The sequence below is a fragment of the Budorcas taxicolor genome, chromosome 21 (assembly GCF_023091745.1).
Source record: "Budorcas taxicolor isolate Tak-1 chromosome 21, Takin1.1, whole genome shotgun sequence".
Taxonomy (NCBI): domain Eukaryota; kingdom Metazoa; phylum Chordata; class Mammalia; order Artiodactyla; family Bovidae; genus Budorcas; species Budorcas taxicolor.
The window spans coordinates 62168388-62294602 of NC_068930.1; the positions used below are offsets into that span (position 1 = coordinate 62168388).

The 126215-nt window shown below is 49.2% G+C and overlaps 1 protein-coding gene across 1 annotated transcript; it reads right to left on the reverse strand.

Moving 5' to 3' along the window:
* Positions 1 to 4608: 4608 nt before the first annotated feature.
* Positions 4609 to 69519, reverse strand: PRIMA1 (proline rich membrane anchor 1). Its single transcript, XM_052660096.1, has 4 exons — positions 69427 to 69519; positions 61712 to 61847; positions 18603 to 18732; positions 4609 to 4711 (listed from the first exon to the last, which is right to left on the reverse strand). Exons 1-4 carry the CDS (start codon positions 69517 to 69519, stop codon positions 4609 to 4611), a joined length of 462 nt encoding a protein of 153 aa, XP_052516056.1.
* Positions 69520 to 126215: the final 56696 nt, after the last annotated feature.

Sequence of the window (126215 nt, forward strand, 5' to 3'; positions counted from 1 at the left end):
AGGACGAGGCAGGGGACTCTGTCTCTCTGTGCTGACGGCTCCCCAGCCCCAGTCCTCGGCCCCTCCCCGCCCCCTCTCCCAGGCTGGCCTGCTTCCTGCTGCCACTCCCACGCCCCACTCCCCCGCCCGGGCCCCTGCAGGAGTCGGCAGCGCCTCGCACACAGGCCTGGTGTCGCCTGCCTCCTGCCTGGTTGGCCTCGGGATTTCCTACTATGAGTTTAAACAGGCTGGAATGCAGGGCCACCGTAACAAGGCCTGAAGTGTTCCACTGAATCTCCCCCGGGGGGACCCGAGTGGGCCGCCAGTGGATAGAAGAGCTCTTGCTGTGGCCCAGATGGCAGCTTATTAATGACAGCAGTGATGGCCACTGTCCACTGCGGGCCCACTGTATGCCAGGACCTGTGTTGGGTTTCAGCAAATGACAGCTCGTGGAATTCCAGGGGGTACCACTGAGATGACAACCTCCTGGCTCTCAGTGGGGACCTCCCTGGATTCCCTCCTCTGCCCTGATCTCAGGTGCCTGAGACATGGGCCCTTTCCTCCTGAGACCCTGTGCTGAGCCGACATCCCCCTGAGCTGTCAGGTTGGAGAGCACTCTGAACGCCCAACAATGGGCACACAGAGCCCTCCCGATTGCCTCCGTGGAGCTGACTCTGAAGCTGTGGGGACACATGTAGAGGTGATGGGGCCTTGTGGCGCCCCACCTGTGGGCAGATAGTCTGGGCTGGGGTCCCCTCAGTCATGTCCGGCACTGTGTGCTGAAGACACTCACGTCTGCATGCAAACCCCAGCCCCACCCACTGTCTGTGTCTGCGTGACCTTGGCTGTCTCCAAACTGTTGCCTCAATCCTCAGATAAAACTGATGAGGCTGCAGGGCAGCTGTTTTCTCTTCCCATCTCACCCTGCCAATCAGAGAGGAACCCCTTCCCTCCAAAAGTCCGGGGAAACAGGACTGCTCCTGCAGGGATGGGACCCGTCTGCTTGGGGGTGCAGGGCTGGCCACCACAGCCCTCTGAGCAGCTGGGTGAGGGGGCACTGCAGACCGACGTGGGAGCCAAGGTCTGGACCGGAGAAGGACATAGCAGGAGCCCTGCCACTGTCCACAGCTCTAGCCATCTCCCCTCCGGCGTGGCCCGCGGGATCTTGACCCCCCATGATTCCGAGAACTTGTCAAATGAGTGACTGGCTCGTCCAATCTGCCTGGCACTTTTCCAGTTTCAGCACCGAAGGTTCAACATTTTAGGAAAACCTCCCAGTCCCAGGCAAACTAGGATGGTTGACCAGCCGCCTCTCGATTGAGTCAAGGATCAAGGTGGCCGGATCGGGGGTGAGGAAAAAGCTGAGTACCTAGGAATCCCCGTAAATGCCAACCTTGGGGAATTACAAGGAAACCATATAGAAACCAGGCAGGCAAGGGACCAAGACCAGGCGTCCCAGGTATCCCCAAGGGAGGACCACACCTGCGCGCCGTCTGCTCGCTCCTTCCCACTCTGCCCGGGGCCAAGTCCCCACCACAAGTAACAACAGACAGCCATCTTCATAAGTATATCTTTATTGAAAATAAAAAGGCATGGTGCTTTCTTCCTCGTAAGCAGCATGTAGCCCACCCCCCACGCTGCCTGTCCCGCTTCCTGCACAACATCTCAGCACAGAGTCAACATCAGAGGCTCGGTGGTGGACAGGAGGGCACCGACGTGTGTATTGGTCCTTTGAGTCAGAGCTGGGAACAGGAGCCATCTTCCCGTGCACTCTTAGCAACCGTGAGGAAGGCAGGTCTCAGGGTATTTACATTCATGCATTAGATATCGCACACTACCTGGGCTGTTGAAATCATACTTTGTACAGATTCAGAGAGTATAGTAATTATATATGTATATAGATAGATATCTCTTTAAATATATATAACTGTATATAATATATATGTCTATTTTTACAGCTATTAGTCTTTCTTCCAAAACTTGCTTTAGAAGCATCTAAGCAACACCTGAAACCTCTGGAAGATCCTATATGCCATTCTAAAGCTGGGCTTGACAGGAGACGGTCGAAAAATACCTATTTGAGAAAATGCAGAAAAGGAATGTGCCTTTCATTCTCGAAAGTTCAGACTAGCCTGAGGATTGGTCCGTGTTGAGGGGCTGAAGATACGTTCCTGAAATTTAAGTTTAAGCTCAAATAGCAGGCTGGGCGGTTTTAGGGATCTTCTGTTGCTTAAGCTGAAAATTCACGGGGGCTCTCTCCCTGCACCCGTGAGGGCTGTCTTCCAAATGGCCGGTTCTGGGTTTGTTCTCGAGTGAATTTTCCTTTTAAAACTGGGGCCTTTTCTTAGTAAAGAAGAAACGACTGGGTGAGAGGAGATTTGACAAACTCAATTTGGGGGAATTTATGTGCAAATGTTAGCTTTGCACGGAGAGCCCGGGCTGTGTGTCCCCAGGGAAGCAGATACTGGCTCCAGAGTGAAGGACTGATGGTTTTCTGGGGATCCTGATGGGGAGCCTGGCTGGGCCTGGAGGATTAAGTTAACTGCAAAATCTGAGCCACTCAGGTTTAAGCTCAGGTTGGGGAAGGTGGGATCAGTGGGCTTTTGCAAAAGCTGGGTGCACCCAGCCTCCATCGATGTCCCCCCCGGACTGACTGCCCAGGACTCCACGACCACTTAGCCAGGATTCTTCCCTCTGGCCAAAGACGCTCTCCCATCACTTCTGGACCCAGGAAAGTGTGTGCGTCGGGCTGGGATCCTGCCTGGGTGTCTGCTCAGGGAACAGGCGGGGACTCCGCAGGACCTGCAGGCAGTGAGGAAACTACGCTAGGGTGGGGTCTGTCCTGCCGAGGGCCCACAGCCTCTGGCCTGCTTGTCACTCAGCTCTGCATCCTTGGCAAGTGGAGGGCACGAACCAGAGTACCTACCGTCAACTACCCACGGGAGGGGGCAGGGAGTGGCCCTGTGCTAAGGCGCACAGGGGGCCCACAGGGACAGCAAAAGCCAGTCCAGAGCCAAACCCAGCCCTCACATGGGGATCACTGACAAGAAGGGAAGACCCCTTCTGGGAGGCTCTGCCCTGTGCCTGTCCTCAGCCTGCACCCACTGACCTGGCGACAGGCCCTGGGCCAAGGTCACGCGCATTCACCCTCTCCCCTGCTCTCGGCACACAGACACCTCCGTGGGCACCAGGGCTCCCAGACGATGGATGTTTCAAGGTTCAGCCCAAACGGGGACTGGTTTTCAGTCTGTCTCCCCTGGATGTGAAAGTCTCACCTGTGGCCCAAACACCCTCCAGAGAACAACTGACACTTGTGGTCTGGGAGGCAGACAGGGTCCCCGGCTTGGACCCTACGTAGCCAGAGAGCAGAGCCACTGGCTGTGACGGGTTCCTCTCAGCAAGTGCATGGAGGGTGAGGGAACCAAGGGGCCAGGAGTGTTCTCACAACCCTCCGGGAGTGCAAAAGCACAGGGCTGCTGTCTCCGGGGCCCCAGTAATGTGCCCACAGGGTGACTGGCTGCTGGAGAAACAGGCTGGCAGGTGGGGGTCACTCGGCCAGTAGACGGGGGTCACCAGGCCTGGAGCGTCCCTCTCCTCCCATCTCCTTTCCTTCCCTTCATCCAGCAACCACTCCAGAGGGCTCAGCACTTTCAGAACAAGGGACTTTCAAGCACACTGGCTCCCTCAGGATGATGCAGGCCTGGGGGCTCTCAGGGGAGGGTCTGAGCACCAGGCCTCAGGGAGCATCGGGGGCCCAGCACCAGGCTGGGGGGCCCAGGCAGGAGCGCCAGTGGTGGGTTTGGCATGGGGTGGCCTCCGCCAGGGGAAGGCAGGGCCTGGCTCACAGGGAAGCGTCGGTTCCTCTGAGGGTCAGGTGTGGGAGTGAGTGTGAGGACAGGGGTAGTGGCCCCCATCCTTCCAGGGCTCCAGGCTTGGGGTTCAGGGTGTTGTTTTGCCCTGGATGGTCAGACCCCACCCAGGGGTGTGACAGGCTTCTCGGCTCAGTCCGGACTCTGCAGGTGGGGTGCACAGGCCCCCGTGGCGGGGAGTCAGGAGCCAGGGCCCTGTGATGGAGATGGGAGGGAGAAGGCAGGCCCTGAAGACTGAGACGGCGACAGGGCGGTGGGAAGATGGGTGGGAGCACCTTTGAACGGGGACGTCTCGTGGCTGTGCCCATGGCTTCTGTCGGGAACGGCGTGGTCAGGGAAGAAGCAGGGGGGCTTCCTGGTGGGGAGGGGAGGTTTCCTTTAGGTGACAGGGGCGGGGGCGCCTTTTCGCCCCAGCAGACAGGCTCCCAGCCTTCTTGGGGTGTGTGCTTTGGGCACAAGCTGGGGGACAGTCCGCGGATCAGACACAAGACGAGGAAGAGACATGGGGCCTCGGATGGTGGTGTTACCCCGGAGGCTGCCTGCCGGTGAGCCTGGCTCAGCCTGGTGTCCGCGGCATCCGTGCTTTGGGCTAATCAAGGGGCGAGGCTGGGCAAAGGAGGCTTTCTCCTTCGGGAGGCTCGAAGCCTGCAAGGTGATGAAGTCCTGGACAAGCCCAGTGTCAGCTCGTGTCCACCTGCTTTTCCGCATCCATCAGTGCCACCAAGGCGTCCCTCTGGCCAGCAGTCCAGGGCCTACGGACTCACACAACAGCGCTGTTCACGTCCACCCCTTTGCTGCTCTGCGAGGAAGTCATAGGGTACTCAGCAACGCCAGTGCCGTTCTCCTCTTTTCTCAGGGGTTTCCTGGGGGCAGGTGGAGAAGTGGGGAAGGCAAAGGAGGGGGAGGCAGAGACATCCATTAGTTTATCAGCGGCTGGTGGGGGCATATCTTACCCTCCCAGTTACCCTACCAGGCTCTGGTCCAGGTCAGCATCCTTGGGGTGCTAGTCCTTGTGGTCTTATGTTATAAGGTAACCATATGCTGTGTCAGGCATATGGGGATCATGAATAACAAAGCAGGGAAAATAGGTGTGACTTGGAACTGTTCTGGACAAACCACGATGTGTGCTCAGCTTGGTATGAACTCTGGTCAGCCTTCGGTTGATCTCTTTGATATGAGCAAATCGACATGAAGACGAATGTTTGGGGTGCAGAGGGTTAAAAGAGGCGAGGTGCTAGGGGTTGGGCTTTGTAGTCTTATCTCTGGGTGGTCAAAGGCAAGAGGAAAATGTGACGAGGCGGGTGGAGGTAGTGCTGTTGGTGGTCATGGCGGTGGAGGTGGGGATGGTGATGATGGGGTGGCAGCATCGATGGTAAAGGCAGTGGTGATGGTGAGCGGAGACGGTGGAGGTGGTAATGGAGGCAGGGGTGCTGACACTGACGGGAATGCTGGTGGTGGAGTGGATGGCGGTGCTGACAGTGACGGGAATGCTGGTGATGGATGGCAGTGATCAAAATGGTGATGGTGAATGACCAAACTAAATCAGTGCACACCCGTGGTTCTCAGACACTTCCTGTTGCACCACTGGAAGCTCATTTCAAAGGCCCTTTAACCCCAGGAACCATTCCTCCTAGGCACGCCGGGCATGGGGAAGGCTGGGAGGGAAGCTTTGAGAAGGCTTGTGCTCACTTGCTGAGACTGAATTTGCAGCATTGCTTTCCGGCCTGGCTCAGATTCCACCTCCTCTCTTTTGGGGTTCAGAAAGGCTTTAGCTCCCGGCCCCAGGCTTGAGTGACCACAGCCTCCTGATGGGTCCACACCTTACATGCTGTGTAGCCTGACCCCGTGGCATAATCCTGCTGTCACTTGGGTGGACCTGAGGCCTAAGAGGTGGCAGCTCGGTCACCTTCTGTATCCCCAAAAATGCTGGGGCTGAGCCTGAACTGGCCTTCATTGTGTGTTGACTAAACTGAATGTTTACGGTCATCATTGAAAGCCTAGGGATTGATTGCTTCTGCCTTCTCAAATGTCCCTAGCGCCTCCCCAAACCCAGCGGGAGGACTGGTAGGCAGTGACAGTTTGATGCCTGTGGGATCAGGCTGTTGGCGATTAGTTTAGGGAAGGGGGTTCTGTGCGGTGGTTATCAGCAGTTTCAGGGGAATGGGACCATCAGGCCTGTTCAGAGGCGACACGATGAGCAGCCACAGGTTGTCTTGTCTCCTCTCACAATGTTCCCCTGAAGAAGCCAGGCCTGAAGTTGCGAGATTCATTTCATGGGGAAGCTGAGGCTTTGGGAGAGCTGTGACTTGCCCGATGACCCTCCACCAGTTTGTGGTGGGGCTTGGAGCACCACTCACTCCTACCATGTCTTGACCCAGACACCTTTCTACTGAATCACCATTCTGCTGCTACTGATGATAAAGCGGGCCTTCCCCAGCCTCCATCCCCAAATGGGTCCTGTGCTCCCATCACCTTGGGAAGGCCCTCTGCCACCCTCCTCTTGGAGATTCCCCAAAGTTCTCAAGACCCGGCTCCCAGAAGCCTGTGTCATCTTGCTTTAATCCAGCACATGGCGCGTTCTAGGGTCGCCAAAACCCCATTCCTATAGATGCTCACAGACGCTTTCTGGAACTCAGAAAAGGCTCCGACGAGTTGCCTTGTTTGTGATGGGCTCCTGGAAATGACAGACTCTGAGTCTCCCTCTCCCAGGGGCCTTTCTCCTTCTGTTTCTCTTACTCTTCCTCTCTCCCACCCACCCCTTTCCAGGGGCCTCAAGCAGTTCTGACCTTGCTGTGTGGGCTTGATTTCTGACTCAGTGAGGTCTACCTGATCTGGAAAATTGGGGGTGGGGGGTGCATTTTCTTACAGTGAGATCCTGTGTGGCCCCCAACATGAGGCCCTGCAGGGACTTAACTGACATTCCTAAATTTATCATCAATATAGAGGGATTTCGTCAGAATCAGAATTCCAGAAAATAAAGACAAAAAACTCTGCCCACTCTCCCTGCAAAAATCTCTGGGCCCAAAGATTTTTCTGCTTTTCTCCCCGATAAATATTCAGTCTTGGGCTAGGCTCTGAGAAGTCACCTGAAACAGGTAAGGACAGGGGAGATGAGGCTTAAGGGCCTTTGAGGGTAGATAATGCCAAGATGAAGGAATCCTGGAACTTACAGGGAGATGGGTAGAGTCCGGCGGGCACGGAGTTCCAGCCCTTTTTAGGGACAGGGTAGGAAATGAGCAGGACTCCTTCTGCCAGGAGGAGAGGAGACATTTCTAAAGCCAGGCTGCTGGCTGTGAGACCCCCATTCCTGGGGCTTGGGTGGAGGGTATGGTGGCTGGAGGGGCACTGGGGTCAGGACCAGGAGAGAATCCCAGGGGGATTCTCAGTGCCTTCTCAATGGCTCAGCCAGCTTCTCAGGCAGGAAAGGGGGTCTCAGTGGGGGCTCCATCCAGCAAAGAGGGCAACTTTTGGCTAGCGCAGCACCTCTCAGGAGCAGTCCAAGAGCCTGGGCACGGTGAGGGGAGAATGGGCTGTCCCAAGGGCTCTCCCGAGAAGTACACTTGGTCTGCTCCCCTCCCCCATGGAGCTGAGCTGTCAGCCACTCTGCTCCCTGGGCCACTGCCCCAGCCCATTCCCGAAGCCCTTCTGCGATTCACTGGAGCCTGGTGGACACTGGAATTTTACCTACAGCAGGACAATGCTCTGCCTTGAACACCCACCCTCATCCCCATCCTCTCTCTCAGCACAGCACTTTAGGGTGATGCTGCGGAAGGGCTGGGAAGCAGATGTCTGGCTCACTAAACCCAGCTCTCCCACTTTCTGGCTGTGTAACCTTGGACAAGTCACTTAACCTCACCATGCCTCAGTTTCCTGGTCTATAAAATGGGCACAACAAGAGTCCATTTCATAGTCCTATGGGGAGGATTAAAAAATACATTAATGCATGTCAAGCCCTTCAAGGAGCATCTGGCGTACAGTAAGTGCTCCATAAGTGCATGTTAGTTCTCAGGACGACGCCGTGGGAAAGGGGTCCGTGCAGAGCTGCTCCTGTTGCCAGTGGTCTCCAGGCTGCAGAGGCTTCCTACCTAATGTGCACCCCCTGGGGCTCCTGAGTGCTAGGAGGGCTGGTGGGGACCCAGCCCGGCCCCTGTGAGCCACCTGGGGTTTCCTGCTAAATCAGAGAAAGGCCCCTCTGCCTGGGTGCGGGAAAAGCTGGGCACACACGGCTGCCTACATGGCCTGGTTCCTAAAACCAAGAAAAAGGAAAGTGAGATTTCCCTTGGCTCCATGTCTGATTCCCAAATGTCGCCGGGGGGGGGGCTCCCACCTCAAGAAAACTCCCACCCTGGGCGCCCCATGTTCTCTGCTTGGAAGGCGGCCCTGATGGCTTACTGCCAGCAGAATGCCTGGGCAGGGAGAGCCAGGACCCCCTTGCGGTTCCTGCTGACAGCGCTGTGATGGGTTCCCCCCTCAGCCCCCTGCTCTGTGGGGGGTGGGGGGAGCAGGAGGCAAAGAATAGCTCTGAGAGCCTGAGAGTGGGGGCTGCTGGCTCGTTTCTTGTGTCCCGCAGCCCACAGAGGGTCTGTTCTTAGCGACGTGAGGTTAAAGGTCTCAGACTCCCTCTTCCAAAGGTACTTATCCTCCCCACGGCCTACCCCCAACACACACACACCACATCACACCACACACACATCCATGCCCATACACACACTCAATAATACACATACACACACACATGCACATATATACCCATGCATGCCTATCCACACACGCATACATACGCACTGTACACACACCACATCACACCACACACACATCCATGTCCATATACACACTCAGTAATACACATACACACACGCACATATATACCCATACATGCCTATCCACACACGCATACATACGCACTGTACACACACCACATCACACCACACACACATCCATGTCCATATACACACTCAATAATACACATCCACACACACGGGCACATATACATCCATACATGCCTATCCACACACGCATACATATGCACTGTACACACACACACACACACACACACACACACACACACACATGCACGCTCACATACACAGAGTTCCACCATGAGACACCTCTGTACACCGCAGACTTCTCCAAAGCTGGGTTAAGAAGCCAAAAAAAACCCCACCATAAACAGCCTTTCTGGGCCTCTGAGGGTGTCCCCTGATGATGAGAAGCAGCACCCCATTTCTCGCCCCGAATCCTCTGCCATCACCACGGAAGGTGAGCCAGGCATGTGGCTGATGAACAGCCCCACTCAGTCGAGCCCCCTGTGTTCACTGCCCCTATCCCCACCCCCTGCCCAGGGCTTCCGTGTTCAGCCATGGCTGCTGAACCAGCTGAAAGATGGCGCTGCAGACGTTCTGGGACTCGGGTCCCAAGGCCTCTGGATCTTATTCTGAGTGCCGTGGGAGCCCTTGAGGACTCCTTATATGAGGAACTGCTATCCCCTTACCCTGCCCCATGACCTTGACCCAGTGTATCTGGAGAGCTGAGTTCCAAGAGAATGGAGTTTCTTGGGGATAGAAAGGTCTAAGCAGCAGGGACTTGTCTGAGTCTCCCATCTGCCAGCCCTGGGCTCCACGGCCCCACTGGGTCCCAGGCACACAGAGCAGCTGGCCCCTATGCCTGCCTCCTACCGTCGGGAGGGGATTTCATCACCTGCCACAGCATGCAGGCCCCTTGGAGAGGGGTGTTAGTTGCTCAATCATGTCCGACTCTTGCGACCCCAAGGACTGTAGCCCGCCAGGGTCCTCTGTCCGTGGGAGTCTCCAGGCAAGAATATTGGAGTGGATTGCCATTTCCTTCTCCAGGGAATTTTCCAGACCCAGGGACAGAACCTGGATCTCCTGCATTGCAGGTGGATTCTTTACCATGAGTCAGTTTTAAAGGTGGAATTTCTCAAATCTACACAAACAAGCTTCCATTCATGACACGGAAAGTCATGGAAGAGTTACTACCTGCCAGGCACATGCCAGGCGCTGTGGGGGAGAGAGACAACATGGGTGAGACAGGACGACAGCTTCCCCCTCCAATGTGTGTGTGCACACAGTCACTCACACACTTGTGCGCAAGCACACAGACATGCAAACACCAACAGTTTTTAACTGACCTAGAGCAGAAAGCAGAAATGCAAATCAAGGGACAGCTACAACCCAAAGAACCTGGTGAGAAAGAAAGGCCCACCCCAGCCCAGGGCACCGTCACTGAGGAGGTGTGTTTGAGCTGGGTCTTGAGTGAGCAGTAAGGACTCAGCTGGAAGCCAGGAGGCCAGCTCCCTGAGTCCTCAAAGAATGTGAGAGGAAGGCTGGAAACCTCCATGACCTGGGCTACAGCTTCCTCCTATGACCACGGAGGCGTATTCAGGCTCAGACAACACAGGGATCTCTCCTGCCCTCCTCCACAGTCTCCCAGCTGCCCGGGGAACCACGACTTCTCAACTTGCCACACACTCAGTAAGAACTAACCCTCTGCTGGGGCACCCCAAAGCTCCCCAAACAATGTAAACCCTAAAAAGAAAACTAACTTCACTGACTGATTTGCTATTGAGTCTATGATTCAGGAAAGACTTTGGAAAAATCTTCTATGATGGAGTCAAGCTAAAGAAACGAAGAATTGGAGTGGGAGACAGAGAGGGAGAGAGCTGAGTGCGAAAGGTTCCCAGAGGGGAGGCTTGGAAAGCTGCTGAAGACAGCGATAGCCCAATGGCTGCACATCAAGCCCAGAGAGCTACCGTCTACCTGGAGAGGAGGACGGAATCTCCCAGACAAACACGGAACCGACAAATTGATCACCTGATGTATTGGGAGAAGGCACTGCTAACTCCAGAGAAGGAAACTAGTCATAGTACACTATGTGACTCAGCTGTGAACAATATTTATACACTGTCATACGGAGGGGACCTTGGGTAGTCATTGATCCACTCATTGGAGGTACCTCGAGGAAGCAGTTGGGAAGAGGGCATGTGTTTTGTAATATACATTTCAGAGTAGTATTAGGTTTCTAAATCTTGTACCTTCTATAGTGAAAAATCAGTGGATAATGTTTAAAATCAACAGAAAATGTAGAGTATCCATATCACTTAGAACATGGAGGGAAATACCAGAAGAAACAACTCACACTCAAAAGTGGTTGCCTTTGGGACTTCCCTGGTGGTTCAGGGGTTAAGAATTCACCTTGCAATGCAGAGGACATGGATATAACCCCTGATCAGGAAACTAAGACCCCACCTGCCACGGAGCAGTTAAGCCTGGGCCGCACCAGGAGAGACCATGTGCCACAACTGAGCCCTGACACCGCCAAATAAAAAGCAAATTAATATTTTTTAAAAAGTGGTTCCTTCTTACAAATGAGATTTGGGGGAGAAAGAGGGACAATCAGGGGGCTGTTGGTTTTCTGAATAGGCTGAGGCTCATTTTACTTTTTTAATTACTTGCATGTATTGCTTTAGTAAAATAAAAAATTGAATTAAAAAGTGATAATGAGCATTCAAAGCCCTAACCATGCTTTCCAACCATAAGCCCCCTCAAGGGGCATGCGTAACACTCCTGACACTTGGGATGGGGGAAGCAACCTCGCTTTCCCCCCTTCTCTTCCTCCCCCTCATTACCCTGAGGTTCATTTTTTCCCTCTTCATAGCATTCATAGTTTTTTTAAAAACAGTTCATTTATTAATCTGCTGGTGTGTATATATGTTTGACCTGCTTCCCCCAGTTGGAGGAGGTAAACAGGAAGCCAGTCTTGTTTATCACTACATCCCCAATGCCTAGTCTAGGCCCCAGCACACAGTAGGTGCTCAATAAATATGTGTGAGCAGTCTGTGCCAGTCAGTGGGTCCTAAGGCCCATCAAGCAGACCTGGGTGTTCAAAAGTGCCTGTTCTACTGGAAGCAACTTGACCACAAAAAGCTGACGCGCGTGCCCGGGAACGCTCGGGCACGCGCACACACTGCCGCTTGCTCCCAGGAGCCGCAGGCTTGCTCGTTGTCTGCAATTAGCGGCCTGCAGGGTCTGCCAAACTGTTCCACAGCCTTTTATTGGTCTTTCAGCCAATACCCTGTAAATTAGAAGGAAATGGCTGTCAAATGACTTAATGGCTAATCGATGGCAGAGGGTGCAGGACCCACGTTGTGCGCAGCCAAAGGAGGCAGGGCGCTCTTCCAGTGCCTGGGGAGTGGGGATGACTCCGGGGAGGGGCCTGGGAGGGGCCTGGGAGGGGTGGGGCCATGTCTCTGCCACACAGGTCTCTTCTCCGGATGAAGGGTGGAGGCCACAAACCCACCTAGGACAGCGGCCTCAGTGTTGGGAGTCCTCATGCCTGTGGGGTGCTCCCTGGCCCTTCTACCCGGGCAGTGGACACCGTGCACCTTGGAGCTTGTCCTTGTCTCACCGTGGACAAGGTTCCTCCTCCCTGCTCACAGAGCCTAGGTCTTCCCTCCAGACACGACTCTCCCATTGTAATAATATTACTTTGCCAACAAAGGTCCGTCTAGTCAAGGCTATGGTTTTTCCAGTGGTCATGTATGGATGTGAGAGTTGGACTATAAAGAAAGCTGAGCACCAAAGAATTGATGCTTTTTGAACTGTGGTGTTGGAGAAGACTCTTGAGAGTCCCTTGGACTGCAAGGAGATCCAACCAGTCCATCCTAAAGGAGATCAGTCCTGAGTGTTCATTGGAAGGACTGATGTTGAAGCTGAAACTCCAATACTTTGGCCACCTTTGATGCGAAGAGCTGACTCATTAGAAAAGACCCTGATGCTGGGAAAGATTGAAGGCGGGAGGAGAAGGGGACGACAGAGGATGAGATGGTTGGATGGCATCACCGACTCAATGGGCATGAGCTTGAGTAAACTCTGGGAGTTGATGATGGACAGGGAGGCCAGACGTGCTGCAGTCCATGGGGTCGCAAAGGGTCGGACATGACTGAGTGACTGAACTGTTGGGGCGGTGGGTGGGGTGGGTATGATTAACACACAGCTGTCCTTGCAGAAGTGTGGGCAGTGAGGCCAGGGGCCGTGCTGGAAGTGCCCACTACCAGAGTGCCCAGGCCAAGCACAGCCCTGGGACCTGGCCCAGTATTTACACATCTGGCAGTGGAAGGGCCTGGTGGCATTGGTCCTGCCAACATCCCAGGGCTGGGAAACAAAAGCTTAGGGAGCTGGGTAGAGACTAGGAGGGCTCCCCCACATTACAGATGAGGGCAGTGATACCCACTGAGCTGGGCTGGGGCTGGGAATGGAATGCAGGGCTCTGGATACCCAGTCCTGGGTTCTTTAAACAGCTCCAGGCCATCCTGCAGTCTGATGACAGGTACATGCCAGGCCCTGGGTGGGGAGGTGGCCTGGATGGAGCACGACATCCAGAACACCCAAGAGCTCTGGGGCCTGACCATCCTGTGCCTGTGGATAAAGAAGTTGTTCTCGCCAAAGCCAGGGCAATGAGCCACTGAAATGCAAACTGTGTGGGCCTCCCATGGTGGGGAAATCTCCAGAATTTGGGTTGACAGGGGACTTGGGGGCCACTGCATGTGTTAGTCCCACTGGTTTACACATGGGATGCCCATCCTCATCCAAAAAAACTTCTCAGGGGCCATGGTCTGGGTGAGGTCCCCTTCCTCTGGGCTTCCCCAACCTGGATACTCTCTGAGCACCTTATCACCCAGCCGAGCTGGGACATTGGGAATGTTTGTTGAGTCACAAGATGAAATTTGATCCACTGAGTGTGTATGTGTGTGCATGCGTGCTAAGTCACTTCAGTCGTGTCTGACTCTGCGACCCCATGGACTGTAGCCTGCGAGGCTCCTCTGCGCATGGGATTCTCCAGGCAAGAATACTGGAGTGGGTTGCCATTTCCTCCTCCAGGAGATCTTCCCGACCTAGGGGTCAAACTGGTGTCTCTTATGTCTCCTGCATTGGCAGGTGGGTTCTTTCCCTACTAGCACCACCTGGGAAGCGGGGTCTGTATGTAGAAAGTGCTGACCACACCCCACCTTCCTGCTATCAAGGTCAATGACTAGCGAGGGCATGGAGGGCGTGCTCTGTCTGCATCTGCTCCCCAGTGCCCTCCCCTCCCCAAGGCCACACCCCACACGCCTAGCCAAGCTAGCACATGCAGAATCACCTCCTTTCCATCCCAATTGATTCTAGAACCATCCTTCCAGCAATCTGGCTCCGTAAGGCTGTGTTGCGGCCATTCACAAAGATCTTTAGGAAGTCCTCTGCGAGGACTCCAGGCTGTGAGAGGGATTTTTTTCTTTTTTTTTTTTTAAGAAAGCAGGGTTTATCACTGAATCTCCCTTCTAATGGTTTCACAGTGACATGCAATGCTTTTGTTTCCCAAGAGAAAAGGCATGTTTCAGATGAATTATTAACCAAAGAGAATTGACTGTGAGGAAGAAATCCTCCATTTACTCTGGAGAGAAATGGACACAGACAGCTGCTTGGCCAGGCTGTCTCATACAGAGGTCGGCTGGGGGAGCAGGGAGGGGGCGTTTGCTATCCTGCCTGGGTGTAACTTCTGCTGCCTCCTCCTTCCGCAGCCCACAAGGGGCTGATCCATCTTCCCCAAGTCAAGCTACCTTCCAGGAGGGTCCTGGGAGAACCAGGCTCTATTGTTGCCTCCACTGGCCGCGAGTAGCACCCACTCCTGACACTAATGATGCATCTTAGGACGCCAGGTACGCCCTCTCTGGACCGTGAGGATCTGGACAGGCAGAGGGCTGGGTTTTGCCCCAGAAGAGGGTGCAGATTTTGGCGCCAAGACAGAAAAGGACTGCGCTCCATTTACTACACGGGCCGGGGTGCTGACACCTTTGCAGGTATCTCCTGGGCTCCCCTGTTTCAGCCAATGGGAGGCACCTCAGGATATCTGGGAGCTGGAGAAAGGTTGGGGAGTTTTCTCCCTGCACTTGTTCTTTAGGGCTGCATCTCCAGCAGTTCCAACCACAGGCCCTGCTGATTAGCCCCTCTTTTGAGTCTCCAGGCCCTGTAGATTTCCCTGGTACTGCGTCCCTCCTCTGTCCTGGGGGTGCTAACAGCTCGCACCTCTGTTATTCGCGAAATGCTTCAGAAATTCTACTGTTCTCAGGACTTGCCCAAGCCCCTGGAGGGAGCTCCGCCCATTCCTTTGGCTGGAGCCCCGCCCACAAGGTAGGGGAAGCCCCGTCCACACCCCCCGGGGAGGAAGCCCCGCCCACACCCCGGAAGGCGTCCCATTCACGCCTTGGAAGCGATCCACTGAGCCATCTGAAGTCAGTTATCTGTTTTGCCAGGCGGCTGACAGCCTCGGGACCCAAGACCCAAAGCTGGTGGAAGGAGACAAGGGAGGCTCCTTTGGTGCTCTGACGGGAGGTGGGGTGGTGCCTCCCCTCGCCTTCCCGGAGTCCTCCAGCTCCGCGGAAACCAAGCCCGGCAGGACAGACGCAGCAGACACGGCACAGAGGGGAGACATCCAAGGGAGCTGCTTCTCCTGTTAGGTTCGCCCAGCCCTCCCACGGTTGGAGCAGGTAGCCCGTTTCTTCAGGAGAGTTTTGGAGCAGAGAAGAGGCAGAAGCATATCTTTTGGAAGAGCCTCAGTTTATTAAAAAGATGATGCATTTTGAAACCATAATTCGAAAAGATGCATGCCTCATCTTTTTAATAAGTTTGTGCTCAGTCGCTTAAGTCGTGTCTGACACTTTTCAAGCCCATGGACTGTAGCCCGCCAGGCTCCTCTGTCCATAGGATTTTCCAGGCAAGAATACCGGAGTGTGTTGCCATTTCCTTCTCCAGGGGATCTTCCTGACCCAGGGATGGAACTCGCATCTCTTGCATTGCCCGGTGGATTCTACTCAGCCACCAGGGAAACCCACCAGGGGATGGGTTGGAGTGATAAACTGGAAGACTGGGATTGACGTATACACACTTCTATAGATAAAATATTAATCGATAACTAATAAGGACTACAGAGCTTCACGGGTGGCAATAGTGGTAAAGAACTCACATGCCAATGCAGGAGACATAAGAGAGGTGGGTTTGATCCCTGGGTCAAGAAGATTCCTGGAGGAGGGCATGGCAACCCATTCCAGTATTCTTGCCTGGAGAATTCCGTGGACAGAGGAGCCTGGCAGGCCATAACCCATAGGGTGGCAAAGAGTTGGATACGACTAAAGCAACTTAGCATGCAAGGACCTACTGTAAAGCACAGGGACCTCTACTCAGTACTCTGTAATGGTCTATATGGGAGAGAAAAGAATCTTAAAAAAAAGAAAGCATGATGCAGCCTGTCTCTGAGAGGGGGTCCTTGAGGGGACTAGTGCCCCCACTCTCTGGCAGTGCCCCGGGTGGATCTTGAACACTTTCCCTAAAACCTTCATTAGCTCCCTGTGTCTGCTGAATCATGGGCCAGCAGCTACACCTGGTGGGACAACCACATCCCCGTCGGGCTTGGGGCTTCCTCCAGCCTCCCTCTACCCTCATCTCCAACCCCCCCCCCACACCCCCCATATCCCCATCCCCACCCCCATCACAAGGGCTTCCTGATGCTTGGTGCTTTTGAATGTCTGCCCTGCTCTGCTTCTTAAGATCCTCCTTCCGCTGCAGCAGGCTCTCAGCTGAAACGATTTTTCATCCACATCAGAGTTCACGTGACTCCTGCCTCTCCTGCCTGGTCCCGGCTGTTGGCCTGATGAGGCCCTTCGCCCTGGGTGCCTGACCATATGCAGGTTTTAAGACTTTCAACTTGATGTTTACTCTTTCTGCTTTTGAATTATTAAAGTGAAATCACATAGAACAACTGATTAAAAGGGTAAAGTTTAAATAACTTTGGTCTTATGATTGCTCAATAGAGATCCTCTAACTTTGGGCCTTAGGGAATTAAAAACAAACTTTCTTAAAAACATATTAACAAATCCTCTGGTGTTTTGTAAGCAACATTATTGTTCCTCTTTTGATTATATTGTCCCCTGACATCCCCCAAAGCCTGGTGTGCTGCAGTCCATGGGGTCACAAAGAGTCGGACACACCGAGCCACTGAACTGACTGAATGTCCCCCAAGGCCAGGGAGGCCATTTTTTGGGAGGAGGCTAAGAACTGGAAATCGAGGGATGGCGCCAGAGCTACTGTGTTGTAACACCTCGGCCTCAGGCCTCAACAATAACAATGTTGAGCTTCAGACCCCAACTCAACAAGGTGCCTGATAACCTTGTTTGAAAGGCAAAGTGAGATGGTGTTGTTCAGTCACTCAGTCATGTCCAACTCTTTGCGACCCCATGGACTACAGCACACCAGGCTTCCCTGTCCTTTGCCATCTCCCAGAGTTTGCTCAAACCCATGTCCATTGGATCAGTAATGCCATACAATCATCTCATCCTCTATCATCCCCTTCTCCTGCCTTCAGTCTTTCCCAGCATCAGGGTCTTTTCAAATGAGTCAGTTCTTTGCATCAGGTAGCCAAAGTATTGGAGCTTCAGCTTCAGCATCAGTCCTTCCAATGAATATTCAGGATTGATTTTCTTTAGGATTGACTAGTTTGATCTCCCTGATGTCCAAGGGACTCTCAAGAGTCTTCTCCAACACCACAGTTCAAAAGCATCAAAGCGAGATGGTAGTTAAGAGAAATAACAGCAAGTGTTACTGAAAGATAATATGCTATTTGGTTCATTCATGACCCTTTGGGAGCACTCCTATTCATCCTTCAAAACCCAGCCTTGTTGTTGTTCAGTCACTAACTGTCTCTGACTTTGGGACCCCATGAACTGCAGCATGCCAGGCTTCCCTGTTCTTCAGTATCTCCTGGAGTTTGCTCAAACTCATGTCCATTGAGTCAGTGACGGTATCTAACCATCTCCTCCTCTACCGCCTCCTTCTCCTCCTGCCCTCAATCTTTCCCAGCATCCAAGTCTTTTTCCAGTGAGTCAGCTCTTCGCATCAGTTGGCCAAAGCATTCACAGAAGACCTTCTCCGAGGCATCTCTACTTCTCCTCCCAAGAGAACCTCGCTCCTCTCTCTCATCCTTTTTCCATCTTCCACTATGGAAACAGTGAAAGCTGGTGCAGCTCTTGGTGAGCACACACTTATACCAGGCACTGCTGACCATGTAGCACTGCCACATATTGTGCAGACCATTCACAGAGGGCATCTCACCACTCCCTGGGGGCAAGATAATTATTCTTTACCCCCGTTTTACTGATAGGGAAACTGAGGGCCAGAAAGGTGATTTCCTTCTGGTCACACAGCTTGAACTGGAGTCTGAATTTTGATCAGATTCTAAAACCCATTTCCAGCTCCAAACCAGCATGGTGCCCCCTCCAGGGGATTCGTCACCCACCCTGCAATAATTATTTCCATCCTCCCAGGCCTGGAGTGAGGCCCTGGCAGCGGGGCCTGCCACTTACAGGTAGAGGAGCTTTATCCTGCCTCCAGCCTGACATATAATCAGTGCTCATCAAATGCTCGTAGAACCCCCTAAAATGATGGGGGGTGGGGGATAATATCTGAGATCAACTTTAATATACTTCAGCAAAGAAAAAGATACAAGGAACAGGAAACAGTAAGTATTAGCCAGATCTTGATAACTGTTGAATCAGGGTGAAGGTAGGCGGGTGTTCTTTGTACATTCTTTCTGCTTCTTAAATGCTTAACAATTTTTATTATTAAAAAAACAAAAATGAGTGGAGGTGGGTGGAGGAGCCCTGAGCCCAGTTCGAGTCCCCTCTGGCTCCAGAGCTGGGTGAACACTCACCTCTTGATGGCTTTGTAGCAAATGATGACAAGCACAGTGAGAAACACTAGGGAGGCACAGCATACCGCAATGACGATCACCAGCCCCGACCACCAGCTCTCCTCCGCGGGACACGAGGTAGTGTTGGGAGCTGAAAGAGACAGGAGCAGCCTGAGTGTCCCCTGGATGTGTGGGTCCAAGCCGGTGTCAGAGGTGAACCGTTGTAGGTGACACCAAGGCTGGCCTCGCCACCATCCATCACCCAGATGAAGCCTCTCCAACCTGTCCTGCCGTCCCCACCCCCACCCAGTGGCAGGTGACGTCATGGTTGGCGCCCAGCCAGGTGACGTGCTCTGAGCTGGGGTTAAGCACTGCACCCTGGGCCATCCATCCTTCCTGGGCATGAGCTAACTGACAGCAGGGTCGGGTTTAATTTCCCGTGAAAAATAACAGAACATCTTCTCTCAGCGTGGGTATTAAATCTGCTTCCTCTGAAGGTGGGAGTGAGGAGTCGGGCTTACAGAGCACACAGGGTGGGGGGCAGGGGCAGGGAGGAGAGAAACGGAGGCCTGTCAACATCAGTTTCTTAAGCTATTTTTTTTTTTTTTGCAAGAGACAAGTTTTCTCTCTTTTTGGGTTTGGTCCCTGTGGTGGGTACCGGTAGCAGTCTCAGCCTGTGCAGTGGCCACAATTTGAAAAAGTCATTGACAGAGCACATGACAGGGGTTGCTGCAGGACCACCCTTGTCATTATTCAGTCCGTGGGGTCCTTGGGGAGAACCCGTCCTTCCCTTTGGCACAGGCTGGGTGAGGGGACCCACATACAGACAAAGCTTGCAACAAAGTTGGTTTGCTCTGCTCTGAGAAAAGCAGAGACATCATACAGCTTTACCCCAGAGGTTTTGGAAGACCTACACCCAACTGGAAAGAATTGCTTGGAATTGCAAAAGGAACAGAAGTGAGGGAAAGAGAAAAGGGGAGAGGGAGAGGGTGGAGGGACGAATAGACAGCTATATAGACACTACTAGTTCAGGACGGTTCTTCAAGACGTGTGAATATGTGTAACAGAATCAAAACTATGCCCTAGACTTAATAATAGGCACCATGAAGACTGTAACAGTATGTGGGGAATCAGTGAATGATTTCCCAAAGGATACCATGGGTGGTTTCATTATTATATTATTATTGATGATATTGTTGTTGTTTGACTCATCAAGGTGTAATTTACATATAGTGAAATGCACCCATCTGAAGTGTACCATCTGATCAGTTTTGACAAATGCATACACCAGTGTAAACCACACCTCTATCATGACACACAATATCACTATCACCCCAGAAAGCTTCCTTGTGCCTTCTAGTCTGTCCTGACCCCAGAAGCAACCACTGTTCTGCTTTCTAAAATCACAGATTAGATTTGCTTGTTCTTGAAACTCACATAAATGGAATCATGCAGTGCCTGGGTTTTTTCTTTTTCTTGCTTCCTTTATTTAGCAGTGTTTTTGTGATTCACCCACAATGTTGGATATTTAAATAGTTCCTTTCTGTTACAGCTGAACAGTATTCCATGATATGTATATACCACAGTTTGCTTATCCTGTTCAACCGTTGATGAATACATAAGCTGTTCGCAAATTTTTACTTTTGTAAAAAAAAGCTGCTGTGAACACTCACAAATAGGGTATAGACATGCTTTCTTGGTATAGACATGTTCATATTTCTCTTGGTTAAATAACTAGAAATGGGGTCACTGGGCCCTATGGTGTGTGAGTGATTAACTTTGTAAGGAGCTGCTGTGTTATTTTCCCCAAGCCCTTGTGCTCTTGTTCAGAACAAGGAAAGATACAGAGAAAGGAGTGATCTTGTGGCTTTGTTGCAGCTGGATTAGGAGATCTGGGAAGCCTTTACGTGCTTCTCAGGGACCAGGTGCTAAAGCCCCATGAACAGAAGCAAAGGTCACCAGAGGTGGAGCTGAGAGCCTCACTGAGACCAAGCAGACACAGAAATGTTTCCTAAGAAATGACTGGGACGAGGATGTCACTGAGCCACGTGACTCTGTCAGCCTTGGTAAAAACAGGCCTTTAGAAACCCTAACACTGAAAAGATAGAAAGGGACTTCCCTGGTGGTCCAGTGGTTAAGAATCAGCCCTGCAAGGCAGGGGATGTGGGTTCGATCCCTGGTTGGGGAGCTAAGATCCTGCATGACGCGGGGCAACCAAGCCCGCCAGCTGCAACTAGAGAAGACTGTGCTCCACAGTGAAGAGCCCGCATGCTTCAACTAAGACCCAACGCTGCCAGAAAAAAGAATACAGAATTCAAAGGACAACCTGTAGAGTGAAGGAGAGGTAATCCAGAAGGAGTCTCATTTTCCCCATGATGAACTTCTTCAGTGCTTTTTCTGTGAAACATCAAACACAATCCTTTCCCAAAATCGCTCATCGTGGGGTGTCCCTGGCTTGGCTGAGTTTCCCCAGGGGACTGGGCACAGATCTTGCCCACAGCACTGGTCATTGCTAGAGCATCAGGAGAGCAGCCGGATACACAGGGTCCCAACCCCAAACGGTCTGGATTTTCACTGCAAAAGGAAGCAGTTTTGGTTTTTGTCGGTTCTACCTTGGGCTGCAACACCTCTGAGGCGGTCTCCAGGGCCAGGCCTGCAGCCCGTGGGGATGCTCACATCAGTGGCCCACAGTTTACCCAACATGGCCAAGGCCGGGCCATTCGTCTACCAGAGAGTGGGCTCAGTGGGGACAGCACCCCTCCCCAGGCAGCACTTGGAAATCTTTGATGGCAGAGGTGGGAGGGGCTGTTTTTGATCACCCAGCAGCTATAGATACATGGTAGGACTGTCCCTCCAAAAGCCCACCAGGGCTCCTGTTGAGAAATTCCATCCGCTGGAAACAGAAGGACAAGTTAATTCTAAACTTCAATTGGAATTAGATGCTAAATTTCAGAGCGCTTCTCTTGATGTTCTTTTCTTTGCATTTGCTATTAATGAGGCGAGAATCTCCTTCTTGCTGACTGTTTTCAAACACAATTGATGCTGAAAGCAGCAAGGTTTGTTCCAGAAGGTCCTTCTGCAGAGAGTTCCTTGCTAATATTCAGCAGTGTGACTATTACTCACTGCTTGCATGTGAGGAAACCACCCCAGGCAAAACTGTTCTGTGAAACAGTGCAAGACATAAATCTTGGATTTTGCCAAGAAAACACCTATTGTGTTCAAAGAATGCATCCTTATTTATCCCTGCTTGACTCATTCTTTTTATATTAGAGAAGATCAGGGGATGCTGGGGTCAGAGGAAGGCTGTGTGTGTGTGTGCTAAGTCGCTTCAGTCATGTCTGACTCTGCGACTCTATGGACTGTAGCCTGCCAGGCTCCTCTGTCCATGGGATTCTCCAGGCAAGAATACTGGAGTGGGTTGCCATGCCCTCCTCCAGGGGATCTTCCTGACCCAGGGATGGAACCCCTATCTCTTAACGTCTCCTGCATTGGCAGGCGGCTTCTTTAACATTATCGCCACCTAAGAAGCCCCAGAGGGAGGCTAGGAGGTGTCACTTCAGAAAAGAAAATACTGAGTGAGGTGCAGGATCAAACAGCTTTTGCAGGGCCCAGGATGAGGACACTGGATCTTTAGGCTGCAGACCAGGTCCACCCCTGCCTGAACTTCTCTCCCACTGGGCGTGGCCTCTCCTGCTTTCCAGTCTGTCCAGATAAGACTCTTCACCCTGTGGGCAGACTGATGGTTCGTATTCAAGAAGATAGAAACATGAAGGTTTTCATTCATTAATTCATTTGTTCATCCACCAAACATTTACTAATAAGCACCCTTTGTGTCTGGTAGCGTGCTGGGAGCTGGGAGTACAAGGACGAATTAGATGTCAACTGTGCCCCTTCCGGGTCTAATGCCAGTTGCCCAAAATCTGATCACCTCGCTCGAGCAGCCAGCAGTCTCCGAGAGGAGAAGAGACACAGAAGCGCTAATGTGCAAGGTCAAGGTCTTTTGTGGCCAAGGAGAGGAAGCCACTTGGTGCCAGGGTTCAAGGGACAGGGGTGATGCCTTGTGAGAGGCAGGTGATCAGATGGAGGAGGCTGAGGCCACCAGAGTGTGAATGCCCAAACACGAGGCTGCCAGAGCGTGGCCTCCTCTGTCACCTGCCTCGCTCTCAGCCAAGATTCTGCAAACAAGACAGAAAGGCAGGAGCTGTCATGATATCTCAGGGGTCACGACACCCTCTCTCCTGGAACTCAATGAGGCTTTGTCTGCTGCATTCTTAAACACTCCTGATGCCTGTAAAGATAACGAGGCTGGCATCCAGAGAGTGGTTTAGAACGACAGGGGCCAAGTTTTGCTTTATCAATGGAGTTGCTGTCTTTTCAGTGAAGAAATGCATCATTAAAAACTCATATTTGGGACTTCTGCTTCTGGCCAAGATGGGGTAATGAGGGCTAGACTTGGCACTGTTATACCCCCTCTGGGAAACATCTCAAAAATATACCAAAAATATAAAAATGGTTTTCAAAATAGTGGACATCAAGGTAACAAAAGATAGATCCTTGAGAGACAAGAAACAAAGGTGAGAGTTCCCTGGTGGCCTCGTGAGTAGGGTCCCAAGCTGTCACTTCCATGACCCGGGTTCAATCCCTGGTCGGGGAACTGAGATCCTGCAAGCCAAGTGGCACAGCCAAAAAAACCTCTCCCCCAAACCCCAAAATTCAAAGGAGGTGAGCTCTATGGCTTCTCTAGCTTACTGCTGGGAGACAGGTCCCAAATATCAGTCCTGGAAGGGCGAGACCCCCACCCCCGCCAAGGTCCAGCCCACTCAGAACATCAGGGAAGTTGGGCTCGGAGGGAGCAAGACAGATGAAAGTTCCCCAAGGGGACTTCCGGAAGAGCAGATGGAGCCAACAGCACACAAGGAATTCCACCCACAAATAGATAATTACATGCTGAGGCGAGTGCTGGCAAAGAAAGGGAGAAGAGGCCAAGATGACCCCACAAATGTCTGCAAAAGAGGCAGTTGGGATGGGGTCGCTTCAGATGTCCCCGTCTGATCAGGCATCACGGGCACTGAGCAGACCAAGGAGATTCCTGCCGGGGCGGGTGGGCCTGCCTGAAGTCTCGTGTCATGGGGGAACCGCATGAGGTCCCCTGCTCTCAGGGACAGGCGCCTCCCCTACATTCCTCACCGGGTGTTTGTGACTATCAAATGGGATGATGGAGACAGTGTTCTTGAGGGAACCAGGAGGAGCACCAGCATTAGCTGAGCACCAACTCCGAGGCTGCTGCGCGGCCCCCTTCTGCACTGGGGACACAGCCAGGGACCTGATGGGGCTGGAACCCAGCGTGCCTGTGACAGCCCTCACGGCAAACTCAGCGCGTTTGCCTTCGACTTGAGATGGGCCGTTTCCATATGGTCCTCAGAGAGCCGGCTGTGCACTGGAGATACCTGATTGGCAGGAAGGAACTGAATGGGGCACGGATGAATCAAAGGAAAAGCAAGTTGCGGGGAAACAACCTTAGTCCTCCAAGATATTTTTCTAGGATTTCTAGAAGGGAGTGAGAGCTGTGTTCTTTGTTTTAACCTGATGTTTCCATTGTGAGGTTGTGGTGGTTGTTCAGTTGCTCAGTCGTGTCCAACTCTTTGCAACCCCATGGATTGCAGCACACTAGGCTTCCTTGTCCTTCAACATCTCCTGGAGTTTGCTCAAGCTCATGTCCATTGAGTTGGCGATGAAACCATTGGGAGGTGGAGGCTGTGGTTTATCCATGTCTCGGCCTCTGGACCCGCATGTGACCACCTGCAGAGGCCAGCCCCCTGCTCACCTGGCCCCCCATTTCTTGAGCGCAGCCTGAGCACGAGGCCCTGCTGGTGACACCACAAGCGTGCAGGGCATCCTTAGACGTCTCTTACATTCACAGTTTGGCGATTCATGGCCAGGCTGCCCAAGGGGCTTCCCGACTGATGCCCAGGAGCTGACCTTGGTCACGGCCAGGGGAGGAGGTGCGACCTGCACAGAGAGCTGAGACTCAGCTTCTAGCCCACCAGGCCGATCACAGCCACTGAGCGTGGCTTGTCTAGGGTCCCCTGAGCTGCAGAGATTGGTCTCCTTTGAGGGGCTAAGGTCTGTGAACCTGCTTTTCAAACCACAGTGGACACACTCAGTCTTTGCCATGGAAACTGAGGTCAGCCTCACGACATAGCCAGGAACTCACCAGCCTCAGGTCTCAGGGACTGGGCTGGGCTGGGCTTTGGGAGTAGATGCCAAGGGGGCCACACAGCCTTGATCCAAGGGACAGTCTTGGCCCTCAGGGTGGGTGGGTTGGTTGCACGCTCTCCTGCCCACCCGGAAGCCCTTGAGGACCCGGTCCATCACGTCTAGGGATCGTGCATCTGCTGCAGGTTGATGGAGTGTCTGAAGAGCATCTAAGAGGATGTGTTCTCTTGCTCTGCCTTGGTCTGCTCACCTAAACCCCTGTTGGATTTATCTGGTTCATGAAGATAGCAAGGGGTCCAGGAACTTTGCTAATACGCTTGTGTGGTGGCAAAACCTGGTCCTCAGACCGTTCAGACAAAGGAGGACACGAGGCTGGGGGTGGGGGGCAGACCTGGGCCTCAGGCCCCCCAGCCCTGCTTCATGCGCTGCCTCCACGGACCACGAAGGACCTGGGTTTGCAGTTCCTTCACTGCCCTGGGGCCCCCAGCGCTATGCTGGGCTGCTTGACACAGACTGCAAGTCCACTGGGGGGAAGGGAGGCACAGGGCGGGGGCCCCCCCTCTCATGCCCCGCCCCCACACAGAGCCCATTGTCTCTGAACACAAGGGACCAACTCAGGCCACTGCTCTCCATTCATGGGCAACCGGCCTCCATGGGGAGGCCTGTGCCAGGGGCATCCAGCCGCCCGCCTGGGCCAGCTTGGAGTGGGGCCCTCGCTCGTTTCCTCCCCAAGGATGCCAGAGTGTGTGGCCCAGCTTTAAACCACAGATACAGGCTCAGACCTTGGTGCTTTATACAAACCCCCGAAATCAGCCCCCACTTCTACAGAGAAAGGAGGAGTCTCCTTTGAGTTGGCCCACATGAAAATAGTGGTCCTTTGCACCTCAGCTCGGGGGGCCTTTCCCCCCTCCTCTGCCAATGGCAATCTGGTTTTGGGTGCAGCACAGAGACCCCCCTTTTCATGTCTTCCTCATGCCTCCCCCAGACCTGAGGTTCTCAGAGCAGGAAGCCCCCGACTGCCCAGTAACAGCTGGCAGAAGGTCTGAATTCCCGGCTCCTGGGGGAGCCTCCGCATCCCGCCTTTTCCAGGACTCAGGGGCGCTCCGTCTGCACCCTGCAGGTTGGACACTGCAGCCTGAACGTGGGTCCCAGCCTCCAGTCCAGGGCAGGGAGGAGGTGGTGTTCTTGGGAAGCAGGGCTGTACTGAGGCTGCTTGGGCGGGGGGTCTGTCTCACCCATCACCTTGCCCACAGTCCTATTCTTGGTCTCCACTGCCTCCCAAATCTGGCCCAGGACCCCCTTCCTGCTCCCGCCAGCTGGGCTGTGGAGGCCACAGCTGAGCTGTCCAGGTTTCTGTTCACTGTAGACTGAGATCACTGGTCTATGGAAACTCAGGAGGCCTTGGCCAGTTCTGGCCAGTGACACGAGGGGGAACATCTGCTGGGCGCTTCCACAGCTGTCTCCTTGCTGTTCAAGGAGAGGCATGGAAATAGGCAGGAAATAGGCATGGAAATCAGCAGGAAATAGTTTACGGAAATAGGCGGGCCTCTTTCCCTCGTGGACACAGCCATGTCCTCTTTACCCCCAAACAGAGCAGCTCTGGGGGCACCAGGGTGCTGGGTAGATTACAGTGTAAAGTAGAGTGACCTCCAGGGGCAACTTTTGAACAAAGACGGATTTGGTGAAGGTGTTCATCACACCAGTGCCTGAGGGAAGAGTCAGAGCAGAGGTCCTGAGGTCACTGCAGGCCTGGTGTGTCGTGGGCAAGGGGAGGATAAGAGGAGATGAGATGGCTCAGGATTGAGGCTGTGAGAAGCGTTTGGGCTTTTACACGAATGAGGTGCCCGGGGGGTCTGGGGAGAGGGTGGTGAGGTCTGACTTAAGTGTTGGCGCAGTCACTCTGTGTTTAGACTGTGGACTGTGTGTGTTTGTAGGCATGTGCGTGTGTATGCGTGTGTGTGTGAGGATGGGGAGTGTGGGAAGCTGAGAGGATATTGCTGATAGCCCAGGAGAGAGATGACAGTGGCTCACGTGGGTGTCAGCTGTGGAGGTGGTGAGAAAAGGTAGATTCTGAGTATGTTTGGAAGTTTCAGTTCAGTTCAGTTCAGTCGTTCAGTCGTGTCTGACTCTTTGCAACCCCATGAATCACAGCACGCCAAGCCTCCCTGTCCATCACCAACTCCCAGAGTCCACCCAAACCCATGCGCATTGAGTTGGTGATGCCATCCAACCATCTCATCCTCTGTCATCCCCTTCTCCTCCTGCCTTCAATCTTTCCCAGCATTAGGGTCTTTTTAAATGAGTCAACTCTTTGCATCAGGTGGCCAAAGTATTAGAGTTTCAGCTTTAGCATCATTCCTTCCAAAGAACACCCAGGACTGATCTCCTTTAGGATGGACTGGTTGGATCTCCTTGCAGTCCAAGGGACTCTCAAGAGTCTTCTCCAACACCACAGTTCAAATGCATCAATTTTTCGGCGCTCAGCTCTCTTTATAGTCCAACTCTCACATCCATACATGACCACAGGAAAAACCATAGCTTTGACTAGATGGACCTTTGTTGACAAAGTAATGTCTCTGCTTTTTAATATGCTGTCTAGGTTGGTCATAACTTTCCTTCCAAGGAGTAAGCATCTTTTAATTTCATGGCTGCAATCACCATCTGCAGTGATTTTGGAGCCCAGAAAAATAAAGTCAACCACTGTGTCCACTGTTTACCCATCTATTTGCTATGAAGTGATGGGACCAGATGCCATGATCTTAGTTTTCTGAATGTTGAGCTTTAAGCCAACTTTTTCACTCTCCTCTTTCACTTTCATCAAGAGGCTCTTTAGTTCTTCTTCACTTTCTGCCATAAGAGTGGTGTCATCTGCATATCTGAGGTTATTGACATAAAGCTTGGATGTAGGTGTGAGAGATACAGAAGAGTTAAGAATGACTCGAAGGATTTGGGATTGAGCACGCAGAAGGATGGAGCTGCCGTGGAGGGATGCGAAAGGCTGGGGCAGGACGGGCTTGCTGGGTATGGAGATCGGGGTTGAAGTCTAAAACTGCCATCACACATGCAAGGGAGAAGGCAACCCATAGTGGGATCTAGATTCTGAGTTGAGAAGCAAAAGCTCAGCTGAAGGAATAAACCTGGGGACTGTCAGCACAATTCCTGAGACGGCGTTAGATCATCAAGTGAGAAAGCATGGATAGAGCGGAGCAGACATTCTAGACCTGAGGCCTGAGGGGCCCCACGTGAAGAGGCCAAGGGACAGAGGAGGAGGCAGCCAAGGAGGCCAGGAGGAGAGGCCAGCAGGGGTCCCAGCCAAGTCAAGGTGAGGTCTGTGGCCGAGGCAGGGAAGGACGTCGAGGAGGAGGGGATGGTCAGCGCCCGTGTCCACTGTGGCTGAGGGACAAGCGCCATGAGTCTGAGAGCCAGCTGCTGGACGGAGCAACACGGTGGTCACCGTTGACCACCAGAGAGGTGGTTTTGCGGGAGCAGTGGAAGAAGCTTGACTGGGGCCATATAGGAGAGAAGGTGCCGAGAGGAAAGGGAAGCAGCACGCGTGCACAGCTTGTTGGTGGAGTTTTGTTGCAAAAACAGCAACATGCAGCCATAGCTGGGGGAAGAAATGGTGGAAGAGAAGGAGTCTAAGACGGGAGGTGCAGCGCACGTGTGCTGGTGGGTGTGACTCAGGGGAGGGTGGGCCCGAGCACAGGTGGGGAGAGCTGTGCTGTGGGGGAAAGGGGGGAGGGGGTGGCTGACAGGTGGGAGTCGGTGGAAGCTGCCTTCAGATGGTGTCGGTCGTCTCAGCAAAGAGGGAGGCAGGTCAGCAGCTGAGAGAAGGACGAGGGACAGGTGATGGGTGTTCGAGGGGAGCAGAGAAGGTGTGATCTGCTTTCCCAGGAGGCCAGGTGAGTGGCTGGCTGGGGAAGGGAGGAGCGTAAAGGACCAGGGATGTGAAATCGAGTCCAGTTCAAGGTTGGCCGTTTTGCTCAGCTGCCTTCGGTTGCCGAGGGGAAGCCAGGTTTGCCCAGCATGTATGATGACATGAACACAGGGTAAAGGGGTTGAGGGCACACCCGGGGGGTGAACACAGGACCAGAGGCAGGAACTGAGACACACAGAGTGATCACATGAAGGCGCCCAACTTCAGCTGGGTGGGTGCTGGAGCTGGGGTTTGAACCCAGACATCTGGCTCCAGGGTGGACCCGTAGCTGCTACACAGATAAAAACCAAGTGAGCAAGCACACTCAGGGAGGACAAGGCCGGGTGTGGAAAGGAGAGGTGAGTGTCACCTAGGGCTTTGGGGAAGCCTCTTTGAGGAGGTAGCATTTTGGCTGAGTCTGCAGGGTTAAGGGGAGGGGACAGCCCTATAGAAAGGTCCTGTCTGGGTTGGCCTAGGTCGTGATGGAAGGGATGGGGAACAGGCAGCTGGTGCCCCAAGTCTCTGCTTCTCTGCTGGTGCTAGGAGGGGTGAAGCCCTGGAGAGGGGCGCCAGGCCCTTCATTCTGAGTCCCAGCAGTTTCCCCAAGCTCCATGGGATGTTCACTCTGATTTATTTCCGCCCGGCATCCCGGGCACGGAGCCCAGCATGGTGGCAGCGTGGTTGCTTATCATGAAACCCACAGTTCTCAGGCTCGGCTCCTGAGGAGGGCACTAAATAAAACCTGATACATTATTAATAACTGTCTCCATCATTCCTGGGCCTAATTAGGAAAGGAAAATTATGAATTGGACAGAAGTCTCTATGGTGGGGGCGGCCTCGGCATTCCCCATGTCAGGGAGAGGTATGGGTGGAGGCCGGGCAGGAGCCAAGAACAGCCGGCCGCTGCCTGGGACCATTCATCCTGCCTCTGGCGGCGACTGCAGGACACGTCTCCCCTTGTTCTTGGACCAAACAGTCCTCTTTGTGAGGCTCCTGAAGGCCGGGACTTGTCCTCGGCAGCCCTGCTGACTTTCAGGAGCTGTAGCCCACCCTTTGTCTGTGCCCTGCCCTGGGGACCCTTCCCAGACGTGTGAGCCTCAGGTCCCTCCCAGCGCTACAGAGGCACCGCCACCCGGAGGGGCCACATTTGCCACTTTAGAACAGCACAGAGCTGTCCAGAAGTAACGAGACAGTGCCATGGGCGAGAGCCCTGGGGGACCACCCAAGCCCACCCTCATGGCCCCGACTCGTCATTCGAGGGCAAATCCATTCACTCACTCGACACCTATCCGCTGAGAGTCTATACTGTGCTAGGTGCGGGAGAGATGAAGGTCAGCAGTCAGGGACCCTGCCCTTAGGATCCAGTCTGCTGGAGAAAGGACCCTAACTCAGTCACCACCAGCTAAATGCATACTTGACTCCTGCCTCAGCCAGATAACTGTGCATGTGCCTTAGGTACGAACAGCAGGAGATGACAAAACAAAACAAAAAAGAATTTCCTGAACCCGAAGAGCCAGCATAGGTTGACTGAGAACAATGGGCTCATCTCTGTGAGCAGCTCATGACTTTGGGACAGGAACATGCTCCCAGTGGTTTATGTTAAATGCCCAGCACCTAGCTGATACTCAATACATGTTGGATCACTTTCTCCCCTTCCAGAGGGCACTTAGATGATGGAGATCTCATAACTGCCTGGTCAGGTAGAATCTGCTTGCTCCAAACAGCTGTGTGAAGGGGGGTTCAGGATCAACTCAGACCACTGGTTGACCAACTCTGGTCCACAGACCAAATCTGGCCCACCACCTGCTTTTGTAAATAAAGTTTTATTGAAACACACACACACCCGTGTGTCTACATAATGTCATGGCTGCTTTCTTGCTGCATGGGCAGAGTTGAGTAGCTACAGCAGAAACTGTGTGGCCCACAAAGCCTAAGCTATTACTCTTTGGCCTTTTACAGAACAAGTGCGTCCACCCCTCCCTAATTTCTAGTGCTCTTCAAAGGAGATTCTTAGACAAGCTTAGAAAGTTGACCTGAGAGTCCCCTAAAATGATACCCCAAATTTGCACTTTATAGGTGAACAGTCCACTCCTTCTGTTTTATATTTTAGAAGGTCCCTTTACTCCAAATGTCACACCAGTGCCCTGGCAGGAGGTGTCTAGACGTGTAGCACGCGGCCTGTTCTGTCTGGGAGTTTTAACGGTGGCCGCCTTTTCTTCTTTTTAAATTGTTTTTATTTCTGGCTGTGCTGGGTCTCTGTTGCCGCGCAGGCTTTTCTCTAGTCTCAGAGTGGGGGCTGCTCTCTGGTTGCGGAGCACAGGCTTCTCACTGCAGAGGCTTCTCTTGCAGAAGAGAAGGGGTGCTAGAGCACAGCCTCAGTAGCTGTGGCTCACGGGTTGAGTTGCTCCGTGGCACGTGGGGTCATCCTGGACCAGCGGTCAAACCTGTGTCCCCTGCACTGGCAAGTGGATTCTTCACTTCTCAGCCACCAGGGAAGCCCAACAGTGATGGTCATGACTTGGCCACACCACACCTGCTAAGTGCTCGGCTCCCGGGTGGGGATGGCACTCCTTGGAAGGTTGATAGCGGGCATCTACTGTGGTAATATGCCAAGTATCGTCCGGAGCCCTACTGCAGGGGCGAACAACCAAGGCCAGGGTTACCACCATAACACAGCTGATGGTTCTTCAATTCAGGTCTAGGGCCCGTGAGTAGAGGCAACGGGATTGGGGCAGAGTTAGGACTGACATCCCCAGGAGCTGCCTAAACCGTCCCTCAGTGGAGCAGGCTGAACCCTAAGGCTGGGACAGTCTGCTACTTTGGCATCAGGCTCCAAGACACTTCTGGCTCCACTCTGATGAAAGGCTTAGCCTCTCAGCGGTGGCACAGGCGGCTCTGTTTCATTCCTCCTCTGACAGTTCTAAGCACTCAAGAGAACCTCTGGCCCTTCCTCCTTCCCAGAGGCCCCTAGGGTACATCTCAGGGTTTTTTTTTTTTAAGTTTTTTTTTTTTTTTATATGGACTATTTTTAAGGTCTTTATTGAATGTGTTATAATATCACTTCTGTTTTATGTGTTGGTTTTTTGGCGCGGAAGCATATGGAATCTTAGCTCCCTGACCAGGGATCGAACCCCTGCATTGGAAGGTGAAGTCTTATCCACTGGACCACCAGGTAAACCCTTCGGGGTCTTTTTCTTTGTTGGGCATTTGGACATCAGCTGTTGCAGCTGCCCCACCCCAGACTTCTTTCTCTGTGAAGGTATGTGAGGTAGGGCGGGAGCTTCTTCCTACCTGTGCTGGGGTGCAAGAGGTGCGCAGCTACCTTGACTTTCCTGGGCACCTGCATTTTCTTTAGAAGCCTGTCCCGGGCTGCTGGAGTGGCTAAGCAGAGGCAGACAGCCTGGGAATTTACTCCTTGGAAGCCCAGAGAGTCCTCAACCAGTGCCCGGTACGAGGTGGGGCAATCTAGCCTCTGCCACCAGCTGGGGACAACCGTGAGGACTCACTAACCCGCAGAGTCCCCGCAGGATCGGCCTCAGGCCTCCTGGACTCTCACTTGGCTTCGTCCGCCTCCTTGTCCCTGTCTCTTCCGTTTCCTTCTAGCCTCCCCTGGGAACACCTCCTTTAAGAATCTGAAATGGCAACCCCCTCCAGCATTCATGCCTGGAAAATCCCATGGACCGAGGAGCCTGGTAGGCTACAGTCCACGGGGCTGCAAAGAGTCGGACACGACTGAGTGACCTCATGTGACAACCTAGAGGGATGGGATGAGGTGGAAGGTGGGAGGGAGGTTCCAGAGGGAGGGGACATATGTGTACCTATGGCGGACTCACATCGAGGTATGGCAGAAACTAACACAAGACCGAGCGACTAATACTCATTCACACACACGCACACACACACCACAATATTGTAAAGTAACTACCCACCAATTAAAATTTTTTTAAAAAAGAGAAAAAGACAATGCTATCAATAAACTAATGATTGATCAGAAAAGGAAAAAAAAAATGATGAGAACCTACTATATAGCACAGGGAACTCTAATCCATGCTCCGTGGTGACCCAAATGGGAAGGGAATCTAAAAAACAGGGGATACATGTATACATGGGTTTCCCAGTGGTGCTCATGGTAAAGAACCCACCTGCCAATGCAGGGGATATTGAGATGTGGGTTCAATTCCTGAGTCAGGAAGATCCCCTGGAGGAGGGCATGACAAGCCACTCCAGTATTCTTGCCTGGAGAATTCCATGGACAGAGGATGGGGGGCTACAGTCCACAGGGTCGCAGAGTCGGACGCAGCTGAGGCGACTTAGCATGAACACATGCATACATCTACCTGATTCACTTTGCTACACAGCAGAAACTAGCACAACTCTGTACAGCAACTAAACTCCAATAAAAATTGAAAAAAAAAAAAAAAAAGAATCCTTGTCTCTGTACATGTTGCTGTATTTAAAATGGATGACCAACAAGGTCCTACTGTGTAGCACAGGGAACTCTGCTCAATGTCACATGGCAGTCTGAATGGGAGGGGAGGCTGGGGGAGAATGATACATATCTGTGTGTGTGTGTGCGCGCTTAGTCGCTCAGTCGTGTCTGATTCTTTGTGACCCCACGGACAGTAGCCCGCCAGGCTCCTCTGTCCATAGGATTTTCCAGGCAAGAATACTGGAGCAGGTTGCTGTTCCCTTCTCCAGGGGACCTTCCCAACCCAGGGATGGAACCTGCATCTCCTGGGACTCTTGGATTAGCAGGCAAATTATTTACCACTGAGCTTCCTGGAAAGTCCAGGATATATGTATCATTCAGTTAGTTCAGTTGCTTAGTCGTGTGAGACTCTTTGTGACCCCATGGACTGCAGCACGCCGGGCCTCCCTGTCCATCACCAACTCCCGGAGTTTACTCATACTCCTGTCCATTGAGTTGGTGGTGTCATCCAACCATCTCATTCTCTGTCATCCCCTTCTCCTCCTGCCTTCAATCTTTCTCAGCATCAGGGTCTTTTCAGATGAGTCAGCTCTTCGCATCAGGTGGCCAAAGTATTAGAGTTTCAGCTTCCACATCAGTCCTTCCAATGAACACCCAGGACTGATCTCCTTTAGGATGGACTGGTTGGATCTCCTTGTAGTCCAAGGGATTCTCAAGAGTCTTCTCCAACACCACAGTTCAAAAACATCAATTCTTTGGAGCTCAGCTTTCTTTATAGTCCAGCTCTCACATCCATACATGACCACTAGAAAAATCATAGTATTGACTAGATGGACCTTTGTTGGCAAAGTAATGTCTCTGCTTTTTATATATGTATATGTATGGCTAAGTCCCTTTGCTGTCCACTTGAAACTATCACAGCATTGTTAATTTGCTATACTCCAGTATAAAACAAAAAGTTAAAAAAAAAAAAAAAAGAATCCTTGACCTAGCTCTGAGGACAGGTTCCATGTCAACAGCCCCAGACATAAGGTCACCATGGTACTGAATGATCATGGTCTGCCTTTTAAGCATAACATAGATGAAATTACATCCCAAAGAGATTCATGTGCACTTTCTATGTTCTTGATGATTCCTTCCCAGAACCCCCCTTTGCTAGTTCTAAGTCCTATTTAAAAGGTCCTAGTTGAGTTAACCTAAAGATGAATTTTGTTTAGGTTGCAACTTCAAAGGAACGGTGACACACCTAGAAAAGATCACTGCTGCTCAGTTGGTTTTTGTTTGAAAAGGAAGAAGCCTGCAGTGTCTGTGACTTTGGGATAAAATCATAATATTGAGGAGAAAAGAAACTCATATGGATGGTCCATGGCTGAGCTCCAATAGAGAAGCCACTAGCCGCATGTGACTACCTTAGTTTAATTAAGTTAAAAATTCGGTTCCTCACTTGTACTAGCCAGGTTTTAAGTGCTCAGTAGCCACATGTAGCTAATGGCTGCCATAGAGACAGCACAGATACGGTTCATTCACATCATCGCAGGAACTGTACTGGCTGGCACTGGTCCAGGGTGACGTGAGGTGAGATGCTCTACTTCCCTTTCTAAAAAGGCAGCCAAGAGTAGTTTTCATACCTCGTGGAAAACAAAATACGATAGCCCCATATATGGCGACAGTGCTATTTTCAAAGCATTCTTTTCTTCAGATTCTTTTATGTCATTCTCATTTCTCCTCCCCTGCAAATAGGGCAAGGCAGGACTCATGAGCACCATTTTACAGGTAAAGAGACTGAGGGTTCCTAAGGACCAAAGACGCAATGCCACAGAGCTGCTGGTAGAGGGGCAGAACGGGAGCTGCTGAGCTGTCAGGCTCCTGCTACCGCTGCTGGGTCCTGGAGAAGGAGATGGCAACCCGCTCCAGTGTTCTTGCCTGGAGAATCCCATGGACAGAGGAGCCTGATGGGCTATAGTCCATGGAGTTGCAAAGAGTCAGATGTGACGCTTAACATGTCATTGTCACCGCTGCAGGGGTATTCCAGGATGATGGGAGCAGTGGGGAGGCCCAACAAGTCAGCTCTCTGATGTAAGTGTGTTGGGGCACAGCCCAACACCCATGCTTGGTGAGCACCCTCAACAGCCACGTGGCTTGGGGAGTGGAACACGTGACCAGAAGGGTGGTCACTGTGTCTCTGAGATAATGAGGCAGAAGTCTGCCGAGCGGCTCTGCCCTCCGTGATGAGCAGTTGTGCAGAGTTTCTCTGCTGGGGAAGGGGCCCAGGCCCACGAGAACCCCACCACCACACTCTCCGGAGACAACTTCTGTGACGCCGGCCTGTCTGAAGGGTGGGGCGTGCTGACACTGGGTGGAGGATCTCAAGCTTGGCAACTGGCTCCTGCCTGGGAATTCTGTTCTCTTTCTGAACAAACAGCTCATTCTAAAGACCAAGGCCACATAACCTGAAGGGGTTGCTTGGAAACCCCTGGAACTTTTGAAAGTCTCTTCCTCAGTCTGGACTTCAAACGCCCATGTACCAGGCGGGAGTGGTGACCTTGTCTGGAGCAGGATTCCTCAGCCTCGACACTATTGATATGTGGGGCTGGATCATTCTTGGCTAGGGGAGCTATCCCGTGCATTGGACATGCCAGATGCCAGCCTCTACCCACTAGATGCCACTAGCATCCCTCTCCCAACTGTGATGACCAAATGTTCCCTGGGGAACAAAGTCTCCCAGTTGAAAATCAGGGGCCTGGAAGGCCTCCAGGGCTCTTCCCTGGCTCCTCCACGGATGCCTCCAGGGTGGGCAGAGCCAACAGTGCAGCCAGGACCCGCCCCCCAGAGTGCACCGCACCAATCCCAGCCAACGGAAGGAGTCAGAACCTGAGATTCCAGGCCAGTGGTCTCCACGATGACCCCCAGCTGCTGAGAGGCTGTAATAGCGTCCAAGAAGAGGCGAAGGCATTATTTTCCAAAGCCTCCATAATTCTCTCTGCCAAGGCAGGAGACAATGTGCCTTTGCCACCCACAGTCCAGTTCATTCTAAATCGGAGAACAAGGAGCCCATTCTCTCTCGGGAGGAGCAGGGGCCAGGCCGACATCTCTTCCAGGAAACGGTGGCCTTTGGCCTTCTCTGATTGCTGGCGAGGGTGACATAGAAACTGGGGAGCTGGGAAAAGGCACTGCTCATATTGTCTTGCTTTTCTTTGGTGAAAGAAGGGGACATAAACCAATGGACGTTCCTCCCTGACCTGCCAGGCAGAACTCTTGTCATCTTTCCTTGGGAAGAGGCCCAATAATAGTGGTTCTTCTAAAAAGTCACCAGAGACCATCCCTTGCTTAACTGGAGAGATGATACCACCCTCTTTCAAACAGCACCCCCTTGATGGTGGAAGATACAGTGGAGCAGGGTTTCTCTGTCCTATTCCAGGCAGAGCAACTCAATGTCCCAGAGCAGGAGACAAGACCCAGGATGCATTCAACCCCACAGGGTGAACGAGGAACAACTTGCCTGTTATACAAAGATGCTGCAATCGCTATCTGCACAAAGTCATTGCCACTGTCATCTATGTTCACAAGCAACACCAGACCGCTAGACTGGGCCCCCCAAGTTGTTTCTGAGCCTTCACTTAACGTTTCTTGTTTGTCATCTGGCAGGTGAGCAAACGCCTAAGGTTTCAGAAGATTTTATGGAGGAATACTTTTATATCTGAAAAATATTTCAAGGAGCTTAATAAAAATACAACGGTAATAACACTCCACCCCCACTCCCCCTCCCCCTGCTGGTTTGGTAATTGCTTGCTAAGTCACATTATCTGATTGTGGTCTCTTGATCCATCAAGGCACGTGAGTGTCACTGTCCTCAGCTAGTCCCCAATTTCAGAAGCTTAGTAAGAAGAGGTCATGGGAGAAGCCACGATTCCAGAACCAACTGATGTCAGAGTCCAATTTCCTTCTACCGTACATATCCTATTGCTAACCAAGCAAAGACCACTGTCACTGGATTTTAGCAGCAGTGCACTTTGGCATGGCTGGAAGAACAGATTAGAACATTACCTGGGGGTGCCTGGACCTCAGACCTGTGGCTTCATTGAGGAATGTCCCTGGACACACTCCCAGCCTCCATCAGCCCTTTATTTCTTCCTCTTAAGGGTGGAGGGCAGGGTTTATTCAGCCAAAGGGTCTGTGTGACATGCTCAAGACCTAGGAACACAAAGCTTGTTTCATCCCACCCTGAACCCCAGGAGCAATGCAAAAAGGAAATAAAATTCTCAGCAAGGGAGAGATTAGGGAGTAACTTTTCATATGACATTCAGGATGAATTCTCCCCTCTTTAATTCCATACAGTCATTGTTTCCCTAGACACACTGTTCCAAAATCCAATGGCCATTAAACACTTCAAGAACCCAGACACTGTCACCTGTTCTTTATTTTTCATGACAGCTGGCCACAGAGGTCACCATAACCAACAGTCCCATCACCCTCCTTTGACAGGGACAGCAGTGGGGCCTCGAGGTGATGGCTGCCTCACACAGACAGCGTGACACTTCAGGAACCAGCTGTGTCCACCTGCTTCAGAAACCCCAGGTACCACAAAGGCCACAGTCGCGAGACAGCATCCCATACACACGCTAGGGATGTTATCAGATAGAATATTTATTCCACTTATTATGTTCTGGCAATGCTTTTGCATCAGTATGATCAGAGCTGCCTTTTAAAAAAAATTGCTGAATGGAGTGCCACGGTATGAAGGTACCACGGTTTAGCCAGTCAGTTCGGAAGAGGCTGTCTTTCAAAGGCAGGACCTCAACTCTCTGACATTTGCTGCCAAAATCAGAGCTGTGGGGTTTGTGATTCATCTCATTTAGTGTGAACATCCACACGTTTCACTGCAGAACTATTATCAGGTGCTAGACTGCCTGGGGGTGATACTTAATCCACAGTACATATGTGACACGGCTTTTGTAAAATCGGAAGCATTCTGATTTCTGAAACACAGCTAGTTCCAAGTTTCAGATAAGGGGTGTGGAGTTGTTCCAGTACTTCTGTTAGGTAATGTGGTAAACTAGACGCAAGGAGTCCCTGTGGCCTTGGTTCCCATCTCAAATCCACCCCGACACCAATTCAGCATCTCCCCGTCCCCAACCCCACCTCCCGGACCAACCTACAGGCAGTAATGAGGAACGAGCATTTACCAAAGGTTTCCTAGAACAGGGGTCCCCAACCCCCAGGCCACGGACTGGTACTGTCTGTGGCCTGTTCAGGAACCAGGCTGCACAGCAGGAGCTGAGCAGCGGGCGAGCGAGTGACGCTTCACCAGTATTTACAGCTGCTCCCCATCGCTTGCATTACCGTCTGAGCTCTGCCTCCTGTCAGATCAGCGGCAGCATTAGATTCTCAAAGTAGCTCCAACCCTGCTGTGAACTGTGCATGCGAGGGATCTAGGTGGTGTGCTCCGTGTGAGAGTCTAAAGTCCGATGATCTGATTCTGAGTTGTACAATTATTTCATTGTATATCACAAGGTAATAATAATAGAAATAAAGTGCACAATAAAAGTAATTCTCTTTTACATGAGTCATCCCCAAACCATCCTCCACCCCCTCTTCAGGGGAACATTGTCTTCCATGAAACTGGTCCCTGGTGCTAAAAGGTTGGGGACTGCTGCCCTAGAGAAGCAGGAAAGGACCACCAAGCTTAGCAAAGAACACAGACTCCCTCCAGGCTCCCCTGCCCCAACAGAGTCCTTCCTGCCGTCTGCAGCCACCTTCTCTCTCCTTTCCTCCCCTCCCCAAGCCCACACTGCCTCAGACTCCCCTTGTCACCTTGAGGACTCCACTCTGAACCTTGGTTCACACTTCCCAGTCAATAGCACTGGAAGATGCTGATTTTTAAAAGAACACAGAAATCGGGATTTTAAAAACGTGACGTATCTTTTATTCCCAGCACCTTGCCCAAGCTCCCGACTGAGCATCTCCACCTGGATAGTCCACAGGTCATTTCAGACTGTCTGTGACCCAAACCCAACTCCTCATTTTTCACCCTACAACCCCCTCCTCCCCCAATCACGTATTCACCCACCTGCTCATTTCAGAAACAACACTATTGTTTCTTTCTTTTTTTTAAACACTGGGTGTGGCCCGTGAGGAGGCCACAGCCCATCAGTGTGGCATCTGATACGCCTTCCGGTTCCGTCCTTCTGGTAGGCAATGACCTGGGTGATGGCCTCGGTAACAGACCAGCTTTAATCTACCTCTGGGAATTAAGGAGGGAAAGGAAGCTGTCATCTTGAAAAAGGGAAAGAAAGTGGCAGCAGTGGTCTTAGGTCCTGGGCTGCATGTAGCCTCTCCCTGGCCTGCCTCGGCTTCTTTCCTGTCCCTCTCCACTCTCGCTTCCCAGAAGATGCATGTAGTCCCAGGCCTTCAAACACCAATCAGGTGCCAACCACTCCCATATTTACAGTTTTATTCCCAGCACCTTCCCCAAGCTCCTGACCAAGCATTTCCACCTGGATAGTCCACAGGTCATTTCAGACTATCTGTGTCCCAAAACCAACTCCTCACTTTTCACCCTACAACCCCCTCCTCCCCCAGTTACCCATTCACCCAGCCGCTCATTTCAGAAAGTTGGGCGTCTTTCCTGCCATCCTTCCCCTCCACTGCTCCCTCCATTCAATCCAACAAGAGTCAGTTCTTACTTTGAACTTGGCCTCCAGTCCCTTCTGCCTTCACCTGCCCCCTTGACAGCAGCCTTCTAACTGGTCTCTCTCTTCCCTCATCCATCCTCCACACGGCTGCCAGAATCTTCCTTGCAAAATGTAAATCAGATGCTAAACTTTGGCCATGCTGGTTCAAATCCTAATAGGGAAGAATCTAGAAACTTTCCAGGCAGCGATGGAACTGCTAACGCCAGCACAGAGTGGGAAGACTTCCAAGCAGCGGGGGATGGAGAAGTTGTGGGATGTGCGTTCAAAAAAAAAAGCAAGCAAGAGAGGAATTAGCCGTATTACTTAATGGCTATGCCTCGGAGACAGCAGCACTTAATAAACGTCAGCCGCCACCACCACTACCTCACGCTCACCCTCCTGGAGTGTCTCTTGGAATGAGGAGCAGTTTGGTGGAAATATCAGGGCCGGTAAATCCCACAGGGCTTTAAGGGGCCCACGGAAAGCATCTTAGAGTTGAGTACAGAGATGAACTGCTTTGCTAGTTATGAGTCCCAGAATGTTCTCAGATTTGAGACAAAAATCCTTTGTGTATTTCTGACTGTGAAGGAATGCAGGGTTCTGTCCGTGGGAGTGGGGCCTGGAGGGGAGGGGCTTTCTGCTGCAAATCTGCCGTGGCTTAGGGCTGGGGTGAGCAGTCCCCTTCCATGTGCGGCCCTCCAAGCTCTCCAAGTCTCCGTGGTGAGCAGGGGGCTTCAGCACACTGGGCTCTGTCCTGATGGGAACAGGAGACCAGTGGAAAGGGAAGACAAGAAGACTGAAGAGAGCAAAAGCGGGGAGATGCTGAGGGAAACACTTACAATCTTGAAGATATGAAGACAAAATTGAGTAGGTCTGTATAGTGATAGATGCTGCCAGATTTGAACTAAGAAACTGAGAGCATGTTATGTGGCACCTAGCTTGATGGAGATGCTCCTGGGTTCTAAGAGGAATGAGGAGAGGCTGCTGGGATTCCCCCGGATCACCAGGGCAGTCGGTGATTTGGAGTATAAAAGGTTGCCCCCTTGGGACTTCCCTGATGGTCCAGTGGCTAAGACTCCACACTCCCATTGCAGGAGATCCACGTCCAACCCCTGGTCAAGGAACTAGATCCCACATGCTGCAGCTGAAGATGCCACATGCTGCAATGAAGACTGAAGGCACCATGTGCCATAACTAAGACCCAACAGAGCGAGAAAGAAAAAGAAAGGCTGGGGCCGCTCCCACCCCAAGCTCCTTATGGTTTCCCCTGAAATCATATGCTTGATCAGCTCCTTCCCTCTCCAGCCCTGTTTCTCTCTTCCCTCCTGCTTCCTCCTGAAAGCCCTCCTTCAGTGACGATAACACACACCTGGAGCCAGCTCAGTCTCTGCCCCTAGGGCACCTGATATAAGACAAGATGACCAATGGAAGTCAAGAAAGGCATGACGCCCATGAAGATATGACCTGACCTGACCGTGTAGGACCGTGTGTCCAAGCTCAACTTCATGGATCAGCACCGACGGCACAGGAAGAATGATAGCCCTGGTGATGGACACTGAGAGCCCTGCCCTCCAGCCGACCAGAATGCCAACAGCCACAACCAGCATCCTGGGGTCAGTACAACACGCCCCAAATCACTGAGTGTCTGGGAGCAGGGCGCTGCTTAGGGCTCTGTGGGGGTGGGCATGGGGATGAAGTGGACCCATCCTCTGCCTTCTAGGGGCCTGTGAGTTGGTGGGGTCCTCAAAGACCACTGGAGTCACTCAGCAATATAGCCACAAGCTCTCTAAGGACCTGGGCCAGGTCTTGCTTATTCGCCACGTCTCTGCTGTTGGCAAGGTGCTTTGTAAATGGTTGAGAAATGAATGTGAACTAGCCTCAAGCCATCATCCGAACTGAAACAGAATCATTAGAGGAGACAGTAACTGTCTTTCACGGTAGCGATGTGGGTCACTGAATTTTCCAAAAATGGAAAGAATGAACTCTCCTCGGGACACTTGAAATCTGGCTGCATCAAAACGAGGCTTGGTGGCTATGCAGTTTCTCAGCAGGTCCCTATTAGGAGGGACTTTGTTGTGTAAATTGTCCCCTGCAGGACATTAGTCATCCCTGGCCCCAATCATCAAATGTCACTTCCGCCCCCAAGTCGTTGTGACAATAGAAACAGGAATCCCTGCATTTCTAAATGGACTCTAGGGGGGGCTGTTTTTACACCTCCCACACCCCATTGAGAACCACAGGTGGGAGCAAAGTCAGCTCAAGGTGAGAGAGGGAAGGAGAGTGGAGGAGAGCAGGGTACCGCCTGTGCGTGTGGTAGGGTGGGGAAGAGAAGATTCATCAGAACTTGGAGAAGAGTGAACCTGGAGTAAAAGGGAAAGAACTTGAAAGGGAAGGGAAAGGAAAGAGAAGAAGTGCCTGTTACAAAGAATCAAGGGATTCTTGCACACAGTAGTAGACATAATGGTTATCTGAATTAAATTTGCCCATTTCAGTCCATTTTAGTTCACTGATTCCTAAGATGTTGATGTTCACTCTTGCCATCAGCATTTCCAGCACAATCAGAGTTTAGAATCTCTTGAGCTCAGCAATTCTCCTGGCCCAGTAAGAAAGGGAAAAAAAAACAAAAACACAGCTCTGCCTCAGGTGGCTGCTAAAGCGACCCATCTGTAATCCCAAATTCCAGACCTGGAGGAGGGGAAGACTTCCTGGAAGACAAGTGACCAAGAAGAAGGACTTGCGGTCACCAGCTGCTCTGGATGTGGGCAGAGGCCCCATTGTAAACATCAAAGTCTGGAAGCTTCCCAGACAGACTGGTCCCAGACATCTTAAATCTTTACTGGGTTCCTTCTTCAGAGGACAAAGAGCAAAGGGCAGCATGGAGGCCAGGTCCCAGCCAGCCTGGATAAACTGAAGGAAGGCCCTCGCTGAAGGACTCACAGACACCATCCCCAGTTGCAGCCTGACCATATTTAGAGAGAAGAATGGGATGGAGAGGGAGCATAAATCAAGTCCCCATGAACCGGGCTGTAACAGGGATCAAAACAAGGCCAACATCTTGGCACGATCTTAGACGCACCGATGTCCAGGGACTCGGCCTCCTTCCCATCTCTGTGAGATTAATCGTCTTCAAACACCACCGGATCGGCTTAACTCAGCTCAAAAGCTTTCATTATTCTAAAATCACATCCCCAGTCCTCAGCTGGTCCATCCTGATACAGCTTTACTCTCCCATCACCCTCCCTACCCGCCTCTCCAGTATCCTACACTTCCAAGTGGGACCAAGCTGAGGCTTCCAATGGACGCCTGACTCCCTATTTTTCTCATGCTGTTTGTTTAACATGGAGTGAAAGTGTTTCACCTTCCAGCAGTGCCCATACCCTACTCTCCCACTGCCCTCACCCCATCTGCTCTTCAAAGTCCTAACTGCTCTCTGAGTCATGGCTCCATGCCACCTCCTCCGAGCAGTCATCCTTGACGGCTCAGAGCTCCCACCTCTGTGCTCAGCAGCACTTTGTATCCATTGTATGCTGCTTGATGACAGCTTTTTATACCCACCCCTCCTCCCACCCCCCCACCCCCCCACCCCCTCACCCCCCCACCCCCCCACCCCCCCACCCCCCCAGCCAGTGACGGCAGGGAACAGTTCTGACTTATCTCTGTATTTATCCCCCACTCCTCTAGCCTCCTCCAGGGCAGGGAAGAGTTCTGACTTCCCTCTGTGTTGCCTGACTGAGCACCCAGTAGGTGCATAGGAGGTGTTACATACAAGTGAGCTGAGTGAATCAGCCCCTTGCTCAGCAGATGGTCCCAGGGCCAACAAACTCTTGGCAGACACTGGTTGGCATCAACTTATAGTCTTCCTATCTCCTCCCTTAGACTCTCTCTTTTCCCTCCTCATTTTCCTCCACCCCGTCCTGCTGGCTCTCTCTCCAACCTGCAACTGGGATCTGTCTGTCCACCTCCCTTTCCCCTTGGCCACTGCCCCCATCCAGGCAGTCATCTTCCTTCACCTGGACAAATGGCTGTAGCTTCCTGGCTGGTCTTCCCTACAACTCTTGTGCCCCTCCAGCCCACTCTCCACTCAGTCACCAATGACTGTCCTTGAAAGTAAAACTGTTAGTGCCACCTTCAGGGCCCAAACTTCTTTAATGGATTCCCACGGCACTTTGGAAAAAACCCAGCTCTGTAGTCGGTAAACTGTGCTTCACAAGGCTCTGCGTGACTTGGCAGTGATATCTTGCACATCATTTTAAACCACTTTCCCCCTTGATCACCAGCACAACCAGCACAACGCTGACAGTTGTTCCCACACAGAGCCTTCGCACATGCTGTTCCTCTGCCTGGAATGCTCTCCCTTAGTCTTCACAAGGCTAGTTCCTTCTTCTTCAAATATCAGACAGCTCAGACAGACATACCCCGGCCACTCTGTCCAAGGTAGGGCTCTCTCCATAGTCTCCCATTTCTGCCCTGTAATCACTACTATATCCTCACTATTATTCCCAGCTCCTGCCACAGCATCCAGCCCAGAGTAAGAGTTCAGCAGATGTTTGAACACCTGCAACAATCTCCCCCTGGACACATAAACTCTAGTTTCATTTGGATCTTGACTAACAAAGTTAGAAGGATTTAGGGTTGTGAACTTGTTTTTGAAGCAAAAACCAAGAGTGGTTTATTGATGAATGTTTTTCAAAAAACTAAAAATAGAACTACCATATGACCCAGCAATTCCACTCCTGGGTATATATCCACCCCCCTAAACCCCACTAATTAGAAAAGATATATGCATCCTAATGTTCACAGCAGGATTATTTACAATTGCCAATTATGGAAGCAACCTAAGTGTCTATCAACAGATGAATGGATAAAGAAGATACAGTATATATATGTAATAGAATGCTACCCGGCCATAAAAAAGAGTGAAATTTTATGATCAAAGGGTCAGTCCAAGAAGGCATAACAACTGTAAATACGTATGCACAGAACACAGGAGCACTTCAATATATAAGGCAAATGTTACAGACACAAAAGAAGAAACTGACAGTAATGCAATAATGGTGGGGGACTTTAACACCTCACTTGTATCAGTGGACAGATCATCCAGACAGAAAATCAGTAAGTAAAAACAGGGCTTAAATAACACATTAGATCAGATGGATTTAATTGACATTTACAAAACATTCCATCTGAAAGCAGCAGAATCCACATTCTTTTCAAGTGAACATGGAACATTCTCCAGGATAGATCACATGCTGGGCCACAAAACAAGTCTCAGTAAATTTAAGAAAAATTTAAAATCATACCAGCATCTTTTCTGACCACAATGCTATGAGATTAGGAATCAAATACAAGGAAAAAACTCACAAGCACATGGAGGCTAGATAATATGCTACTGAATAACCAGTGGAACACTGAAAAAAATCAGTGGGTCATGGTGGAGAGTCCTGACAAAACGTGGTCCACTGGAGAAGGGAATGGCAAACCACTTCAGGATTCTTGCCTTGAGAACCCCATGAACAGTATGAAAAGGCAAAAAGAAGAAATCGAAGAGGAGATCAAAAACTATCTAGAGACAAAGAAAAGTGAAAACATGGTGACCCAAAATCTGTGGGAAGCAGCAAAAGCAGTTCTAAGGGGTAAGTTTATAGTGATACAAGGTTATCTCAGAAAACAAGGAAAATCTCAAATCAACAACCTAATGTTACACCTAAAGCAGCAAAAAAGAAGCAGATTCACAGATAGAAAAGCAGAACCCACAGATAGTGGTTACCAGTGGGGAGAAGGAAGCGGCAGGGGCAGTATAGGGGTAGGGGATTAAGAGTACAAACTGTTATGTATAAAATAAGCTCAAAGATATATTGTGCAATACAAGGAATACAGCCAATATTTTATAATAATCAGAAATGGAGTATATCTTTAAAACTTGTGAGTCACTATATTGTACACCTATAACATATAATATTATATAATAACTTCAGTAATATATATAATAAATTCAGTACATTATATAATAACTTCAGTTTAAAAAAAAAAGTAACTTCTTACTTCTGAGCATATTTAGCCTCTTTACTGTTATTTTCATTTGTCAACATTGATTCTCTTCAGAGACACTATCACTATGTTTCTTATAGAGTTCAACTCTCTTCCTCTAGCTACAGCAATAACTTTCCATGATGATTCCTCCACAGCAGGCTTATGCCCTGGGCCAGGTCTGGGTACCGGGATGAAGACCCGAGAGGCAGCTTTGGGAATGTCAGTCTCAGGGTCCTGGTGAGTGCTGGTGGGGCAAACCTGGGCTTGTGTGGCTGACCACAGAGCTATGACAGTGATGAAGGACTTGGATCTCACAACCAGAAGCACTGGGTGGTGGGAGTTCATCCATCACCCAGCAGAGGCATAACTCCTTTCCCCTTCTAGCTATACCAATACCAGCCCACTTACAAAACCCTTTATCAGAGCCCTGTATGAACTGGAGCATTTGTTGAGGGGCTGTCTGGGACCTGAAACCAAATGGCTGTGTCCTGGTTCCAGAACAGTCCCCATCCAGCATCTCTGGAACAGGTTCCCAAGCATCATTGGTGCTGCTTGCCTTGGAGCAATTTCAGGGTCCAGCCACCCCTCACGGCTCCCTGTCCCGGTTTCCCAGGACACCCCTGTTGGAACCAAGCCTATTCAGAAGTGCAATGTGCCCTCATCCAGAGTCTCATTTTTCTCACCCCTCTGGTGCCACCTGTTTCTAGAGGTCCTCACCTCTCACCTGGATTACTGCAGCAGCCTACTAGCTCATCTCCCAGCTTCTACCCTGACCCACCATCTGGTCTGGTCTCAACACAGCAGCCAAACTGATCCTATCAGGGGTGAGTCAGATCATAACCTGAGCCCCACAGGGGCCCCCACTGGACAGTAATTACAGAAGATGTCCTCACAAGGGCCGGTCAGGCTCCACTCCGTCTGCCTCTTCACACTCATTTCCCATCCAAACCCCAACTCCCCTCCAGCCCCGCTGGCTCCTGGCTGCTCCTCAGCCACCCCAGGCCTCAGCCTGGCTGTCCTTTCCACCAGAAACAGGCTCCCCAGGTATGACTGAGCGTTGCTCCTTCTCCTTCATGTATTTGCTCCATCTTCCTTCCAGCACCATCTTCCCTCCACGTGGCCCAAGCTTGGCTTGCTCTAGTTCAATTTCTTCCCACAGCACTTACATTTCTAGCACACTCTACACCCTACAAGTTTGCTGGGTTTACAGTTTTCTCTCTCTCTGCCAGAATGTCAGCTTTGTACCTACAAAGGTTCATGGTGTAGCCCAAACTCTTAGAATGTAGAATGGCTCAAGAAATATTTGAATGAATAAATGTCTGTGGGCCCTGCCATTGCTTCCCCCAGCCTCAGCTCCTGGCATACTGGGGACTTTGCCTCTGAACCCCGTTCAGAGTACTCACCTCTTCCCTGAAGCCTCCCTGGATTAGACTAAATTTATCACCACCTGACTTCCAATGGTCCCTAAGTGGGAGCCACGCATTTGTTTCAGTTCTCAACTTCCTCCCCCTTCATTCTTCTCTACTCTTGAGGAGCAGATAAATGGATACAAGAGAGTAGATACCAGCACCTGGTTACAAATCCCATGAGCTCTCTCCAGCCCTTGGCCCCTCACCCCCTCCTAGCTCACCTCTCCTAGTTTTCCTCCTTCCTCTCTGGCTGCCCCTTTTTTGGGCTCCTCTTCCCCCAAACCCCAGACTCTGTCCTCCCCACACTCTCCCTAGGTGATTGATCTCCAGTAGTTTTGGTACCAAGCCCACTGGTACTCCCAGTCCATCCAAAGGGCCAGGTCAGACCTCTGCCCTCTACTCCAGACCCACCAGCTGACCGTCTCCCCTGCTGTCCTGTGCCACCTCCAATGGCACGTGGCAAAGCCTGGAACTCTTGCAGCCATCTCTCTCCCTTTGTGTCCTATCTCCAAAGGCAGAATCTGATCAGACACTGTCATACAGAGTCTTCCCTTTCCCTCATCCTTGATAGTGGCTGGTCGTTGAATCCTGAACGGACTCATCTGGGTCTGCCCACAGCCATTGCCTAGTGTAGGTCACAGATTCCTCCCCATCCTCTGCATTTAGCCTCCTTCCTCTCTGTCCCCAGGCAGGGCTGAGTAAAGGCTGCTTAGGTGGCAGCCCTTCACTCAGACCCTCCAGGGCTCGGCACCTACAGGAGAGTGGGCCGGAGATTCCTGCACACTGTCAGGCTTTGCCATGACCCTACTCCTCTCTCACCACGCCTCCCATCACTTCCAATACTGGGATGGACTGGCTCTGTGTGGCTTCCCAACCTTTGCCCCTGCAGTTCCCTCTGCCAAGCACGCCCGGCCCTCACCTGGAGAATCAGCCACTCCCCTCAGCTCAGCCAGGGCCTCCTGCAGGACACCTGCTCTAGGACAGACCCTCTCCTCTCAGGGGACTAACCCCCTTTAGACTCTTGGTGGTCCATTGAACCTACAACTCCTGAGCATTCTGCCTCCCCTGGCTGTCCATAGGCATCCCAAAATCCACATGAGATAAAGCAGAACCCTGATTGTGCTCCACTGACTCTGCCCTGGGTTCACCCTCTCTTACCCTCAGCATCCTCCTTAGTCTGTGACCTCAGCGGAGAGTACTCCATGTATTTGTTGAATGAGTAAATGTATTTAGTGATTTAGTGCTCTTTAAATATATATTAGGTATCCTTATGAAAGGAGAACACTTGCTTGAACACAGATGAGCTCTCTTGGGTGCTAAAGAGAGGGGTGGACTGGGACCCATTGGGGTCTGACCAGGGTCAAGGTCACCTCTGGCAATCATGATGGAAGGAGGGGTCAGCCTGTAGCAGATGCTGTTCGTGCCCTTCCTGGGCTTGCAACTGCCAGGGCTGCAGCTCTGCTTGAGGAAACAGACCTCTCCTCCATCCAGCCCCAAATAAGACATGGTCCCAAGTGCTCCCTGGTAAATGGCAAACTCTTAAAAAAAATGTCAGTCTCTCCCTCTCCCCCCACCGCCCCCCCCCCTTGTCCTGGACAGTTTCTCTTCTGTCTCACTTAGTCACACATGCATTCATATATTCAAACACTCCATGTGCACTTTCCACGTTAAGCTCTGAGCTGTCTCGGCACAAAGGTAATCAACAGTCCCTGACCTCAGGGATTAGATCAGAAACCTAACAGGTCAGGCTGGCTGCTTCGACCAAGATACACGTGGGACATCCTAGATTAAATCTGTAATAATATTAAACACCTAACTCTGACAGGGTGACCATCCTGTGCTGGCAGCGTTCTAAACACCGTCACCTTCAAGCTCATGCAACCCTCTCAACAGCCCAGAGGAAAACGAGGTCCACACAGAGTCACAGGGTGTCAGAAACAGCCCTGCATCCCAGTGCAACAGGTGGGGCCCTCTAACCAGGATCAAACCCCCCTTCCCGAGCAGGATTTCCTTCCATTATCGGAGCCACGTCCTCTCTGCCCTGTGCCAGGCAGTGGGCAGACCCTACCCATGCCCTCTGAATTTCCTCACAATAGCACTGAGGGAGGAGGCTTCATCCTCACTGGGAGATGAGGAAACTGAGGTTCAGAGTGCCCTAGAACACCCACGTTTATGTGAACTCTCCGGAACAGCAAATCCATAGAGACAGAAAGTAGATTACTGGTTGCCAAGGTCTGGGGGCGAGGGGGTGTACTGGGAGGTATAGGATTCCTTTCTGGGGCGATAAAAATGTTCTGGGACGAGATAGTAGCGATGGTTACGCAACACTGTAAATAGACTACGAACCTTATGCTTTAGAAAACCATCATATACTTTAAAATGGTTGAAACGGTGAACCTGGAGCCCCCGGGAAGCGCATATTGACCTGGATGTGCGCTCTTGCCGAGATGTGCGTTTTCCTATTTTCATCTCAGGGTTGAGTCTAGACCTCTCACAAGGTTCTGCATTCCTGGAGGGTGGAGCCAGTTTGGCCCCAGTTCTGGGGTCATCTCAGTGCCTGCAGCAGTACTGAGAGGTCACTCATGTGCAAGTCTCATCGGCCTTTTGGCCCCAATTCCATCGTACCTCACTTCTCTTTTTCAGCACAAATCCCTTCCTGCTTCAGGCCTCCGGTTACAGCTGAGAGTCTCAGCCTCGATTCATGCAAGAACGACCTCCTTTGAGGGTGGGCCCAGACATCAGTCGTTTCCCAGGGGATACTGACATGTAGCGGGGCTCAGGCATCCAGCCAGAGGCAGGCAAGGCCATGCACAGTTCATCTCTGCAGCCCCAGGACCTATCTCTTGGCAAACGTTTGTTCAGTAAATCAATGAACATAGTTTTTTTGTTTATTTGTTTTTCCGCTGTGAGGCTTGCGGGATCTCTGTTCCTCCACCAGAGACTAAAACGATGTCCTTGGCAGTGAAACCTCGGGAGTCCTCACCACTGGACCACCAGGAAATTCCCTAAATATAGGTTTGTTGAGTAAATTAACATGAATGTGTAATCTTTTATTTGCTGGCTACAAGCAAATACACAAAAGACAATTCCATGCACTAAATGGGAAAAATAAAATTCAGCACTTACAAAAATGAAATCAATAAAATAGATAACTAATAAGAACCTATTGTACAGCACAGGGAACTCTATTCAATGCTCCTGGTGACAAAGAGGGGATATACGTACACGTATAACAGATTTGCTTTGCTCCACAGAAGAAACTAGCATGACATTGTACAACAACTGGACTCCGATAAACACAAACGAACTCTAAAAATCACTTTTTAAAAAGAGCAGGAAATGATGAAAGATATTATGGATATCAGACGCTCAATTTTAGGCCCAAAAAGTCACATTACAGTGGTGCTAATGGTAAAGAATCCGCCTGCCAAGGCGGGAGACACAAGAAATCCAGACCTGATCCCTGAATCGGGAAGATCCCCTGAAGGAGGAAACTGCAACCCACTCCAGTATTCTTGCTGGGTATTCCCCTCTGTCCCTCCACGGACAGACGAGCCGGGTGGGCTGCAGTCCATGGGGCTGCAAAGAGTCAGAAATGACTGAGCATACACTTGACAATCAGTGTTGAGGGAAACACAGGGCAGAGCAAGTCCTCTTTATAGATGTGGGAGCTGAGACCTGTTTGGATAAGAGGTTTGACAAGAGTCTGTTTCCTGGGAGTGTGAATGCAGCAGGTACTGGGGTAGGCCCATGTATTATTCATGTTCCCACAAGCACCTTCAGAGGACCACATCCTGATTCCCCTTTTGCCGATGAGGAAACAGAATCTCAAGCTGAGTGAGTGCCAGAGCTGGACCCAGCTTCCTGGTCCTTCTACTATTGGACCAGGCAACTGGCACAAAGATTGCAGGACAGATAACTTGCTTTTGGCAAATGATGAACATCCAACATCCCAAGGTCCGCATCAATGGCGACAGTGAAGACCAGCTTGGCACCAACACGGACGGTGAAACAAGAAACAATCCAAGTGACACGGCTTGTGTTCGATGCCTGGAGTCCCTCATCACACACTCAGCTTTCCTGGCACCACCTGAGTCTGCTTCATTATCCCACAGCTGAGGCCACAAACATCCGAGAGCAGCCTGTGAGTGATGTCCTGAGGCGCATTCACTCCACAGAGCCTAACAGCATCCTTGCTTCCCCTTCCCTTACAACCACAGCCATCACCTCGCCTCCAACATCATCTTAAATCAGACTAGGGCTGGGCCGCCTCTCCCCTCCCCGATCTGGGCCACCTCACTGGCTCCCCTACCACCAGCTGGACTGAAGTGACAGTCCCCTCACTGGGAGCCCGTCTTTGTAAATTATAAATGAGGCCAGGCCACAGCCCTGCTCAAAACCCGCCAGAAGCTTCTGCTTACACTTAAGATAAAACCCGAACCCCTTCCCTGGCCCTTCAGGCCCTCCCTCTGGGCCTTGCCTCCTCCTGTGTTGCTTTGCCCAGCAGCCAGCAGCCACGCTGGTCTCTCACACACTCTGAGCACATGAGGAACTCGCGCTGCTGTTCCCTCTGCTGAGAACTCTCTTCCCCCAGGTCTTCCTTGCCCGTGACTTCCCTGCAACTGGCTCTCAGCTGAAGCGTCATCTCCGGTCCCCAGACCACGCAATCTAAGTGACCACCCGGTCGGTGGCTCAGATAGTAAAGAATCTGCCTGCCATGCGGGAGACCTGGGTTCAATCCCTGGGTCAGGAAATCCCCTGGAGAAGGAAGTGGCAACCCACTCCAGTATTGTTGAGTAAATTAACAGTTCAGGTTCAGAGATGAACCTGAAGAATCCCATGGACAGAGAAGCCGGGCAGGCTAAAGTCCATGGGGTCACAAAGAGTCGGACATGACTGAGCAACTAACACTTTCACCCCCTATCAGGTCTTATGATTTTAATTACCTTTGTAGCCCAGGTCACCTTCTATTTTTCTGGCACTATTTTTGGTTTGTTTATTTTCTGTCCCAGCCCCCCTGCCCTGCCTGTGCATATGCACAGTGACCCTTCCGTCCTGTTCATCACTGCGTTCCCCAAACCTTGCACAACGCCTGGCGTATAGAAGAGTGTAAAGATCTTTGCAAAAGAAGCAAATAGTAGCTACTGAGGACCTGTGATGTGACAGGCACATGCTAAGGAGCTGGAGCTCTAAGTGGACACAGCAGACACATGGCAGTAACTTATATCTAGCAAAAGATCCAGGCATCAATCAAGTAACTGACTAGATATTTTAAGAGTAGGATGATTGCTATAAAGGAAAATGAAAAATTCAAAGAGTGTGTGCATCTATGTGCATGGTTTTAAAATGTGCACAAATTCTCTGACACTCCTCTACCAAGAGGTAAAACAGAATTCCCTCTGCCTAGAAGGTGAGCAACCTTGAATGCCGGGAGCCAGCGTGAGGAATCCTGCCCGTGACAAGGTCATGAGGAAGAAAGCCTGACAAAACGCAAGGACGTGATTAGGGTTTAGGGGTTTCGCCCCCGGCACTTGGTCACTTGATTCCGAGGAGCAGAAAGCAGCAGAAATGATGCTGTATGATCTCAGTTACATCCTCAAGGGGGTTCAGCTTCCACCTGCTTCTTAAGCTTAGAACCTAGCTGCCATGCTGAGAGGAAGCCCAGAACACACAGGGGCATCATGGAGGGGTTCTGGTGAACAAGACCAGTTATGGACCCACCCAACAGCCAGCACCAACCACCAGATACCAGCAAGGAAGCCTTCCAGATGGCTCCAGCCCCAACCAAATGATTACAGTCACGGGAAAGACCCCAAGCAAGACCCTCCTGGTGAAGCCTGTCACCCTCCGTAATTGTTAGAGGAAAGGACAGGACATCTGTGTTTTCTTTAACCACTAACTTTTGGGGAGACTGACTCAATAGCCATAGAGAACCAGAACAGGGAATGGTGTGACCTCTGTGGAAGTCAGGGAAGGTTTTCCTGGAGAATATTTGAGCTCAGATCTGCCCAAGCTGAGGTTAACTACTTTGAGGGGAAGCCTGGCAGACATGAGGACTGGTGTATATTCCTACAAAGGCGTTGTTCAGTCACTAAGCCATGTCTGACTCTTATCGACCCCGTGGACTGCAGCACTCCAGGCTCTCCTGTCCTTCACTATCTCCCAGAGTCTGCCCAAATTCATGTCCATTGAGTCAGTGATGCTGTCTAACCATCTCATCCTCTGTTGCCCCCTTCTTTTATTGCCTTCAGTTTTTCCAAGTATCAGGGTCTTTTCCAACATGTCAGCTCTTCACATCAGGTGGCTAAAGTGTGGATCTTCAGCATGAGTCCTTCCAATGAATATTGAGGATTGATTTCCTTCAGGATTAACTGGTTTGAGCTCCTAACAAATGAGTACGTGAGGATTAAAAGAGACGAGTAGCACAGAGCTTCTGCCTCGAAATGGGAGAGCTGAGTACTGGTTCTTCCTAGTGTTCTGGGTGAGTAATAAAATCATTCTAGAACTTCCACAGTCCCGTTTGTTTCCCTCTTTAAAACATGGCCCTGGGCACATAGTAGGGGAACCAAGTGACCCCATTCCTATCTCCACCACTGCTGTGCAATCTTGAGGGAGTCAACCTCTTTTCCGGTTTCTCTCTCTCTCTCTTTTTTTAATGTGGGCTATCTTTGAAGTCTTTATTGGATTAGTTGAAATATTGTTTCTGTTCTATGTTTTTGTTTCTTGGCCACGAGGCATGCAGGATCTTACCTTCCTGACGGTGGGTTGAACCCACATCCCCTGCACTGGAAGGCAAAGTCTTAACCACTGGACCACCAGGGAAGTCCCTGGTTTTTCTAAAAATAAAATACATGCCAAAAACCAAATCTATCTCAGTGCTTTGAGCTCCTTAAAGACAGGCACTATGGGAATGCAGGCTCACGCCTCTGTGCTGCCACAGCTATTTTTGGCCCCATCAGCCTCAGAAGCAGGTCTCGTGGAGGGGGTGTACATGCTCTTCCTTGAGGGCTGGTACACATCTCCTTCCTTGGCTGCAGCATCTGAGTCACACACGGGGACGAGTGGGCCATCGCTGACATTTACAAAGCCGGCCGGGTCCTGAGACCTGGCGGCTGCTGTGGGCTTTTCAGTCGGGTCCTCGAGCATGTGTGTTCCTTTGCTTGGCCAGAGTTCACCCCTTGTCCACGCCTTGCAGAAATACCTCCATCCAGGGGCTCTGGGGCTGACCCTGGGGATCACAAGCCTAGTGATGGCTGCCCCTAATGGGGCATGAGTGGTACTCTGGATAAACCTTATCGGTTGAATACCTAGGGGTGTCCACACCTCCTTAAGGCACCATTTCCTCCCTGAGTGTCTAAACAGATACTCCTTTCTCTATTTAAAAATGGTGCCAGAACCATTTTTAAACAACTCCCAACCTGTAGGTCAGTGACCCAGTATTTATTATTACTAAATAGATATCATATATTATTAGTTATCATTAATATTACTTATGAGCTGCCATTGAGTGAGTGTTAACTTGGGTTCCAGGTTCTGTGCTGTGTGAACTTTATACCATCAAATTCTCACAAGTGCCCATATGCAGTGGGTATTGTCATTAGCCTCATTTTACAGATGTGTGGAAATTGAGGCTCCAAGCAATAAAGGCTGTGTTGCTCAAACCACTTAGCTCATGAATAAGACTGGATCCCAGATCTAGACGGCAGGACAGCCAGGCTGAGCCACTGTGCTGTAACACCACTTTTAAGCAAGTTGTCTTTGCCAAGTACAGGCTGTATAATTTCCAGTCTTCACTGGAATGTCTCCTCAGCTAAGTATCACTGGCTCCATTTTACAGATAAGGGAACTGAGGCTGAGAAGAATAAGACATGCCCAGTGTCACAGAGCTAAGGTGGAAGCGCTGCATCTGACTCCAAAGTCTCTTGACTTGATTATCCCCTAGGATGCTGGTTCTCAAAGGGTGCACCCTTGCTGGGGTAGGGGTGAGGGTGGTGGGGAGTGGAATCAGTTTCACCTGAGAATGTTTTAGAAATGCAAAGTCCTTGGTCCCACCCCGAAACCTACTGAATCAGGAATTTTGGCGATGGAATCTGGCAACCTGTGTTTAAACAAGCCCTCCAGGGGATTCTGACCATACTCTGCTGTAGAGAACTGCTGGTCTAGTGCCTCCCACAGTTTGCAAAATTTACAGTGCAAAGCGCTGTGGGCAGAGCTTGGAAAACAAAGTTCAGAAAGTGGAGATGCTGTTCAAGAATCTTCCGCATCAAAGAACACTTTTCAGGATCCTTGTCAACCATCAGGCAAGACAGGGCAGGGCTGTCTCCACAGACATCCAAGGTTGCTGGGAGTGGGAGCTGAGCTGGAAGCCCACAGGGAAGCGTGGGCCGAGCTGCCCCTATGATCAGCAAGTTCTAGTATGGAAGTGGGGTGGGGAGAGCAGTGCTCTTGAAAGTTTCACAGTGGAACAAAAACAAGCACAGCAAAAATAACAAGAAATAAACTGAAAAACTATGTTGCCTTTGCCAGAAGAAGGGTGGCCCAGTAATAGATGACCCACCATCCTGGCTTGCCCAGGATGACTAAAGAGTTTCTGGGTGAGAAATGGAGTATTTCCTGCCATGTCAGTAAACAAGGATGTCACAGTCATTAGCGACTGCAGCCTCCAAAGGGAGTTCCTAAGCCTTAAGGGCACTCAGGAAGGAGAAGAACACCTGGGATCTAGTAGCCATCAAGACTGCAGCCACTCCCTATGGTGAGCCCCAAGGGAGCTCAGGATGTGAAAAATATGGGATTCTGGCCCAAGACAGCTGAGATGCATGTGAAAGGAATGATTGCAGATAGCCCAGACTCTTGCATCTTCCCATACAGAGAAAAGCACTAAATTTCTTAACTTGGGATATCTGGCTTTCTTTAAGTAACAATAATCTTTTGATGTTCAGACTACCTGTCCTTTGTTGCAAAACTTCTATATAACCCTCGCCTCCTTGGAACAGTTCTCCCAGGGTCACCTGCGATGCTGTCTCCCAGACTTGAAGTCCTAAAAATTCTCATCTAATAAAACATAACTCTCAACTTTTAGGTTGTGACTATTTTTTAAGTTGACACTGGGATGCAGAGCTTCCAGGGCTAAAGCCAGGAGAGTCCCAGCCAACCCAAGACATTCTGCTTGCCCTGGGCAGTAGGGCAGCAGCAGGTGCTGTTTGGATGAAAGGGGAGACCTGCCTGGCCATGGGGATGATGCCCCACAATTTTGGCAAATATTTCTGATCCATCCTTACAGGAGTGTTTACCTGTCTGTGTGAGCAGGTGCAGAGGTTTCCTTTGTGTGCTCTTTCTCCCTCTACCCCAGACACACACCCTGAAGCCCACACTCCTGAAAAAGGACATTCTACAGCAGGGCACCTCCTGTGTGATCCTGATGCTCCTAACTCAGGGCCTCTGCTTCAGCCACTCTAAGGACTGTCTGGCCTCCTCTGCTCCTGCCTATCCAAGGTCTACCTGGGAATTCTCCCATGTCATCCTGGATCCTCCTTTCCTGCTTTTTTCAGAATTAAATATCTTTCCCCAAAGCACCGTTTCCTTTCCCAAGTCTAACACTCAGAGGTAGCTCTTCATCAGAATGATTTTCATGAAACAGCAGCAATGGATACTAGTCCAGTGTCCACTGACATGAATCTCCCAGTCAACCCCATTGGTAGGTGAAAATCTTACACCTTAAACTCAAACTTAAGTTTGCCAGTCCTTTCTGAACACTCCTACACTGTTAGTAGGAATGTACATTAGTGCAGCTACTATGGAGAACAGGGAGGTGCCTTAAAAAACTAAAAGTAGAGCTCCCATATGATCTGGCAATCCCACTCCTAGGTATATATCTGGAGGAAATCATAACTTAAAAAGATACATGCACGTCAGTGTTCATTGCAGCACTGTTTACAATAGCCAAGATATGGAAGCAACCTAAGTGTTCTTCCACAGATGAATGGATAAAGATGATGTGTGTTATATATATATATATATATATATATATATATATATATATATAAAACTCAAGCATAAAAAAGAATGAAATAATGTCATTTGCAGCAACATGGATGGACCTAGAGATTATCATACTAAGTAAGCCAGACAGAGAAATATAAATGATACTGCTTATGTGTGGAATCTTAAAAAGTCATGCAAATGAACTCGTTTACAAAACAAATGGACTCAAAGACTTAGAAAACCAACTTACATTACCAAAGGAGAAAGGTGGGTGGGGGGAGGGATAAGTTAGGAGGTTAATATCAACATACACATTCTACCATATACAAAATACAAAATCAACAAGGACCTACTGTAGAGCACAGAAAACTCTACTCAATACTCTGTAATAACCTATATGGGTAAAGAATCTGAGAAGAAATCGATATTTGTATATGTATAACTGAATCACTGTGTTGTACACCTGAAACTAACACAATACTGTAAATCAACTATACACCAATATAAAATTCAAAAAATCTTACCAGCCCTCTTAAAATCATGCAGAGGAAGTGGCAGGGCTAGCACACCAACCCAGGCTCAGGGCCTTGGCCCTCATAAGCTGTGTTCTCAGTTTGTTTTCATTACTCAGGCCATGCGGGTGAGGCCGAGTCCCCTTGGGCCTCCAGTGCACTCAACACATGTCTGGATGCAGAGCAGACACTCAACAAACATTCAGCAGGTAAATCAGAAGCCCTTGTGAGTGGCCAGGATGCAGGCACCTCTGATGACCAAAGAATCAAAGCTCTGCATCCCGGGAAACTCTTTAGTCCTGGCCAAACCAGGATGATGGGTCACCTATTGCTGGAGCCAGCCAGATGCTCGGAGCCAGTGTATCCAGAAAGATGGCAGGAAGGATCCTCCCATGGACATCCTCTGCAGAAGATGGGCTGCGGGACCATGAGCTCCCTGCGGGCAGGAGCTGCCCCTCTCTTGCTCACCATTGATGTCCTAGCCCCTGGCATGTGCCAGCACCTGGGGAGCTCTGTGCATACCTGCTGAACGACCACACAGGCTTCACAGATTGAAGTCCTGTTCCCCTGGGGGAGGCTAATTCCTCAAGGATTACAGACTGAACAGAAGTTGTGCATGTGGCCATAGTTCTGTCTGACATTACTGGGCTGTACTTAAGGGTGAGCTTCTGGGCTGAGCTCAGTGAGGACCAAGAGGGTGTATGAAACACATTCTCCACTGGTCTAATCTACCAGGCATACCAAGGCCATGGAGTTGCACCCACTCTCCTCCTGCCCAGCATCTACATCTTCATCCTTGGGTTACAACCCCTCTACCTAGGTTTTCCTTTCAGAAGCCACCATCCCCTTAACCCCTATCCATATACTTCAACTGTCCAGGGTGGTCACATGGCCCAGGCCTGGCCAATCAGCACATTCCATCTCACAGGCTACCATGATTGGTCCAAGGATGGGCATGTGACTCAAGCTGGTCCAATGAAAGTCAGCCTTGGGGATTTAGGTGAATGGTTGAGAAAGAGAAGCTCTCCGAGTAAAGAGATGACTAACTGTTAAGGCTGATGGAATCCTGGAAACTGGAGCCACAGGGACTGGGCCAGCTTGAGAGAAAAGGAGACCCAGGAGAAATCAGAACAGAGAGATGGAGACAGAAACCCAGTTCATCATATAAGACCTGTTGCTGGAATACTCCAACACACGAGCCAAAAACCAAACATCTCTCTCTAGCTTTCACATCACTCACGCCACTTCAAGATGGGTTTCTGCCACTCCTAACTGAAAAAGTTGCATCATAGAGTCAAACAACACCTGCTGTTTTCTCACCCAGAAGTGCCCTCAGCCCCCAAGCTTACATGAGGTGTCTGGCACTCACACCTGGCACTCCTACCCACTTCCCCTTCTCTACAGCCCCCCCCGCCCCCGCCTGGCTTCAGACCTTTGTAGGTGATCTGGGGCCTGGAGTATCTCAAGGGTCCCCACTTGACCCTAGTCAGGCAGCTTACCCCAGTCCACCCCCTGTGTTGTCAGGAAAGTTGACTTTCTGAAGTAGATGGTATGCCACTTCTTTGCTTAATACCTCCATGGGCTCGTGGCTACCCAGAGCAGGGTTTCCTAAAGGAGGGGGTGCACGTCCCTGGAGGTTAAGTGAGCTGGTCTTAGACAGCACATGGAGCCGACACCCAGACACATGGAAACATAGAACAAGAAACTTAAGCTCCTTTTGATTCTCTTGCAAACCTTCTGCTTTCTTTCTAGAGAACACCTCTGTGAGGGGCGAGTGTGGCCCTGACAGGTCTCTCCAGCTCCCTTTTTAGCAGAAAAAGAGAAGCCCTCGAGCTCAGACCCTTCCATGACAGGCCGGAACATTAAAACGCTGGTTTGTGTCCGTCGCCTTTGTTTTTACAGTCACCTTCTATTTATGTAAGTGATTCCGGTTTTGCACTGAGAATAGTTACAGAAAGTTTCCTTTGGAGACGAATTTGTATAAACACAAAAGTGAGTCTGTTTAAAGTAAAAAAAAAAAAAGAAAGAAAGAAAGAAATAAGGCAAACCATAGGAGGCATTTGGATACGGTGAATGTTTGGCAAACAACGGTAAAACAGGATGAAATGTAACCTACTGAGCCAGGCACACAAGGCCCTTCACTGTCTACCCCTTGACATTCCTTCAAACCCTTGGAGGGGCTTGGGCCTCCTGAGACGACTTACAGAGTCATACCTCTAAGACTTTGCTCTTGCCGTTCCTCCTGCCCAGATGCCCTTTCCCCATAACCTCCCCATCAACCTAGAACAATTCCACTTACTATGAAGACCCAAGTCAATGTCACTGTTTCCTATGGTTGGAGTTGGTCCAACTACTCTAGGATTTTCAGTGGACCTGGAGAGCAATTTCTGTGCTCCCTCAGGTGACTTTGTGTGGGTTCCCTGAGGCCAAGAGATCCCAGAAGCCAGAATGGTCTTTCAGGTCTGTGTCTGGCACTAGAGGCTCAGTTAGCACAAGATGAACTGAACAGACTCTAACTGGGGGATGTAGATCCACCAGGTACCAACACGCCTGGAGGCAGCACAGACCTGGACTCTGAATAGTGGAGGGAGAAGGAATTCTAAGGCAGGGAAGGGAGTGAGGGGCAGGGGCCTGAGGCTGGGCCCCATAGCTTTCCTTCAGGAGAGAGGAGAAAGGTGAGCATCTTGGGATAGTGGGATCCTGCGTGGTACTGCAGCAGAGGGCCTGGTAGGCTGAGGTTCTTGATTCTAACGTGCATCTGAATCCCCTCAGGACTTGTCAGGATGCCAGCTCCGAAGCCCCACCCCAAAGGCTCTGACTTGGTGGGTTACAGTGAGCCTGTGAAGCTCCACTTTAAAACAAATGCTTCAGGCCACATTGAAGGCCACTCTCTGGAAAGCACTGAGCCACAAGTGTCAGGGAAGACTGGACACAGGTAGGGACCCTAGGGCTTCCCTGGTGGCTAATGCGAGAAGACGCGGGTTCGATCCCCGGGGAAGGGAATGGCAACCCACTCTAGTATTCTTGCCTGCAGAATTCCGTGGACAGAGGAGCCTGGTGGGCTGTTGTCCATGGGTCACAAAGAGTTGGATGCAACTGAGATACTAGCACTTTCACTTTTTTGGGGGTGGGGGAACCTATAGACAAAATGCAGGAATACACATGAACTGCCAAAGGTCCCCAGCACACTGCATCCCAGCCTGGACACTGAGAGCCTGAAAACAGGGCTTACCAGAGAACAAACCTCGTCAAGGTTATTTCAAATATGCCCCCAAATAACTCAACAGTGATATGTTTAATGAGGTGGATCAGGCCGCAACTTGGGTGATCCAATCAAAATACAGAATCTCTTGTTAGAGACCTTATCAACTGGCGATTGTAGACATGGAGCTTAACCCCTGCGGGTCAGGACTGAGGCTCTCTCTGGCTAAAGAAGCCCTCCTTTGTTTGCAATCAAATTGTTCAGAGATGAAATCCAGGCAAACAAGTGGGGGTTGGTGGGGGGTGAGGGCGGAGGTTAGCAGAATAGACTGCAAATAGCCGGGAGGCATCTGTGTAACTTTGTTCCCAGAGCCTCCTCCTGGGTTCTATACTAATCGCTGTCTTACACGTGAACGAAAATCAGAAAACGCAACCGTGCTCACGGGAGGGGGATTTCAGGCCAGCGTCCGTGGCTGGCCCCTCTTCAAGGTCTGGCCTTCGGAACCATCCAGGCAGAGTCACTCATCAAATGGAGATTGACTTTTATCTGATTACCCAATGGAGAAACATCCTTCATCTCACAGGAGCATGCTGTGGGAAAGGCGTTTTGCAGACTGCAGGGAAAAGTTGGGCCTTGGCTTCCCTCCTGCTCGGCCAGTGGAAAATTACAAAGAAAGCAAGGCTGCCCTCTGCTCTCCTCAGGGGTTCTTTCTGGGCCCCGGAAAACACAGAGAGAAACCGGAAGCGGAGCGAGCCTGTGCTTACCTGGGGCGGAGAGGAGTCTGGGAGGCGGCGGGGGCGGGGGTGGCGGCGGCAGCGGGGGCGGGGGCCGGCACTGGCAGACGTGTTGACAGCTGTCGGTCACCTTGGAGCAGGACTTCTGGGGCTCACCGTGCGTCACCTGCAGAAATGGGCACAGGTGCCCAGGAGGAGCCAGTGAGGCCACTGGGAGCCCAGATGCTCCCTCCCCACCGCTCCCCCCAACACACCTCACCACCCCCGGCCTCGGCAGGAAGGACAGAAGCTGAGTTGGCTCAAAGAAAACCACTTTATGGGAGGCTGGCCTAGAAGGACTGGAGAGCAAGGTTTCATTTCTAGCCCTGCCAGGAACCAGCCATGGGACCGGGGCAATAGGCTTGGGCACCCGTGAGAGGCAGACGAGTACCGTGAAGGTGAACTCCTAGAATCTCCCCATCGAACAAATGAGGAAACTGAGGCCCAGGCGGGAGAAGTGGCCGCCTGAGGCTCTCACACCCAGATGGTGACAGGACACTGATTCCGCCTCTTCAGTAACCTGACCCACTGCCTGTTTCTCCAATCTTCCTTGCTACCTGGCAGGACCAAGCCCTGGCCTCCTCTCTGGCCACAGCTCTTGATGGCCTTCCTGTGTCCACTCTGGGCCAAGGTCCCCTCATCTTGAAGGAGGCCCCTTACCCAGCCAGGCCTCTTCTTTGGTGGCTGTGTGACTAAGGGGACCGGAGCAACATTCCCAGCGGTATCCACGAGGCCCCCAGTGGTCTCGTGGGAAATACCCCTGACCAAACTGCCTGCACTCAGCCCCCACCAACCCTGAATGCCTGTCCACAGCTCAGGGGATCCCGTGGCCACAGGCCCTGCGCGTGAAGGAAGCCCTCCCTTCATGCTCTGGCCCTCTGTTCTGCTCTCAAAGCCCTCTTTCCGGTCCTGGGGTCCTGGCTGTGCTCCCGCCTTTTGCACTGGCTGCTCCAATGGCCTGGAATTTTCTCCCACACCTTCCCTCCTGCTTTACCCGTTATTCAGCTCAGCTATCACCTCCTCAGGGAAGCATCTCTGACCGCCCTGGCCAGGTCATCTCGCCATTACAAGCTCTCCTGGTACTGGATTTCACTCTACAGGACAGAAATCTACATCGGAGTGTTTACCTAGTTTATCCTCCTGTTTACTGGACTCTAAGGTCTGTGGGGTCAGGAGTCAGGCCTTTTTCCTCTTGCCATCATATCACCTAAGCAAATGCCTGAAATTCACCAGAATTCACACCTCTTGAATCCTGGGTTGGTGTTCTTCTGACTTTAGTCCCAGTCTCCCCATGTGTAAGCTACAAAGGGGAGCAAAAGTGGGTGGGTGTTCACGTAGGGGATGTCAGCTGCTTGCACGTTAGACTCTCCAGGCATCTTTAAAAGATTCTCATGCCTGAGCCTCTCTCATGCCAGTCAAATCAGAATTTCTGCAGGTGGAGCTGGGCATGCGAATTTTGTGGAAGCATCCTGGGTTAAACTTCCAGTGCATAGCCAATGAGAGAATGGCTGGTTTAGACCCACTCCCAGCATCCCTCCCTATGGCAGACAGCCATACATCTTTGAGTTTAGCATTTTCTGTCTGTCCCGGGGAACAGCTGATTTAAAGACATGAAGGAAAGAGTTGGTGGTCACCTGCTACCTCAGGGAGGGCCACAGTTCATTTCTCTGGCTGTCATCTCCCATGAGTAGAAACCCACGACCTCAGTTTCTCTGCAACCAGCCAGGGTAGGCCTGCCTTTGGGGGCCAGTGTAGACTCTCTGCTGCACGTGTCCCGGGCTGGCAGAGACGGCCAGCAGGGCTCGGCTGCTCCCTTGACACACGGCAGATGTGAACAGGACAGGTAATGGTACCAGGAGGTGGACTGATTCACAGCCCCGACTGAATATCTACAAGGCCATAAAGCTCCTGCTGACCACCTTTTAGTGTTTTTAAAGGACCACTGACTGCATTTCAAACCCCGGAAGGCCATCTTATCTCACAAGAACGTATCCTCAGTTGGTGAGCCTTTTCTCGGTTATCTTATGGAGCTGATGAACTCCTTAGATGTCATGGCCAAACCACTGACTTCTCTCCCCCAGCGCAGTGGTCAGTCCTCTCATCAGCCATCACGGAGACTCTTCTCTGGATTCCGACCTTCCAAGACCCTGGGGCCTGCTTGAAAGCTCCCTTCTCCCAACCACTGGCCTCTGAGATCGCTTCTACACTGAACTCCACCAAGTCTGTGAACATCAAGCAATGCCGTTCCCAAAGCAATTACTTCCCTATTCTCCAAGGTGCAGTTCACACGAGAAGGTTCACGACGAGCACATTTGTTTAACCTGGCCCAACCCAGTGACCTATTTTTGTGAGAGGCTAGGAGGGCACAGATGGATCAGAGGGCTTCATATGATGAAATTACAAGCAGAGAAACCAGGACAGAGTTTCGAGGCGGAAGGGGGCGGGGAAGTGAAGGCACACCCTACACCTTAAACATCTGGCCTCTGGTATCGCAGTCCCACTGAAAAGGGAGTGGGCACAGTTGCTTAACCAACCATAAGAACACACTAATATTGTCACCACCCTATTAGCCAGCCTGGGTGGGCTATCCTCCCGGAGGCGGGGGCCCACTTGGATCCCTCACTGGTCTGGACCAGTACAGGCCTGTGGCTGCTGCACCTTCCTTGACTGACAGCTGGTAACACACGCTCTGCATCCACATCGGTACATCCTTCAGGCCCAGCCCTTACACGGTCTTCCCGGGCAAGCCATCCTGAAGCCCACAGCCCCCAGAACTAGACCCAGCTACCCAGTGCTGCCCTTTCACTTCATAAACCCTCCTCTCTGGGGCACTTTCCCCCTGTTACGTAATGTCTGTCTCTGCACCACCCCCCCACCCCCACCCCAACCAGAAACACACACACTAAGTTGCGAGCATCTTGGAACAGAAAGGCAGGTGGGTCTGTGCTTTATGAGTCCTGATGGAACATGACTTCCTGAGCCTTACTGTGTGTCAGTCATGGGACACAGGTGCTGATTTCACCACGAGAATAATCGAGAGATGGAGCTGGTATCATCCATACCTATAGAATGACAGGCTGGGCAAGGCTAAGTGATGGACCAGAGTTGCAGCAGGCCTGACATTCAGCTGGTGCTCAGTGCAAACGTGTGCTGTGGAAGGTCTGCCTGGCAGTGGAGAAACATGGAACCTACCCCGGACCCGAGTTCCAGGACCATTAGTTCCGCGGATCGGCAGTGCTTTGTTTAGACCAGTAAAGAGGAATCCTCAATACCACACGCTTGTCTCAATCCCTGGCCTGGTTGGGTTACATCCTGGGAAGTCTCACAGGAGAGTAAACTTGCCCCTGAATTCACCTGCTCTTAGCTCAACTTGACCGAGAAGGAGCAGAGGCCCAGAGAGGGTCAATGACCCGCCTAAAGCCTGTACTGTGACTTCCTGTGACCGCGTTTTATTCCAGTCTTACCATCACCCACCTTCCTTTCCCCGCTCCACAGTGTTCTCCTGAGGCCAGAATCCTGAGGTCCAGAGAGGCCCCAAGAGGTCCCGCAGTCACCTGCATTTGGTCCCCGGCAATGTGGTCTGGGGAACACGGGGCTCGTGGCAGCCAGTTCCCACCCCTGGCCTCCTCAGGAGTCCCTGAATCCATCCACTTCTCATTCCGCGGCCACAGCCCTAAACCAAGGCACCACCACGTCTTCACAGTTCCCTCGTCTCTCTCCAGGGCTGCCTGGTAAACTATAGGACACCCTGTAAAATTTTAGGTAAACAATAAACACTTTTCAGTATAAATACGTTCTAAAGATTGTATGGAGTATACCTATGTTCAAGAATAATCCATTGTCTATCTGAAAATTTAACTGAACAGTCTATATTCTTTTTCAAGATCTTTTGATGTGGACCTTTTTTTAAAGCCTGTATTGAATTTGTTATAATATCGCCTCGCTTTTATGTGTTGGTTTTTTGGCCACCAGGCATGTAGGATCTTAACTCTCCGACCAAGAACTAAAACCACACCCCCTGCATTAGAAGGCAAAGTCTTAACCACTGATTCACAATGGAAGTCCCCAGCTTGTATTTTTATTTGCTAAATCTGGCAACCTGACTCTCATCAACCCCTTGCCTCGATCCTTCCCTGAATCCTAATCTTCTGTTGAAGCTGGTTGGAGATTCTAAAATGCTAATTTAAGACTGTGTCATCTCTTTCTTAGAAACACTTTCCCTGGCCCCCAGAGTCTTCAGGATCAAGCCCAACCTGTAAGACACGACGTTAGTGGCTTACAACAGAGGCCTCACCTGGGGAACCCTCCCCGGGGTTCTTCCAGTGCCCTGCCCTTTCCTCCTACCTGGGGGCTGTTCCCTCCACAGTCTGGACACTTCACTCAACTCACAGTTGCATCCTGACTCCTGACTTCTTGCTCCTGTCTCGGCTAAAGCAGTGTACCTGCATTTTCTCTGGATCTTCCACCAGCTCCCAGCTCTAAGCTATTTGCTCCTACCAAGCGTACTCGCCTGCCATGACTTGTTTAACAATCTCTCCAGTGCTAGACTGTCAGCGCCATGAAGGCAGGGACCACTACATTTCCCTTGCCCTTAACACGGGGCCTGGCAAACAGTAGGTGCCGGATAAATGCAGCTGACTAAATAAGTGAAGCTGTAATGACTGTCCACAGGGGCGGGGGCTTGGCAATTGCTTGGGATGGTTCCGTGTTGCCACTCAGAGACCCACAGGCCCGGATCTGAGCCTGTCTCTCCGACGACTGCTTTCGGAGGGCGCCCACAAAGATGATGGCTCCTGGCGTCTTTTATCGAGACAGGCCAGCACCACAGTAACTTGATGAGACACGCTCCTGTCACACCTAATAAATTCGCCAGCCTGTCATCCTCTTCACTTGCAGAAAAAAAGGACTCATCTGGAAGTGAACTTAGAAGAAACCTAAATCACAGAAGCTCAGAATCTCAATTCCAGACACATGAAGGAAAAAAGAGAGAAAAGGCTTAACAGTGCCCCCACCAACCTTGCGGCTATTTAATGTCATCTGACTTTAATGATTAAGTTTCTTTTCATCTAGGAAGCAGCCAGAGGCTCCGGGGCTGATCTCAAGGTTGGAACCTGGTGCTTAGAGGGGCCACACAGAGCTCTGGCTTCATCAACCATCCCGTTAATTACAGGACTTGGTTGTGCTGGCTCACACTGCCAGATGTTTACAACTCCTCTAGCAAAAAGCTCATAAAAGCATAGACAGATTTTTTTTTCTATTCAAGAAACTCCTGTGACGTCACACATGATAATCTCTCCACTTAAAGGGAAACACATGGCTTTGTGCACTTCAACTTTTCTCCCCTCTCTTCTCCTGAATTCAGTTCTGTTGCTCAAAAACCAGATTGATTCATTCCAAAGCCCCCTTTCCCCTTGGCCTCTCAGCCCTTATCATTTGTAGATTATTTTTCCAGCGCCTCCAGGCAAGATTTGATCCATTCTGTTTGTCTGGAGGGTTTCTTTCTAATTGATTTTCACAAAAATTGATTTATATTGAGTAAGGACATCTGAAATACACACACACACACACATTTGCTGGGGGAAGTACTGCCTGGCTGAAGGACACTGCTTAAAAAAGGAGCTACTTTACAGAATTATTTCTCTTGGTGGTGGGGGTGTGTGGGGAGGTGGCAGGTCTACTGTCTCTATCCTGCTAGTTCCCACAGCAGAATTCCAGTTCTTGGAGATTAACAACATCACCATGTTGCTCTCCATACTAGCTGGAAAAGTCTCCCAGAAGAAGGCAAACTGTAAACAAATGAATATAAAAAGGAAGTGAGCTGAACATCTGAGGTTCAGCTAAAAGTTGAATGAGAAGAACTGGTCCCAAACCACCCAAATGTTTAGAAGTGACAAAACTCTGAATCCCGAGAAGGCACAGCTGAGTTTAATAGCTGCCTTTTCACACATTAAACAAAGCTGTCAATTCCTAAAGGAAAACAATTGTGAGTGAGACAGAGGCAAGCCAGAGAATAGAGCGGAGGATGGGGCTGGTGCTGGCGAAGGGGGTGTATATGCCCCCCGCCCCCACTCAAGCAGACCCACTATCTCAAGCTCTCCATGTAGATAGCTGGTTCCAGCATTAGGGCCCCTAGTTATATCCCAGTGGTCACCAGGGCTGCCATCCAAACAGGACTGACCAAGTTCGTTCTCAGCGGGGCCCTGTCGCTTGGGACAGCTCATGAAACTTGGTGGCCTGGCAAACAGTGTTGCCCCATCCCTTCTCTGAACTGGCACCTCCTACTCAGGGCAACTATCTGAATAGTCCCCAGCCCCCAAAATGCCACCAGGAGAACATGAAGCTGCAAATTTCCCAGAGTGGGCATTTCAGTGTCTGAATTGGTAAAAATATCCTCCAGACCCTGCAGAACCTCTAACAATTCAAAAGTGTTGCTGGGACTATGTAGCGATCAACAGAGTACCTGGCTAGCCAGACAGATGAACGATGTTACCCTATTGGTGACTTCCTAACATCAATAATGGCAGAAACAACCTCCATTCAGTGTTTAGTACGGTTGAGGCACTGAGCTAAGCAATCTTTATCTCATTTGCTGCTGCTGCTGCTAAGTCACTTCAGTCGTGTCCGACTCTGTACGACCCCATAGACGGCAGCCCATCAGGCTCCACCATCCCTGGGATTCTCCAGGCAAGAAACTGGAGTGGGTTGCCATTTCCTTCTCCAGGTACTTATAATTGCACAGTGAGGAAGTAGAAACTAAGGTCCAGAGAGGTTAAGCACACTGTCTAAAGCTCCCCAGCTGGTAAGGGGCAGAGCTGGAGCTCAAAATTCACCGTGCGTATGTGCTAAGTCGCTTTGGTCGTGTCCAACTCTTTGCAACCCCAAGGACCGCAGCCTGCCAGGCTCCTCTGTCCATGGGATTCTCCAGGCAACAATACTGGAGGGGGTTGCCAAGCCCTCCTCCAGGGGATCTTCCCAACCCAGGGAGCTGGCAACAAAATTCACCTCTTCACCATTACAATGGACCACTGACTGTGTGTTCTGGGAAGCACCAGGGACTATCCCATCTATCCATCTCTCTGACCCTAACACAGGTCACTGGAGTTGGTGGCTATTTGGTCTCTGTCCAGGAGGCATGGTGGGCCCAGGGTGAGGATTCCATCCTCAGGCAATCCTTAGAGATGGACAACACCTTCCTACATTCCCCCATCAATAGGCACTTTGCAAAATCTGTCCCACATCCTCAGCTCCACTGCCTGCCAGAAGCACAGTCGCTTCTGTGTTGTAGTCCAGTTTAAGAAGGCTACTGTGAAGTTTTACTAAAGGCTCTGATAGGAAATCAAGAGGGTATATTCTTGGGATCATTTTTTCTTTCTAAGTTTGCCAAAGCTCTAAGATTTCTTTCTCTGCATTTCTGCAATGGAATATTATCATCCAGAAGGCATTCCCTGTGACCTGTCTGTTCCAAGGCGCTGTCCTGTGGGCCTCACTCAGCAGGCCAGGACTGAAGTCTCTTTCAGGAGTTTCTTATCTTTCCATGGCCAGAGTACAGGGAGCCGGAGCATCTTTTCTCTTCCTAAACTCTTCCCCGGGACCAATCGGACCGGCAACCGCAGAAAGCCAGGGTCGTGGGAGTGAAGGGACAACCACTCGCTACCCCGTCCTGCCCAGGAGGTCGTCCTGGGCGCGCAGCCCGCGCCGCCGCTCACCTGCACGAAGCCCCAGAGCGGGTGGAGCGCGCAGTGCAGCAGCAGTGACGGCCAGCAGCAACCTCGGCGCAGCACCAGATCCCGGAGGAGCATCTCGGCCCGCGGCTCCCGCTCCCGGGGCGAACTGTCAGGGGAGCAAAGCTCGAGTCAGCTGGGCTCCCCGGGCACCAACCTGGTGGCGCACCCTCACCCGCAGCAGTCCGAACGCAGTGGGCACTCCCCGCACCCTGGTGCACCCTCGTGACCCAAGCCTGGCCCTTCACTCCAGCTTGCACCCTTGCCGACCCTTGGTGCACACTCACGGAGGCCGGCATTCCGGAACTCACACTCCGTCGTGGCGCACGCCCCCAAAATCCTGCGTGCGTACCTTGGCCCCCAAGCACACCTCCAGAAACAGCCAAGCGCTCTTCCCGAGCCCCGTGCACCTCCCCAGACACAGTCGTGCACAACTCTCTCCCACTGTGAACACACTTCAAACCCGGCGGGCGCCGCTCACCCTGTGTGCACACCCACAGAACCTGCCGCTCACACCCACCGACTCCTACCCGCACATTCGCTGACCCCCGCATGTACGGCACCGTGAAATCACACGCCGCGGTCACCCTGTCTGCCCCTCCGGCCCTCACTGCGCACACTGCAACGGAGGCACCTCGGTGCGCTCCCCGCTAGCCCTCGCGCGCTCCGCCGAGCCCCGGCCTCTCGCCTCAGGGCGGGAGCTTCCCCCGCGTCTCCATCTCCGCCCGCACCCCTCCAGTGCCTCACGCCACCTTGCCTGGCGGCGGCCCCCACCGATCCTCGGCGCGGGGAAGAGAGGTCCTCGCTCGCTCCCCCCGCCCGAGGCAGAATCTGGTCGCGAGCCGCCGGACGGCCCCCATTTAAAGCCAGCCGCCTCCCCAGTCCCCCGCCCTCTAGGCGGGGCCTCGGTCCTCACCCTGGCGACTGCGCGGGCGCCGAGGGGCTTCACATGCCGAGGAGGAACGCCGGACACTGGAGCAAAAGTTTGCGCGCGGCTTGGGCCTCCCGGGCGGCTGAGCCCGGGGCCCGGGCAGGGCGCGCTCGCACGGGGCGCAGGGCGCGGTGGCTCCGGGCTGCGCCTGGCCGCGCGCGGGCCGGGAGGGGCGGCACCCCGCTCCTAGGAACCGGGCGGGCTGCCGAGGCGGAGGCGGAGGGCGGGGAAAGTCTCCTCCAAGCCTCCCGGAGCCGGCGGCGCGTGCCCTCCCGGGTCCCCGCCCTTCGCGGTGGCGCCGCGCGGCTGCCCGGGGCGCGGGGGTGCCTGGCTTGGACCGCCCCTCACGCCGGCCCGCAAGAAGCAGCGACCAAAGGCACTGGCCTGGAGCGCCCGCTCGGGCCGCAAGGCAGCGGGCGGAGGCGAAATAAATAATGCACGAAAAAGGAAAACAGACGTGAGCCGAGCCAGAGCTCGCCCGCCTCCCGCCTGGTGCTGCGCGCCCGCCCGCGCTCTCCGCCGCCGCCGCCGCCAGCGCCGCTGCAGTGATTCCTCGTCTCCATCTAGCGAGGCTATTGTGTATTGGGCACTTAATAATTTATTTATCCACCCGCGAGGAAGAGGACTCCCAGCTCCCGAGGGGACTTGTTCCTTGCCTGCTGTCCTCTTCCCCTTCCGCCCCCCTTACAAGTTTCTTGGAGGCGGCGAGAAGGGGGTAAGGACTGACTTGCGGAGACCCCTTCTTTTGCCCTCGATCCTTTCGGACTCCCTCCCCTCCCCCGCCCCATTCCGAAGAAGGCGAAAATGCCCGGGTGGCCCAGGCTGGAGGTGCAGACCGCCCCTCCTGGGGCCAAGTGCTGTGTTCTCCCTTCTGTGGTCCTGGGCCTGGACACCGCTTCTGCTACTGCTGCTGCTAAGTCACATCAGTCGTGTCCGACTCTGCGTGACCCCATAGACGGAAGCCGACCAGGCTTCTCTGTCCCTGGGATTCTCCAGGCAAGAACACTGGAGTGGGTTGCTATTTCCTTCACCGCTTCGGCCACTACATATTGGAAAGAGTTGCCGACGGCCTCTGGGGAGGGCCTCTCCACCCTCCACCGCTGCTTTTCTCAAACTCCTATTTGAGGCGAGATGTCAACAAGTCGGTGGCGAAGTAGCCCGTTATATCTCTGAAACAAGCTGCCCCGGCCCGCCCCACCGCCCAGCCCTGGTCCGCACCGCAGATACATGGCCTCTGCTGATGGGGTGGAAGCACTTGACAAGCGCTTTGATTGTTTGAGTGGCCTTCCAGAGCACCCCACTCCGTCCTCCCGCAAGGCATGGACAATCCTATTTTTAGCTGGGGTCAGGACAGTGAGTGGAGAGCCTGACATCATAGCTCATTCATCGAAGGAACACTTAGTTTCTTTCCCCCATCTCTTCAGGCACCCTTGTCACCCCATATAAATACACACTCTATGGGTATCAGCTGCTCTGCAAACCAGCTTTCAGACAAATTTCTTAGTGACCTCGTCTGTGCTGAGTGCTGACCCCAGGCATTTCTCCACACACTCTGTAGAGACAGACATATCTGACCCAGTGAGATGCTTGGACCCAAGGGAGAATGAGGCCCTGGCCCTTCCCTCTAACAGCTTGGGGTCTGATCTAGGAGACATCTAAATCCCTGGTGGCTCAGAGGTAAAGAATCTGCCTGCCAATGCAGGAAATGCAGGTGCGATCCCTGGGTCGGGAAGATCTCCTGGAGAAGGAAATAGCAACCCCCTCCAGTATTCTTGCCTGGAGAATCCCGGGGACAGAGGAGCCTGGTGGGCTGCTGTCTGTGGGTTCGCACAGTCGGACATGACTGAAGTGACTTAGCAGCAGCAGCAGCAGCCAGTATTCCTGCTTGGAAAACCCCATGGACAGAGGCGCCTGTAGGGACTGCAGTTCATGGGGTCTCAAAGAGTCAGACACTACTGAGACTGAGCACACGTTAGGAGACAGATAATAAAAGCAGACAGTCCAGTGTCCACAGCCATTCCATGGTCCTAGCATTCTGGTGTCAGCTAAAATGTGACAAAACCTCTATAAGTGGAGGGCAGAGCAATGAAGACCGGAGGCAGGGTCAGGAAAGCCTTGCAAGATTGGGTAACCTGCCAGGAGTGGAGGAATATTGCAAGCATTGGGAACCCCTTGGGCGAAGATGTGGACATACTTGTTCATTGGTTCATTCATTCCATATACAGTGTCTGGGAATACCTACTAAGGATCAGATAGACCATTCTGTACTGGGTATACGACAGTGGACAAATCAGCTGTTGTTGCCTTGAAGGAACCCACCATCTAGGGAGGAGGGCAGATAGTTTTGATGTAGTGAGGGAGGAGCTTCCTGGATGACTTTTTTTTCACCTGTGGTTTGAAGCAGGCGAATGAGGCATTAAATGAGCCCTATTGATCAGCTGAGGTTAAAATAACACTTCACATTCTATTACCTTCCCATTTAAGCTAGCCAGGGCATTTGGTTAAGTCTGTGACGGCAATCTTTTCATGTGACAGCAGCCCCTGAGGTTAATATGGACCTCTGTGCTACTGAAAAATGTTCTTAAATCAGATTTTAATTCAATTCTTACATCTCCGTGGGGTAAATATGACTGCCCCATTTGACAAGTCCAGAGATAAGGCTTTCTAGAATCACACAGTTGCTCACCTGGGATTCAGAAGTCTGGCCCCAAACAGAAGACTGATACTTCAGGAGAACCTAGGTGAGTTATGCCTGCTGGAAAGCCTGAATTATCCATTCTTGTCTTCAGTATTCCTGTACTGAACCCTGTCTGTCCATTTGTTGAGTGTCACTTGGCTCCACCTTCTCACAACTCTCCTAACACCATGAAATATGACACCTCCCTGAGGGTGAAAACGAGGCTCTTCCGTGGACCCATTCACGCCGTGGCAGGACCAGGGAGGCTTGACTCCTTTCATCCCTTCTGGACCCAGATGGAACCCCATACCTTGTCTGGGATGTCTGGGATCTGCCGACCCAGGCCAGGCATCTCTGCTCAGAAATTCAGGAAAGTGAAGCCTTGTAGCAAATTTTGACCAACAAAAGACAAGAGATGGGAAGGGCCCAGCATATGGATGGTAGCGGTTCCTTTGACCTGGCAGGAGATGTCCAGGAGACGTGATTGAGTAACTGGCAACATTTTCTTCCAAAGATGCGCCAGCTCAGATAACACACAACCTCATAATTTTACTGCCCACCTTCCTTCAGTGGCTCAGTGGTATGCAGGAGCCCTGGGTTCAATCCCTGGGTCAGGAAGACCCCCTGGAGGAAGAAATGTCTGCCCACTGCAGTATTCTTGCCTGCAGAATCCCAGTGACAGAGTAGCCTGACAGGCTATATACAGTTCACGGGGTCCCAAAAGAGTCGGACACGACTGAAGCGACTTAGAGGCAGCAGCAATTCCTTTCTCACTTCCTTTTTCCTTTTATCTTTCTTGTCCTAGGACTGTAGCCCTCAATAAAGTGTTAGTAAGTGATCATTGCTTCACGCTCTATCTCCTGAGAAACCAGGGACAGTGGATACCACAAGTGCTCCAGAAAGCAAGTCTTCAGGATGAGATGTTGGAGCTGCACTTTCCGTGTGTCTGGAAGCCACCAGGGCCCCATTACTGAGGGGAAGCAGATCATATCAGGCATGCAGCTGACATTACTATTTCTAAAGCTTCGCCACTGGCTTAGTGAAATGAGATGGAACAGAAAGCAAGGCTATGGGAGGTCTAGTGTCCACTGCAGTTGATCAATGCAAGGAAATGATAATCATAAGGATTGCGAGGTTAGATGACTTCTTCCAACAGTCCTAGAGGTTTTGCAAAATGCAAGTGATAGGGAAGCTGTTTGCCAGATTAAGGCATGCTTTGTAAAGCTTTAAGGACACTTTCATCTCTTGACACCCACAAGGCACACTGTGCTAAGTAGACTCAGGATCTGATTGTAAGAGTGGCCGAGCTGGAAAGCATACTACATGTGCAGCCATACAGGTGTTCACATCAGGGCTCTGATAGGGAAGAAGCTGGACCTGGTGATATAGAATGGGAATACTGGGGTGAACAAGCCTGAAAATCTTGGGCCTGCAGGAGTAAGTGGTTCAACTAGTTGCTTACAGAAAGAAAAATACTGAAAACTCAAGGGCATGGAGGTCAGGTACACAGTCAATGGATGAACTCATGGGAGTGGACACAAAAGATGCAAGTTTCCTGCTTCATATTCATACTCAACAGGGAGCATTGATTGCCAGGGAGGCTCTCTGCAATCTGTTGGACAAGCATGACCCATCCTGTGGAAGCTAGCCAGCTGCTCTCTCTGGCCATCTGAGTGCTCCCCTGAATGACAGCCTGATTTGCTGAAGGCTGAGCTGTGGCCTCAGCTTGGAGACAACAACCTGTGGGCTTGGGCCGTTGTTCTCTTGGATGTAGTGTGAGTTGACAGGTGTGTCTACAACAGTAAGAAGACACAAAATCTGGGAACCAAGAAGTGAGGTAGGATTGGCCCTTCTGAGCCCACCTTTCAGTGAGATTCCCTGCAGACCCTGTGCTTCTTGCTTCTGCAAATGTAGACTCTTAAGGGTTAGAGGTCCTGGCTCCTAGAAGTTGAAGCTTCCACCAATGAACAGTCAGGGCTGCACAAAACTGAAAGCTGTTAATTACCACCTGGGCACCTTGGGCTCCTCTTGCTGGTGAACCAGCAGACAGAGGAGCTGCAACAGTGATTTGGTGATCAGCCTTGATCACTGGGGATCTAGGATTGCTGTTACACAGTATCTTGCCTTGTGCACATGCTCAGTCATGTCTGACTCTTTGCGACACTTTGGACTGCAGCCCGCCAGGCTCCTTTGTCCATGGGATTTTTTCAGGCAAGAATAATGGAGTGGATTTCCATTTCCTCCTCAGGGGATCTTCCCAACCAGGGATCTCCTGTGTCTCCTGTATTGCAGGCAGGTTCTTTACCCACTGAGCTACTGGGGAGGCTTTGTTACACAGGAAGCATAGTGCATACCTGGCGCTACGAACTGAGTTATGTGCACTCTCTTCTAATTCATATGTTGAAGCCATAATTCACCAGTGTGACTGTGTTTGGAGAAATGGTCTTTAGGTGGAAATGAAAGTTAAATGAGGTCCTAAGGGTAGGGCCCTAATCTGATAGGATTAATGCCCTTTCCAGAAGAGAAAGACAGATCAGAACTCACTTTCTCTCTCTCTCTCTGCATGTGCTCAGAGGAAAGGCCTTGCAAGTCAGAAAGAGAGCTTTCATGAGAAACTGACTCTGCTGGACCTTTATCTGGGACTTGCAGCCTCAAAAACTATGAGAAAATGAATTTCTATTGCTTATATCACCTGTGTTTGCACAGCCTGTGGTATTTTGTTATGGCAGCTCAAGCTGATTCTCTGGGATTCTCTGGAGCATCTCTGCTCAGAGATAATATGAATTGGCAGTTAAGACATCCAAAGGCCCTCCAGGTAGGAGCCCCAGATCAGCTGAAAACCTGGCCATAGAAAATCTATAGTGGGAGGTGTGGGTGGGTGAAGATGAGGCAATCAGTTACGGCCCTGAGACCAGCAGCAGCAGCAGCGGGACATAGCTTGGTTTGCTCATGCTTTTCTGTCTTGTTAGGAGGTTATAATCAACCACTTCAAAAATTAGACTTGCACCTTCATTCTTAAATCGATGGCATTTTCTTCTCAAGTTAGACACAGATAGCATAGGAGCATGTGAACAGTTTTGAATAATGCAAGGGATGGACTGTATTGGACCCTATTTAGGCACCTGGATATTTGTTTGGCTCTATCTGCTATCACTTCATGGCAAACAGATGGGAAAACAATGGAAACAGCGACAGACTTTCTTTTCTTGGGCTCCAAAATCACTGCAGATGGTGAGTGCAGCCATGAAATTAAAAAACAGTTGCTCCTTGGAAGAAAAGCTATGACAAACCTAGACGACAAGTTAAAAAGCAGAGACATTATTTTGCCAACAAAGGTCTGTCTAGTCAAAACTATGGTTTTTCCAGTAGTCATATATGGATGTGAGAGTTGGACCTTAAAGAAGGCTGAATCTGAAGGAACTGATGCTTTTGAACTGTGGTGTTGGAGAAGACTCTTGAGAGTCCCTTGGACTGCAAGGAGATCAAACCAGTCAATCCTAAATCAATATTCATTAGAATTACTGAATATTCGTTAGAATTACTGATGCTGAAGCTCTAATACTTTGGCTACCTGAAGTGAAGAGCTGACTGATTGGAAAAGACCTTTATGCTGGGAAGGATTGAAGGCAGGAGGAGAAGGGATGACAGGATGAGATGGTTGGATGGCATTACTGACTCAATGGACATGAATTTGTGCAAACTCTGGGAGACAGTGGACAGGGGAGCCTGGAATGCTGCGACCCATGAGGTTGCAAACAGTGGGACATGACTGAGTGACTGAATAACAATAAGTCTGCTTCCTTACTGTGCTCCATAGAGAAGACAACTGGTCCGTCTCCTAACACTGTGGCTGTCTCAGCCTTCCCCAGGGCAGAGCTGAGCTTCACTGTGGCCTCCATCATGCCCACTGTGGGAGGGCCCCCAGCAGCAATGGGGCCATGCCCAGCCTAAGCAGACTCACGGAGGTTTGGGCTTCTACCGCCAATTCCGTACTCATATGGAGCCTCACACTGTGGTGGGTGGGATCTGACTTCCTAGCAGCTATCTATAGAGGCCAAGGAATACGACCTGGAAGTGTAGAGAGGTAACTCCCTGTGATGTGAACTTTGATCGAGGAGAGACCAGGGTCTAGGAGGATCTGGTCAATCATCCACCTCCCTGTCTCCATCCGTGGCTCCATCTGGCCTGTTTAAGTCTATCCTGTGTGACTGAGCAGTTGGCTGTGTTTTCTGGCAAAACAGTGGCCAGACCACTGTTATTGTTTAGTCACTAAGTCATGTCTGACTCTTTGGGACTGCATGGACTGTAGCCCGCCAGGCTCCTGTGTCCATGGGATTTCCCAGGCAAGAATACTGGGGTGGGTTGCCATTTCCTCCTCCAGGGGGTCTTCCTGACCCAGGGATTGAACCTGCATCTCCTGCATTGGCAGGTGGATTCTTTACCACTGAGCCACCTGGGAAGCCCATGGTCAGAGGGTGAAGGCCCCACATTTCCTCTGCCTTCTTTCCTTCCCTGCCTTCCTGTCTATTTCCTCTCATTCTTTCTGACCTAAAAACGCACCTCCCCTCTCCCCCCATCAAATGTGTTATTACATCTGCTTTACTTCCAGTTCCCATTCCTGGGGAGTTTAGGCTTAGACAAATTCTTAGAGGCTTTGTGGACCCTAGAGGGTGTGGGCAAGTGTAGAAGATGAAGTAGGATGCCACGGCAAAACTGGATATTTCATATCTGAAACTTCTGAAGAACTGTGGCAAACTCAAATTCAATACTTAAATTCTTTAAGTATCTGAATGGTGCTCCTCAGGCCCCCACACCTGTGCATCCAGGCAAATTCGAGCTGGGAAGACTTGATGCAGCTTGAGAACATCACCTCTTGAGCTAGACTGCTTGAATCTCACAAGCTGTGGAACCTTTGGAGAGTTCCCTAAACTTTAAAGCCGGCCTCCTTTTCTTTGTCTATCAAGAATTATAACAATACTTCAAGTTAGACTGCAGAATTCTTGGAAGGATTAACTGAGCTAACTCCTATAAACACTTAGCCTGATGCATAGTAACTGTTTAAGGAAAGCATCTCTAATTATTTTGAAGGATAGATAAAAGGGCAAAAATGCTGCCCTTTTGCAGGAGTGCTAATTGGCATCAAGGATCTTTTTGACTAAAACAAAAGGAAACAAAGGAAGCACTTTATGACCAACAAAAGAGTGCTCATTGAGCCATGAAATTATGCAGTCTAATGATGTCTTGAAATGCTGCAAACAAACATACAATTATTGAAAAAGACACTGGTGTTGTCCAAATTGTTCATTACCTCTGCTTGAATTAAATATGTAACTGTCCATGAAATATTTTATAGGTTAGCTGTCACTCTGTCCAGAGAGGACATTTCCCTGATGGACCTTCATTTCCTCGTATGGTGGAGGGAGAACCCAAGTCTTTTCTAGGTATTGTTGTCCCAGACCTCAACTGGTCTTTCTAAGGTTGGTCCTACTCTCCACCCAGTAACCTAACAGCTGAGCTAGATTCATTATGAGGGTTCGGTGAGCAGATTTGCTTTGCCCCAAGCTCTGAGTTAGGCCCTTCCCCAAGAACATCTTGGTCTGGATTTCTTGTAGTCAGACCTTTGGACATAGAGGAGAGTCAGGAAGAAACCCAGATTTTAAACTTTTGTTAAAACCACCTTGGTCATCCTTTCTTAAATCTTAAGAAAGATCAAAGCTTTGAGGAAAAGTGTCTGGATTGGGAATGTTTTGTGGCACAACCTGGCCCAGTGCCAGGGAGTGGCATGGGAGAGTCCAGTCTTTGTCATGGGAGAGTCCAATCAGATATAATCCAAGAGAACACTGGGTTGGAACTGCTTGGTGGGCCACCTCTCTGGCCCGGCAGGCCAAATCTAAATGCCCACCCAGCTGGGAGAGCCCGCTTCATCTCTTCTCTTCCGTGTGCTGGGCCAAGCAGCAGCCATCAAGGTGAAGGAGACAAATCCTCGCCTCCAAGACTGCACTTCCTAGTCGAGGGAGAAGAAATATACAGGATCCTTACATTGCAAATAGGGCCACTTCTCTTCTCTGCTTTAAACTCCGCAAGAGACTCTCACACAGCACCCAAGCACCCCTGAGCCTTGCCACCCTCCCCCTCGCATCCACTCACCCCTTTGTATTTGATGTCTCAGCAATTCCTCCTGTCTCACATCTCCATGCCCTGTTCACCCTTTTTTCCTGCACTGAGAATCCCCTCTCCTCTTGCCAGCTTGACTAATTCCTACGCAGTCATCCCCGATTCCCTTCTCCTGATCTTAAACACCCCTCCATCATGGCCCTTTAATTATCAGGACATGGGCAGTCAGGGATACAACAGGGCATGGATTGAATGGAAAGAACTTGGATATTGGTGTTGCTTGAATGTAGGAGGAATATGGAAAGTTCCCTACACTTTTCTGAGTCTCACTCTTCCTGTCTGCAAAAGAAAGATGCTGCTACTCATTTTGCTGGGTTAAGCTCGGTTCAGTTCAGTTGCTCAGTCATGTCTGACTCTTGGCGACCCCATGGACTGCAGCTCGCCAGGCTTCCCTGTCCATCACCAACTCCTGGAGCTTGCTCAAACTCATGGCCATTGAGTCCGTGATGCCAGTCAATCATCTCATCCTCTGTCAGCCCCTTCTCCTTCTGCCTTCAGTCTTTCCCAGCATCAGGGTCTTTTCCAATCAGTCAGTTCTTTGCATCAGGTGGTCAAAGTATTAGAGCTTCAGCTTCAGCATCCAATGAATATTCAGGACTGATTTCCTTTAGAATTGACTGCTTTGATCTCTTTGCAGTCCAAGGGATTCTTAAGAGTTTTCTCAAACACCACAGTTCAAAAGCATCAGTTCTTCAGTGCTCAGCTTTCTTTATGGTACAACTCTCACATCCGTTCAGGACTACTGGAAAAACCATAGCTTTGACTAGACTGACATTTGTTGGCAAAGTAATGTCTCTGATTTATAACATGCTGTCTAGATTTCTCACAGCTTTTCTTCCAAGTTGTGAAAGAAAACGCTTGAGCAAGCGTCTTTTAATTTCATGGCTGCACTCACCATCTGCAGTGGTTTTGGAGTCCAAGAAAAGAAAGTCTGTCACTGTTTCCATTGTTTCCCCATCTACTTGCCATGAAGGGATGGGACCAGATGCCACGATCTTAATTTTCTGAATGTTGAGCTTTAAGCCAGCTTTTTCACTCTCCTCTTTTACTTTCACCAAGAAGCTTTTTAGTTCCTCTTCACTTTCTGCCATAAGGGTGGTGTCATCTGCATATCTGAGTTTCTCTGGCAATCTTGATTCCAGCTTGTGCTTCATCCAGCCCAGCATTTCACATGATGTACTCTGCATATAAGTTAAATAAACAGGGTGACAATATACAGGCTTGACGTACTGTTTTCCCAGTTTGGAACCAGTCCATTGTTCCATGTCAGGTTCTAACTGTTGCTTCTTGAACTGCATGCAGATTTCTCAAGAGGCAGGTAAGGTGGTCTGGTAATCCCATCTCTTTAAGAATTTTCCATAGTTTGTTGTGATCTACACATTTGAAGGCTTTGGCATAGTCAATAAAGCAGAAGTAGATGTTTTTCTGGAATTATCTTGCTTTTTCTGTATTCCAGCAGATGTTGGTAATTTGATCTCTGGTTCTCTTCCTTTTCGAAATCCAGCCTGAACATCTGGAAGTTCTCAGTTCACATACTGTTGAAACCTGGCTTGGAGAATTTTGGCATTACTTTGCTAGCCTGTGAGATGATACAATTGTGTGGTAGTTTGAGTATTCTTTGGCATTGCCTTTCTTTGGGATTAGAATGAAATCTGATCTTTTCCAGCCCTGTGGCCACTGGTGAGTTTTCCAAATTTGCTGACATATTGAGCGCAGCACTTTCACAGCATCATCTTTTAGGATTTGAAATAGTTAGACTGGAATGCCATCACCTCCTTGCAGTGATCCTTCCTAAGGCCCACTTGGCTTCACATTCCAGGATCTAGGTGAGTGGTCACACCATCATGCTTATCTGGGTCATGACGATCTTTTTTGTATAGTTCTTCTGTGTATTCTTGCCACCTCTTCTTTATATCTTCTGCCTCTGTTAGGTCCATACATTTTCTGTCCTCTATTGTGCCCATCTTTTCATGAAATATTCCCTTGGTATCTCTAATTTTCTAGAAGAGATCTCTAGTCTTTCCCATTTTATTGTTTTCCTCTATTTCTTTGCACTGATCACTTAGGAAGGCTTTCTTATCTCTCCTGGCTGTTCTTTAGAACTCTGCATTCAGATGGGTACATCTTTCCTTTTCTCCTTTGCCTTTAGCTTCTCCTCTTTTCTCAGCTATTTGTAAGTCCTCCTCAGACAACAATTTTGCCTTTTTGCATTTCTTTTTCTTGGTGATGGTCTTGATCACTGCCTCCTGTACAATGTCAGGAACCTCAGTCCATAGTTCTTCTGCCATTCTGTCCCTCAGACAGACAAATCCCTTAAGTCTATCTGTCTCTTCCATTGTGTAATGGACCACAGCCTTGTCTAACTCAATGAAACTATGAGCCATGCTGTGAGTGCCTCCCAAGATGGATGGGTCATAGTGTAGAGTTCTGATAAAACATGGTCCACTGGAGGAGGAAACGGCAAACCACTTCAGTATTTTTGCCTTGAGAATCCCATGAACAGTATGAAAAGTCAAAAAAATATGACACTGAAAGATGAACTCCCTAGGTCGATAGGTGCCCAGTATTCTACTGGAGAAGAGTGGAGAATTAACTCCAGAAAGAATGAAGAGAGAGAACCAAAGCGAAAACAATGCCCAGGTGTGGATGTGGCTGGTGATGGAAGTGAAGTCCGATGCTGTGAAGAAAAATACTGCATAGGAACATGGTTGGGCTCCAAAATCACTGCAGATGGTGACTGCAGCCATGAAATTAAAAGACACTTACTCCTTGGAAGAAAAGTTATGACCAACCTAGATAGCATATTCAAAAGCAGAGACATTACTTTGCCGACTAAGGTCTGTCTAGTCGAGGCTATGGTTTTTCCTGTGGTCATGTATGGATGTGAGAGTTGGACTGTGAAGAAGGCTGAGTGCCGAAGAATTGATGCTTTTGAACTGTGGTGTTGGAGAAGACTCTTGAGAGTCCCTTGGACTGCAAGGAGATCCAACCAGTCCATTCTGAAGGAAATCAACCCTGGGATTTCTTTGGAAGGAATGATGCCGAAGCTGAAACTTCAGTACTTTGGCCACCTCATGCGAAGAGTTGACTCATTGGAAAAGACTCTGATGCTGGGAGGGATTGGGGACAGGAGGAAAAGGGGACGACCCAGGATGAGATGGCTGGATGGCATCACGGACTCAATGGACGTGAGTCTGAGTGAACTCCGGGAGATGGTGATGAACAGGGAGGCCTGGCGTGCTGTGATTCGTGGGGTCGCAAAGAGTCAGACACGACTGAGTGACTGAACTGAACTGAAGAACATGGAAAGTTAGGTCTATGAATCAAGGTAAATTGTAAGTGGTCAAACAGGAGATGGCAAGAGTGAACATCAACATTTTAAGAATCAGTGAACTAAAATGGACTGGAATGGGTGAATTTAATTCAGATGACCATTATATCTACAACTGTGGGCAAGAATCCCTTAGAAGAAATGGAGTAGCCATCATAGTCAACAAAAAAGTCTGAAATGCAGTACTTGGATGCAGTCTCAAAAATGACAGAATGATCTCTGTTCGTTTCCAAGGCAAACCATTCACAGTAATCCAAGTCTATGCCCCAACCAGTAATGCTGAGGAAGCTGAAGTTGAACGGTTCTATGAAGACCTACAAGACCTTCTAGAGCTAACACCAAAAAAAGATGTCATTTTCATCATAGGGGACTGGAATGCAAAGTAGAAAGTCAAGCGATACCTGGAGTAACATGCAAGTTTGGCCTTGGAGTACAAAATGAAGCAGGTCAAAGGCTAAGAGTTTTGCCAAGAGAATGCACTGGTCATAGCAAACACCCTCTTCCAACAACACGAGAGATGACTCTACACATGGACATCACCAGTTGGTCAATAATGAAATCAGATTGATTATATTCTTTGCAGCCAAAGATGGAGAAGTTCTATACAGTCAGCAAAAACAAGGCTGGGAGCTGACTGTGGCTCAGATCATGAGCTCCTTATTGCAAAATTCAGATTTAAATTGAAGAAAGTGGGGAAATTTTACTAGATCATTCAGGTATGACCTAAATCAAATCCCTTACAATTCCTGGGCTGAAGGGGGGAGTATTAGAAGTAATGCATATAAAGCTTTGAGCGCAGTGACTTCATAGTGCAAGTCCGCAAGAGATCATGTCCATTTTATTTAGTTGCAAGCTTGTCTCCCCTCCTAATGTTTCAGTCCTTGGGGGCAGAGGTTCTGCTTTGTTTATCTTTGAGTGCAGGCACCTGGCATCTAACAGGAGCTCCATAAATATTTGAGAGTGACTGTAAATCCAGTGCCACTGGACCTCTGTAGAATGGTCCCCTTCACTTTCCAACCTCTTTTCACACTGTTGCCTAGTACCCCTCGCTCATCCTCCTTGCTATTTATACACTCAAGCCCAAGCCTGCTTCAAGGTCTTGGCCTGGCTGTTCCCTCTGCCTGGAACACCCTTCCCCCATTTCAGCAGGACCCAATCCTTCAAGTCTTTCAGGTCTTTGCTTATCTGTCATTCTTTGAACCACACCCATTCTGACCATCCTATTTAAATTGACAGCCCATGCCCACTGGCTCTCCTCATTCTCCTGCATTGTTTGATTTTTCTCAGTAACACATGTTCTTTTGTAATGCAAACCTTAAAAGCTTGTTTCCTGTGGTTAGTATGTTTCTCCTCTCACTAAGATGTAAGCTCCTTGAGGTCAGGGAGTTGCACAGCCCCAAGCAGACACTTCCTGCATCCTGCACCGCATGCCCTCAACCCACATCTGGTTTCAGCACAGTCGTGATGGACAGCTCCTCTGCACACTGGGATTCTCCTGTCCCCAACTCCCTCCTAAGCTGCTCATCTCTACTTTTCTGCCTGAAAGTCAAGGAAAGCAGGCAGAAACCTGAAGTGCAGGGGGTGAAGACTCCAGAAGGACTTGAACAGTGGAGTCACTGGAGTTTTGGACACATACCCTGGCCTGTCTTTCTTTCTTTCTTTATTCATTCATTTATTAATGGCTGTGCTGGATCTCCATTGCTGTGTGGGGGCTTTCTCTAGTTGCAGGGAGTGGAGTCGACTGTCTAGTTGCGAAGCTTCGGCTTCTCATTGTGGTGGCTTGTCTCGTTTCGAGCATGGGCTCTAGACATGCAGGCTTCAGTCACTGTGGCACATGGGCTTAGTTGCTTCTAGGAAGAGAAGACTCCTCTGAGCCTCATTCTTACAATTCCTTGGGGGACCCCAGTGGACTGAGGCCCTTTTGACTGTGGGTGTAACAGTCTCGAATACAGCATTAACTGGATCCTCCCTCTTCCTTCCAGGCTCACCTCCCAAACTCATCACCTGCTTGAATACTGGTCTCGTCTCTGGTTTTGGGAGAACCCAAGAAAGACCACTACACTCCAAGCCTACAGCATACTTGACCTATGTCAACAAACATCTGGTACACGTTTGTTGAAGGAATGAACAGAAAGAGAGACAATTTACAGAATTTTACATTTTGCATCTTGCTTTATGATGAAATATATTTCGGTGACTTTTTTTTTTAAATCACAAAGAGAATTTGCTGAATCTTGTTTCTTCTTGTTTACACTAGGATTTTCACAGAATGAAACTTCTGCCTGGAAACCTGGTTTTGAACTTTGTAGATTTTTTTCAGGGAATTTTTTTTTTTTTTTTTTTGCTATTTACTTTAGTCAGAAATGTCAGAAGCATCCAGGAGCTTGAAGATCTCCTGCTAACACCTGCCTTGACCAGCCCAGCACTCAGCTATTTGTTATAACTGTTCAAAGAACATGCCTATCTTGGAGTATGATGAGAAGGATTTCTTTGGTGAGTTTGTCCCTGAAATAATTGAGCTAATCCGTGCCTATTTAGGCACTCAGTCAGCATTTATAGAACACAGATTGTGAGTCAAACTTGGGCAATGGGGATCAGAAATGCCTGAGACAGGGTCCCTGACAGCCTTCCAGGAGTTCCTGGCTGGTAGGGGAGACAGAGAAGGGAGGAGATGATTATATCTATGATGTGAGGGGCTTCCCTTTTGGCTCAGTGGTAAAGAATCCACCTGCTGATGCAGGAGACACAGGTTCCACCCCTGGTCTGGGAAGATTCCACGTGTTGCAGGGCAGCTAAGCCCATGTTCCACAACTACAGAGCCTGCGCTCTAGAGCCCAGGAGCCACAGCTACTGACGCCCACATGCGCTAGAGCCTGTGCTCCACAACAAGAGAAGCCTCTGCAATGAGCGACTGCGCATAGCGACGATAGAGCGGTCCCCACTCACCACGACTAGAGAAAGCCTGTGCACAGCAGTGAAAGCCCAGCACCACCAAAAACAAAATAGATATATAAAATAGAGTTTTAAAATGTGATGTGAGAGGGGCTGTGATAGAGCTGAGCACAGGATGCAAACTTGAGGAAGAACGTGCTTTCGGGATCTCGGAGTAATTGTACTTTCTGCTTCAGATGAACCCAACTGTGATCTTCTGCACACATTTGCTATTTACAACTCTCTACCTTTGCCTTTACAGTTTCCTCTGTCTGGGATGCTTTCCTCTCCATCTTCCTGACAAAGTCCTGGTCATATTTCAAGTCCTAACTTATGTCATTTCACCCAAGAAACAGTCCCTCTCCTATCCCAACACCCCACCTCACCCTGTCCTGTTCTGTGTGAAGCCTGCCCTTTATACTCTCTTGCATGAGTGATTAGTAATTGACAGTTGGTGGGGAGGGGCTCATGATTCAGGAGAAAAACATATTGACTCTGATGTCAAAAAACTAGGTTTGGGTCTCCTATATTGTTTTTTCCCGGCTATAGGTTCCTGGGCATGGCTTGAGGAGAGTGTGAGAAATGAGAAAGTACAGGGAAAGAGGCTGTGGGAAGTAAAGTCTTGACCTTGGTGAGCCTCATTAGCCATGCTAACACATTCAGAATTCATTTTGGGGGCAACAAGGGCGCACTAAATAGTTTTAAGCAAGAGAATAGCATCATACATTGTGATTTATTAAGACCATGTTGGTATCACAGGGAAGAGGGATATGGATGAAGGGATAAGCAGATGGAAGGCAGGCAAGCCAAGTGCTGGCTGACAGCTTGGACTTAGAGCCACACAGTCCAGGTTTGAATAGTAGCTTTTATCTAGTTGTGTGATCTGGGCAATCATTTAGACTCTCTGAGCCTCAGTTTCCTTATCTATAAAATGGGGACAATTGTTTACTTTCTTTTCCTGGAAAAATCAGAAGAGAACATAAATGCAAATGGGTTTTGTAAACTCTAAAATACCATGCAAATGCTAGACATGATCAGTAGTCAGCAGGGGTTTAAACATGGTAATTTACTTCTGGTAGAAGGAAGCTTGGGTCTAGTACGGTCCTCCACAGAGAAGGGGTCAGGTTTTTTCTAGACCCTAGCATGCATATAAGTTTCTCAGCATAGAAGTTGCTTTTTACCTTGTGGTCCAAGATGGCTGCTTGAACTCCAGCCATCAGATTCACATTCCAACCAACAGGGAAAAGGAAGAGAAAAAGAAGGATATGTTCCTCCCTTTAAGAACACTTTCTGGAAGTATCCAGTGACGTTTCTGTTTACATCCTGTGGACATGGGCACAATCTCATGACAACACCCAGCTGCAAGAGGAGCTGGGAAAAACATTTCAGAGAAGCTATGTGCCCAGTTCAAAATCAGAAATGCCATTACTAATGAATAAGAGAGATACTAATATTGAGGGGCAGTCAGACAACTAGCAATTTCCTGATACACATTGTTCAGTTTCATGTGTCAGATTTCTAAAAAGTGAAATGTATGTCACCCATAGGACACTGAGCAAGAAAGAGCAACCCCAGAGACGGTGTTGCAAGAGTAATGCCTGATTGTGTTATATGAGAGGTTCAGGGTACCCCTTTCCCCCAGTGATGGGGGCCTGAAGCAGAAGGTGACACCTACCTGGTTAGGGGTGGCTTGAGCAGACCCTTGAGTTGATGTAGCCTCGTGGTGATGAGCAAAGACAGAGGACAGCCTCATGGAACTCAGGTCCGAGAGGCAGGGGGCTGAGGGCCCCATGTTAGCAGCTGGCCGATGAACCGTCAGGAGGGAGGCAGGCCTGAGATTTACAGGAGTGTAAAACAGGCTCTAAACCAGAGACAGCCAGCCTATATGGGCAACATGGGGCCACACAACCTGGAACACGCGAGAATGTCTACCTGGAGGCTCAGATCCTCTCTCCCAGATTCTCTGCATCCTTGATGGGTAGAGCTGCAAGCTGAGACCAGACACCATCAGACTTCCTCTGGAATCTATATTCCACATTGAACTGAGTGTAGAGAAAGCTTTAAAAGAGCCCCAGAGTAAATCATTCTTTCCAGGTACTTTTATCTTTAAATTCTTAGCATACATAGATTCTACCCAACTAGTAGAATTAAGATTCTGGTACACAGAATTTGCTCCTTGGAAGAAAAGCTGTGACCAACCTAGACAGCATATTAAAAAGCAGAGACATTACTTTGCCAGCAAATAGTCAAAGCTATGGTTTTCCCAGTAGTCATGTATGTATGTGAGAACCAGACCATAAAGAAAGCTGAGCACCAAAGAATTGATGCTTTTAAAATGTGGTGTTGGAGAAGAGTCTTGAGAGTCCCTTGGACTGCAAGGAGATCAAACCAGTCAATCCTAAAAGAAATCAGTCCTGAATATTCTTCAGAAGAACTGATGCTGAAGCTGAAGCTCCAATACTTTGACTACCTGATTCGAAGAACTGACTGATTGGAAAAGACCCTGATGCTGGGAACGATTGAAAGCAGGAGGAGAAGGGGATGACACAGGATGAAATGGTTGGATGGTATCACTGACTTGATGGACATGAGTTTGAACAAGCTCTGGGAGTTAGTGATGGACGGGGAAGCTTGGTGTGCTGCAGTCCATGGGGTCGCAGCGAATCGGACATGACAGAGTGACTGAACTGAACCCAGAGTTAGGTGAACCAGGCAAGAAGAATGAGTAACATTTCTTGGCTGTTTACTAAGTGCCAGGGCTTCCCTGATGGCTCAGATGTAAAAGCGTCTGCCTGTAATGTGAGAGACCTGGGTTCAATCCCTGGGTCGGGAAGATCCTCTGGAGAAGGAAACGGCAACCCACTCCAGTACTCTTGCCTGGAAAATTCCATGGACGGTAGGCTACAGTCCATGGGGTTGCAAAGAGTCGGACACGACTGAGTGACTTCTCTTTACTAAGTGCCAGGCTCTGTTTCAAAGGTATTACAGTGTTAATTCCTTATATATCCTCACAGCAACTTTATAAGAAGTTCTTGTACATTTTATAGGTAAGGAAACTGTCAAAGATGGGTGAGCCTGTACCAGTGCAGATGAATGCCCCTTGTGGCATCCATCCTCGATGCCATGTGACTTGGTATTGTCCTCCCACTGACTCTTGGCTTCTGTGCCCTACTTTGGACCAACTAGATGTTGGGAAGTGTAATGCAAGCAGAAGCTTGGAGGGTGCTATGTAACTGGGCTTTCTTCCCTTTTCTTCTCTTCTTATGGCCACATGATGCCCTTGGCTAGCCTGCCAGAAGGTGAAGGACAGAATTGTGTTGCTCCCACCCGAGGCCACCCTAGATCAGCCAAGAGTCAAGAGAATCTCAGACCTGTGGGTGACCCCAGTTAAGACCAGCAAAGCTTCTCAGCCAATTTGCAATTGATCAGCAGAGCCTACCCAGATCAAGGGGTCCCCACAGATCCAGGAGCTAAGTAGATATTTCTCATTGCACACCTCTGAGTTTGAGCAGCATTATCGTGTCACTGGATAGCTTGTACAGAAGACTATGGAAATTCCCAGCCAATCATTGATACAGCCAGGAGTTGAATCCAGGGAGCTTGCCTGCAGAGCCCACACTCTTAAATGCTTTTCTGTTCTATAGTGGTTGGCAAACCATGGTTTGCAGGCCAGATCGAGCCTACCTCCTGCTTTTGTATAGCCCACTAGCTAAGAATGGTTATTATAGATAAATATTTTCAATTGGTTTGATAATAGGGAACAGTTACTTTGAACCTCAGCTGAACAAATACTATCCCACAAAAATGAATTCCATTCTTCTCATTGTGGACCTATTATACAGAATTTACACTTAATTATTATATATCTAATTTCATCAATAATTACTCATGGACATTTGTTCTTATTATGTAGATATCTATACAATATCCTTGATTTTGCCTCTTAGCTTGCAAAGCCCCAAATATCTACTCTCTGGCTCTTTACAGGACAAGCATGTCTGCTCTTGTTCTGTATGATAGTTTGACCGAGATGTTTTGTCTTTGAATTTGGTCCTCAGGCCTAGAAGTGAAAAGAATGTGATCGTTAAAAGAATTTCTAATCGAAACTTAGAAACAGAATGAGACCCCAGGTCTCTGGTCTCCTGGCCCAGAGCTCTTCTACTTTCTAGAGGAGCTAATAAATAGTAGTGTGGGTCCCCTACGTACTAAGGAGTTCATTCTGAGAGCCTCAGTTTTGTTCATAAGTCCAACAAAGTTAGTTTAGATGCCCAACTAACAATTGGCTATGTAGTACTGTAATAGGTAATATAATATTTTCACACAAATAATACATAAAAAAACAAATGTAAAAAATAAAGAAAATATTTTTAATCTTACAGTATGGTACCTTGAAAAGTATAGTACAATACAACAGCAGGCATACAGGGGCTGGCATTGAGCGAACAGGCAAGACGAGGTTCTGACTGAGAAGGGAGAGGAGGTGGGAGATGGCAGAGCTGAAGGACTGTCAGCAACAGGAGATGGAGGGCCAGCTGCAGCTTCATTCATGCCTGACCTGATGACGCAGGTTCTGGTTGGAACCAAATACGCATTCATGTCTTTGAAAATTTGCAATCTGAAGGTTGGTATGTAGGGGACTTATTATAGTTGGATTTGTTTGTTGTTGTTTTGTACCTAAGTAGCGTCTGATTCTTTACAACCCCATGGACTGTAGCCTACCAGGCTTCTCTGCCCATGGGATTTCCCAGACGAGAATAGTGGAGTCGGTTGCCATTTCCTTCTCCAGGGGATCTTCCCAACCCAGGGACTGAACCCGCGTCTCCTGTGTCGGCAGGCGGGTTCTTCACCACTGAGCCACTTGGAGAGCCCAGTTAGATTTGTTTGCTGCTGCTACTGCAGCTAAGTTGCTTCAGTCATGTCCGACTCTGTGCGACCCCATAGACAGCAGCCCAGCAGGCTCCCCCGACCCTGGGATTCTCCAGGCAAGAATACTGGAGTGGGTTGCCATTTCCTTCTCCAATGCATGAAAGTGAGAAGTGAAAGTGAAGTCGCTCAGTCCTGTCCAACTCTTAGCGACCCCATGGACTGCAGCCTACCAGGCTCCTCCATCCGAGGGATTTTCCAGGCAAGAATACTGGAGTGGGGTGCCATTGCCTTCTCCGTGGATTTGTTTAAAGGCCTCCAAGTTGGGTACCTCCAATTGTGCCTGGTACCCACAGGCCTCCTCCTCTCATCCTCTTGTCTGTGGGCTCGCACCCCCTCACGTGAGCATGGATGATTCACTGTTATTTCTTCTCCAGCTCTGCCCCGAGCCATCTCACATTAATTTGTGCCATGTGCCTCTGTGATAATTTAAAAATCTGAACATTTAAGAACAATTTTTCACTGGAGACAGTGGAGAAATTTTCTCCCAAAGAGTTTCACAATCTGGCCTCATTAGAAAGGAGAAATGGAATGGGAGAATTAAAAACAAAACTCATTTCGTCCCTGAGTGTGTTAATGAGCTAAGCCACAGGAGGCCATGTGTAAGTTGGGCTGCAAGCAGCTGTAAATTAAATTTATTACGCGCCAAGGGATTCTAATAAACATTATTTAAAAATAGCAACAGACACACATTTGTATTATGTCATGTGACCTGGTTATGGCCACACGTTTGTGCCTCTGTTATTAATCAGAGTTACTTTGAGAGGCAGTTGGTAGATTCTTTTAGAGCTACTGACACCTTCCACTTAATTAAGATTGTTCTGGAAAAAAGCAGGGTGAGTCAAAAATAGTCATCATGGATAGCATTGCACCCTGGAGGCCCTCAGTGCTCATTAGGCGGTGCTTGTTATGCTTTCCAAGAGGGATAAACCTGAAAGAAAATGCCACTTCCCTTAATAAAATCCCATGTCCTGGAAGGTTAGTGTTGCAGGGCATTCATTTTCTTAGGGTGAGGGCAAGGGTAGTGGGGGAGGGAATGGGCAGTGCTGAGATTTGCTGGGAGAAAGTCACCACCCCTTGGGAGGAGGATGGTGCCAATCAATGCTGCTATCCCCACTCCAGCCTCATGGGGGCGCTGCTTGCCCTTTACCCCTCTGGGCCCAGTATAGACAAAAACCATTCTCACTTTCCCTGGAACCCAGAAGATAATGATCTGAGCATGCCCAGAATTATCTTTGGAAAATACCAGACGTAAGCTTGTCACTCCCTCCTTTATTTATTTATTTTTTAGTATTATTTGTCTGTGCGGAGTCTTAGGGATCTACACTTTCTGCATGTGGAATCTAGCTCCCTGAACAGAGACTGAACCCAGGCCCCTGCATTGGGAGCATGGAATCTTAGCTTCTGGGGGGAGAAGTCTCCACTCGCTCCTTTAAACTCAGAATTTGTGGCTGCGATCTAGCCCCCACCTCCTTTCCCAGCCCTGTTCTCACCGTCTCCACATGTACCACTGCCAAACAAGCAGGTGTATTCATAGGGCTAAGATTTTGCGACCTGAAATCAGGTTGACCTATGTTTGAATGATGGTTCTGCCCTTATTAGATGAGCCACCATGGGCAAATGACTGAACTCTTACCTCCAGTTTTCTCCTCTATAAATTGGCGACACTTGCGACTAGCACATAAATTATCATGAGGATTACAAGAAAGAATCCATGCGAGGGCTGAACACTTAGGAAAACTCTCCAGAACTATAAAAACAACAACAAAGAACCTTATCAGTAGTTCCTTGGCAATGATGTTCCCTTTTATTTCTCCTGGCTCCAACCAACCTCACCCCGTGCTTCGTCTCATTAACAACTTCTCATCCTTTGAACCCCTCAGATCACTGTTGTTCAGTTGCTCCAGCATCATTTATACATTGAGAAGACTTCTATATCCCTGTCTGATGAAGAGACCTTCCTCTGAGTTCCATCCACACATGGGTCCTCACCCTCATCAACTCTCTTTAGCAGTCGGTGTTTCTGTCTGGGATTGCCACGGGCCACACTGAGGTCTTCCAGGACTGAGATCATGTCTGCTTCACCTTCGCATCTCAGTGTCTGGTGCAGATCAAGCGCTCAAAAAAGCATCTGCTGAATAAAGGCACCAGCAGAGAACATTACGAATGGAGGAAATGGGACCCATAATGAATAAGAGGTGAAGCTGTCTTAGCTTCGGTTCCCCCCAAAGTAGAGTCTGGGGCAAGGAGTTGGGTAAAGGGAGTTTATTCTGAAGGGGAGAGGACAGGGAAGGAGAAGTAAGCAATGATAAGTGATTTTTGCACAGCTGTAGGCCTCTGGGGCTCAGTTCCACTGGGTCCCCCCAAGTAACTCTGTAGCACAAGCCTCATAATTGTTCCTGGAAGGGAAGGGAGGAAGGGGTCTGTATCCACTTGACTCTCGTCCCTGTTGTTAGAGGGTGACTAACCCCTCTGCATTTCTGGGCTGGGCTGTGTTTGGGGGCCAAGTGAGTATCAGGCAGGGAAGCAAAATGTGTCTGGCATTGTGGGTGACACTCTGCAGGGCGCCAGAGCTCTCCACCACAGCTACAGCTGGCATCAGAGGTGGCCGAGGTGGGGGGTACAGGGCAGGCACCGGAACATCAGTGACAATTACTCACTTCCAGTTTGGCTTTCACCCCGGGGTCCTTTTGTCTCCTCCTCAGTATTGTTTCACATGGTGGACATATTGTGATACCCACAGTTTAGGGGAGCATGGCTGGACGTTTTGACACCCCCAATTCCAGAACCTAGGGAGGGAGGTGGCATCTTCTCTTTGGTTCCCAATTCCATTCCCCCTCATGAACCTGCTTCCTGCCTGGGAATGATGTATATGGCAACAACCTCCAGGATGGTCCCAGTGATTACTGGCTTCTGGTATTCATGTGCCTATCTGAACGCTTCCTACACAGAATAATGGCTGGCCTATGTCACCTACAGAATATGGTGAAAGTGAAAATGTGTGACTTCTAAGACTGAGTCAAGAGACCGTGCAGCTTCCATCCTGGCCTCTTGGATATCTCACTCTGGAGGAAGCCAGTTGCCATGTCGTGAGAGCCCTTAAGCCGCATCAGAAAGAGACCAGTGTGGAGAGAAACCAAGGCTCCCTGCCAACAGCTGGTGCCAACTTGTCAGCCATGTGATTGCCCTGGTCAAGCCTCCAGATGACTGCAGACTCAGTCAGCATCAGACTTCACCTTCATTAGAGACCCCAAACAAGAACTGCCCAGCTGAACCCTTCCCAGATTCCTGAGCCACAGAATCCATGAACATAAGAAAGGGCTGTTTGACACCACTATGCTTGATTCACAGCTACAGTAACTGGAACACCAGCCTCTCCATGGGGGACCCTTTAACTTTGGTCTAAAATGGGATACATTTTCTCTTAGAATTTTAGCAAGATAACATGTCTCTACATGGACTTTTTCAGTCTTAACAAGTGTCACACCCGTGATATTTCCATCCTGCCTTTTATAAAAGCTGAGAGGGTAGAAGGAGGAAAAAATTTGAGGTGCAGCTTGAGATGGCAGCAGTCATCAAGTAGCTGTTCAGGTATTGGGTGCTCTTGATCACTGTGGGTGGTCAAGTGGAGAATTCATGTCCTAACCCAGGTGGGCTTGGCCATGAGGCAGGCTGGGAACTCAGGCATGAGTTAGGGAAGGGGAGGAAGACAAAGCTGCACTGGCCTGCTGGCACGCCCTGCAACTCACATCCGGGATGCAGGTCTTAGGAGCCTCCTGCATCTGATCTAGGCTATGCCAGTGCTCAAGGGAATTCAGCTTCATGGGTGAACCTGGGGCATCAGCAACCTCGGTTCTGGGAGGCAGATTGGATGAGTTCCCAGGCATTTGTCCATGATGGTTATGGTGTCTAGTGACCTGAGTGGGGGTCTCAGGGCCTCCACCAAGTGGACCTGTTTTGTAGGACCAGGTCCTAGTTGTCCAAGGTAGTGTGGGAATCTGGTTATATGAAATGATGTATACCTGTATAATGTGTTCCAAACAGTGCTGACACAGTGTAAGCCCATGTAAGCCCTTAAAAAGAGTTAGCAATGATGGTGATGATGAAGGTGAAGAGGAAACCTGGCCAATGAAAGGGGTCTGAGCGAATCCCAGCCCCACTGGACTCCCAGGTGCCAAGGCACATGCCTGGGGCACACAATTCCTGCTTGGGCAAGAAAGGCAATCATAGCCCCCACCTGCTGGTGGGTCTGCTTCTGTCAGGACTGATTGAGGATCTGGTGGTGCAGCTGTCTTTTATGAAAAAGTGAGCATTGGGGCTGTAGGAGCTGGAATTCCCTTGGGCCGCACTGCCGGAGGTGGGGCATGCATCATTAGAGCAAATTGAACAAGGAGCAAAGGAGCCTGGAACTTGCATCTGAAGAAGAGTTGCCTCAGGATGATAGAGGTCGTGGGCATGGAGGATGGACAGAGAGTAGGGCCTGGGCCAAAATGAAGGTTTGGGCCCTTCATTTGGTCCTCCCAGGGGAGGACAGCAAGGAGAGAGCGCTTGCTTAGGTGACCAGTGAAGGCCAATTAACACGTCCAATCTTGAAACCCTGTTCTTTCAGAAGAGAAGAGTCAGCATTCCATGTTGGAGAATTCCAAGAAAAATTGCAGAGCATTCCCTTCCCTCTGCTAGCCCTGCAGAGACAGAATTTGGACCCTCCATTCCCAAGGTGCTTTCGGCAGTGGTCTTCAGCATGGCCTCTCTGAGCTCTGCCGCAGAGACTTCTGCTCCCAAAGTGTGCACCTGCCTCTACTGGTGGGTTAGGAGTGGGGGTGCTTCCAGGAGGTCAAGGCACGTCAGCAGCAGGTGGATGGGGGATGGAGTGGGTGTGTGGGTTTCGGGGATAAGAGGAATCATATCCCTGGCTCTGTGAGCGACAGCTGTATGGGAGTCATTCATTTAATTTAATAGATGTTTAATGCCTGCGTGTGCACCTGGAATTACGGTAAGCAATGGGGACAGCAAAAGTAACAGCATTGGGACTGCCCTGGTGGTCCAGTGGTTAAGACTTCATCTTCTAATGTGGGGGCTGCAGGTTCGATCCCTAGTTGGGGAACTAAGATCTCACATGCCTCACATCCAAAAACCCAAAACACAAAACAGAATATTGTAACAAATTCCATAAAGACTTTAAAAAGGGTCCATATTTAAAAAAATCTTAAAAAGAAGTAATAGCATTTGGAGACTGCGTCAGGCATTTTATGTTTACTAATCCATTTAAACATATGGAGCCAAGTAAGATGTGAATTGCTCACAGTTTAGATTCCAGGGTAGAAACGAGTGAGGACAGTGGTGTGTGAAGCTCCACGATATGAGCTGAAGGGCAAGGCTGCTATGAGGCCAAGAGGACTCCAACCCAGCCTGGGGGAGCCCCAGGCCAGGAAGGTGACTTCTCAGTTCAACCAAATGGTGACCAGGGTGAACCAGGCAGGGAAAGAGGCAGAGGATGGATCAAGGCCTGAAGAAAGGGGAGAGCAGGCCCACAGGGCAGCTGCAAGTTATTGAATCTCTCCAGGCCTCAGTTGCATCATCTGTGAAATGGGAATAATAGTTGCCCTGCAGGACTGTTGTGAGGAATGAGAGATAATGTAAACCAGTCACCCAGTGTGTGCCTGGCTCCAGTGGGTCCTCTAGAAATGACGTCTGTCGTTACGATTGTTGTGTGGACCAGCCCTCACCCTCTCCAGATCTCCCAGGTCACCTCACCCACCTTACTCATCACAGGTGCATCCCTTTTAAAAACAGCACTCTCCAGAGCTTTCAGAGCCATGGGCATCTTGATGGGACTGGTGGGACTGGGCACAAGTGCATGTCCATGGAGTCAAGGGCTGCTGAGCACCAAGAACAGTCAGCAGAAAAGAGCGCTGGGCAAGGAGTCAGAAAGATTGGACTTTCTCTTACCATGTGTGTGACCCTAGGCAAGTCATCATTTCCCTGAGCTTCCAGAGTCCTCCTGTTCTATGAGAGTAACGACATTCATTTCTCAGAGTTGGTAAGGATTAAACGGGATAACACACAGACTGCCTGGAACATGATAATCCCTCAATCCATCAGCTTTAGTCTTTATGAACTTGTTTATAATTATCCACACCATCACCCTTATCTGCCTTGCAAATTCACTGGAAAGAGCAGCGGTCCAGGAATCAGGTATCTGCGTTAGAGGAGGAGGGGTGATTGGGAACCATTTCAGATACGAGAGTGTCACGCGGGGAGAAAAGTCTAATGTACGTGCCAGATACTTATGGTCTCATGGCAGAAGCTGTACATAATAATGAGACATTGATGCTACAAATATGAGAGATCAGTAGCATATTAGAGGCAAAGAGCAACTGCACTGGCTCGAGGCCTAATACCAGCAATGCTTAATGCAGCGTGAGCTTCAGTTATCGTTTTCAGGGCTGGAGGCACAGGGGACCCCAGGTTTGCTGGTGCATAGGGAGTTCCTGAACCACTGCAACTCTCTACCATGTTACAGACTGTAGTAAACTGTGTGGCCTGTGAAACTGCTCCCAGCTTCTCAGAGACAGGTTGGGTGGAACAAATGTGCTTTGGGACCTCCTGTGAGCCACGGACACAGAGCTGACTACAATCTGTCCCTGTGTGTGTGCTCAGTTGCTTTAGTCGTGTCTGACTCTGTGTGACCCTATAGACCCACCAGGCTCTTCCGTCCATGGGAGTCTCCAGGCAAGAGCACTGGAGTGGGCTGCCATGCCCTCCTCCAGGGGATCTTCCCGACCCGGGGATCAAACCCATGGTGTCTGCTGCATCTTCTGCACTGCAGGTGGATTCTTTACTGGTGAGCCACCCAGGAAGCCTCACAACCTGTCCTTACTTTGGAAGAATCACAGTCCAGCAGGAGAGATGGGGATGAGTAGATAGTAAAATAATGTGCCATTGAAAGGTAAGCCTAGGATATCGAGGGGCACAGAGAAGGGGCAGCTGAGACCACATAGGGTTGTAGAAAGAGCTTCTTGTGGGAGAGATGTCTCATGAGCCTAATCTTGAAGGTCAATGAGAAACACATTACGTTAAATACCTACTATGTGCTAGGCTCTTCACATATATTACTACATTTGAGTCTTTTGACAATCCTACAATGTAACTGCTATTATTCCTAGTAGATATAAGGGGAAACACTCTAATAGATGTTAATCTGCCCAAGGTTACACACGTAAAAAGTTGAGGAGAGAGGGTCTGAATCCCTGTGTGTCCAATAATTAAGAAAAAAGAACTGATTAGGAATAGATCTAGAGATGACCCCAATGCTGGAATTACAGGCAAGAACACTAAAGAAGCTGCTGTAAATATTTTCAGCGACTTAAAGGAAAAGATGATCTAACTGAGTAAACAGATGAGGAATCTCAGCAGAGAAATGGCACCAAAGAACCATATAAATGTTTTAGAACTGAAAAACAGTATGAAATGAAACAAAATGTTCACTGGATGGGTTTAGCATCATATTGGAGAGTTCATGAACTTGAAGACAATTCACAGAAGTTATCCTGTTTAAAGAACAGAGATATAAAAAAATTGTTATGATCCATACCCCAGTGACCCCTGAGCCAATAATAAGCAGTATAACACACATGTATTTAAAGTCCCAGAAGACATGGAGAGAGAAAATAAAGTAGAAAAATATTTGAAAAAATAATGGTTGAAATTTCCTAAATTTGATGAAAATTTAGGAGTTAATGACCCAAGAAGCTCATCAAATCTTCGAAAAACACACCAAGAAGCATCATAGTCAGGCTTCTGAGAACCAAAGGTAAAGACAAAGATTTTAAAAGCAGCCAGGCAAAAATGACATATTACATATAGGAGAGCAACAGAAAATCAAGACTGACTTCTTATCAGAAATAAAGGAAAACCCAAAGGAAAATGGAATAAGATCTTAAAAGCACAGAAAATAATAACTGTCATAGAATTCTATATCCTTAAAAAGTGAGAATGAACTCAAACGCATTGAAAAAAGGAACTCAAACACATATTTGTATGTTCATGTCCATAACAGCATTATCCACAACTGCCAAAAGGTAGAAGCAACCTGACTATTTATCTACAGATGAATGGATTAACAAAATGTGGTCTGTCCACACAGTAGAATATTATTTAGCTTTAAAAAGGAATAAAGTACTGACTCATGTTACACATGGATAAACTTTGAAAACAAATGCTAAGTGAAATAAGGCATAGACAAAAGATCAAACATTGTGATTCTACTTATATTTGGTACCTAAACAGGCAAATTCACAGAGACAAAACAGATTAGAAGGGCTGGGGTGGGGAATGGGGCCTTATTGCCTAATAGGTACAGTTTCCATTTGAGGTTGACTGAAAAAATTTTGTAAATAATGGAGATAGACAAATTGTGATTGTAATTAATGCCACTAACATGGTTAAATGGCAAATTCTGTTATATATATTTTACCACAATTTAAAAGATCAATAATTGTAATATACCAAAAACCATTGAATTGTACACTTTAAATACATAGAGCATGTGAGATTTGAATTATATCTCAATTAAGTTGTTTAAAAATGAAAAAAAAATTCACCGCCAGACCTGTGTGGCAGGAAACACTAAAGGACGTTTTGGGGGAGAATGGTTACATGCATATTCACAACACTGTTAACTAGCTATGTTGCTATTTAGTCGCTAAGTCGTGTCCAACTCTTTTGCAGCCCCATGTACTGCCGGGCTCCTCTGTCCTTGGAATTTCCCAGGCGAGAATGCTGCAGTGAGTTGCCATGTCCTCCTCCAGGGCTCTTCCTGACCCAGAGATTGAATCTGCGTCTCCCGCATTGCAGGCAGATTCTTTACCACTGGGAGCCGCCAGGGAGGCCCCATCAATCAGCTATACTCCACTACAAAATGTAAAGTTTTCTTAAAAAAAATAAAATGAGGGGAAGATAAAGATATTTTCAGGTAAACAAAAGCTGAAAAAAATTTTCACCACCAGACCTGTGTGGCAGGAAACACTAAAGGGCGTTTTTCCAGCTGAATGGAAATGAATTTAGATAGAAATTCAGATCTGAAGGTAGGAATGATAAGCACCAAAATGAAAGAGATGTTGAGAAATATAACATATTAGCTTTTACTGTCTTCTCTTAATTTCTTAACAAATCACAGCTTAAAGTAAAAACGATAACATTGTAATGTTAAGTTTATCAGTTATGTAGAAGTAAAATATATGACAATAACATCACAAAAGATAAGAAGATAAATATAATTGCAGTCATGTTCTTAAATTTGAGAAATGTAAAAGTGAAATATGAAGTGGTACAATATTGATTCTAAGTGGACATGGTAAGTAAAGGATGTGTATTAGAATACCCAGAATAACCAGTAGAAATAGTAAAAAGAAGTATAGCTAAAAATGCAATGCTTAGTCACTCATATATATATATATATGTATATATATATAAAGTCGCTCATATACATATATATATGTCCAACTCTTTGCCACCCCTGGCAGACTATAGCCTGCCAGGCTCCTCTGCCCATGGCGATTCTCCAGGCAAGAATACTGGAGTGGATTGCCATGCCCTCCTCCAGGAAAAATGCAATAGAGACTATAGAATGGAAAACTAAAAAAGAAAAAAAATCAATTAATACAAAAGAAAGCAGCACAAGAGAAATAGAAATGCAAAAGAGCTGAGACAAATAGAAAAAAAAAAAAAGCAAAATTGTAGGCATAGACCCAACCACAACAATAATTATACTAAATGTAAATGGATGGAAACTTCCATTAAAAAGCAGAGATTGTCAGACCGGATGAAACAGCAAATGTAGGCTGCCTTTAAAGGGTGATCTTTAACTATAAAGATCTAGGTTTAAATTAAAAGGACAGAAATAGCTGTGCCACGTGTGTGCTAACCAAAAAAAAGCTGGTATGTGACTGTCTTAATAGTAGTCCAAGTAGACTTCAGAACAAAGCCAATTATTAGGGAGAAAGAGGGACATTTTATAATGATAAAGAGGTCTACACAACAGAAAGACTGAACAATCATAAATGTGGTGGCACGTCATAGCTTCCAAACACATAAAACAAAAGTGGGCAGCGCTTGATGAAGTGGATCTATCTCCAGTCAGAGTCGGTGATGTAATGCTTGTTTATCAGTAACTGGTACTACAACTAGACTCCTGTCTGTGGGCTCAGATGCTGCTACTGGGGATGAACAGGAAATGAATAAACTACATCATGACCTAGCTGTGTGCAGACACTGTGCCAGGGTTAGCCATTTAATTCTCCCCATGGTCCTGCTTGATTTCATCTGCTCCCACCTCATAGTTAATGATGCCCGATTTTCCACTTGAGGAAACTAAGCCTAATTGAAACACGATGACTTGCCCCTCTTTGCACAGGCAGCAAACGGTAGAGAAACCAGGCAGGAGCTGAGAAGTGTCTTCTGTCTCATGTTCTTTCTACTCCCGCGAAGTTCTGGGGAACCCCAACCACATAGTGCTCACTTCCATTCAAGGCTCTAACAACAACCCCAGTGGTCACAGGGCAGGGGTTTCCTACTGAGATTTTATAGGCAGATGCATAGACACGTTAACTAACAACTGCAGTACACAAGGTATTCAAATTGGCCACCATAGCCATTTCCCTTCCATCCTCAGAATGAGCCCCGGTCCCTCCTCCAAAGGGGTCACAGGAGAAGCCCTGCTGATGAGACTAATGGCCTGATTTGTCTTTCTTTTTATTTTATTTTTTTTGTCTTTTTATTTATTTTATTTTTTTTGTCTTTCTTTTTAAAGGAGCTTCTCCAGTCTGCTCTTTCTGTCTGCATCGCCATTGCTGCCCTGCCCACCAGTGTTCATCACAGCACTATTTACAATAGCTAGGACACAGAAGCAACCTACATGTCCATGGACACATGAATGAACAAAGAAAAAAGTTGTGGTGCATATATATAACAGAATGTTACTCAGCCATAAAAAGGAGTGCATTTGAGTCCATTTTAATGAGGTGAAAGAATCTAAAGCTAACTCTTATACAAAGCTAAGTAAGTTAGAAAGACAAAAATAAATATCATATATTAATGCATATATATGGACTCTAGAAAGACAGTACAGATGAACCTAGGGAGATTCTAGAGGGAGGGGACATATGTATACCTTTGGTTGATGCATGTTGATGTGTGGCAAGAACCAACACAATATTGTAAAGCAATTATCCTCCAATTCAAAATAAATAAATTAAAAAAAAAAGGAGCTTCTCCTTTTTTTAAATCTTTTATCAGTTCAGTCAGTTCAGTTGCTCAGTTGTGTCCTACTCTTTTTAACCCCATGGACTGCAGCACCCCAGGCCTCCCTGTCCATCACCAACTCCCGGAGTTTACTCAAACTCATGTCCATTGAGTCAGTGACACCACCCAACCATTTCACCCTCTGTCATCCCCTTCTCCTCCTGCCTTCAGTCTTTCCCAGCATCAGAGTCTTTTCCAATGAGTCAGCTCTTCACATCAGGTGGCCAAAGTATTGGAATTTCAGCTTTAGCATCAGTCCTTCCAATGAATATTCAGGACTGATTTTCTTTAGGATGGACTGGTTGGATCTCTTTGCAGTCCAGGGGACTCTCAAGAGTCTTCTCCAACACCACAGTTCAAAAGCATCAATTCATTGGCACCCAGCTTTCTTTATAGTCCAGCTCTCACATCCACACATGACCACAGGAAAAACCATAGTCTAGACTAGACGGGCCTTTGTTGGCAAAGTAATGTCTCTGCTTTTTAATATGCTGTCTAGGTTGGTCATAGCTTTTCTTCCAAGGAGTAAGCGTCTTTGAATTTCATGGCTGCAGTCACCATCCACAGCAATTTTGGAGGCCAAAAAAATAAAGTCTGACACTGTTTCCACTGTTTACCCATCTATTTTCCATGAAGTGATGGGACCGGATGCCATGATCTTAGTTCTGAATGTTGAGCTTTAAGCCAGCTTTTTCACTCTCCTCTACCATTTTCATCAAGAGGCTCTTTAGTTCTTCTTCTCTTTCTGCCATAAGGGTGGTGTCATCTGCATATCTGAGGTTATTGATATTTCTCCCAGCAGTCTCGATCCCAGTTTGCACTTCATCCAGCCCAGCATTTCTCATGATGTGCTCTGCATATAAGTTAAATAAGCAGGGTGACAATATATAACCTTGATATACTCCTTTTCCTATTTGGAACCAGTCTGTTGTTCCATGTCCAGTTCTAACTGTTGCTTCCTGACCTGCATACAGATTTCTCAAGAGGCAGGTCAGGTGGTCTGGTATTCCCATCTCTTTCAGAAATGTCCACAGTTTGTTGTGATATCTTTTATACTCTTCCATGATTTGTCCCAAACTAATTTTTTTTAGAGATTTGCGTGTTGATTCATTTATTTTTGGTTGTGCTGGGCCTTGTTGCTGCCGTGGGCTTTCTCTGGTTGCAGTGAGTGGACTTCTCACTGCGACTCCTTCTCTTGTTGTGGTGGCTTCTCTTGCCGAGCAGGGGCTCCAGGCAGCCGGGCTTCAGTAGTTGTGGTGTGTAGGCTCTGTAGTTGCCACTCAAGGCCTCTGGAGTGGGGGCTTAAGAGTTGTGGCACATGGGCTTAGTTGCCATGCAGCATGTGGGATCTTCCCGGACGAGGAACTGAACCCTGCATTGGCAGGCAGATTCTAATCCCCTGGACCATCAGGGAAGCCCTGCCCCAAACTGTTAAGTGCCAAGCACTGAGAAGCCCAGCCTGGGGAATCAGGACAAGCCTGGTGCAAGTGACATGCATTATCTTTTCCCATTTTCCTGCCCTCCCAGCTCCTAACTGTTCCCCAAGGTGCATGTATTTTTTATTACAATTTCCTTTATCTAAACCTGTTTCTATTAAGAACAATCTATATAGATAACAAAGAACTATTGTTCTTACCAGCAGAAATCAGAGACATGATAACCATGTGCAGAATACAGTCACAGAGAAATTCCTTCTCACCTAAAGCTATAGATTCCTACTAGAGGCAATGGCACCCCACTCCAGTGCTCTTGCCTGGAAAATCCCATGGACGGAGGAGCCTGGTAGGCTGCAGTCCATGGGGTCACTAAGAGTCAGACACGACTGAGCGACTTCACTTTTACTTTTCACTTTCACGCATTGGAGAAGGAAATGGCAACCCACTCCAGTGTTCTTGCCTGGAGAATCCCAGGGACGGGGGAGCCTGGTGGGCTGCTGTCTATGGGGTCACACAGAGTCGGACACAACTGAAGCGACTTAGCAGCAGCAGCAGCATGCTCACACAGAGTGCCTGACACACTGACACACTTGTTCACACCAGGCTTCCACACTCACTGGCCCACACTCAGGCACACACACAAACACATACATTCACACATATGTGGAAATATAATCAGGGTTTATTCCAGCTTCAGGAAGACCAGGAGTTGGCTGGCTTGACTAGTATTCAGGAGTTTTTGATGAAGCCTTCACCAGCAGGGAAGTCATGAATTATTTATTGAATTATTCAATAATTAATAAAAGTCATCACAAAAAGCTCAGCCAAGACAGAACTCTGTAAATAATTCCTCGCTATCATCAGCTTATGTTTGTGTGTGTGTTTGTATTTATATAAGAAAGAGGGCTGACAGTTTAAAGAAGCGTCCTCTCCTAAATTAGTTTTAAAATATGCTGTATGTGGCCCTGACTCAGTTTCCAGGCTTTTTGTTTTTTTTTTCATGCCTTTGCAACTGTCAGGAAAAAGAAATAGCCACAAAATCCCTCTCTACAAGTTCCTCCCTGCTTCACTCCTAATGGGCTGTATGGCCATCACTCCACTGAGACTTACCTTGGAGACTTTTTAAATATGCCGCAAAAGGACAATTTACAGTCAGAGAAAAGACAAATAGCGAATAAGCTTATGAAAAAACACTTCATTCCAACATGAATCAAAGAAATGGAAAAGCTGACACACCACAATGAAATATGCCTCTTTGCTATCCAGTTAGGAAGGTATTTCAAAAAAAAATAATAACACAACAGCGTTCTGGTGATGGTGTGGTGGAGACCGGTACCTTCTCTCTTAAGTCGCTGAGGAGGCGAAAGCCAGAGCAACTATGCTTGGGAAGCCACCTGACAATACGCTTCCAACATCTGTCACACATCTGTAAAATGTCCACAAGCCTTAATCCACAGCCAGGTCGAGGAGTCAATCATGAAGAAGCAGTGTAGGAAATGGAAATGTCTCGGCATGCAAAGATGTCCACTACAGTGTTATTTATGCGAGGACCGCTCTGAGCACGCAGAACCCTCTGACCTGCACATGCGGCCCCCTGGGTGTTCCCACATTGCCCTCAGTCGTCTCACACTCCCCCTAAGTTGACAATGCCACATTTGTCCCTCTTTCAGCTGGTTGCCTTGCCTCAGCCAAGAATCCAGTGGATGGGGATTCCCTCCTTGTCCTGGCCACAAAGCAACCAGCAGGTACTCTCCGCCCAAACTCTTTGCCTTCACGACCTACCTTGCCTGCCTTAGAAGCACAGAGACGCCCAGTGCTGGCCTCTGCCCTCCTGGGGCTCCATCTGGGCTTCCAGCCTCCACACCTTTGCATAGGCTGTGCTTGCCAAGATGAATGCCCCTCACCCATCTCCTGATTCAAATCCTATCCCCTAAAGCCTAGATGCCAGAGCTCTTCCTGATCTCAGCCAGCCTCCCCCCTTGCACCCCCTGCCTTCCCCCACCTCCTCCACAGCTGGAATCTTGTTTTCCTGCCTCTTTGTACTCATTGCTTTTTACCTGCTTCTCTTTTATGGAGGCATCACATGGTGTATTTGAGCTGTTTTGTATCAAAGCTCCCCAGATGGACACTTTTTGAGGCTGGGAATCCCACCTCATTCGCCCTCGTAGCCTCAGTGCAGCAGCTGGTGAAAACCTTGCCCATAGTAGGTGCTCAACAAATATCAGAATTACTTATGGGAAGGGACTTCCCCAGCAGTCCAGTGGTTAGGTCTCTTCAAGCTCTCCCTGCAGAGGGCCCGGGTTCAGTCCCTGGTCGAGGAACTGAAAAGAATGACTTACGGGGCGCAGGACAACCGTGGACCTGGCTCTAGGGCAGAGGAAGTTTAAGACACGGTGCCTCTGATCACTGGGTGAGCTCTTTTTGATCCACCCCTAATTCCAATTCTCAGTCACTAAGCACCTTTTGTATACCAGCCCCCATGGTAGGGAATTTCTCCCCATCCTTCTGTTTTATCCTCCCAACAATCCTACAAGAATTCTTCCCTCTTCATTTTACAATGAAAAACCTGGGGAATGACCTGTCCCAAAGTTAACAGTGACTAACTGGAGGAACCTCAGCCCATGGGGCCCTCCTTCCTTGTGCCCAGCATCTGCCCTCTGTGGTGGTCGTCTGTCCGGCTGGATATCTTGTCTTGGCCTCAAAGCAACCAGCAGGTACACTCCACCCAAACTTAGCCTTCACGACCTGCCTCGCCTGCCTCAGAAGCACAGAGATGCCCAGTGCTGGCCTCTGCCCTCCTGGGGCTCCATCTGTCCTTCCAGCCTCCACACCTTTGCCAAGGTTTTCTTTGGGAGCCCCCCGTCTCCAGCTGGGTGGGAACTCCCCCTGGAGCCCCAGGTAGAAAGGGCCGAGAGGAACTGGTCACAGCGCCCCTCCCCAGGTGTGACCTGAAGCTTGAGGTGGGAGTGGGCTGCTGGATATGCTTGAGGTGTGGCTAGGTGTTTGGACTGAGCATAGCAGAGAGGAGGAGCCTGGAATTGGTGTCAGAACTTTGTGGGTTCAGTTTAGGCTCTGCGCCTCGCCATGAGAGAGTGGTTTTGCCTCTCAGAGCCTCAGTTTCCTCATTTATTAAAGCGAGATCTCCTTTGCCGTCTCACTAGGCTGCTGAGTGGACTCACTGAGTCTGTAGTGACTGCTGTCTGGTGTGTGCTGGGCACCCTTCTCTGCCCTTTATTCCATCAGCACCTCTAGGGCTCTTGCCAGCCTGGGTCATGTCCAGGCTCCTGCCAGACTGTGACTCCTCAGACCTTGCTGAGATGGGGAACCGGGAGGCCTGGGGTGGTCCTAGGGAAGCCCGATTGGAATGCACTGGGGGACCGCAAGACCCCTGCTCCTGAGCACTGCCCTGGTACACAGCAGGCACTCAGAGGGTGCTCCAGAGCTGGGGAGGCAGAAGACAGTGCCTGCGGCAGAGGGCGTGAGGGTGGCTCTGAGACCTTTAGGGGTGGTGGGCAGGGCCACAATCCCCCCAGTGCCTGCTGTGGGGTGGGGGTGGTCGGTGGTGACACTCAGGTGGCTCCTAACTCAGTCACCGCGGGGCGGGGCCTACGTGGGAACTCCCTGAGGGGTCTCTCAACCCACGAGGTGCCCGTGGGGGCTGGGCTGTCACGTGGTTGCTCCCAGAGTGCCGCAGAGCCAGGCGTGGGTGAGGCCTCCACCAGTGCCGGGCTTGTGGGCCATGGGGGTGGATGTGCTGTGTGGAGTCTGAAGAACAGCTCTTTTGGCTTCAGCCTCAGGAACCAACAGACCCCCGGGTCAGCCCAGTGACCGGTTTCTGCCACCGCTTCTTGCATACCTCCTGGGACAGGAGTCTCAACACTTGTTCCACTTAGAATCAGCCCTGGCTTTTAGCTCTTTCCTGGATTGAGACAGCAGCTTCATCATTGTGACATCTCCCCAGACTCATTCTGCCTGAGGAGTCACTGGCCTTTTGCCTTATTGTAGTTGGTTGTTGTTTCTGCATGGAGGTGAAGTAGTAAGGAGATGAGGACAGATCTGCTTTCAAATCTCAACTCCCTTCCTCTCTAATGCTCTGACTGGGACAAGACATCTTACATCTGAGCCTCTGCTTTGTCACCTATTAAATGGGAATGAGTAGGGTCCCTCCTACAGTTGCTGGAAGGATTGACTGAGGAGATAAAAGCCCCCAGTGCAGAGCCTGGCACATAGTAGGCACTCAGTGAGCACCAACCACTGTTCAAATTAATTCTGATTCCTCTCCCAGGGAAAAATCTCTTAAATACTTACATACTCACAGTTCTCAAATGCCCCCCAGACCTCTGTCCCAGGTTAAATCCCCCCTTTTTCCTGGTTTCTAGAGCCTCCCCATGGGGTGCGTGTGAGTACACGTGCATGTGTGTATGTTTGTGTGTGCGCGCGCACGCACAAGTGTAGGCAACTCAGTCACGACTCCTGGCGCTCCGCCCCCGCCCGAGTTTTCCTGGCATTTCCCACCCGCCTTAGCTGAGCCTACTTCTCTCGAATTTGCTTTATTTTGTCATTAGCATGGCCTCCGGCTTTGAAAGCAAATTCCATTATAGAAATGACAGCTGGCAGCCCTCGCGAATGCCTTTTTGCTTTGAAATGGATGATACAGAACTCTGAGTAAGGACTCTGTTAGTCTCTGAAAGGCAGTCAGGGCTCAGGGGCCATCCACCCCCACTGTGGGCTGGGGTACAGAAACACCCTGCTGGGGGGTTAATTCCAAGTCCTAATGTGGGTTCCTAGTTTCCTGGCCTGCACTGAGCTGTTTTCACTCTGGATGTCAATTGGAGAATGCCATTTAGGATTTTAATTATGTCCTGATACTAAGTCGAGAATGCCATTTAGGATTTTAATTATGTCCTGATATTGAGTCAAGTCCCCGAGAAGCCTGGTGAGGGGAGCAGTCCATCAGGAAACCGAGTTTGTCTTCCTGCTGACAGTTGCCAACTTCATCACCTTGTCAAGTCGGTTCACCCTCTGGGCCTCTGTTTCCTTACCTGGGAAGAGGGAAGGCTAACAGGATCTTCAAATGGTTCAAAAGAGAAAAGAACGTGAAGGCATGACCTGCTGCAGAAATAGGCTGCTGCGGCCCATCACTGCTGCCCTTGGGCAGGTTCTCTGGAGGTGGAAGGTCTTGAGTGGCAGGCCCACCGGGAGTCAAGCTGGAGATAAAGCTTCCCACAGGGAGGAATTTTCAGACGATTATCTGAGACCTGTTGTTGCTGCCTGCAACAGAGCTTCGGGTGTGGGGACATCGCACATTGCATTCATCCTCAGGAGCCCTTTGTTACTAATAACAAAGGTTCCTGGGGTTTTAGCAGTCCTAACCCTGCAGGTGGGTCTATTCCCCATCAGATGTCACACTGGGTTTTCTCCCCACTTACTTTTCAGTTGTGGTTCTCTGGCCTCTATCTTTTTATTGGTCACTTAACAGAGATGGATTTCAGGGACCAGTAAATAGTGATTAAATCACATCTCCAAATTATTCTGCTGTCTTCTCCAAAACACTGATGATGGTTTTCTGAGGGCCCCTGCCAACGGAGAGCTTTTCACTTCAGAGTCCAGACTCCATTCCTCTTTGTTTAATTCAGGGGACTGCCCATAGTGGTGCTCAAAAAATAGTGTTGGATACATAGATTGATGAGTAATGGAGGGAAGGAAGGAGAGAGGAAGGCAGGATGGAGAGATGGAAGAAAGGAGGGAGGGAGGAAGGGGATAGGGAGGAGATGATGGATGGATGGATGGATGGATAGAAGGAGGGATGGGAGGGTAGAGAGACAATGGATGGATGGAGATTCGATTCACAGAAGAGGCCATATCACTCGTCATTTCTTTTTCTTTTTGTGCAGTGATTAACTTAAATGTTTATTGAGCATGTACTATATGCTGGGAACAGAGCAATAAGAGGCACGATTCCATTTATTGCCTTCAAGGAGCTTCTCCTCTTCCATGGAGAAGAGGTCTGCTAAATTCGAGTGTAGATGAGAATCGGCTTCCCTGGTGGCTCAGCTGGTAAAGAATCCGCCTGCAGTGTGGGAGACCTGACTTCGATCCCTGGGTTGGGAAGATCCCCTGGAGGAGGAAATGGTGATCCACTCCAGTATTCTGACCTGGAGAATCCCATGGACAGAGGAGCCTGGCGGGCCACAGTGCATGGGGTCGCAAAGAGTCAGCCACAACTGGGCGGCTTTCACACATAGACGAGGATACAGAGTACTCAGTACCCAGGTTGCTCTGTAGAGGCACCCAGTGCAGCTGGAGAGGAGTCAGAGAAAGCTTCCTGGAGGAAGGGGTCAGTGAACCTCAGGCACTGCATACTGAAGGGTGTTCCTTCACAGATTGTCTTGTCTCAGCTCTTAACCTCTACATTTGTTGTTGGTTGTCTCCATCTATTTTGTGAGTTTTATAAGTCTTTTATTTGTTTGTTTAGAATTTTAATTAATTAATTTTTTTTTTGGCTGTATCATGTGGCATTCAGGATCTTAGTTTCCCCCCTTCTAGGGATCGAACCCACGCTCCTTGCCGTGGAAGCATGGGACCCTAACCCCTGGACTGCCAGCGAAGTCCCTAAAGAGTCTTAAAATAGTGTGAAGATACTCTGGTCTTCTCTAGGGAATCAACTCTGCTTTCTTTGACCCCTTGCCAGGGGACCACACTGGGAGTGTCAAGAAGCCTGTTTTGAGTCCCAGCTCTGCTATTGACTTGCTGTGTAGCTTGAGCAGGAAGTGCTCCCTGCACAGGCCTCAATTTCTTCATCTGTAAAATGCCCCAAGGAGCCCTGAAGCCTTTCCTCTGCAAGAGGCAAGTGCTGCGCTGTGGAGTCAATTGTTGAACACAAGGTCTATGGCAGAATTACTTTTCATCTCTGTTTCCCTGCAGAGCCTCTGAGTCACTCTGGGCCTTTCCAATTGCATAATCACTGCCATGCCTTGCACGGCCTCAAGCTTTGGCTCTGTGGAGGCTGGAACAAGCTAGAGTGACAGAGGGCCCATTTCTTCCCTTAACCTTCAGGCTGCACTCAGATGTTAAAATCCTACAGTGCAGGGTGGGGAAGAACACTGGGCAGGAAGTCGCCATGCCTGGATTCTTCTGCTAACTCTACTTTTGACCCTCCAGGAAACTCCTACACATTCCTCACGCCCATACCAGACATCACCTTCTCTGGGAAGCCTTCCAGGATCACTTTTTTCCCCCACCTCACCATCACCAGCAGGGCCTCTGTTCCCTTCTCTGCTTTCTCTCCCCTTGGGCTCACCTCCAGACTGTCACTCATCACTCCCCATGGATTCTCAGCCTCATGGAGGCCAGGCCACTTATTCTTCAGCTCTGGGTTCCCAAAGTCTGGCAAGAGGTAGGGAATCTAACAGTTTTAGTAAGGTTGTTGAATAGCTGAAAGAACAAATGACTGAGTGATTGGACGAAGCAAAGGATGACCCTTGTGATCTTTAACTGGAAACCCATCCCACCTTCTCTCTGAGCCTCCCTGGGTGTAAAGGATTAACTGGATGATCTGAGGTCTCTTTTAGTTCTAATACTCTAACTTTATTTAAATTTGTCAGCCTGGGATGTTGCCAGGTCCCAGGCTTCCCTCACACATACATGTACTCTCTCTCTTTCATACGCACATCCCAAAGCTCGCCAGCACTTGGCATCCCTGGCCTCTCAGTTTTGTGGGTGACTCTCTGTGTGATCTTGTTCTTTATTTGACAGATGGCAGTGTAGTTGTTGGAGAAGACAATGGCACTCCACTCCAGTCCTCTTGCCTGGAAAATCCCATGGATGGAGGAGCCTGGTGGGCTGCAGTCCATGGGGTCGCAAAGAGTCGGAAACAACTGAGCGACTTCACTTTCACTTTTCACTTTGATGCATTGGAGAAGGAAATGGCAACCCACTCCAGTGTTCTTGCCTGGAGAATCCCAGGGATGGGGAGCCTGGTGGGCTGCCGTCTATGGGGTCACACAGAGTCGGACACGACTGAAGTGACTTAGCAGCAGCAGCAACAGCAGTGTGGTTGTAGGCTCCTGGGGAAGCCATCAGCTCTCCCTGGGGAAGGACTGTCTTTTCTCTTCCTTGGCTCTGCATGTTACATCCCAGGCGTTGGGACAGATTCTGGTATAAGTGAAAGCTGATGGGGATTGTGAAGGGAGGAAGTCACAAACCATTCAGAAACATAAATCAAGAGAGGCTTCCTGGAGGAGGTGGCATTTGCCTTTGGCCTTGAGGCAAGGAGGACTGGAAGCAGCAGTGAGCAGAGTGCTGGTGGTTTTTGGCCACGACTGACGTTTTGAGGTGGAGGATAACTTGAGGAGAGCTGTAATCTGAGAAGAAATCTGGCAGCATGCTCTGGGGTAAACGGGCAGGCAGCGAGTCTGGAGGTGGAAGAAACAGCAGCTAGGGGGTAGGTGTGAGGGGTCCAAGTGAGGAGCCATGAGTTAGGAGTGAGATTTATTGACTCATTGTGTTTATTTAAGCAAACCTTGCCTGGACATGTGGACTTGGTCCCTGCTGCTGTGCTCAGGTGGCTTCCCAGGTTGCCCAGTGGTAAGAATCCGCCTGCCAATGCAGGAGGCTCAGGAGACGTGGGTTTGATCCCTGGTTGGGAAGATCCCTTGGAGGAGGAAATGGCAGCCCACTCCAGTATTCTTGCTGGGATAGTCCCATGGACAGAGGAGCCTGGTGGGCTACAGTCCAGGGGGTCGCAAAGAGTTGGACACGACTGAGTGACTGACATACACACCTGCTAGGCTGAGGCGGACGCTGGCCTCGTAGCCCTCTCCCCCTTCTGCAGAGGCACAGTCTGTTTAAGCAGAAAAGCAGTCAGTGCCACAGGCTCTGGGAACATCGGCCGACTGCCAAGGCCAGTGGCTGCCAGGCTGCAGAGCGTGCCTTCTGGACCGAGGATCGCTTTCCAGCAGACTGCGTCATGACCCAGGCTGGGGCTTCATCCCCACTCCCATCTCTCTGTCTGCTTGTCCTCTGCGGGGGAGAAGAGTGACTTTATGATCCTGATGCCAGGTTGACCGTGGGAGTGGGATGTATCTGCAGGAAGCCCAGGCTCAGATGGGATCTGTAACCAGGCAGCCCTTGGCCCGTGGAAACCCAGGATCCAACCACCCACCAGCCTGCCCCTGCACCGAGAGAAGAAACCCACACCTCGCCTCGTTCAGCCGTAAGCCCCTTGGGGCTTTGGAAAAACTGGAGGAACAGGAGAGGAATCCTGGAGGCAAAGCAGAGCTTAACCTCCCGTCCAGGGTCAGTTATTTTTTGCTGCCATAACTTCCCAGAGGCACCCTGGTGATGCTCGCATCTGGCAGCCTGAACTTCAAGGTCCTGCCTGCCCCTCTTTCCCCCTTTCAAGATGACTTATTTCTCCACACTTTCCACTCCTTCTCTGTTTAACACAAATACTAATAAAATCCAGCTGAGACTTGCTTGCTCCTGCTGCCAAGTGGGGCCTGTGCTGGAGCCGGCCTGGTGTTGGCATGGAGAATCCTGTGCCGCCCGCCCGGAAATCGGATGAGGAGGCCAAGGCTTGAAGCTGTGAAGTGAGCCACCTGTGGGGCTGGCGCCCATACACAGGAGATCAGGGGCTAGAGCCCAGAGCGTCTGACGCTGGCCATCCTGTCCACACTGTTTTCTTCTCCTTGATGGTTTAGGCACTAGTGTTGAACTGCTGACCCCTTCTTGTGGAGGAGTCAAAACCCTAATTGTTTAACAAAGCTGAGGAATTCTTTTTGGAGTCATCATTCCTGCTCTAGAAACTTCTATAGCTCCCACTGACTTGATGATGAAGTGTGAAGTCCTCAGCCAGGCCTTTTGGCTCACCTTGCCCACAAATATGCCTGGTTTCCGGCCCCACCAGCCATGCCTTATCCGCCTGTCACAGATGGACACGAATGTCCCTCTCTTCATGACGCCTTCAGAACCGTTCCTGACAAGGTGACCCTCTTCAATGAATCCTTCGTAAATACTGTTCTCATGTCACTGGGAGTGAAGGATTTGCTAAGCCCTTGTCACAGCCTTCTGCATGATTCTTCTGAGGTAGATGGGATGCAGACAGAGAGTTGGGCAGAGTGAAGGTAATGAGCCAAGCTGAGCCATCTTTGCCCCAAACATCTCAGGACTGTGCCCCACAGAGCCATCCTTCTGCCCTGCCTGGCTCTCATCCTACCCCTTTGGCTCATGAGCTGAGTCTCCCACCTGACCTCTCTCTTGCCTCGGGAACTTGTACCGTATGCCAGCCACTGTGCTTTCTTTGTGTGATGTCATTTCATCTTCACAACAACCCTGGGGAAGTAGATAGATATTCCTGGTCCCATTTTACAGATGAGGAAACTGAGGCCAGGACAGGCCTCTTGACTTGTGCAAAGTGACTTGACCAAAACTTCATAGCTAGAAAGATAGAACAGGTATTTGTACATTCATTCACTCATTCAACCAATATTTATTGAGTGCCTCATGTGTGCTGATCAAAATGGATTTGGTCCCCCTGTTTTCCTGAAACTGATGTTTCAGACCCTGGGCCTGGACCTCCAAGAGAGCTCAGGGGTCTTCCCTGAGGCTGGAAGATGCAGGCACCACATGCCTCTTTGGATCAGATTGGCATCGTCCAGTGATATATGGAGATTCATGTTCTCTTTCTGGGTTTCAGTCCCTCAGTTCATCACATTCTCTGGCATTCAGGGCTGCCAGCGGCCTGCGCTGAAATCCGGTGGAGTCATCCTTCCTCCCGTTTAATCTTTAAAATGAGAGTCGAAGGGCTGTTGATCACTTTCATGAGAGGCAAGAGATGATGACAGCCTGATGGGGCTGTAATTTCCCCAGCCCCGTCTTCTCTCCCGCCCTTCTAATTGATGGGACAAAGCTGTTTACCTTCAGGGACTCTACTCTTCATGTCAGCCATGTGTCCCCTGTTGCCTCCCGTTTGGTTCTCCCTCAGCCTCTCCACTCGGAGCCTGTGGGGTTAGGAGCAGAGTCAAGACACATCTCCGGCTCCGCCGAGGAAGCCAGCCTGGTGCCAACAGGCAGGCCAAGGGTTTCCACTTGTGCGGCAGCACGGTGGCTGGAGGTGGAGGGGTCGGAGGGGAGGACACCAGGTTCCCATAGCCAGTTTTTCTGAGGGTTAACACCTGGCGAGAGGAGGGGAACCTGGGGGAATCACTGTGTCCAGAACCTGCCTTCAAGCTTTTCAGGAGATAGGGAGAGAAACTAAGAAAAGATATTTTGGAGATTAAGCCCATGTTGGGCACATCAATGGCAAATATTTTCTCCCCTTCTATAGGCTGTCTTTTCATATATATATTTTTTAATACTATGCCTGTCCAGTCATGAAGTTGTGTCCAGCTCTTTGCAACCCCATGGACTGTAGCCCGCCGGGCTCCTCTGTCCTTGGGATTCTCTTGGCAAGAATACTGGAGTGGGTTTCCATTTCCTCCTCCAGGGAATCTTCCCCACCCAGGGATCAAACTTGAGTCTCCTGCATCTCCTGTATTGGCAGGCAGATTCTTTACCATGGAGCCACCTATACTTAAGACCCTGATACTGGGAAAGATTGAGGGCAGGAGGTGAAGGGGGCAACAGAAGATGAAATGGTCTGATGGTATTATCGACTCAATGGACATGAGTTTGAACAAACTCTGGGAGACAGCAAAGGACAGGGAAGCCTGGAGTGCTGCAGTCCATGGGGTCACAAAGAGTCAGATACGACAGAGAAACTGAACACCACCACCTATACTTAAATTTAAATGAAAAAGAAATAATATCAGCAGTCAGTTGATAATGAGTCATGCCCTGTGTTAAACCCTTTGCAGATACTGTCTCATTTAATACCTGGAACAGTTGGGTGAAAGAGACATTTTTGAATCGATTTCACAGACAGGGGAACTGAGATTCACAGAGGCCAAGCGCCTCGCCAAGGTCACACGGCGGCTGAGCTGGGACTTAGATCCAGAGTTGGGATTCAGCCCATGACTTTCCACTGTACTACTAAGGAGGTCCAGAAGCTTTAGGCTTAGGGGATTCACACATGTTAAGTCCTAAGAGACTTTTGTATAAACCAGAAAGCAGAGTTATTGGTTCACAGCTTTGATAGAACTTCTCCAGGGCCCCAAACACTCCTGGCCATCGTGGCTGAATTAGCTGCCGGTTTTCAGTAGGCACAAAAGCAGGGGAAGCAAAGTTACGCACTCTTGGGGGATGTTTCACTAGCTCATGAAAAAGGTCGATTAACTCTCCTACCGTGTGCGTGAGGCTCCTCTAGCGGGTGGGTGGGGGCTTCCACCAGCTGCTAGTGGAACACCGAGTAATCTTCCTTCTTTGGTTCCCCCCTATTTCCCCCCTAAATCCCTTCTAGACCGCTGCCCTATCTATTTCTGTAACAAAACAAACCAAACTTAGTGACATAAAATCCCCACTGTTTCATTGCATGCACAAATTCTGTGGGTCAGAAATATGGGCAGGACACAGAGGGGATGGCTTGCCTCCATGGTGTCTGGGGTCTTGGCTGGGGAGTCCCCAGTGCTAGGGATGACTCAAATGGCGGGGAGCTGGAATCCTCTGGAAGCTTCTTTACCCCCACATCTGGTTCCTGGGCCGGGCTGCCCGTTTGGGTCTCTTCTGTGTGGTCTCTGTGTGGTCTCCTTCCTGCAGCTTCAGGTGTCAGGAGATTCTGACTACCCGCTAAATGATGGCTCAGGGCTCCAAGAGCAGAAGCTCCAGCAAGCCAGGCAGGCGCCACATGGCTGTCCACGGCTCAGCCTCAGCGGTCGCATGCCATCACTTCTGCCCTACTGTATTTGTGGCAACAGTTGCATGTCCACTGAAACAAGCTCGTCTCTTAAAAGGAAGAACGTTGACGAATTTGCAGCCATGTTTCAAAGTGACTGTAATCACGGCCTTGTTTGTACATTCATCAGAAAAAAGAGTGAATGAATCTATAGCTGAATTTCTTTCTCACAATCCAGCTTCACTTTCCCAAGACAGTAGTTAATAAAAAGAAACATTTATTTAGCACTTACTCCAGACTAGAGGCTGCACTAACTACTTCATGTGAGGAATGTGCTATTATGATCCCTTGTTACATACGGGAAGCCAAGGTTTCCAGCAGGTCAGGGTGCTGCCCTATCACCAGAGAGAAAGCATCAGAGGAAAGACTCACACCAGAGCTCCTTGTCTTCAGAGCTCATGTTCTTAATGCTCTATGCCCCATGACACTGCCTGCGAAACCACTGCCTCAGTTCTATTGGTAGGACCTGGCTGTTTCCCACCAGTTTTCTGATACCATTGCTCTCCACGTTTAACACAAGTGAACAAACTTCCCTGGTGGTCCAGTGGCTAAGACTCCCTGCTCCCAATGCAAGGGACCTGGGATCGATCCCTGGTCAGGGAACAAGATCCCACATGCTGCAACTGATTTTGCATGCACAACTAAAATCCTGTGTACAGCAGCTAAGACTCATCGCAGCCAAATAAATAAATATCACAAATGTGTTCCTCCTTCTCTCCCAGAAATTGTATCCCCATGGACTCCTCTAGTTCTGGCTACAACTAGCATATATTTGACATCTTATCAAATGGTTTCATTGTAAAAATGCATGATGAAATCACAATAATTAACATCAGAAACAACCCAAATATATTTTCAGCTAGGAAGTGGATAAACAAGCTGTGAAACGTGCATGCAGTGAAATATTACTCAGCAACAAGAAGAAATGAACTACCAATAGTTGCAAGAATATGTGCGTCATTGCATGTGTGTTCAGTTGCTCAGTTGTGCCCGAGACCCCATGGACCGTAGCCTGCCAGGCTCCTCTGTCCATGGGTTTCCCCAGGCAAGAATCCTGGGGTGGGTTGCTGTTTCCTCCTCCCCGGATCTTCCCAGCCGGGGGATTGAGTCCAAGTCTCCTGCACTGCAGGCGGATTATTTACCACTGAGCCACCTGGGATGTAGATGAAACTCACATATCTTTTGTTAAGTGAGAGAAGCCAGCCTCAAAAGGCAGACTGCAAACTGTAGGATTCCATTTAAAACGACATTTTGGAAAAGGCCAAACTGCAGAGACAGAAGCTGGAGGGGTAGGGGTCGTGTTCACTACAAAAGGACGTGATAGATAGCATGGAACATTATTCACCTTAAAAAGGAAAGAAATTCTGACATTTGCTACAACATGGATGAACCTTGAGAACATTACTTTAAGTGAAATAAACCAGTCACAAACAGACAAATACTGTGTGATCTCATTTACATGAGATATCTAATGTAGTCAGATTTGTAGAAACAGAGAGTAGGACGGAGGTAGCCAGCCCCTGGAGGAAGGCAGGGTGGGGAGTTGTATTTAATGGGTAGTTGTAAAAGTTCTGGCAATCCATTGTACAATGATATAAATATATTTAACACTACTGAGCTGTACACTTAAAAATGGTTAAGATGGCAACTTTTATGTTATACGAGGCTTTTAAAGCCATATTTTAAAGTTAAAAAGTTAACTTTAAAAACACAAGACAACTTTATTTTTTTGAGGTGATGAACTATTGTATATATTGATTATGATGGTGGTTCCCCAACTGTGTATGTTTGTTAAACTCATTAAACTGGACACTAACAAGGGAAAATTTTCCTGTATGTAAATTAATACTCAGCAAACATCTTACTAAATGTAAATCATGTTTCTTTTTTTTAAACATGATTCTGGCACAGAAATAGTCCACTCAATCATTCAACATGTATTTCTTGAGTACTGATTTTGTGATAGGCACCTTTCTAGCTAGATGCTGGTGGTACCAAGATAATCGCCATGGAGTTTACATTTTTATGAGAATTTAATAAAATAAGACAGACTAATGGAATAAGAGATAGTCCAGAAATAGACACAGATGCCTGTATATAAATTTAATAAAGGGTAAAGATGGCATTCCAAATTATAGAGGAAAATTGATCTTAAGTAATTTCTAACTTTATACTATATTCCACATAAATGCCATATAAATGTAAAAAAAGTTAATATTAAAAGTATAGAAACCATGAAGAATAAGGAAACTAAATATTTATGTAATCTTGGCCTGAGAAAGAACTTTCTAAGCATAAACCAAAGACGAATCCATAACAGAAAAGATTAATAGGTTTGACCACATATAAATTGAAAAGCCTGACATCAAAACCACTATAAATAAAACTAAATGTCAAACCACAGTGAAAAAGCATTATTTGCAGCATGTATTGTAGAGCAAGGATTAATAGCCTTAATGCATAAAGTAATGTTATGACTTGATAAGATAAAGGTGAATATTGTAATAAAAATGAGTAAAGAACATAAAATCTGACATTTTAATTATTTTAGCTTCATATTTCAACAAGTCACAAAACAAGTAATGAACATCATGGCCAAAAACATAAGAAATATATTCAGCATCACTAAAAATTTAAGAAGTGTAAAACAGACAGGTTATAAATTTTTCCTGTCAAATTGAGAAAGGAGTACATCAAAGCTATATATTGTCACTCTTATTTAACTTATACGCACTGTACATTATGCAAAATGCTGGCCTGGATGACTCACAAGCTGGAATCAAGACTGCTGGGAGAAATATCAACAATCTCAGATATGCAGATGATATCACTCTAATGGCAGAAAGTGAAGAGGAACTAAAGAACCTCTTGATGAGGGTAAAAGAGGAGAATGAAAAAGCTGGCCTGAAACTCAGCATTCAAAAAAAGAAGATCATGGCGTCCCATCCCATCACTTCATGGCAAAGAGATGGGGAAAAAGTGGAAACAGTGACAGATTTCATTTTCTTGGGCTCCACTGCAGACAATGATTGCAGCCACAAAATTAAAAGACACTTGCTTCTTGGAAGAAAAGCTATGACAAACCTAAACAGTGTGTTAAAGGCATATATCACTGTCAACAAGGGTCCGTTTAGTCAAAGGTATGATTTTTCCAGTAGTCACATACAGACGTGAGAGTTGGACCATAAGGAAGGCTGAGTGCCAAAGAATGGATGCTTTCAAGCTGTGGTGCTGCAGAGGACTCTTGAGAGTCCCTTGGACAGCAAGGAGATCAAACCAATCAATCCTAAAAGAAATAAATCCTGAATACTTATTGGAAGGACTGATGCTGAAGGTGAAACTCCAATACGTTGGCCACCTAATTTGAAGAGCTGACTCATTGCAAAAGATCCTGTTGCTGGGAAAGATTGAGGGCAAGAGGAGAAGTGGGCAACAGAGGATGAGATGGTTGGATGGCATCACTAACTCAGTGGACGTGATTCTGAGCAAACGCCAGGAGATAACGAAGGACAGGAAAGCCCTGGTATGCTGCAGTTCATAGGGTTGCAAAGAGTTGGACACAACTTAGTGCCTGAACAACAGCAACAATTTGTGTTATTGAGCTTTGGAACTAGACATTACCATGCCCTGCTAATGGTAGTGTAAGTTGGTACAACGTTTTTGGAAGACAATGGAATAATGCATAGCAAAAGCCTTTAAGATAGTTAATTTCTTGTGTTTCATCCCCATTCCCCTGCCCCCTCATTTCTGCTCTGTGATGCTAAGGCTGGAAGTCTGCAAACTATCTTTTCCAGACACCTTGTGGCTTCTAACTGGCCAATAGGAGACAATGGTGAAAAGAGGAAGTTGAGAGGGAGAAAGAAATGACTGAGCTTCCAACTGAGGCCTGTATGCCACCAGCAGCAGCCTTGCCATTTGTACCCTGTGGAAGTAGCAGCATCCAGCGGTCCAAGCACCAGACACATGGTGCTCCATCCAAGATCACTTGTGGGCCCTCTCTCAGAAGTCTGAGCACCAGTTGTTGGTGTTCCTCAAGAGCTCCAAGCACTGACCTTGCTGTGTCTCCTGTAGGAGTCCCAGCATGAGCTCAGGGGCCTTCTTCTCCACACTTCTGAGTTCTGGTAACATCACCTCTTCCCTTTGGTTCCCCAAGTCCTGGGGAGGGTAGCTGCTTCTTGTGATTATTAATCTCTGATTTATCTCAGCATCTTTTTGCTTCTCACCTTCTTACCACCTATGTAATTAATTCTCTATGTTAAATCCTCTCCATTTGCAATACCTATGCTTTCTCTTTCCCTGGCCTACCTTTGACCGATACAATCTTCATCCTAGAAATGCCACCTCTAACAATTTACTTTAAGAAAATAATCATAGATGTGTTCAAAAATTTGAGACATTAGTGATAGCAAAATTTTAAAAAAGTAAAGCAAATGAGCTTTAAAAGCCCACCAATGTGATTCATTTCTGTTCCCCAAACTGCAGAATATGAATTAATTTGGAAATAGAGTCAGCACTGATGGAGTTAGCTCAGTTAAGATGATGTGGGAAGAGTAGAGATCCTTCATCCTATATGACTGCTATCCTTACGAGAAGAGGAGACGAGAGAGACACAGAGACACACAGGGAAGAAAGCCATGTCGTGACAGAGGCAGAGATTGGAGTTCTGCTGCCACAAGCCAAGGAATCCCAGGGACTGCCTGCAGCCACCAGAATCGATCAGAGAGGCGTGCATGGGACAGATTCTCCTTTTAAATCCCCAAGGAGGAATCAATTCTCGATTTCAGACTTCTGGCCTCCAAAATTGTGAGAAAATAAGGTCTTTTGTTCTAAGCCACCATGTGGCGCTTTGAAATGGCTCCTAGAGGAAACGAATACAATGAGACTGGTTAAATAAATGACCGCATAGGCACATACTGGAAAACAGAACAATGATTAAAACAATATTATGGCAGAATTTGTAACAATATGACAGGATGCCCCCCAATGTGTTTAGAAAATAAAATGTTAACACAATTTGAGCCTGTTTGTGTAAATTTACAGCAATAGAGCATATGCAGAGTAAACAACCACCGTAATACTAGTTATATGTTGGCGGTAATATGGTGAGTGATTTTTATTTTCTCTATTTTGCTTATCTTGTTTTCTAAATATTCTGCAGTGAGCATGTCTCACTGATGAATTTAAAAAATTAAGACTTTTTAAAAAAGTGTTTTCAGTTCCAGCATTTCCTCTGCTCCTTGCATGGACCCTATTGGGGGAGGTCAAAGCTGGTACCCTCATGCTTAATATTCTTTGGGGAAACAGGCTCACAGTGAGGGGCAGGGAAGGGAAATCACTTCCTTCTAATTCACCATCAGAAGTTGCAAGAGCACTTATTTAAGTGAGGATGGGGGAATATTTCTTTCTCTCCCTGAAACCAAGCTCCATCCAAGACATCTAGAGTATAAATGTGGTAAGTGTGAGCATCGATGATAAATTATCAAATATGTCATGTGGAGAAACCAAATAAATCTCTCTGCTATTTTTAGCCTTTCTGTTTCCATTGACTGACTACAGGACTCATTCCCAGCGTGACTGGGAGGCCCTTTTGCAGTTTATTTAGAAATAATTTATTTTTAACTTTTATTGTGAAATTTCTAAACATTCAAAAGTAGAGAGAATGGTGAGTTGCCATGTGTCCAGCATCAAGTGCTAGCTCTCAGAATTTTGCACAATAGCTTTGTTCCCACCCTACTCCCATCTTTTCCCTGGAGTGTTTTAAATTTGATTGCAAACTTCATGTCATTTCACTCATGAATATTTACATTTTTATCTCAGAAAAGAGGAGTGTGTGGCTATTTTCTTACATAACCTCAATGTTTCATCTAATACCATAAACTATAATTCATCAAAACGACCCAATATTCAGTTTGTAGTCACATTTCTCTGAAGCCTTATTTGGGCTCGTTACCTTCTCAGACAGGCTTCCCAGGTGGCTCAGTGGTAAAGAATCCACCGGCCAATGCAGGAGACACCGGTTCGATCCCTGGGTCAGGAAGATACCCTGTAGCAGGAAATGGCAACTCACTCCAGTATTCTTATCTGGAAAACTCCATGGACAGAGGAGCCTGGAGGGCTACTGTCCATGGGGTCACAAAGAATCAGACATGACTGGGTCACTGAGCACACACGGGCATTCTCAGACAGACGGAGACAGCAACTGCAGAGATGTTTTAAAACTTTCTGCATTAAGCCCATCGTCATGCGACACGAGAGGGGGCGCTTCCCAAATCCTGAAGGTTTTGTCCTGTTTGCTGCTCCTTGCTGCACGAGGAGCAGGGAGATAAGCTCTAGTTGGATACAGGACAGGTAGGAGATGGGAGGCAACATAATCCAGTGGAAAGAGCTCTGCAAAAGAAGACGGATCTGGCTCTGCTATGTGACCTTGAGCAGGTTACTTGGAGTCTCTGGGTTCAGTTTCTGCTTCTGCCAAGCGCGAAAAATAATCCAAGCCAGTGATCTGATTTTTTCGTCCTCAGATCCATTGCCTGCTCTTCCTTATCTGAGTTCAGTTTCTGCTTCTGTCAAGTGTGAAAAATAATCCAAGCCAGTGATTTGTTTTTTTTGTCCTCAGATCCATTGCCTGCTCTTCTTTATCTGAGTCCAGAGAGTGGCAGTTTGAGGACCAGAGCTGTGCCCAGAGGACAGCCCAGGGGAGGAATTGTAACAATCGGGTCCTTGCTGATGTGGTTGGGCTACTGAATTAACTAACCCGGAACCACCTGCCTCTGGACTTCCTGCTGCAAGACACAAATACGCTCACAGCTTCACTGATGGAATGGGAGTCTGGGTGATTACTTGCTGCCAAATCCATCCTAATTAGCGTAAGAGATTTTCACATGTGATTCAGAGGGAGTTCTCAGGACCTAAAGGTAAGGGAGTTTTCCCCCATCACTTTTCCCCTAGACTTCCCCCAGGTCAGTCGTCATGTTTATTTATTTATTTAGCATTTAAAACAATTTTATTGGCGTGTGGCTGCGATACAATGTTGTGTTACTTTCTACTGTACAGTAAAGGGAATCAGCTATACGTACGCATATATCCCCTCTCTTTTGGATTTCCTTCCCATTTAGGTCCCCATAGAGGAGTGAGTAGGGTTCCCTGTGCTCTACAGTAGATTCTCAATAATTATCTATTTTATACATAGTGTCAATAGTGTATATGTGTCAATCCCAATCTTCCAATTCATTCCATCATCTCCATTCCCCCTCGGTATCTGTACACCTGTTCTCTACCACTGTGTTTCTGTTTCTACTTGGTAAATGAGATTGTCGATATCTATTTTCTCAGATTCCACATATATGCCTCGGATCAGTCTCTCATGAGGTTGCAGTAAAGCTGTCAGGCAGAGCTGCCGTCATCTGAAGGCTTGACAGGCTGGGGGATCCATTGGCAGGATGGCTCTCTCACATGTCTGTTGAAGGAAACCAAGTTCTTTGCTGGCTGTTGGCAGAAGTCCTCTGATTTGCTCATCACATGAGCCTCTCCTCTGCATTGCATGAGTATCCTCAAAACAGAGCAGCTGGCTTCCCCCAGGGAGTGGAAAAGCAAGAAACAAGGGTCACAGGGGTCATCTTGGGGACTGGCTACCACAGGAGGCAAACACTTTGAGACCTTACATTTCTGATAGTCTAACTGTAATAAACTTAATGATAGTCTGTGTACGTTAGTCGCTCAGTCGTGTCCGACTCTTTGAGACCCTGTGGACTGCAGCCCTCCAGGCTCCTCCATCCATGGGATTTTCCAGGCAAGAATTCTGTGTCACCATTTCCTTCTCCAAATGATGGTCTACCATCTGCATATTTTTACATCAGAGGTCATTTTTCTTCAGAATCCATTATTCCTGGCTTTGCTTGTCTCTGTTGAGAAATTCAGCATTTGGATTTGTCATCCTTTTCTCTCTTTTCCTATCTTTTTCTCTTTGCCCCTGCATCCTGAAACTTCCCCAGCATGTTGGGGAAAGACATATCAGCCCAGAGCCCCTTTCTGTAAATATCTGTTGAGTGATGCCTGGATGGAAGGATGGATGGACAGATGGATGGATGCACAAGTAACGACTGGTTCCAGGCTGCATGGTGAATGACTGCTATGGCTGATCACCAGCCCTGCAGCTGCCAAGAGGAGGAAGGAACGGCAGAGTCCAGCTCCTGGCTCCAAGGCTGGGCTCGGCTTTTTCTGGCTAGTAATTCACTAAGGCACAGGGGTTCTCAATCTGGGGTCTCTGGACCCCCAGATGGTCTGTAGATAGAGTTCAAGGGTGTCCATGAACTTGGTAGGAAAAATTATATCACAGGCAACAAACCATAGTAACATTAGTAGTACTTTGAAACCAAGACAAAGCATGTATATTTTTGTTATCATATTACAGTTGTCACAGATATCTCAAAACATCATCTCTGCTTATCACTACTTTGATGTTATGATTGTTATCAGATACTCTTAGATATAGTTTACTCTTTCCCAGTCTTATCATTAATGCACTGAAGAAGCTCATGCAGTCTTAGATCACAAAATTGGCTTTTACAGCATTCTGAGAAGTTTATTCCAATGTCATTGTTCTGGGGTTCTTCTTCGTAATTCTTTGCATTTTATTTTTGTAATTCTGTTATTTCTGTAATTTCATAATTCTGTAATTTATTTACATAATTCTGTATTTTACAAACATTACTCAGAGAAGGGGTTGATTGGCTCCATCACATTATACTCAGAGGTCTGTGGACAGAGACAGTTAAGGATGCCTACACCTTAGCAGAAGCCAAGGGGAGCCCCAGAGAGCCCGGCAGCCCAGGAAGAGTTATCACATTATACTCAGAGGTCTGTGGACAGAGACAGTTAAGGATGCCTACACCTTAGCAGAAGCCAAGGGGAGCCCCAGAGAGCCCAGCAGCCCAGGAAGAGTTAAGCTCGGGTTAGACAACCCTGACTGGAGTGGCTGCTCTCACTCACTGCTCCTCTGAGCCCACAAATGTCTCACTTCGGGGTGTGGAAGGAGAGGAGAGTCCATCACGGAGAGCTGAGAGCTGGGCCAGGTTCCCTCCTCAGCAGCCACACCCAGGCAGCTCCAGAAGAGTCCTTTAGGTGGACACTTAGAGGGATCTGACATGCAAAAGAGAAAGTTTCCTCCTAGGCCCAAGAGGCTAAGGCCTGGTTATTTGTCTCTTGGAACCATGGGCCAAAGCTTGCCCCAGGTCTGCAGAAAGAGACACAGAGAGAAAATACTCTTGGCTAAGGTGGTCAGAGCTGGAATTAGCGCCTGTGCAGTACACTACCCAGACATCTCTGCAGGACCCAGGCATTTTCTCGTTCTCCCTGCTGGTGGGACTTCCAACTGCTGGTGGCTCACCCTGAGTCCCTTGCCAGGCACTGCCTTCAGCTGGAAGGAGCTGACTCTCCATCCTGGATCGGTGATAACTGCAAAATCTGCGTAGCCCCCAGCAGCCAGCATTCATTCCATTCACATAGCTGCAGGCCATCTGATAGTGACGCAAGAGCGCCGATCACCTCGCTTCATGGGCACATTGTGGCTTCCGCCCACAAGCACCAGCAATGGCGAGTCAAGCCACCGAGCATTATCAAATCATGGTGCAGGAAAGCACCTGGCACCTCAAGTGGGGAAAGTGCAAAGACAGGCAGCAAAGAGAAGTACAGAAAGGTGTGCTGACATAGGCCACTACTTCACCACGTTTGTTTACATTTAGAAACGTACATGAGAGTCAAACCTTTATCATATTGTTACTGAACTCAGGTCTGACTGCTCACCACTCAATAGCCAGTTCTCAAGAGACAAGGCTGGGGAGGAAAGGAAAGGAGGCTTTAATTCAGATGCTGGCAACTGGGGGAGAAGGTGGACTTGTGTCTGAGAACCAGCTCCCACTTGCTGCTCGGGAGGCAGACGTTTTTAAGGGGGCATTTCAGGGTTGTATGGGCAGAGGGCGGGAGCAGGATGGCACAGTCAGCTCAGACAGTCATCTCAATATCGGTGATGATGGTCATAACAGGCTCCGACAGGGATCTCAATGTTGGTGACAATGCTCACAGTCGGCTCCGACAGTCGTCTTGACATCAGTGATGCGGCAGACCACTCAGCAGCATCTTCGTTGTTTAGAGCACAGCTAATCTCCAGTTTCAGTGTTTGTTCCAGCTTCCTGGGGACAGTTCTTGGAAGTGGAGTGGCTTATGTCACAGCTTTTGTCTGGTCATCT

What these genes read in the sequence shown, in the direction of transcription:
- PRIMA1 (XM_052660096.1), bottom strand. Translation starts at nt 69,519, where the DNA reads ATGCTCCTCCGGGATCTGGTGCTGCGCCGAGGTTGCTGCTGGCCGTCA. An exon ending in CAGACTCCTCTCCGCCCCAG is followed by an intron (nt 18,733 to 61,711) that starts GTAAGCACAGGC and finishes TGTCTCTTTCAG; the next exon opens with CTCCCAACACTACCTCGTGT. An exon ending in TGCTACAAAGCCATCAAGAG is followed by an intron (nt 4,712 to 18,602) that starts GTGAGTGTTCAC and finishes ACCTGCCCCCAG; the next exon opens with GAAACCCCTGAGAAAAGAGG.